Genomic DNA, 140,500 nt, shown 5'->3' with positions numbered 1-140,500 from the left:
AACAAACTGTGGTATATACATACGATGGAATATTATGCAGCTTTAAGACAGAATAAACTTATGAAGCATGTAATAACATGGATGGACCTAGAGAACATTATGCTGAGTGAGACTAGCCAAAAACTAAAGGACAAATACTGTATGGTCCCACTGATGTGAACTGACATTAGAGAATAAACTTGGAATATGTCATTGGTAACAGAGACCATCAGGAGTTAGAAATAGGGTAAGATAATGGGTAATTGGAGCTGAAGGGATACAGACTGTGCAACAGGACTAGATACAAAAACTCAAAAATGGCAGCACAGTACTACCTAATTGCAATGTAATTATGTTAAAACACTGAATGAAGCTGCATCTGAGCTATAGTTTTTTGTTGTTGTTTGTTTGTTTGTTCTGTTTTTATATATATTTTTTGTATTTTGTATTTTTATTTTTTCTCTATATTATCATTTTATTTCTTTTTCTGTTGTCTTGCTATTTCTTTTTCTAAATCGATGCAAATGTACTAACAAATGATGATCATACATCTATGTGATGATATTAAGAATTGCTGATTGCATATGTAGAATGGAATGATTTCTAAATGTTGTGGTAGTTAATTTTTTTAATTAATAAAAAAATTGGACAAAAGACATGAACAGACACTTTTCTGAAGAAGAACTACAAGTAGCTCAAAAACATGAAAAGATACTTAATATCACTGACTATTAGGGAAATGCAAATCAAAACCACAGTTAGATATCATCTCACATCTACTAGAATAGCCATTATATATTAAAAACAAACAAGCAAACAGAAAATGACAAGTGCTGGAGAGGATGTGGAGAAAGATACACACTTGTTTCACAACAATTTTCATTGTTGGTGAAAATGTAGAATGGTGCAACTGCTCTGGAAGGCAGTTTGGCATTTCCTCAGGAAGATAAGCATAAAAATTCCCATATGATCCAGCCATCCCATTAGTAGGTATATACTCAGAGTAAATGAAGGCAAGGATACAAATGGACATTTGCACACGGAGGTTTATAGCAGCACTACTTATGATTGTCAGGAGATGGAAACAATCTAAATGTCCATCAGCAGACAAGTAGCTAGACAAACTGTGGTATATACATATGATGTAACATCATGCAGTTTTCCGAGAGACTAAAGTCATGAAGGATATAACAATGGGTGAATATTGACAACATTATTCTGGGTGAATTATACAGAGAGAAAAAGACACTTTATGGTCTCATATTAATGAGTGAACTTGGAGAGTTAAAGTTGAGAACACAGGTTATCAGGAAATGGAAAGAGGGTAGAGATTGGGCATTTGATGGTGAAGGAGTACAGAATGTTCAATGGGACCGATTGCAAAGATACAGAATTAGATTGCACAATTCTATCTGATGGTAGTACAATATTGTAAGTTACTGAATGAAGCTAAGTGTGAGCATGGTTGAGGTACACCGGAAGGAAAGGTAGAGGATAGAGACTGGGATGATATAACTTAGCAATGCCTAGAGTAAAAAAAAAAAAAAAAAAAAGCTGATTAAATAGATAAGTATAAGAATGTCTTTGCTGAGGGAGAACAAATGAATGTTAATATTGCAAGGTGTGAAAATGGGATATTGTAGGGGAAAAATATAATCAAGGCATACTAAGGTCTATAATTAACAGTTATATTGTAATATGCTTCTGTTGAATGTAACAAAGCCAATATGTCCTCATATAGATTGTGGTGATGGAGTCACGGATACATGATTGTACTAAGAAACACTGATTTTTTTACTTAGGTTGATATGTTAGTTTGAAAGCTGCCAGAATGCAGTATACCTGAAATGGGTCAGCCTTTATAAAAGGACTTTAATAAGTTACAAATTTACAGGTCTAAGAAAGTGAAAGTGTCTAAATTAAGGCACCAACAAGAGATTACCCTTATTTAAGAAAAGCTAATGGGTCTAGAACATTCTGTCAGCTGGAAAGTCATGTGGCTGGTATCTGCTGGTCCATTGCTCCTGGGCTCCATTGCTTTTAGCTTCTGTTCCTGTGGGGGTTTCTCACCTTGATTCTCCAGATGCTTTCATCTCCTGGCTTCCCTTGGCTCTTTCCACGTTCTGGCTTGCTTAACATTTCATGACAATGTCAGCTGGACTCGAAGCATCTCCAGACATCTGTGTCTCTGTTCTGCAAGTGCCGGTATCTGTGTGAGCTCTGCTCTGAAGTTTCTATTGGCTTTCTCTCTGTAGGCTCTGAGGTTTCTGTCATTTCTAACTCTCTCCAGAATGTTCCTTCTTATAAAGGATCCCAGTAAATGAATCAAGACCCACCTGGGATGGGCAGAGTCATATCTCCATCTAATCAAAGCTCACACCCACAATTGAGTGTATCACAGCTCTGTGGAGTTAATCTAATCAAAAGTTTCCAACCTACAGTATTGAATTAGGATTAAAAGAAACATCCGCTCCCATAAGATTGGTCAGGATTAAAACATGCTTTCTGGGGTACATAATACTTTCATACCAGCACAGTTGGAGTGTATGATGTGTGAATAAAACTGTTCAAAAATTAATGGAAAGGGTTATGGGAATATGGTAGAATTGAATAGGTTGACTTCACCCCTGCTCCTAGAAACAGCTAGAGATGGGATGACAGAGTGACTGAGACAGTGATTCCAGGGTGTAAGTGACCTGGAAGGGTCTTATGCACCACATAGGGAGGTCCTGGTTGCAAAATCTAAGGAACTAAGAAACAGGGAACCGGAGACCATTTGACTGGTGCAAACAGCCTAATGTGGAAGTCCAGAGCCCTCAGGAGTGCACAAATGGGGAGATGAGAACTAGGAAGTAAGCGAGGCTGTGTTCTTTGAGCCCACTAACCTCACTGCTGCAGCCCCATAACCTGTGACTCACCCCACACCCCAGGCACCTGAACCTCTTCATCTGATCTCCCTTCCCACACTCTAAGCACCGCTACCCCACCAAACCCCTGCAGACGAACTTGTCCCACACTCCCACCTCAAGTGCATGTACACCTGCCTCAGTCCAACCCATCTCTCTTGAAAACGTTCAGTCTTGTCATGCCCCTCCCAAGCCCTACCTCCCCCTCCCTGCAGGTGGTTGCCAGGGCATAAAGGCTGCGGGTGCTTACCTCCATACTCAGGCTACAGGTGACCCCAGCCAATGCAGTTCTGTGATACCCTTCCCCAGCTCTGTGCACATGTACATCAGTTTATGGCTCTCTCAGATCTGCATATGCACCCCGCAGCTCTGGGCAAGTGCTGATTTGCACAGCTGGGCCACATCTGCCCTCAGCCCATGCAGACACAACATCAACCTGCTGCCTTGAGCTCTGCATATACGCACAAAGGGCCCCATGCCCTACACCAGCACACACCAAGTCCTGGCCATCCCAGACCTGTGCACCACACAGCCACATCCTCTCTGCGCTGGGTGTCCACAGTCACAGGCACCAGTGTAACATCCCCAATCTGCACCTATACACTGCACTGCAACATATCACCACACTGTTGTGCCTTGCCCCATGCCCTGCATCCTGCTCCACATTCATCCTGCTCCACATTCATCCTGCAAATACAATGCTTTAGACTACTGAAGGAAATCAATTTCCACAGTAAACTAATAAAGATATTTACATGCTGTGATGACAGCAGAAGATCACCAAGCATATGATGCAGGCAGATATAGCCCAGCTTAATGACCAAATTAAAACATCAGAGTAAAACTCACCACCCTCCCCCTGTCTACGTGGAACATGACTCCCAGGGGTGTGGGTCTTCCTGGCAATGTGGGACAGAAATCCCAGAATGAACTGAGATTCAGTATCAAGGTATTGAGAAAGCCTTCTAGACCAAAAGGAGGAAGAGTGAAATGAGACAAAGTGTCAGTGGCTGAGAGATTCCAAACAGAGTGGAGAGGTTATCCTGGAGGTTATTCTTACGCATTAAGGAGATATCACCTTGTTATCCAAGATGTAATGGAGAGGCTGGAGGGAACTGCCTGAAAATGTAGAGCTGTGTTCCAGTAGCCGTGTTTCTTGATGATGATTGTATAATGATACAGCTTTCACAATGTGACTGTGTGATTGTGAAAAACAAAAAAAATTTACATTGAGACTCAAAAAAAAAAAAAGCCACCAGAGTAGACAGACATTGAAACAACTAATCAAAAATATTCATATAACATTACTAAATAAAATAAATGGGATGGCTAATGACATAAAGGAGATCAAGAAGACACTAGAAGAGCATAAAGAGGAATTTAAAAGAATAAATAGAAAAACAGAAGAAATCACAGAGATTAAAGATGCTGCAGACCAAATAAAAAACATACTAAGACACACAACAGCAGATTTGAAGAGGCAGAAAAAAGAATAAGTGAGCTAGAGGACATGACAACTGATTTCAAATACTCAAAACAGAAAATGGCAAAAAAAGATGGAAAAATTTGAGTTGGATCTCAGGGAAATGATGGACAAAATGAAGCACATAAATATAAGACTTGCTTGTGTCCAGGAGGATAAGAGAAGAGTAAAGGGCTAGGAATATCAGTTGAGGATATAATGGGGAAAATTTCCCAACCCTTATAAAGGACATAAGTGTGCAAGTCAAAGAAGCTCAACGAACTCCAAATAGGCCTTCCCCAAGACACATATTAATCAGGCTGTCAAATGGTGAAGAGAAGCAGAAAATCCTGAAAGCAGTAAGAGAAAAATAATCTACTATACACAAGGGTAACCACATAATACTAAGTTCAGACTACTCAACTGGTGCTATGGAGGTGAAAAGGCAATGATATGATATAATTAAGATCCTGAAAAAGAAAGAATTCCAGCCAACATCTCTTACCTACCCAGCCAAATTGTCCTTCAAAACTGAGGAAGAGATTAAATTTTTCACAGACAAATAAATGCTCAAAGAATTTGTCAATAAGAGACTGGCTTTACAAGAAATACTAAAGGGAGTTCTGCCAGTTGACAAAAAAAAAAGGAGGGGGTGGTCTGAAGGAGAACACAGAATTGAAGAGTACCTATAAGGGCAACTTATAGGATAAAAAGAGAAAGAGGGAAAAAAATATATAGATCTGACAAGTAAGCTCCAAAAGGTAAGATGGTGGATTCAAGAAACACATTTTCAGTAATAGCTTTGAATGTTAATAAACTAAACTTGTCAGTTAAAAGATATAGATTGGTAGAATGGATTAAGAAATATAATGTAGCTATATGCTGCTTACAAGAGACTCATCTTAGACACAAGGATACAAGTAGATTGAAAGTGAAAGGATGGAATAAAACATTCCACACAAGCTGTAACCAAAAGAAAACAGGAGTAGCTATACTAGTATCAGACCAAATAGACTTTAAATGTAAAGACATCATGAGAGATGAAGAAGAACACTATATATTAATAAAATGGATTATTCAACAAGAAGAAATAACAATCATAAATACTTATGCTCCCAATCAAGGAGCTCCAAAGTACATAAGACAAATATTGGCAAAACTGAGTGGAAACAATAGACATTTCAACAATAATAGTAGAAGACTTCAGTGCGTTATTCTCCTCTGTAGATAAAACAACCACACAGAAGATTAACAAGGAAATAGAGAAGTTAAACAACTTGATAAATGAATTAGACCTAACAGACATATATAGGTCATTATTCCCCAAAACACTGGGATATACATTCTTCTCTAGTGCTCATGGAACAGTCTCCAGGTTAGATCATATACTGGACCACAAAACAGGTCTTTATCGATTATAAAACACTGAAATTATTCAAAGCACTTTCTCTGATCACCAGGGAATGAAGCTGGATATCAATAACCACCAAAGAATGATAACTTTCACAAATATATAGAGATTAAATAGCACACTCTTCAACAACCAGTGAGTCAAAGAAGAAATTGCTAGAGAAATCAGTAGCTATCTGGAGATGAATACAAACAAGAATACAACATATCAGAACTGATGGGATGCAACAAAGGCTGTGCTGAAAGGGAAATTTATTGCCCTATATGCCTATATTAAAAAATAAGAAAGAGCAAAAATCAAGGACTTAACTGCTCACTGGAGGAACTTGAGAAAGAATAGCAAACTAACACCAAAGCAAACAGAAGAAGAGAAACAACAAAGATTAAAGCAGAGTTAAATGGACTGGTGAACAAATTGATGGGACACTAGCAAAGCTAACAAAGAAAAAAAGAGAGAAGATGAAAATAAACAAAACTCAAACGAGAAGGGGTGTATTAACACAGGCCCTGAAGAAATAAAAGAAATCATAAGCGGATACTATGAGCCACTATATGCCAACAAACTAGACAACTTAGATGAAAATAAATGGAGTGTGCATGGGTGGCTCAGTGGTAGAATGCTCGCCTTTCATGTGGAAGACCCAAGTGTGATTGCTGGACCAGGCACCCAAAAATAAATAAATAAATAAATGGATAGGTAGAAGTGGTGGAGAAAATGTGGAGAGAGAGCTATACCTCTTCACTATTGGTAGTGAAGTGGAAAGGTGCAGACCCTGTGGAGAGCAGTGTGGTGGCTCCACGGGAGGCTAGGGGTGAGATTATTGTATGATCCTGCAACCCGTACTTAGGTGTATACTTGGAGGAAGTAAAAGCAGAGACACAAATGAACATTTCCACATTGGTGTTTATGGTGGCAGTGTTCGAGATTTGCAAAGGATGGACGTAACTTAAGGTACATGGACTGAGGAATAGATGTATACATACAATGGACTACTGAGTAGCTACAAGAAAGAATGAGGTCTGTGAGCCATTTCTAGGTGAATGAACCTTGAGGACAGGATGGTGAATGAAATAAACCAGAAAGTAAAAAGACAAATATCATTATGCCTCACTAATATGGACTAACTGTAATGCACAAACTCTGAGAAATGAATGTGAGAGCATAGGTTATCAGATGAAGGCCTATTACAAAAGTTCCTAAACTGTAAGCTCATACAGCAATCACATCTATTCCGGCATTGTAACTGTTGTTTCTAAATTCTGAGATGCTGAGCTCTTTTTGTATAACCTGGTCATTCCCTGAAACTTTGGGTATTTTTGTGACATGAGACTCAGAGCTAGAGTTCTGCAGCTATGAAAGTCAGTGTTACCCCATACAGCAACTGCTAAAAACACTGAAAATGTGATCAGGCTTCAAGAGATATGAATGAAGATGATCTGGGTAGGACTAAGTTAAAGCAGACCAAAGGGCAAAGGATGATATTGCCTGTTATTTAATACTTCAACTTTTGTGTGAGAGCCAAGGAAGAGATACTTATTTGGTGCAAAATTTATATGTTTGTGAAAACACTAACTTATATGGTCATCTTATTCAAATACCATAGTTGCATGGAATCTTGAGTAGGGTGTGAGATATTGTTGGTTTGCATAGATTGGTGGGATGCCCCAATATATCCTAGAGAATCTGGCAGGAGGTTTAAAAGTTTTCTTGAATAGCTGGAGAAAAAGGTGGAAATATTAAACTTCCTCACCTGGGGAAAACCAGAAATTCTCACAATCATTGGGGACTGACAATTTGATGGGACAAGCCCTCAGTCTTGAGGCTTGCACTTAGGAAACTTATTCCTACAAAGGAGAAGGTAAGGCTACTTAAAATTATGCCTAAAAGTCTCCCCTAGAGAACCTCTTCCATTGCTCAGATGTGCTTTCTCTGTAAGCCAACTCTGCAGTGAGCTTACTGCCTTCCCCCTTACTTGGGGGCATGACTCCTGCTCTAGTTTGCTAGCTGCTGGAATGCAATATACCAGAAACAGAATGGCTTTTTAAAAGGGGAATTTAATAAGTTGCTAGTTTACAGTTCTAAGACCGAGAAAATGCCCCAATTACAAGTCAATAGAAATATCCAATCAAAGGTATCCAGGGAAAGACACCTTGGTTCATGAAGGCTGATGAAGCTCAGGGTTTCTCTCTCAGGTGAGAAGGTACATGGTAAACACAGTCACAGTTTCTCTCTTGGCTGGAAGGGCACATGGCAAGCATGGCGTCATCTGCTAGCTTTCTCTCCTGGCTTCCTGTTTCATGAAGCTCCCCGTGAGGCATTTTCCTTCTTCATCTCCAAAGGTCACTGGCTGGTGGGCTTTCTGCTTCTCAGGGTTATGTTGTTTTCTGCTCTCTCTGAATCTCCCATTCTCCTAACTGTTTCCTCTTGTATAGGACTTCAAAAACTAATCAAGACCCACCCAAATGGGTGGAGACATGCCTCTACCTAATCCAGTTTAACAACCACTCTTGATTAAATTACATCTCCAGGGAGGTGATCTAATTACAGTTTCAAACATACAATGCTGAATAGGGATTAGAGGAAACGGCTGTCTTCACAAAATGGGATTAGGATTAAAACATGGCTTTTCTAGGGTACATGCATCATTTCAAACCAGAACAACTTCTGAGGGTATAAATCTCTCTAGCAACATGGGACATGACTTCAGGGGGTGAGTCTTGTCCTGGCAATGTGGGAGTAAGAAGGACTTCTTGACCAAAGAGGAGTAGAGAAGTGAAACAAAATAAATTTCAGTGGCTGAGAGATTTCAAATGGAGTTGAGAGGTCATTCTGGAGGTTATTCATATGCAGTGTATAGATATCACCTTCCAGTTTTTGGTGTATTGGAGTAACCAGAGGGAAATGCCTGAACCTGTTGAACTATAATCCAATGTCCTTGATTCCTGAAGATGATTGAATAACTATAGAGTTTTTAAGGTGTGACCATGTGATTGTATAAACTTTGTGACTGATACTCTCTTTATCCAATGTATAGACAGATGAGTAAAACAAAAAATAAAGACAAAAATAAATAAATAATAAGGGGAGGGAAGTATGGGATGTCTTTGGTGTTTTATTTTTCTCTCTTTTATTTTTCTTTTTTCTTATTTTCATTTTTTGGGGAGTAATGAAAATGTTCAAAAATCAATTGTGATGATGAATATACAGCTATATGATAATACTGTGAACCACTGATTATATAATTTGGATAATTTATGGTATATGAACATATGCTATATCTCAATAAAATTGTATTTTAAAAAAATTCCCCATAGTGACTTAGCATCAAGGGATTGAGAAAACCTTCTTGCCTGAAAGGGGTAAGAGAGAAATGAAACAAAATAAAGTGTCAGAGGCTGAGAAATTTCAAACAGACTCAACAATTTATCCTGGAGGTTATTCTTACGCATTATATAGATATCCTCTTTTCAGTTTAAGGTATATTAGAGAAGTTAGAGGGAAGTGTCTGAAACTGTCAAGCTGTGTTCCAGTAGCCATGTTTCTTGAAGATGATTGTATAATGACATAGCTTTCACAATGTGACTGTGTGATTGTGAAAACCTTGTGTCTGATGCTCCTTTTATCTTACACATGGACAGATGAGTAAAAAATATGGATTAAAAGTAAATAAATAATATGGGAAACAAATGTTAAAACAAATTGTGCAGCTTGAAATACTCGTGACCAATGAAAGGGAGTGGTAAGGGGTATAGAATAAATAGGGGAAACAAAGGTTATATTGGGTAGATGGAAATACCAGTGGTCAATGAGAGGGAGGTGTAAGGGGTATGGTATGTATGAGCTTTTTCTTTTTTTTTTCTGGAGTGATGCAAATGTTCTAAAAAATGATCATGGTGATGAATATACTACTATGTGATGAAACTGTGAGCCATTGATTTATATCATGTACAGAATGTTTGTATGTTAAGAATGTTGTGTTGTATGCAGTTTACCAATAAAAAATATTTTTAAAATTCCCTATATTATAGAAGTAGGAAATATCCTATCCCTAATTGTCTGGATATTAAAAGTGTTGAGGACCCTAACGTTCTGGTTATTGAACATCCCTTACGTTTTGGAACTGGGTTGAGAGTGTAGTCAGAGTGTATTGGATTAAGTATTTTTTGTATTATATTTAAAAAATCAAAGGATAAGATGGTAGATTCAAGAACTACTTTACAGCAATAACTTTGTTGACAGACTAAACTCACTAACTAAAAGATACAGATTGGCAGAAAGGATTGAAAAATATGTTCCATTTATATACTGTCTACAAGAGACTCATCTTAGACCCGACGATGTAAATAGATTGAAAGTGAAAGGATGGAAAAAGATGTTCCATGTAAGCTGTAATCAAAAGGAAGCAGGAGTAGCTACACTAATTTCAGCAAAAATAGGCTTTCAATGTAAAGATGTCATAAAAGACAAGGAAGGACATTACACGTAAGTAAAAAGGACAATTGACCAAGAAGAAATAATAAACATAAATGTTTATGTTCTCAATCAAAGAGTTCCAAAGTACATGAGGCAACCACTGGCAAAACTGAAGGGAGCAAAAGACATTTCAACAATGATATCGGGAAACTTTAACATACTGTTCTCCTCTATAGATAGAACAACCAGCAGAGGATCAATAAGGAAATAGAGAATCTAGCCAATTTTATAAATGAATTAGACCTACCAGACATATATAGATGTAACATCCCGAAACACTAGGATATACATTCTTCTCTAGTGCTCATGGAATGTTCTGTAGGGTAGATCATATGTTGTGGCACAAATCAGGTCTTAATAAATTTTAAAAGATTGAAATTATTCAAAGTATTTTCTCTAATCATAATGGAATGAAGATGGATAGGCCTTTGGAAAGGGTAGGACTGCTGCTTTCTAAAGCTCCAAAGATAAATGACTCTCAGACTTTGAAATCTAATGGGGTTTGCCCTGCAGGTTTTCTAAACCACTCAGATCAGTTGACCCCTGTGTTCCTTCCAATTTCTCCCTATGGAAATGGGGGTATTTATCCTATGACTGTCCCTCCTTTGTATGTTGGCAGCAAATAGGTTGTCTGAGTTTTACAGGTCCAGAGTCAGAGGAGAGTTTGCCTTAGGATAGACCATGCCTGTAGCTGACTTTGAGATTTTGTACTGTTTCTGACTTTATGTTGCACCTTAATGAAATGTTTTAAGGTTTTCTGATATTGTGAAGGAATTAATGTATTTTGTATATGAGAAAAACATGCGGTTTTTATGGTTCACAAAGTGGAATGTTCTGGTTTGAAAGGATTATGCACCCTAGAAAAGCCATGTTTTAATATGAGAAAAACATGTCTTTTTTTAGGATCCAGAGAGTAGAATGTTCTGGTTTGAAAGGATTATGTACTCTAGAAAAGCCATGTTTTAATCCTGATCCATCTTGTGGGTATGCCCTCTTCTTTTATTCCCTATTCAGTACTATAGGTTGGAAACTTAATTACATTATCTCCACAGATATATGGCTCCACCCATTCCAAACGGGTCTTGATTAGTTTACTGGAATCCTTTAAAAGAGGAAACATTTTGGAGGGAGCCACCAGAACCACGAGAGCGCACACAGCCAGAGACCTTTGAAGATGAAGAAGGAAAACACCCCTGGGGGAGCTTCATGAAACAAGGAGCCTGGAGAGAAAGCTGGCAGATGTCCCATGTTCCCCATGTGCTTTTTCAGTTGAGAGAGAAACTCTGAATGTCGTTGGTCTTCTTGAACCATGGTATCTTTCCCTGGATGTCGTAAATTGGACATTTCTCTATCCTTGCTTTAATTTGGACATTTTCACAGTGTTAGAACTGTAAACATGCAGCTTATTAAATCCCCCTTTTAAAAAGTCATTCCATTTCTGGTATATCGCATTCTGTCAGCTTGTAAACTAGAATGCTACCTAATTCATTTATGAAGCTAACATCATAAATACCAAAACTAGATAAAGATGCTATAAGGAATGAAAATTACAGGCCAGTCTTGATAATGAATCTAGAAGCAAAAATTCTCAACAAAATACTTGCAAATTGAATTCAATGACACATTAAAAGAATTATATATTACAACCAAGTGGGGTTTATACCAGGCGTGCAAGTGTGGTTCAACACAAGAAAAAAATCAATGAATGTAATACGACACATTAACAAAATGTAAGGGGAAAATCACGTGACCATTTCCATTGATGCTGAAAAAGCATTTGACAAAATTCAGCTACTTTTCTGATAAAAACATTTGAATTGAAGGAAACTTCCTAAATATGATAAAGGGCATATATGAAAAACCCACAGCCAGCATCATACTGATGGTTAGATACTAAAAGCCTTCTGCCTGAGATCAGGAATGAGAAAGGGAGGCTCACTATCACCACTATTTTTCAACATTTAGCTAGAAGTTCTAGCTAGAGCAATCAGGAAAAAAATAAATAAAATGCATTTAAATCACAAAGGAAGTAGTAAAAAGTTCATTATTTGCAGATGACATTATCCTATACTTGGAAAATCCTGAGAAATCTATGACAACGGCTACTAGAGCTAATAAACAAATTCAACAAAGTGGCGGGAACAAGATTAATATGCAAAGATCAGTACTGTTTCTATACACAAGTAATGACCTAAGGAGACAATTAAGGGGAAAATTCCTTTCAAAAGAATCAAGTGTTTAGGAAAAATGTAACCAGGAATGTAAAGGACTAGTATACAGAAAACTCCAAAACACTGCTAAAAGAAATCAAAGAACTAAATAGTTGGAAAGACATTCTGTGCTCATTGACAGGAAGGTTAAATGTCATTAAGATGCCAATTCTACCCAAATTGATGTACAGATTCAATACAATACCAACTGAAATTCCAACAACCTACTTTGAAGACTTGGAAAAGCTAGTTATCAAATTCATTTGGGAGGCAAAGAGACTTTGAATAGCCAAAATATTCTAAAAGTAGAAGACAAACTGGGAGTATTAACACTTCCTGATTTTAAACCTTATTATAAAGCCATGGTGGTCAAAACAGCATGCTACTGGCACAATAATAGATATATTAATCAATGGAATCAAATTGAGAGTGCAGAAATAGACCACCAAATCTATGGTCAATTGATTTTTGACAATACCCCCAAGTCCACTGAACTGGGGCAGAATAGTCTTATATAAATGGTCCTCAGCGAACTGGATAGAAATAGCCAAAAGAATGACAGAAGTCCCCTATGTTATACCATATATAAAAATTAACTCAGATGCAGTGGTAGAATGCTCACCTTCCATGCAGGAGACCTGGGTTCAGTTCCCAGACCATGCACACCCCCAAAATAAATTAACTCAAAGTGGATCAAAGACCTAAATATAAGAGCCAGTATCACAAAACTCATAGAAGAGAATACAGAGAAATATCTTCAAGACCTAGGAATAGTAAGTAGCTTCTTAAACTTTATACTCAAAGCATAAGCAACAAAAGAAAAAATAGATAAATAGGAACTCCTCAAAATCAAATCCTTCTTTGCCTCAAAGGACTTTGTCAAAAAGGTGAAAAGGCAGCCAATTCAATGGGAGAAAATATTTGAAAATGCCATAGTGGGTATGGATTTGATATCCAGTATATGTAAAGAAACCATATAACTCAACAACAAAACAAAAAATGAACCCAATTATAAAATGGACAAAAGATAAAAATAGACATTTTTCAAGAGAGCAAATACAAATGCCTAAAAAAAACATGAAAAGATGTTCATCTTAATAAGGGAAATTCAAATAAAAACTATAATGTGATATCATCGCACATCTGTAAGAATGGCTGCTATTAAACAAACAGAAAACAACAAATATTGGAGAGGATGGGGAGAAATTGGAACACATATTCACTGTTGGTAGGAACATGTAATGGTGAAGCTGCTGTGGAAGTCAGTTTGGTGGTTCCTCAGAAAACTAATTATCAAGTTGCCCTATGACCCATCAATACCACTACTCAGTATATACCCAGAAGAGCCGAAAGCAGTGACACGAACGGACATTTGCACACCGATGTTCATAGTGACATTATTCATAATTGTCAAAAGATGGAAATAATCCAAGCACCCATCAACAGATGAATTGATAAACAAAATGTGGCAAATACATATGATGGAATATTATGCAAGAGTGAGATGAAATGAGGTCTGGAAGCATATAACAAAATGGATAAACCTTGAGGACATAATGCTGAGTGAAATAAGCTGGACAGAAAACATAGATATCTATGATTTCTCTAATATAACCTGGGGAAAAGTAAACTCAGAGTCTTATAATATAGAATATATGGGACTTAGAGATACACAGATTCTAGAGATAAGTGAACAGTTACCTAATGAAGTTTAACTTAAATGTATGGGAATGGATAGAAGTGATAGTAGCTCATAAGTGGGTTTATATGTAATATTGCCATATAGAAAGTAAATATCATTGAAAGTGGTGTACAGAGTCATGAATCTCACCAATTAAAACTACACATATAAATAAGTTCTTGCATGAACTACTTCATAGGTATGAATCTGTACAAAGTGTCAGTAATAGAGGGGTAGAGGGGGGAAAACTATGATTGCATGCAATGGCCTGTATTTAATAGGAAGACATCACCAAGTACCACAGCAATACTAAGGGTAATTAACTGGAGGGTGATGGGGAGAGTTAAGGGGAGTTTGAGATTTTATTTTTTGGTAAGGGTGTGTTTATCTGTTTTTTTCTCTTTGGAGCAATGAAAATTGTCTAAAATTGAGAGTGATGATGATTGTACAACTAAGTGAGGATACTGTGAGACATGGATTGTTTATTTTGGACATTATCCATGATGCCAAATGGATAGAGGTGGCCAAAGGATGCAGTGATTGAGAAGCAGGAAGGTGAACTGTAGTGTATACATCTGATGGAATGTTGTGTGGCTATAGAAAGGAACAAAGTTGTGAGGCATGCCACAGGTGAATGAACCTTGAGGGCAGTATGTTTTGCAAAGTAAGCCAGAAACAAAAGGACAAATATGTATGTAAGTAGGAAATATTTACAACAAAACTGGGGCCTAGATTGCAATCTCTCATAGCTGTCACATTTACTCTTGAGCTTTAAGTATTTTCTCTAGATTCTGAGATGCTCTGCTATATATATATATAACCTGGTATTTCCCTGGAACTCTGGACACACATGTGACAACTAAGACTCAGAGTTGAGGTTCTGAAGCTCTGAAATTCAGCATTGCTACATACAATAATGGCTAAAGAAATCAAAAAAGAGATTGGACTTCAATTAGAGATAAGAATGAAGCTGACCTGGTTGAGACTAAAGTAAATCAGATTAAAGGGTAAAGGACGACAGTGTGTGTATTTTAAAATTTCACCTTTCGTATAAGACCAAAGGAAGAGAGCTTTATTTGTCCAAAACCTAAATTTTCTGTAGCATACAGTCTATCTCAACCTGTCTGGATAGTTCATTTAAACAATCAAATACAGGGAGCCCGGATTAGGAATGTAAGCTTGTAATTCTGTATAGCCCAATGTAATACACAGATATATTCCAGAATATGTTGGGCAAATAATTAATAAATACTGACAAGGCCCCTTGAGGGACTGGGCTAAAAATGTGGAACTAAGCTTTCCTACCTGGGAAACCCTGGATACTCTCTCAAACACTAGGGACCTCTGTGTTAATAGGCCAAGGCCTTGAACTTGAGGCTTGCTCTTAAGAAACCTATTTCTGGAGGAGAAACTAAGCCTACCTATAACTATGCCTAAGAGTTACATTTAGAGAACCTCTTTTGTTGCTCAGATATGTCCTCTCTCTCTCTCTAAGTCCAACCCTGTAAGGAAAATCATTGACACTGCCCCCCCCCACCACCACCGCCACATAGGTCATTATGTCCAGGGGTGCGAGTCTCCCTAGGAATATGGAACATGACTCTCAGAGATGAGTCTGATCCTAGCACCATGGACTCAACAAGGCATCCCTGACCAAAAGGGGGAATGTAACAAAATATGGTATCAGTGGCTAAGAGAGTTCACATGGAGTATAGAGGCTATTCTGGTGGCTACTTTTATGCAAGCTTCAGCTAGATATTGCTAATTGCCACAGTTTGCTAACCCCCAACCAACATCATTCCTGCTAACCCTGAAGAACACCCAGGGCTCTATCTGAGATCCTACAAAAGTTGCACATATTAAGTTTGGTTTTCAGAAACCTAAAACCTTCAGATAGTTCCTAGGCCAGGTAAGCCCTGAAACCCAGAGGTGGCAGTGTCTCCAAGAACATCATCTAGGTCCATCCCTCTATCCCATATTATCGACAACCCTTTTCAATATAAAAAAAATTAGAAATGGGCATAACCCAAATATCCCTAGAGATTGGGAGAAGGATCAAAGGAGAAGGAGGAATTTTAACAGAGAAGTTAGGATTTAACAAGTGAGTATGATTACTGAATCATTGTACTGATATATTTTTTTAATATCCATAGTCTTAGAGCAGCTAGAAGAAAAACCTGCAATTGTGGGAACGTAACCCATACCCAGCCTTGAAATCTATTCTATAACTACTTGTTAAAATACACTTTGAAATTTATTGCTTTTTTGTATAAATATTTCAAAATAAAAATGTTTTTGAAAATGATAAACACATGATATCCATTATTTTTAAAAAACGGACACCACCACTTCCCCATATATTTGACACACTGAAGCTAAAAAGGTGTTTTCAAAATATAAATCTAATCATGGTGATGCTTTAACCATGTGAAAAGCATTGTGACAGGTTCTTTGTTATTGGAGGGGGTGTGCTTCTCAGTATCCTCTAGTGGGAGAGATCAGGGAAATTATGAGGTCTCACACTACTGGTGAATGTTCAACTCCACTTAATCATCCACCTGCTGCTAAGTATTCATCCTAACTTAATAATTCATAGAGGGGAGGTAGTGGCTTCCACTTTGCCCTCAGAATTGGCTGGCCTCTGGCAGATATCTTCCCATGCTGAGTACTTCCACATCTAACTTTCCCAAACTGAACAAACAGCAATGACATCTTAAGCAGTTCATTTATAGAAGGATTCTGAAACACACTAAAGCAGGACAGATAAAGAGAACCGAGAGTGTGAGTTAATATACAAGCTTTTTATTTTGTTCCACATAAGGAAACAGACCTTATACTATAGAGAAGCACTCGCTAATAAAAATACAATGTGAGCCACATAAGTAATTTAAATTTTTCTAGGGGCCACATTTTCAAAGTTAAAACAGGTGAAATTAATTTTATGAATATATTTCATTTAGCCCAATAAATCCAAAATTTTACCATTTTAATGTACAATACAAAAATTGAGTTTTTTTACTTTTTTTGTTATGAAGTCTTTGAAATCTTATTTGTAGTTTACACTTATAGCACATCTTAATTCAAACTAGCCATATTAAATGTGCTCAGTAGCTGCTCTTCACTTAGTGGCTGTGGTACTGGATAGTGCAGTTTTAAAACTTCAGAGTACTTCATGTGGGCATTTAATTGTGCCTGATGTCAGTTGTTTCAGTAAAGTTGGATACTTCCTCTTCTCAGGTTCCGGCTCCCAATAAACATAGTCTTCGATTTAAAATTCCCTAATTAAGGTTCTACATCATTACCTTTGTAACAGACAGTTTTGTCCTAAGGCTACTAAGGAACCAAGAACAGAATGCAGAGGTGAACCTTCTTCAAAAGGCTGTTTCTTCTTTCCCTTACTTCTAGAGAATAAGAGAGGGAAGGGGAGACTAGAATATATGCAGTTTTCTTATGATTCTTGGCTTGAAGGACAGAGAAATCTTCACAAAAAATATTTGTTGAAAAAAATTATGTGAAAAATGAAATGATGGAACAGAGTCCCCACAGCAGCTCTGTAGAAATCACATGCATATAAAAAATGCAAATATCTACTTCTCATGGAATTTCAAGGTTGAAGTTGGTGATTATGCTTTCTCTTGGTGTGGCTTTCTTAAACCCTAGGAGTCTTGACTGTTAGTCTGAGCAGTATGATCCTTATTCAAATTATGGGTTTTGTTGTCCAGTGTTCACTCATCTAACAAGTATGTATTGAAAACCTACCATGTGCTGTGAACTTCTCTAGGCACCGTATATACATTGGTAACAAATCATGCAAGGTCTCTGCCCTCATGGAATATATATTCTAGGTAGTTGGTTAGGCCTTCCAGAGGTCTATTTTGTTTTTGGGGTCTCCTTGCCTAAATAAATTTTTAGAAAAAAAAATTTTTTTTTTCCCCTGCATGGGCAGGCACCAGGAAGCAAACCTGGGTCTCCCGCATGGTAGGTAAGAACTCTGCCTGCTGAGCCACTGTGGCCCACCCGGAAAACTTTTTGTTATGGAAAAATTCAAGCATATACAAAAGCAGATTGGCCATTGACTCATGGCCAATCTGGTTTCAGTGGTACCCTACCTGCTTCCTTTTCCCCATTTCAAATTATTGTGACATCATAGACATTAGATAATTTCACTGGCAGATTGTTTTAAATAATATTACATACATTTTTTTGTGCATGCTAAAATTTATGCTTAATATTTTTAGTTAATGTCATTGTTTATAGTTATCAGTGCCCACTTGTACAGATGCTTTGTAAATATGTACCTATATATATATAAGTATATGCATAATCCATATCCATAAACAGTAGTTTCACAGTACCTCCGAAGTGGAGATAGAGTCATCATAATCAATGATGGGTATAAATGGAGTGCCACTAAAGAGTCAGCAATAGGACCTCAAAGCCTTTTACACTAGAAGTGCTCTGGTACTATAATGGGGGGTAATAACAGTATGACCTCCAATCCAAGTTTATGTTTTTTATCAGCAATTGCATCCTGAGTTACCTAAGGACCTACCTCACCTCATCATGGCAAGGATTAGTTTTCTTTGCAAGTTATTGATGTATAGACTGAGATGAGAAAATTATATTCCCTTTATTAACATGCTCTTGGCCCTACTTCTAGGGAAACAAAAACCCTGTCCAAAACGTTTACTATAGCCTTTGTTTACTTTTATAACCTCATCTACAGCCATTTTCTCCCCTTCACTTGATACCCTCTCACCTCTTCTTTAAATCCTAGCTCTTCCTTGTCTCAGAAACATCCCACAAGCTATTATGTCTGCTTAGAATGTTCTCATCTCTACTTTGCTTCACATGGCTAACTTCTGCTCATTATTCATTTGTCCCAATCTTTTAAATATCATAATCTTCAAGAATCCATGCTTGAACTGTTCCAGTTTAAACTGCTACTATGGTTCCTATTTCTCTTTATGTTTTTCATAAGACAACATAATTTGTAATTGTAAAATTTTACATATATGATTATTTGTTAAATGTTTCCCTTCTCTACTAGACTATATGCTCCAAAGGGCAGAGACCATATCTTTTTGTTCACCACAATGTTCTCAGCCTCAGTAAATATTTATTCATTGAATAAATGAATGTCAAAGAGGTGGGAAACAGGAGAGAAAGAAAGTAACGGATGAAGCAAGGTATCAAAGGAGGCTAGAGGGGATTAAATTCAGGGCACATGATGGATGTATATATATAAAGTATATAAACACTAAAAAATATTAAATAATAGGTACTAAATCATTGATGGCCATAAAAAGTCAAAGGCCATATTGAATTGAGTTGGCCAGAGATGGTTCAAAGAAGTAATTCAGCCAGAAGAATAGTTAAATTTCAAATTAATTATGACTTTTAAAAATTTATAAAAATAGATTAAATCAGATTATTTTACTTAGGTCATAAAGGAGAGCAGACATTGAGATAGAGTTAGTAATATAAAGTAGCACCTGGGTAAGGAAAAGGAAGAAGCAGGACTGGGTGGGGAAGCTAGGTTATGATGCAATCTGCCAAAACTTCTTCCGTTGCACCATGAAGCTGGGTCCTTACACTTTGCCTTAGTCACTGGCTAGGGGTGGACATGTGGGAGAGAAGTAACCCCAACAATAGCCTGAAAGCTCAGGCGAACACAGAGGAGTTAATGGCTGGGACTATCAACTTTCTATATGCATTACAGCAGAGCAGGGAGTCCTGTTTTGAAAGGGGATCTGAGCAGCACATCTCTATGACTCTCACACATTGTAAGATTTAATCCAGTCAAAGGAATCTATAAATTTAATGATGGATTTTTCTAACAGGCTCACCAACTGTGTTCTAAGAAGTATTTGCAAGGCCAAAGATTCATATTTAACTAAATCAAATTTGAAAAAGAAGTGCATAGGGGAGGGATTTGATCTATTATATATTAGGACATTTTATATAACAATAGTCCTATAAAAACAACATGATACTAGAATAGCCATAGACAGGGACCAACTGAAAAATAGGTCAGGACCAGAGCTGTGTTCAAATGGAAACATGAATATATGATTAAATAGCACTGAAAAATCAAGGGGGTGATATCATCAATATGGCTATATAAGACATCCTCTGGAAAAGTTTTCCCTCAGAATCACCTAATAAAAGGACAAACCCCACTTGTATGGATCTTTAAAGTCCACAAACACTGAATCAAAGAAAGAAGGAAGCACCAAAATCAGGTAAAATGTTTAGGTCCCAAACCTGCCAATTTGGACCCCTCCCCCTCACTTGGCACCAAGCAGTTTACAGTTGCACAGAGGCAGCATGGCTTGGGTCCCTTCTGCTGCAGACCATAAAACCACTCACAGTAGTGAGTCAGAATAACATGCATATGGAGACACAACAGATTAAGTCCACAAAGACCCAGGTAGGAACACAAGCAGCTGAACAGTGTTACATACAAAAGTGCACCAGATCAAAAAGAGACTGTGGCAGAACTGTTGGCAAGCAGCACACACACTCAATAGAGTCTCTGTTTGCTGGACCAACTAAATGAAAAACAGACCTTTCTGGATTGAACCCCTCTGGCTCCCTGGGGTGGGATATCCTAGCAAGGAAAAAAAAAAAAAAAAAAACAGAGGCAGAAAAGCATTTTAAAAGAAAGGGAGGAAAAACTCCAGTAAGACAGGACAAGTCCCCAGAATGAAAAGTGTAAGGAAAAGGAGACACTGAGTAAGGGAGAGAATTTAAACAAATTACAGGAGCTGGGGAGAAAATTCTGCACAAAACCAAACTGAATAGATCAGATCCCTGGTAAGAAAAGGAGGAAAGAAAGCTTTGCCCTAGAAAGACAATTGCACATAAAAAGGCAATCTTAAAAATGGTACTGTACATTCAGAGCAAGAATCAGATAAAACAGAGCAAGAATCATATGAAGAAAATCTAAACAGTTAAGCATGGGCTACTCCAAAGAGCCAGAATAAGTTGGCTTAAGCATCAAAGAAGAGCCTTAATACAAAGCCAGTCATCATTTAAACCGTAGGCAAGAAGGAGAAACTGACCTTCAGAGTTAAAACATCAAAACAAATAGATGCCTAGACATCAGCAAAAAAAATTTACAAGCCATACTAAGAAAGAGGAAGATATGGTTCAGTCAAGGCAACAAATTAAAATGTGAGAGGAGACACAGAATTTAGGACAACTATTCAAAGAAGTTAAAAAAGACCTAAAACAATTCAAGGAGATGAAGGAAAATGTGGATATAGAGCTAAAGGACATTAAGAAGATAATGTATGAGCATAAAGAAGAATTTGAAAGTTTAAAAAGGAAGATAACACCATGACAAACTCTGGGATCTGTTCTGTAACTACTTGTTGAAGAGTGCTTTGAAAACTATTGCATTTTTCTTTCTTTGCTTGGTATATACGTTATATAACAATAAAAAGTTTAAAAAAGAAACATAACAGAAATTATGGGGATGAAAGTGCAATAATGGAAGTTAAAAATATGCTAGAGGCATACAAGAGCAGATTTGAATAGGCAGATGAAATCTAGAATCTAGAAGATAGCACAACTGAAATCATACAGTCAGAAAAGATAGAGAAAAGAATAGGAAAAAAGTTGAGCAGTGTCTCAAGGACTTGAGTGACACCATGAAGCATGCAATCAAATGCATCATCAGTGTCCAGGAAGGAGAAAAGGAAGAAAAACGTCCAAAAAAAAAATTGAGGAAATAATGACCAAAAATTTCCCACCTCTTATGGAAGATATAAATATATATTTTTAGGAAATACAATGTACTCCACACAGAATAAGCCCTAATAGAGCTACTCTCAGACACATACTAATCATAATGGCAGATTCCAAAGATAAACAGAGAATTCTGAAAGCATCGAGAGAAAAGTGATTCCTACATACAAGGGATCCTCAATAAAATTAAGTGCCAGTTTTTCATCAGACACCATGGAGGCAAGAAGGCAGTGGTATGATATATTTAAGGTACTGAAAAAGAAAAAGTGCCAGCCCCAAATTCTTTACCCGGAAAAACTGTCTTTCAAAAATAAGGGAAAGTTTTAAATATTCACAGAAAAGCAGAGTTTGTCAGGAAAAGATGTGTCCTACAAGACTTGTGGAATTCTGAAGGGTAAAAGGAAAAGACAGGAGAGGTGACTTAAAGTAGTATAAAGAAAGGAAAATCTTCAGTAAGGGTAAATGCAAAATAGTACTGTGTCCTCAATATACAACATGACAATATGATTCTTGAAAGACAGAATACAATTGAATAAGAAAAAGGCATATTTCCTGATAATGTACACACCAAATATGAAGAGGTAATGAAACAACATAAAGAGGGACATGGGTATGAGAGCAGAGAACCTGTATGCTATTGAAGCTAAGATGTCTTTTCAAATTAGTAAGCTATAGATTTAGGTTATGTAATACAAACCCAAATACAACCACTCAAAATATATATATAGACCAGAAATAAGAAAGGAATTAGTAGGATACATCACAAAAGATCAACTATACAGAAAAAAAGGCTGCAATAAAAGAAAAAGAAGATAAAAAAGATATGACATTGTGCTGGTTTGAAAGTGTTATGTACCTTAGGAAAGCCATGTTCTTTTAATTCAGTCTTGTGGGGGCAGACATGTTGTTGGCAGGGAACTTCTAATTAGTTTGTTTCCATGAGGATATATCACCTGTTCAAGATGGGTCTTAAAGTGCTTACTAGAGTCTTTTAAGAGAGGGGCATTTTGGGAAGAGCTCAGACAGAATTGCTCTGGAAGATGTTAAGCAAGGACCACAAAACCTGAAGGACCCTGAACCTGGAGAGAGTTGAGGGAAGCTATGAGATGAAATCCAGTTTGCCCTGGAGAAGCTAAGAGAGGACCCATAGATGCTTACAGAAAGCAATGAACCCCAGGAGCAAGGACTAGCCAATACCAGCCACATGCCCTCCCAGCTGACAGAGCTGTTCCAGATGCTGGCGGCTTTTCTTCAGAGTCCAGGTGTCTCTCGTTGATGTCTCACATTTGAACATTTTCATGGCCTTAGAATTGTAAATGTGCAACCTAGTAAATCCCTCATATAAGCCAATCCATTTCTGGCATATTGCACACTGACAGCATTAGCAAACCAAAACAGACATATAAAAAACCAAAGGACAAAATGACTAAACTAAGTACTGCCTTTACAGTAATAACACTGAATGTTAATGTATGAAATGCCCCAATCAAAAGACACAGATTGGCAGGATGGATTAAAAAAAAAGACAAAAAAGATCCAATTCTATGCTCTTTAAAAGAGATGTACCCTAGACTCAAAGAACCAAATAGATTGAAAGTGAAAGGTTAGAAAAGATAATGCATGCAAACAGTAACCCAAACAAAGCTGAGGTACCTATAATAATGTCAGACAAAACAAACTTTAAAACAATAGCTGCTTTTCAAAGACACATAATGGGGGGGTGAAGGGGGGGTGCATGTGAGGTCATTGCCTGGGAGGTTGGGCGGGTTGGCAGTTTGAACCAGTCAGAGAGGGAACTGGAGCCAGGCACAGAGAGTGGTTGTGGCCCCACAGAGAGCCGATAAATAGCACTTACTGACTGTCCACTGTGTGGAAGGCACTGCTCCAATGTTGTGGGGGAATGCAAAGGCTTAGACCCAGAAGGCGGCAGTGACTGCATACTCGACATCAGTGACCAATGATAACTTAAGTCAGCATGACATGCTGGCATGGATCAATAAGTCTCTGCAGTTGAATTTAACAAAGATTGAACAATTATGCTTAGGGGCTGCCTATTGTCAGTTTATGGACATGCTATTCCCTGGCTCAATCACCTTGAAGGTGAAATTCCAAGCTAAGTTAAAACATGAATACATCCAAAACTTCAAACTACTACAAGCAGGTTTTAAGAGAATGGGTGTTGACAAAATAATTCCTGTGGACAAATTAGTGAAATGAAAGTCTCAGGACAACTTTGAATTCATTCAATGGTTCAAGAAATTTTTTGATGGAACGTATGATCCTGTAGCTGCTAGACAAGGCTAAGAGACAGGAGTGGGTCCCTCCCTTGTTGCTCCAGCTCTGAACAAAAGAAAGAAACCTCTCAGCTCTAGCAGTGCAGCTTCACAGAGGTCCATTTCAACACAGAGAACTACCTCAACTCCTAAGGCTGGTCCAGGAGTGGTGAGAAAGAATCCTGCTGTGGGCATTGGGGATGATGAAGCAGTTGAATTAATGCAGCAGATCAATGTATTGAAACTTTCCATCAAAGATTCAGTGAAGGAGAGCGATGTCTACTTTGGTAAACTAAGGAACATTGAATTGATTCATCAGGAGAATGAAGGGGAAAATGACCCTGTTATTGCAGAGGACTGTGGACATTCTGTCTGTCACAGATGAAGGCGTTGTGATATCTGATGAAGGGGCCCACAGGAGGAATAAGAACAGTATTAACAACCTGGACTAGCAGAGCAACATCTGAATTCTTCACTCTAAATCATGTGCTTAACTGTATAATACTCCCTTTGATTATTCTTAGAGGACTTATTGGTTTCTTTTCACAAGCAAAATGTACCTCTTCTTAAAAAGTACACCTTGCAGAAGTTTTACTCCTGTTCCATTAAGTATAAGTTAGGAACTTTTACCTTGGAGCACAGAGTAGAGAAAATGGAAAGACTGAATTGAATTTTATGCTAATATGAAATCGTGGCAAAGAACATTTTGATAAATACATGCCTTAAGAATACCAAAAAAAAAAAAAAGACAAAAGCTGTTACAAGAACAAAGAAGGACATTATATATTAATACAAGGGGCAATCCACCAAGAATAAATATTTATGCACCTAACCACAGTGCCCCAAAATACATGAGACAAACACTGGCAATACTCAGTGGAGAAACAGGCACCTTAACAATAATAGTTGGAGACTTCAACACACCATTCACATCAACAGATAGAACATGCAGACATAAGATCAGTAAGGAAAAAGAGAAGTTGAATAATATGATATTTTACCTATATGTCATGGTCAGGTTCATGTGTCAACTTGGCCAGGGGGTGGTGCCCATTTGTCTGGTTGGGCAAGTGCTGGCCTGTCTGTTGCTATGAGGACATTTCATAGAATTAAATCACTATCACATCAGCTAAGCTGATCACATTTGTAATCAGTCAAGGGGTTCAGTCTTCTGCAATGAGTGATGCTTAATCTAATCACTGGAAGGCTTTTAAGGAGCATTCAGAAGAGACAGTTTCTCTTCCTGCTTCAGCGGCAAGCCTCTCCTGTGGAGCTCGTCCAGACCCTTCATCAGAGTCATCAGATTTAGAGCCTGAACTATGGATTTTGTGCTCGACATTTTCAGAGTTTCGTGAGACCTTTTATAAATTTTATATCTATGGATATTTCTTGCTGATTCTGTTTCTCTAGAGAACCCTATCTAATACAGCTAGGTACTGAGAGTGGGGTTCTTTATAATTGGTTTTCTACTCTAACTGGACTCAAAGGCTCTAAGGACTCTGTTTCCCATAATCAGAATGATACTTCCAATCCATGGGGTGAGTTGGCAAAAGAGATAGTCAAAATATCACCATTGGATTCTTCTAATATTTCACTTGTATGTAGCCAGGCTCTGGAGGATGATGTTTTTGACACCTTTATGGAGTTTTGTGGAAATAGGAGGTATAGAGAGGTTGGCTGATTGTTTTAGATACACTGTATACATTAGTGAGTGAAAGGGGTGGGCTTAAGGCTTTAAATGAGATGCTAACAAGCCGTCTGACAGATGTAAATGTTTCTATGAGTGTTCTGAAGGAAAATCTTATTTCCTGTAGCCATAGACTTGAGAGCTCCGAAACTCAGACTCAGAATCTTATTGTTAGAGAAGCAATTTTACAACGTAAACTGAAATTTCAATCTTGCATGGTGTCTGCCGTTAAAGTGGGGGCATTGATTGGAAAGGAGTGCGACCCTGAAAAATAAATGGCAATATACAACCTCCACCTGAAGGGATTAGCCCCAGAGTGATTAATCATGTTTCACAAATGAAACTGCAAGTGAATGCACTGAAGAAAATGTGTTGGAAGATACTTCTAATTCTTTTCATGACCGACCACCACTACCCCTCATTTCTTTCAAACCTATAACTAGACTAAAGTCTCAAAGGCCCCAAAAGGTGAGGTACAAAGGATCACCCATGAAGAGGTACATTATACTCCAAAAGAACTGTGTGAGTTTTCCAATTTATATAGACAGAAATCAGGGGAATACGTGTGGCAATGGATTTTAAGGGTGTGGGATAATGGTGGGAGGAATATAAAGCTGGATCATGCTAAATTTATTGATATGGATCCACTAAGCAGATTTTCTGCATTCAATGTTATAGCTTGAGGGGTTAAAAAAAGGCATTAACCGTTTGTTTGGATGGTTGGATCAAAAGGTGGCCAACACTACCTGAGGTTGAAATGCCAGAACATCCCCTATAGATGAGGGGATCTATAGGCTTAATGGGATTGGAATGTTAGAGTGGATTTATAATGGACAGCCTGCTCTTATACCCCAGGAATGTCTGGAGGATGCACCTTTCACCATAACTGTGAGAAATAAATTTGTGAGACTAGTGCCATCATCCCTGAAGAGCTCTGTAGTGGGAACTGCTGTCAAGAATCTTTAAACACAACGGGGATGACCGGATCCCGAGTTGGCAGAAGCCAGGTGGCAGCACCTAATGGCCAAAGACAAGGTAGGCATGGCTATCTATCATAATAGACAGCAGACTCAAAGCAGGAGTCAAAATAATCTGACCTGCAGAGACTTGTGGCATTGGCTAGTAAATCATGGGGTACCTAGAAGTACAATAGATGGGCAGTCTACGTCTTGTTTGAGCTGTATAAACAAAAGAGTTCTAGATCAAGTGAACAGAAGTCTAACTTGAATTACAAAAACACAGAGCCATGGCCCCTTAATCAATTTCCAGATGTGAGACAGTTTACAGACCCAGAGCCCCTTGAATGAGGGGGAGGTCAGGTCTCTTTGGGGGAGGACCCTGGTATACTACCACAAATTTATACTGTTAATCTTCCTCCAAGCCTTCCCTGAGGAGACCTATGGCCTTTTACCAGGGTACATGTACCTTGGGGAAAAGGAAATGATCAGACATTTCAGGGATTATTAGACACTGGTTCAGAAGTGACATTAATTCCAGGGGACCCTAAATGCTACTCTGGTCCACCAGTCTGAGTGGGAGCTTATAGAGGTCAGGTGATCAATGGAGTTTTAGCTCAGGTCCATCTCATAGTGGATCCAGTGGGGCCCCAGACCCATTCTATAGTTATTTCCCCAGTTCCAGAATGCATAATTGGAATAGACATATTGAGCAACTGGTAAAATCCCCAAATTGGCTCTCTAACTCATGCAGTGAGGGCTATTATAGAATATAATGATGTGTAGAAAACAGATGGGTCTTGGAGATGAAAGTGGATTATCATAAGCTCAACCAAGTGATAATTCCAATTGCAGCTGTTGTTCCAGATTTGGTATCATTGCTTGAGCAAATCAATATATCCCCACATTGGCTCTCTAACTTGTGGAGTGGGGGCTTTTATGGTAGGAAAGGCCAAGTGGAAGCCACTAGAACTGCCCCTGCCTAGAAAAATAGTAAATCAGAAGCAATACCAGATTCCTGGAGGGACTGCAGAGATTACTGCCACTCTTAAGGACTTGAAGGATGCAGGGGTGGTGATTCCCACCACATTCCCATTCAACTATCCTATTTGGATTGTGCAGAAAACAGATGAGTCTTGGAGGATGACAGTGGTTTATTGTAAGTTCAACCAGGTGGTAACTCCAATTGCAGCTTCTTTTCCGGATGTGGTGTCATTGCTTGAGCAAACCTGTGCATCTCCTGGTACCTGGTATGCAGCTATTGATCTGGCAAATGCTTTTTTCTCAATAGCTGTTAGTAAGGACCACCAGAAACAGTTTGCTTTCAGCTGGCAAGGTCAGCAATACATTTTCACTGCCCTACCTCAGGGGTATATCAACTCTCCAGCCCTGTGTCATAATCTTGTCCACAGGGACTCTGATCGTTTCTCCCTCCTACAAGACATCACACTGGTCCATTATATTGATGATATCATGTTGACTGGACCTACTGAGCAAGAAGTAGCAACTACTCTAGACTTATTGGTAAGACATTAGCATGTCAGAGTATGGGAGATAAATCAACAAAAATACAGGGGCCTTCCACCTCAGTGAAATTTCTAGGTGTTCAGTGTGTGGGGCATGTTGAGACATCCCTTCTAAGGTGAAGGACAAGTTGCTGCATCTGGGGCCTCCTATGACCATAAAAGAGGCCCAATGCCTAGTTGGTCTCTTTGGATTTTGGCAACAACATATTCCTCATTTGGGTGTTCTACTCCAGCCCATTTATCGAGTGACTAGAAAAGCTGCTAGTTTTGAGTGGGAATCTGAACAAGAGGAGGCTCTGTGCTAGGTTGAGGCTGCTGTACAAGCTGCTCTGCCACTTGGACCATATGATCCAGCAGGTCCAATGGTGCTGGAAGTGTCAGTGGCAAATAGGGATGCTGTCTGGAGACTTTCAGGCCCCTGTAGGAGAATCACAATGCAGACCCTTAGGATTCTGGAGCAGATAACTACTCTCCTTTGCTGCAGATAACTACCCTCCTTTTGAGAAATAGCTTTTGGCCTGATACTGGGCCTTAGTAGAGACTGAACATTTAACCATGGGCCACCAAATTACCATGAGACCTGAGCTGCCTATCATGAGCTGGGTGTTGTTTGGCCCATCAAGCCATACAGTTGGATATGTGCAGCAGCACTCCATCACAAAATGGAAATGGTATATGCATGATAGGGCCAGAGCAGGTCCTGAAGGCACAAGTAGGTTACATGAGGATGTGGCCCAAATGCCGATGGTCTGCACTCCTGCCACATCACCTTCTCTTTCCCAGACCAGAGTTATAGCCTCTTGGGGAGTTCCTTACAGTGAATTGACTGAGGAAGAGAAAACTCGGGCCTGGTTTACAGATGGTTCTGCATGATATGCAGGTACCACTTGCAAGTGGACAGCTGCAGCGCTCCAACCCCTTTCTTGGGAGTCTCTGAAGGACAGTGGTGATGGGAAATCCTCCCAGTAGGCAGAACTTCAAGCAGTGCACCTGGTTGTTCATTTTACTTGGAAGGAGAACTGGCCAGAGGTGCATTTTTATACTGAATTGTGGGCTGTTGCTAATGGTTTGGCTGGATGGCCAGGGACTTGGAAAGACCATAATTGGAAAATTGGTGATAAAGAGGTCCGGGGAAGAGGTACGTGGATAGACTTTTCTGAGTGGGCTAAAAACATGAACATATTTGCATCCCATGTGAATGCACACCACAGGGTGGCTTTAGCAGATGAAGGTTTTAATAATCAAGTAGACAGATGACCCATTCTGTGGATACCAGTCAGCTCTTTCTTCAGCAACTCCTGTCATAGCTCAATGGGCTCATGAACAAAGTGGTCATGGTGGTAAGGATGGAGGTTATATATGGGCTCAGCAATACAGACTTCAACTCACCAAGGCTGATCTGGCTACAGTCACTGCTGAATGCTCAATCTGCCAGCAGCAGAGATCCACACTCAGCCCCTGATATGACACCATTCCCCAAGGTGATCAGCGGCTATATGGCAGCAGTTTGATTACATAGGACCACTCCCTTTATGGAAGGGGCAGTGGTTTGTTCAACTAGAATAGACACATACTCTGGATATGGGTTTGCTTTCCCTGCATGCAATGCCTCTGCCAAAACTACCATCTGTGGACATACAGAATGCGTTATCAATCATCACAGCATTGCTTCTGATCAAGGAACACACTTCACAGCAATTGAAGTGTGGGAATGGGCACATGCTCATGGAATTCTCTGGCCAACTTGTAACTTAATAAATTCCCCATCATCCAGAGGCAGCTGGATTGATAGAATGGTGGAATGGCCTTTTGAAAATCCAATTTACGGTGCCAATTATGTGGCAATACCTTTCAGGACTGGGGTGACGTTCTCCAAGAAGCTGTGTATGCTCTGAAACAATGTCCACTGTATTGTGCTGTTTCTGCCATAGCCAGGATCCATGGGTCCAGGAACCAAGGGGTGGAAATGGGAGTGGCACCACTCAGTATTACCCCTAGTGATCCACTAGGAAAATTTCTGCTTCCTGCCCCTGTGACCTTAAGCTCTGCTGGCCTACAGGTTTTAGTGCCAGAAGGGGGAGTGCTTCCACCAGAAGAAACAACGATTCCATTGAACTAGAATCTAAGGCTGCCACCTGGTTTGGGCTACTAATGCCCCTGGATTAATAATCCAAGAAGGGGATTACTTTACTGACTGTGTGATTGACCCTGACTATCAGGGGAAAATAGGTCTGCAACTACACAATGGAGGTGAAGAGGAGTTTTCCTGGAATATAGGAGATTTCCCAGGGCGTCTTTTTAGTACTACCATGCCCTGTGATTAAAATCAATGGAAAACTGCAATAATCCTATCCAGACAGGACTACCAATGGGTCTGAAACTTCAGGAATGAATGTTTGGGTCACCCCACCAGGCAAAGAACCATAGAAGCCTGAAGCACTTGCTGAGGGTAAAGGGAAAATGGAATGGGTAGCGGCAGAGGGTAGTGATAAATATGAACTATGGCCATGTGATCAGTTACAGAAATGAGAATGTTAATGCTGTTTTATTCATGTTATAGTATTTAAGTTGTAAAATATCAAGTTTAAGAATGAATATTACCCAAGGACTTGCACCCTATTCTGGGGAGATTTAATGCATTTCCAGTTGTATGTGGACAGTTGAGTTTTGTTTGGCTAGGGAAAAATTGTGGGTTTTATTGTTTTCTATTTAGAGATTAAATTTAGTTTATGATGATGTGTATAGCTGCCAAGTTGACAAAGGGCAGACTGTGATGGTCAGGTTCATGTGTCAACTTTGCCAGGTGGTGGTGCTCATTTGTCTGGTGGACAAATGCTGGCCTGTCTGTTGCTATGAGGACATTTCATAGAATTAAATCATGATCATGTCAGCTGCATTCACAGCTGATTCCATTTGTAACCAGCCAAGGGGAATGTCTTCTATCACGAGTGATGCTTAATCTAATCACTGGAAGGTTTTTAAAGAGGATTCAGAAGAGACAGTTTCTCTTTCTGTTTTGGCCAGTGAGCCTCTCCTATGGAGAGTGTCGTCCAGACACTTCACTGGAGTCATTAGCTTTACAGCCTACCCTATGGATTTTGGACTCTAAATTCCCAAGGTTATGTGAGACACTTTTATAAATTTTATATCTATGGATATTTCCTGCTGATTCTCTTTCTCTAGAGAACCCTATTTAATACAGTACACATGTTAGAAAGAAAGCCATACCTGAAAGAGAATAAGCACTCACCTTGATTGTGGAGAAGAAAAGAATTTATTCACAATCTTGCAAGAATGGGTGCCCAGCCTAAAAATGATGGTCGGCAGCCTGAGCAACCAAAAGAAGCAGTATTTATTACTTAAGCCTAGCATGCAGGCCCCTCCCCTCTTTCTTCACTGATTGGATATTCTAGAGGTTAAAGCGTATCCAGGTAGTCTAATTCAAATTTCCTACTGAAGGTTCCTGTTTTTGATTATGCTCTTCATTTCAGTGACCCTGGCCATTACTTATTTACAGTTGTTCTACCTATTTGGCTCCAATTCTATGCCGGTGTCAGTTGCTCTCACCTTCCCTCCCTGCAAGACTGGTTTGAACTGTCCTGCAACCCTTTCCTGCACCATCTTCTGTAAAAACTAAACTTAATTTTATTCTTATATACATAACAGATATTTGCACCCCCATTTCATCCCCAAACAGCAGAATATACACTCTTCTCAAGCTCACATAGAGCTTCTGGTCAGAGCACAAATTGGGTCACAAAAAAAGTCTCACTAAATGTAAAAGGATTGAAACTATACAAGCATCTTCTCTGACAATGATGGGATGAAATTGGAAATTAACAACAGGCAATGAAGTGAAAAATCCATGAATACGTAGAAATTAAATAACACACTCTTAATCATTGGGTCAAAGAAGAAATAATAAAGGAATTCAGTAAATATCTTGGACAAATGGAAATGATAATTCAAAACTTATAGGAAGCAGCAAATGCAGTGCTGACAGAGGAATTTACAGCCCTACACACTTACATTAAAAAAGAAGAAAGAGCTAAAATGAAAGACCTAACTGCACACCTTCTGGAAGAACTAGAAAAAGAACAGCAAACTAAACCCAAAGCAGGCAGGATAAAAGAAGTAACAAAGATTAGAGAGGAATAAATGAAATTGAGAATAAAAAAAAATACGAAGTGTGCTGGTTTGAAGCTGTTATGTATCCCAGAAAAGCCTTATCCTTTTCTTAATCCAATCTTGTGAGGCTAGACTTATTGTTTAGGGTGGAAACCTTTAATTAGATTGTTTCCATGGAGATACAATCCAATCAATTGTGGGTGTGACCTTTTTATTGTGATGGACCTTTGACTCTGCCCATTTAAAATATGTTTTGATTAGTTTATTGGAGTCCTTTAAATGGGGAAACATTGGAGAGAGCAGACAGAGCTTATGCTTGGAAAGACGTTTCAAGATGCAGAAAGAAAATGCTCTTTCAAAGGAACAGCAGAAGCCAGTTACATGCCTTTCTAGGTGATAGAGGTGTTCTGGACCCATTGGCTTTTCTTGAATCAAAGTATCTGTATTAGTTTGCTAAAGCTGCTGGAATGCAATATACCAGAAATTGAATGGCTTTTAAAAAGGGAATTTAATAAGTTACAAGTTTACACTTCTAAGGCCTTAAGTATGTCCAAACTAAGGCATCCAGAGAAAGATACCTTGGAAGGCTGATCTGGAAAGGCATGTGGCTAGTGTCTACTGATCCTTGCTCTCAGTTCATTGCTTCCAGCTTCTGATGCCAGTGGTTTCTTCTCTAAGTGTCTGTGGGCTTTCAGTTAGTTCCTCCAGGACACAACTCTGTGCTCTGGCTTGCTTAGCATCTCATGGGAAGGCACATAGGACATCTTCTGGGCTCTGTCCATGTCTAGGGATCTGCTCTCTGTCACTCCAAGCATCTTCAAACATCTGCATCTCTATCAGCTCTGAAACAACTGTTCTCCAAGCATCTGCATCTGAGGTTTCTCCAAAATGTTTTCCTTTTTAAAGGATTCTAGTAAACGAATCAAGACCAACCTTGAATGGATGGAGTTACATCTCTAATCAAAAGGCCACAACCACAACTGGGCATGTCACATCTCCAGAGAGATAATCAAATCAAAAGTTTCCAACCTACAATACTGAATCAGGATTAAGAGAACTGACTGCCCCCACAATATTGTATCAGGATTAAAACATGGCTTTTCTAGGGTATATAATAGTTTCAAGCTGGCATAATATCTTTTACTGGATAACTTAGGACTATAAACTTGTAACTTAAGAAATTTCTTTTATAAAACCAACCCAATTCTAGTATTTTGCATTTCCAACAGCATTAACAAACCAATACAGACAGCATTAACTTGGTTCTCTGAAAAGATCAATAAAATTGTCAAACTTTTAGTTATACTGACAAAGAAAAAAGAGAGAAGACACAAATAAAAGCAGAAACAAGAGGGGTACATTACTACAGATCCCACGGAAATGAAAACGATCATAAGAAAATGCTATGAACAACTGTCTAATATGCCAACAAACTAGACAACCTAGATGAAAAGTACAAGTTCCTAGAAACACACAGACAAGCTACTCTGACTCTAGAAGAAACAGAAGTTCTCAAAAGAACAATTAATGTAAAGATATTGAATCTGGTAAGACTCCTATCTCACTCCATATACAAAAATTAACTTGAAATGGATCAAAAACCCAAGTATAAGAATCAGGACTATAAAACTCCTAGAAGAAGATATAGTGAAGCATCTGCTTTGTTGACCTTGTTTTGGGCAATGGTCTCTTAGACTTTACTCCCAAAACACAAGCAACAAAAGAAAAAAATGAGAAATGAGACCTCATCAAAGAAATAACATTTTTGTATCAGAGGACTTAATATTGAAAGTTTAAAGATAACCTACTCAATGGGAGAAAATATTTGGAAACCACGTGTTTTATCTTGTTAATGTTGCCAGAACTGCAATATACCAGAAATAGGTTGACTTTTTTTTTTTTGACAACTCCTGCATCAGGTTTATTTGTACAAATAGCACAGGAGGATCCAGCCCCATGCAGATGGCAGCCCAGGGGCCACTGCATCCTCACATTCGCAGTTGGAGGGCTCTACTCATGAGCCTTTGTGGGAGCCTGGCCAGGAGCAGTTCCCTGAGGCAGAACTGAAGCTTGGGCCTTGATTTGATTCTTGGCCTTGGACTTTGTTGTCAGAATCTGAGATGCTTGGCAATGTGTGCAAGAGTATGCTTCCCGAACTTTGTGGGGGGCAGAGGGGTAGACAATGTAGGCAAGTTGATTGAGCATGCAGCCTCCACTCTTTGGGATCTTGGGCTTGACCTCCTTGGGCTTTAAAAGGGCCTTGATGGCCTCTGCACATGTGCTCATGGCCTTGGCACTGTTGGCCTGCATCTTCTTCAGGCCCTTCTTTTATGCTTCTTGGCAAAGTACATGTTTCTCAAGAACTTGGGATCTACCCCCTTAAGAGATTCATATCTTTGTGACTGGGGCTTCTTGATGCCTTTTCTGGGATGGTTGTGGGTGGTGTGGTTCTTGGAATTGGCCATGTCTGTACCCTTGCCCACAGCTCCAGGAGTGCCTGGGACTGGAAAAAACAGCTGACTTTTATAAAGGGAATTTTTTTAAAAAAGTATATTTTTATTGAGATAGCTTCATACACATATAGTTCATCCACAGTATATAAGCAGTGGCTCACAACATCATCACTTAGTTGAGTATTCATCAGTTGAGTATTCATCACCATGATCATTTTTAGAACATTCGCATCACTCCAGAAAAAGAAATAAAAAGAAAAAAGTGATAAATCTCATACCCCTTGCTTCTCCCTCTCACTGACCACTAGTATTTCAATGTACTCAATTCTTTTTACCCCTTATGCCCCTATTATTTATCTATTTTTCCTTATTTTTTTTTTTTTACTCATCTGTCCATACCCAGGATAAAAGGAGACTCAGATACAAGGTTTTTACAATCACACAATCACACTGTAAAAGCTATATAGTTACACAATCTTCTTCAAGAATCAAGGCTACTGAACACAGTTCAATAGTTTCAGGTACTTCCCTCAAGCCACTCCAATGTACCATAAACTAAAAAGGGATATCTATATAATGCATAAGAATAACCTCCAGGATAATCTCTCCACTCTATATGAAGTCTCTCAGATATTGAAACTTCGTTTTGTCTCATTTCTGTCTTACCCCTCTTTGGTCAAGAAGGCTTTCTCAATTCCATGATGCTGGGTCAAGCTCAGCCCAGGAGTCCTGTCCCATGTTGCCAGGGAGGTTTATACCCCTGGGAGTCATGCCCCATGTAGAGGGGAGGGCTATGAGTTCACCGAGTTGGCTTAGAGAGAGAGGCCACATCTGAGCCTCAAAAGAGGTTCTCTGCAGGTGACTCTCAGGCATAATAATCATTAGGCTTAGCTTCTCCTTTACAGGTAAAAGCTTCATAGGTATGAGCCCTAAAACTGAGGGCTCAGCCTATTGAATTGGTTTTCCCTACTGCCTGCAAGAATATCAGGAATTTCTCAGCTGTGGAAATTTAATATTTCCTCCTTTCTCCCCAGTTTCCCAACGGGACTTTGCAAATACTTTTTTATTCTCTGTCCAAACTACTCTGAAATGTACTGGGGCATCACATTAACTGTATAAATCAACAAGATCTCATGCCCCATTCAAGAGTCCATGTAATTATAGTGTTCAAGTAAACTGACCATGCAAGTTAAATTAGATAATAAACTATTCATACCTTTGTAGGCATTAAATAAAATAAAATAAAAATTTTGCACCAAATAAACATCTCTTCCTTTGGTCTCAAACAGAAGTCGAAGTTTTAAAATATAGACAATATCATCCTTTACCCTGTATTCTGATTTACCTTAGTCCTATCCAGATCAGCTTCATTCATATCTCTAGTCAAAGTATGATCACTTTTTCAACAGTTGCTATAAGGGGTAATTCTGACTTTCTTAGCTTCAGGGCTCTAACTCTGAAACTCAGGTGTTACATAAATACCCTAAGTTTCTGGGAATGACCAGGTTATACACAATTAGCTCAGTATCTCAGAATGTAGAAATATCAGTTACAACTCCAGAACAGATGTGATTGCTGTAAGAGTTTACGGTTGAGGACCCTTTACAATAGGCCCCAACCTGATAGCCCATGCTCTTGTCTTCAGTTCTCCAAGTTTGTGTATTATAGTTAGTTCATATGAGTGGGGCATGGTAATATTTGTCTTTTTGTTTCTGACATTTCATTCAACATACCGTCCTCAAGTTTCTTTCACCCAGCTGCATGCCTCACAACTTCATTCTTTTTTTCAGCTGCTCAGTAGTCCATTGCATGTATACACAACAGTTCCCCTTTCCATTCCTCAGTTGTTGTACCCTTAGGCCACCTCCATCCATTGTGAATCACCAACACTGCAACCATTAACACTAGTGTGCAAATGTCCATTCATGTACCCATTCTCTGTTCCTCTAATTACGTACCAAGCAATGGTGTTGCAGGATCATATGGTGCGCTACTTTGAATCTGTTGTGCAACCCAGAAAAGATAAGTTCTTTAATCCTCATTCAACATTGCTGGGTGGGAGCTTTTTGATTGTTTTCATGGATGTGTGATCCACCCAATTGTGGGTGGTAACTTTTGATTATATGGTTTCCATGGAGATGTGTCTTTACTGTTCAAGGTGTGGTTGCTTACTAGAGTCCTTTAACAGGGAACCATTTTGGAAAAAGCTTTTAGAGCCATGAGTGCCACCAGAACCAACAGACCCAACAGAATAGACAGAGCACCAGGGAAGAGTTGAAAAGAAAGCTAGCAGATGTCATCATGTGTCTTGCCAGCTGAGAGAGAAACCCTGAACATCATCGGCCTTCTTGAACAAAGATATCTTTCCCTGGATGCCATAGATTGAACATTTTTATAGTCTTGCTTTAATTTGGACATTTTCATGGCCTTAGAACTAACTGTAAACTAGCAACTTTATAAATCCCCTTTTTTAAAAGCCACTCCGTTTCTGGTATATCACATCCTGGCAGCTTGCAAACTAGAACATATGGGAACCCCACACCTAGCCTCTTGTGGAACCACCATATTACTGCCCTCCAGAGCAGCTGCACCCCTAGCTTCCCTACCAGCAATGAATAGGTACATCTCTTTTACTTATTTGTGTGTAGGGAGTACATCTCTTTAAAAAGGGAATTTATTATTACAAGTTTATAGTTCTAAGGCCATAAAAATGCCCAAACTCAGGCATCCAGGGAAAGATACCTTGACTCAAGAAAGGCTGATCTGGAAAAGTACATCGCTGGGGACTGTGGGTCCTTAGGATTCTGGTTTCAAAGGACTTCCACAGTGGCATTTTCTTTCCACAAGTGTCTCTGTGTTGGCTCCGAAACTTTTTCCAAAATGGTTCCTTCTTAAAGGACTCCAGTATGCAGAATAAGACCCACCTTGAATGGGCAGAGCTACATCTCCATGGAAATCACTTAATTAAAAGGTCCCACCCACAATTAGTTGGGTTACATCTCTATAGAAATAACTTAACAAAAAAGATTCCATCCAAACAATAGGCCTGCCCCTCACAACATTGGATTAGGATAAAGAACATGGCTTTTCTGGTGTACATAACAGCCTCAAAAAAGTATACATTGCTTCTGACAAGGGTTTAATATCCAGAATATATAATGAAATTCTCATAAGCTCAAGAAAAGAAAAAAGAAAAACAACCCCATTAGAAAATGGGCAAAATACTTGCATAGACATTTCTCTAAAGAAGATGTACAAGTGGCCAAAAAGCATGTGAAAAGATGTTCAACATCATAACTATTAGGGAAAGGCAAATCAAAATCACAGTAAGATACTGTTCACAGACACTAGAATGGCTACTATTGAAAAAAAAAAAGCAGAAAATTACAAGCGTTTGAGAGGATGTGGAGCAACAGGATTTCTCATTCATTAATGGTGGCAGCGTAAAATGGTTCAGCTGCTATGGAAGATAGTTTGGCAGTTCCTCAGAAGGCTAAGTAAAGAACTATCATATGACCCAGCAATCTCACCACTAAGAATATGCCCAAAAGAATCAAAAGCAGGGACCTGAACTGATATTTGCAAATCATTGTTCACAATGGCATTATTTGGAATTGGCAAAAGATGGAAGCAACCCAACTGCCCATCAAATAATGAATAAATAAATAAAATGTGGTATATACATACAATGGAATATTAATCTACATTAAAAAGGTATGAAGCTCTGATTCATGATACAACATGGATGACTATACAATTTTTTTTTTTTTTTTTATACAGCAAAGGCACTGGGAACCGAACCTGGGTCTCTGGCATGGAACTCTGTCACTGAGCCACTGTGGCTGGACTTTAAATGTTGAGTTAAAGAGTTTAGAATTTACTGTTTGGACAAAGGAATGCTTATTAAAAATTTTGGAGAGAGTTTTAAAAAGATGAATCTGAAAGTGTTACACTAGATAGAGAATAAGGAAGAGACAAATGAGTTAGACCAGTTAGAAAACTAGGGAGGCAGCATGATGGAGTGGAGTCTACTGTAACAGGAAGCTGAGTTCAAGACTTGGCTACATCTGACCTTGAGTATGTGAATTACTCTCTCAGAACTTATGATTTCTCATTTGTAAAGTGAAGATAACATAAACTTTTTAAGATTATCAGAAGCATTTGAGACAATATGCATAAAGCACCTAGCATTGTTTTTGACAGAGGAACTCAATACATGGCAACTATTATTAGGCGACATTCAGATGAGAATAACAATGTTGATGCTTCTTCAAATCAAAAGAAACAAAAAGGAGCAAAGCTTCATTCCACAGACCCTGGGTCAACATGAAAAGAAACAAATAAGAGCAAAGAGGCATTCCACAGACCTTGGGTCCACATGTCTGTTTCTGCCTCTATGAGGCAAGACTAAAACTGGCTTTGAGGTTCTATCTTGAGTAGTGAGCTGGGTATAGACTAAGCCTACCACTGAGTAATAAGACTGTATTCACCAGCTAGGAGACAGAACCTAAGGAGGAGTTAAGCACACCATAAAGAATATGCCTAGGATCAAGGCAGCTAAAGGTTAAGGCAACTCATGGTAATAAACCATAAGGAGATACGGGTTTGTTTGGAGATACACCTTTATGACTTACCTATCTAAAACATTTTCACTGACTTTGTTTCCTTCTTACTTAAAACGAGGCACATATTACTCAATAAGCATTTTTTGAGTTCCATACACTGCTAAGTACAGAAGTACCAGCGGGGATAAGCTTGAGTTCCTGTTCTTAAACCACTCATGATCCACTTAGTAAACAGATGAGGAAACACACTTATAATGTTTTAACTCCTGTTTTACAGGTAGAGACAAAGTGGCAACTACCCTTTAAGTTCAATAATTTTGATTTTTATATTGAAGAAAATATAGGAGCTGTTGAAGATTTTAAGCAGGGCAGTGACATGATTAGATCAGAATTTTAGAACGACTGTTATTGAAGGCAATGTGGAAGATGAATTGACGGGGGGTGGGGCACCCAAAAGGCAGAGAAATTAGAAGGTAACTGCAATTGCTTAGGAAAAATAAGAGAAGACTTCAAACACCACCATAGCAGTGGAATCAGAGAGAAGAATGAGCAGGATTTGAACAGAGAAAGAATTAAGTGGATGTATTCTCCGTAGGAATTGATGTGAGCAAATGTTTGGAGAAGGGGAAGAGGGGTATATCAATTTACCTGGAGTATACAGTATTTGATAGACAGTAAGTAGTTTAGAAGGGCTAGACTGGAGAGCCAGAGTTATGAAACAGTTGATGAAGCTGAAAATATTGATGGACTCATTCTGTTGCACGACTTCAACAAAACAGGCTAAAAAATTAGGATTTTATCTTTTCCCCAGCAATATTAAATTTTAAATCACTTTAATCTGATTATTCAACAGTTAGATGATAATTTGCATCCTTATCTATATGTTACATTTTAAAACAAATGTCCAAGTTTTCTTAGTAGATAGTCTTTTACACTTGCTGTTGAAGGACACTTCACCCTAGCAAATTATAAACTCACGGTTCATAATGAGAATTTAATCCACCACGGTGTCTGCCGTGAAGAGCTTTTATTGGTCTACTTACTGTAAACGTCTCTAGTTTGTGAGTTATTTTCATCACTATAGTTCATGGAACCTAGACTCTTTGCAACATTCCACCTTATTTTCTAGGCTTCCCAATAGTTTCCACATCACACCATCCGCAGAATATGATACTGGCTAGGCACTGGGGTAAACAGGGGAGGCAGCACTACGTAGCACACCTGGAACCCTCTGGCCGCGCCTGGTGCTTCCAGGCCCACCGGCCTAGACGTTCCTACGGGGTCCTCTGAGTCACTTTCGTTTAGCTGACGCCCAAGGCTGCCTTTACAGGGACCGAGGAGGGTTTCCGCTGTTTTTAAAGTCAGCAGCTTGGTAAGGTGAGGCTTTTTTTTTTTTGCCCTCCTTGAACAAAAGAAAGTTTTTACTCATTAAAACAACCAAAGGGTAAAAAACCAAAGGGTCGTGAATCTCGCAAACCTCGACATCGCGCTTAAGCCCAGCGCGTCCTCCACGGAGTTTACGTCTCTTCCCAGCAGGCTCTGGGAGGTGCCGCGAGACTTCATCAATTCTCGCGAGATTTTTCGGCAGCCATCTTCTTGGGGGTGCTGGGAGCCGGGGAGACCCCCAGAAACGTCCCCATTGAGCTGCCCTTCGTCTTTGCTTTCTTCACTTTTGCCTTTTCTGCGTTGCCTACAAACATTTGGTCCCAAGACTGAGAGAAAACCCAGGTCGAGGCGCGTGTTGTGTTCCCAGTTCGGGAAGATTAGCTGGGGTGCAAGGAAGGGGGAGGGCCTGGCAAACCGTCGCTGCCTCAGCCTGGGCCGGGGTCCGGGGAGGGGAGGCTCCCGGCACCCGTGGACTCGCAGCCTGCGGCGTTCCCCGCGGAGCTGGTCGCCGAGCGGAGCTCGCAGGAACCTGCCACCGGCGCCTCCCACCGCGGCCCACGCGGGCGGCGCGCGGAGGAGGGGGCGGGGGCAGCGGCCACTGTAGCGGCCGCGACCTGGGCGGGCTGAGGAGTGTGACGGGCCTCGGGGCCGCTGTGGATGGTTTCTAAAATGATCATTGAAAACTTCGAAGCACTCAAGTCCTGGCTCAGCAAGACTCTGGAGCCTATGTAAGTATCCCGGGGATATCTCCTTGTAGGGATAGCAGTGGGAAATAGGTGGATACAGATCTATGCTGTTTCCCCTAGTGCCTGCGGTGGAGGCCGAAGCGGTAAACGGAGGTCTCTCCTCCCCTCTACCCTTACTCCCAGGTTGGGGATACCCCAGAGAGCCTCTCTTCCCCTCCACCTTTGCTCCCAGGTTGAGAGCCTCAGCTGACCTTTCTCATCTCTGAGCTGGTTCTTGAACCCGTGTCCCTCGCTCTTGCTTTCTCATTATGTGTAGACAGACCCCAACCTCCACGTATATACCTATATTTGCCGAGGGCCCTAAAAATCGCTATGTTTTCTTTCTTTTGGTGAATCCGGGCATAATCTGCTCACAGACTATTTTACCCTGTTTCTTTAATTGAAATGAACGGCCCTTACTAGTAATTAAGACAGTTGTAGTCTAAATCACTCTTATTTTACTTAAATGCAATCTCTGAAAAAAGGCCACGTCTCCCATGTGCTTTCTGGTTCCACGCCACCTCTCTCAGTTGATTGAAGATGTAACAGGTGCTGCGGTGCCCAGTAAAATCCCACTTTTCTGCCTACCCATTTGTTCGAGGGGAGGAAGAAAATTCAGTCTATCCATATGGAATATTTAGTAGTTTCGAGTGGAATACTGTAGATGGACTGTGGTGCTTCAGAGTGCAGAAATGTCTTAAATTGGAAAATGTAAGGAGTGTTTTAATAAGTTATCTATTAATACACACAAAATATATCGTGGAACAGGTGCTTTATCTGAATTGGTTGACGCATTAAAACAATTTAAAATGCAATGGGGAATTTATAAATAATTAATTAATTTATCGAGCTCCTATTTTGTAATTTTAGAGATAGAGCATTTAAATTCCAAAGAAGGAAAGATGTAATAATAAAAGAGATAATTTCGGATAATATACCCTATGAAGATAGTAATACTGATAGAGGGTCACGTAAAAGAGTGATTGAAGTGGGGGCTCACATTGGATGGTCAGGGATGGCCTTTCAGAACAGGTGACATTTATGAAATACTTGAAGAAAAGGGGCTACCTGTGTGAAAGTTTAAGGAGAGAATGTTCTTTGCAGAAGTAAGGAATAGCAAGTACAAAGGCCCTACAGCAGAAATGAACCTGAAATGTTCCGTGAAGAAAGAAAAGGCCATTGTGGCTGCAAGGAATCTCCTAGTAACAGAGACTGCAAGTACATGGACTTGGAAAAATAGGTAGAGACCAATGATAAAGGGTCTTTAACACCATAGTTAAGAGTTTGGAGTTTATTGAAAGCTTAATGGAAAGGTAGGAGATTTAAAGTAGCCAAGGAATGATCTGATCTTTGTTTTACCTCTGTCTGCTTTGTGGAGAATAAGGAAATAAGAATGGAAGCGAGGAGACCATTCTGAAGGATATCACAGGCAGAAATGATGGTAGTTTTCATTAGAGTTAACAGTGGAGACACAACCATATAGATTTCATATGTATATTCAGTAGCTTACTGATGGATTGGATGTGGGAAATGAGGGAAAGGGAAGTCAAGGATGATATCTAAAAGGTTAGCCTAAGCAACTGGATGGGTGGTAATACAAAAGGCTGAGAGAGAACAGAGTGAGAGGAGGATGAAAGGGTGAATAGGTTTGTTCATTATGTATGAGGGGTTTACACATCTAAGTGAAATAGTTGACCAGATGAATCTAAAACTCAAAAGGACTTGAAGATTTGGAGTTAGTCACTAGTATTTAAAGGACTATGGGATATTTCCTAGGGAGAATGTATAGATAGGGAAGAGGGCCCAGGACTGAGGTAGGAAAACTGGGAGATGGTATGTCACTGAAGAAAAAAATAAATGTATTTACAAAAGAAGGGAATGTCATCTTAATGGAATGCTATGCTGCAGAGTGCATAAAAAAGATGGAGGCAGCTAAGTGTCCCTTTGTTTGGTGGAGGTTACTGATGATCTTTGCAAAAGAGTTTCATTGGAGTAGAGGGGTGCAGATAGATGCTCTATTTCAGTGGATTGGAGAGAGAATGGGCGGTATAGTGTAGTGGTTTTATGAGAAGGAAGACTCTAAAGCCAGTATGGCAGGCCAGCTTTGCTATTAGTTGTATAATAATGGGTAAATTACTTAACTCAGTGCCTCACTTTCTTCATCTCTAAAGTGGGAGAAATAATCATATAAAGAAAATCTTGAAATACTGCTTGCTGTGTAATAAGCACCTCCTAAATATTAGGTAAATAACTTCAAAATGTTTTGATTTGAAATTGTGTTCCTCTTTTTAAGCCTTCAGTTTTAAAATTACTGATCAGCTTCACTACTTTTTTTCACTAACCTGAAAGAAAATTTATAGCTACTTAGTGTGTATGCTTGTGATTTTTCTTTAGTTTTTATAAAGGAAAGTCCAGATATCATATAGTTTATCTGATGGCTGTAGTGCAGCAGTCATTACTGTTGGAATAAATATGACACCACTAGTAGAGGAATGGTAGGAAATGGGATTGGTCTTTTTACAGTATACATTACTGTCGTAAAATTGAGCCCTTAGCCAAGTTTCTGTACCTTTAATTGCTTCTCAGGTAGGTTATTTTAGGTGATGACTTACAAAAGCTAATCCCAATTGTTTAAAACAAATGATTTCTAACCTTAGTTTTGTGAAACTTGTGTTTGTTATTTAAAGGGATGTTTTTGCTTTACATTAAAACTGTAATCCCAGAGTATCACGTGTTTGAGGAAGGAACATTTGAAGGACTAAGAGTAAGGTGTGACTCAAAAGTTGTATAGCAACTTTTTAGCTCCTGTGGGCTAGTCAAGTATCTCATGGTTTTGAACTTATCCCACATTTTGAATGTATTAATTCAGCAAACTTACTGAACACCTACCTTGCTTACTCTATGCTAATCATTGTGCTGCATATTGGGGAAAAGATAGGAAAGAAGTCATGAAATTACTGTCATCTTATTGTTTACCATTCATCAGGAAGACATGTTGAACAAATCGAGTATAGTGAATGTTGTGAAGTTCAGAATGCTGCCATATGTATGTATGGATAGGTCAGGAAAGGCTTCCTTAGCATGGTAGCATTTCATCTTAGGCTTGCATGATGAAGAACAGTTTTCTGGAACAAAAGAATGGAATGGGAAATAGTAGGAGTATTCTAGGTTTTGAAAAATTAATTGTATGAAGGCCCTAAAATTAAAGAAGAAAAGTGCTTTGGAGAATTGAAAGAAATTAAAAAGGAATAAGGGGAAGCATGGCATTGGAGAGCTCCAGAGAGGAGCCAGATCATACAGGGCTTTGTTGACCCATGTTAAGGTTTTAGATATTGAAGTATAGTGGGAAGTTGGTGAAAGGTTTCAGGGCAGGAGAGTTTTCAGATTGATTAAAAAAAATCCACCTGGTTGCAATTTCAGCATGAAATAAATTGTATTTTTTTTATTACTATGATAAGTGTTGTAGATATATATATCATCATTCTTAGTTTTCTTTTTCATAAATTATGGAAAATATAGGTGTTAAAATTATCATCTTGAAATACTTACATTTTATTCCCACAGACAATTTGTTTCATCTGACTTGCTAGTAGTAAACTAGATGTTGGTCTTTCCTCTAATATTCATTTCTTTTTGCTAATGTACAGTCCTGTTGAATTTTTTTTTTAAACAAAGTATTTCTGAAATATTTTAAGACTTTTTATGGGCTTACACATCACTAAATACAATCATTTTTTAACTGAAGGGAAACTTCAATATCTAATCAAACCCTTTAATTTTTCAGGAAATAAATTGAGAGGCAGATAAATATAATGGCTTGTCCAGATTGCATGAGTTTGGTAATAAAGACCTGATTAGTGTATCCTTCACTGTTGAAGTGCTGTAGAGGTAGTGTTGTGAAGTGGAAAGAAAACAAGCTTTGCGTCCGTACAGATCAGTATTCAAATCTTAACTCTGCCATTTATTAGTAGAATGATCTAGACAAATGAATCTCCCTTTTCTTTATTGCTATGGTAGGAAGAATTATACTCCTATCTATTGGTAGTTGAGAGGATTGAATGAACCATATTTAAGCCTTTCCCTCCTTTCTTAAACACAGGTTGATTAAAAACAGAGGTTACATTATTGCTGTTGCTTTTGTTACTATCGTCACTTCTATTACTGATATCACTACCACTTAATAGTTGTATGTGTTGTTGTAAAAGCTTTGTATATATTCTCAGAGTTCTTTGAGGTAAGCATTATCTCCATTTTGTAGGTGCTGGAACAGAGACATTGAAGCTGAAGTTAAAATATCCAAAGTCTAGGTTTTAGCTTGTGACTAAATACTGATTTAAACTTGGACTCTTTTCCCTCCAGAATCCATTTTCTTAATTTACTATTTACTTCATACAGCTTCCTAGTATGTTCTGTTCTTTTACTGTGTGCTACGTTTTGCTATTACATTTTAATATTAGCTGCTCATGTTGCAGAGGAGCAGTCTCTGTTCTAAAGCATCATGGTTATCAGTGCTTTACAAATTTATGAGAGAAACCTCTGGTGTTTTTGTAGTGCATTTCACTTCATCCACATTTGTCACTGTACCTTTCTCATGGCACTGACATTTATTTTTGTTCCTATCTTATAGGAAGAACTATTCTTTTGGATTTGCAAGATGGTTGACCTTTTTACTCCTGAAGTTTTGATCCCATTTCCCACTTTCGATTTTTCCCTTTCTCCCTCCTCTTGACCTAATGAGTCAGTTTCCCTTTTCTTAAGAAAGTAAAAGACTCAGCAAAAATGACAGCAAAAAGCAAAACAAACAAACAAAAACACTATATTCTAGTTATCGTCTTGCTGGCTTTTCCTTTCACTGGTAAATTTTGAAATAGTTAACCATTAATTTGTATTTTATTTGCCTCCAACCATTTACTTCTTAATGTCTTGTAATGTTGTTTCATCTTACTTGTAGTCAAAGTTTTTGACCTCAGTGTTATCAGCGAATGTTTAGTGTAAATCCCAAGACTTTATATGTTTTATACCCTTTGACTTACTGCATAAGACATTGTTGATACTCCTTGTTTTTTTTAACTTATTTGTCTTGAATCTCTAATACTTTAGTTCTTCTTAAATGAGTCCTATTCCCTTTTTGTTCATTCCTCTGCCTTCTAATGGTGTGTTTTGAAGTTCTGTTCCTATGTCTTTGTTTCCCCTCTCTCAGTTATTTCTACTCCTAACATCTCAACTCATTCCCGTGGGTGGATTCTATTCTAATCTATCCCAGTCATTATTTAAAAAAAAATATTTTTCTTGCAAATATCTTCATGCACCTTACAGTCCATCCAAAGTATATAATTCCTGGCTCACAATATCCTATAGTTGTGTATTCATCACCATGCTCAGTTTCGGAACATTTGCCATCACTCCCAAAAAAGAGAAAAAAAAGACAACTTATGTCCAATACCCTTTACCCCTCTCTCTCATTGACCACTAGAATTGCGATCTGCCCATCTTTTTTACCCCTTATCCTCCTCCTGCTTTATTTATTTATTTTTTTGGTCCTTATTTTTACTCATTTGTCCACAGCCTGGATAAAGGCAGTGTCAACCACATTTTCGCTTTTGTGAAAACAGGATTTTCTCAATCACATGGTCACATGGTAAAAGTTATATAGTTATACAGTAACACTCAAGAATCAAGGCTACTGGAATGCAGTTCAACAGTTTTGGATACTTCCCGCTAGCCACTTTAATACACCAAAACTATTATATATCTGTATAATGCATAAGAATAGTCTCCAAGATAACCTCTTGACACTGTTTGAAATCTCTCAGCCACTGAAACTTTATTCTGTCTCATCTCTCTTTTCCCCCTTTTGGTCAAGAAGGCTTTCTCAGAGTTAGGAGGTTCAGTCCTGTCTCATCCCCAGGAGTCATGTGCCACGTTGCCAGTGAGATTTACACCCCACATAATGTCCCACATAGGGGGCGGGGGTGGGGTGGGCAATGAATTCACCTACCAAGTTTTGTGTGTCATTCTTAAAATCTTTTTTGTGTGTGTTGTAGATCTTTTGAGAGTTTTATTGAAGACTCTTTCCTAGAATGTTGCATGTACTTGAAAATTTTTATTGAATTTCAGTAGTCTTCAACCTCTTGAGCCTGTTAGTAGACTCCAAGCAAGATCCTCTATGTATTTATTTTTCCGTATAGTATGTTTACATTTATCCACTCTTCAAAACCTTTAATTTTTATCTCCAGTTGTTAGCGTCATAGCCATCTTCATCTGTCACATGAAATTCAGACTACATTTCTGAAAATAAGTGTTCTCTGGATCCGTAAATTACCATTTCTCCAAATTATCTAGGCTTGAAATTTTATTTTTTTACTACTGCTGCCTCTACTTGCCACTTCCCATTCACTTAATCATTAAGTTCTAATTCCATTGCCTGGTAAAGAGCCTCACACTCTTTTTCTAAACCACTGCAGTTTTTTAACAAACCTCCCAATCTCCAGTTCTCTCTGCCTTTCAATTTTTCCAACATGGATTTTAAACTTTGTTGATATATTGCTTGATAAAAACCTTAAGGATTTCTCGTTAATAAAATTGTACACTTTTTAGCTTGGCTTTCAGAACTCTGATTTCATTCAGATTATCTTTCCAGTTTATTTATTCCAACTTTTTTATTCTAAATTTCAAAAGTGAACCTTGATTGTGATTCTCTGTCACTTTGCTTTTATTGTCCTTTTTTTTCCCACTTTAAGTAGTAACAAGTAACATTCATTCAGTGTTTACTGTATGCCAATCATTGTGCATTCATTGTATGTGGAATGGGTTCTGCTACCTCAATTTTAAAGATTAGGAAATTGACTCTTACAAGGGTTAAGTTAAAGTAATGAATTCCACACATAGCTTGTAAGTAATGGAGACAGAATGCAAAACATTTTTGATTCCAGAGCGTTGTACATTATGATATATACTGCCTTTCTCCATTTCCTTCGTATATGTTGAAATCAAAGATAAACGATGAGATGCCAGTTCTTCCAGAAAGCCATCTGTGATCTACCCAGCTGTAATCAGTGACCACCTCTCCACGGCTCTCCTCCCCAGCACTTGTTTGTATCATTTGTGATACACATTATTTGCACACTTACTTAGTCATTGTTACTCTTTTTTATCTTCTTTATTCGAGTCTAGGATTCTTGGAAACAGACTCCGAATTGTAGATTTAGATGTCTTGTGCATGGTATGCTCCTGAGTATTAAATGCAGTAGTTGAAATTTCTAGTTTGTGTACTCATGACCTAAACAGAGGAAAAAGGCAATCATTTGTATAAAACTATAAAATTCCATCTTACTATGCCTTAAGTTTTATTGTATTTCAGAGAAACATGGATGTGAGCAATTTGAAGATGAATCACTATTTCTTTCTTTTTTTACTTTATAGCACCATCAGATTATGTAAAACTTGAGTTTAATTCAGGTAGTTTGTTAATTTTGGTGGGGATATTGAAGAGTATTCATATTGAATACTGCTGTATGCGAGATTGCAGGCTTCCATGGAACATGAAAGAAAATTATACATGATAATCCTATTATCAGATGAATTTTACAGCTGTTAGGAGGATTAATGTTCTATAATTTTTGGCTAAAATGTTTTTTATTACCCTCTTCATCCCTTTACTTATTTTTTTTTTTTTGGTGAATGGACTGGAAATTGAACCCAGGACTCTCACATCACAGGCTAACATTCTATCACTGAACCACCTGTGCACCCTCACCCCTTTGCTTTTGATGAGTTGACCTTTATTATGCATTTACTGCCACAACCTCATTTGGTTTTTCCCTCCAAGTGCTGAATAGTTAAAATGCGATCAGCATTTTCTGTATTTTTTAGCATTTTTATCTGTAGCTTATAATACTTCTCAAATAAAATTATTTTATATGTATAAACCAAGAGACAGTATTGTTAGCGAAATGAAAAATAAGATATTCCTGTGTTTGTTGTATAAATATTGAGCTAAATGGCTTCTAGAAGTTTTATTTTCTTCTTAGTTTATACTAGAGGAAAGAGAATGAATAAGAGAAATGAACAGGTAGTGTTGGTGTAAACCCTTTCTACTTCCTACCCTTCTTACCTCTTACTACCTTATTTCTGTGGAAAATCCTTTTCAGTTTATAGTCAACTTCTGAAGAAGGTAAAAGTTTATTTTTAAATTGGGATTTTATTTTTGTGTATGTGTGTGTGAAATAATGGAAAAATTTCTGAATCTGTTACTCTATCATACTTCCACAGATACTTTATCCATATACAAGCAAATATGTATATGTATTCCCTCTCCTTTTATACACAATTGGTAGTATACTTGGAGATCATTGTATATACTACATGAAAGACTTGCCTTTTTTTAAAATACAAGGCTGCATAATGTCTTAATGTAATGGATACAGTATAATTTATTTAACCATCCCTTATTGAGAAACTGGACGAATAGTGCTGCTGTGTAAACAAGTTTATAATTAACATAAAATTAGAGTGAACAGATCTTTAGTGATCAGTTGGTTTTGACAGTTGTATACATCTCTGTAATGCCCAACACCCCCAAAATCTAGAACATTATCTAGAAAGTTTCCCTGTCCCTTTCCACACATCCCTCCCCCCTCTCCCAAAAGGCAGCCACTTTCTAAATTCTGTAACCATAGATTAATTTTGTCTGTTTAGATTATTTAAGTGGAATAATGTATTATGTACTCTTTTATGTCCCACGTTACTGCATTCGTCCATATTGTTGCTCCTTTGGTAGCTTATTTATTGCTGAATAATATTCCATTGTAAGAATACAGTTTGTTCGTTCTCTGGTTGATGGCTGTGTGGATTGAATCATGTCCCTCTTAAAGGTATGTTTAAGTCCCAACCCGAAGTCCCACAGGTGTGAACCCATTCGTAAATAGGACCTTTGAAGATCTTATTCGTTAAGTGTGCCCAAATTGAATGAAGATGGGCCTTAATCCAATATGACTGAAGTCCTTATAAGCAAAGGAAATTGGCCATAGAATAGAAGCCATGGGAGAAGCAAGAGGCGTCAGTGTGCATTGCCATGTGACGGAAAAGCCAAGGACCACGAAAGATAGCCCGCCAGCCAAAAGATACAGACCCAAAGGGAGGCAAGCCTTCTATCCTCTGAAACTGTGAACCAGTAAATTCTTGTTGTTAAGCCCACCCATTGTATGATATTTGTTTTAGTAGTTGAGAAACTAAAACAGTGGCTGTTTGGATAATTGGCGTTTATGAATATGGCTGCTATAAATACTTTAAAAAATGTTGGAATAATCTCAGATTTACAGGACGGATAAAAAATAATACAGCCGCCATACAGGGTATTCCAGCGTACCCCCAGTCACCCCAGATACCCAGATCCACAGATTTTTAATATTTTGCCACCTTTGTCATGCCATCTGTTTATCAGTCTATCATTCTATCTACCTACCTACCTATCTTTCTGAACATTTCAAAGCAGGTTGCACACATCATATTTCTTGAGCACATAATATCTCAATGTACATTTCTATGAAGAAGGATAGTCACTTACATAATCACCGTAAGTGCAGTTATCAAGTTCAAAGAATTTAATGTGTATATAAAGCTTGCATTCTATATTCCTTTTTTTTTTTCTTATATCCCAATAATGTCTTTTTGGGTTTTTTCTACCCCATTCTTACATCCTATCCTGGACCATGTATTGCATTTAATTGTCGTTATCTTGAGTTTCTCTCTTTTTTTTGTTAATTGTAGAAAGATATTTGTAATAGAAATCCTCTCATCCCATCCCCTCCCAAGTATACCATTCAGTGGGATTAATTACATTTGTAATGGTCTATTACCCTCACCACTAGCTATTTTTAGAACTTTCCCTTCACGCAGTAAGCATGCTCTTATTGGGAGTTAACTTCTCATTACCTGTTCTCTCTGCGCCTGATACATGTACTCTACTTTCTAGTCTCTGTTATTTTGTCTATTTTCTGATATTTTCTTTGTGTAGTTAGCATGGGGCTTAAATTTAACATGCTTTATCTATAACAGTCTCATTTGCTTTGTAACTTTAGTAGCAAACAAACTATTTCCCTGTGCCACTGTGCCCCTCTACCTTTTTGTAATTCTTTTCACAAATTATATGTTTATAATTTGAGTCCGAAACTATTGATTCATCATTACATTTTGTGTGTATGCCTTTTAAAGCCTGTAGGAAGTAGAAATGGAGTTATAAATAAAAAATATGATAGTAGTGGTATTTATATTTTCCCATGTGATTATCGTTATCAGAGATATTTATATTTTAAGCCTGATTTGTTAATTTAACACAGTTTTTTTTTTACATGTACAATCAGTAATTCTTAATAACATCACATAGTTGCATATTCATCATTTCTTAGTACCTTTGCATCGATTTAGAAAAAGAAATAAAAAGACAACAGAATAAGAATTCAAACATTAATAGAAAGAAAAAAAAAAACCCTATACCTCACATGCAGCTTCATTCAGTGTTTTAACATAATTGCATTACAATTGGGTAGTATTGTGCTGTCCATTTCTGAGTTTTTATATCCAGTCCCGTTGTACAGTCTGTATCCCTTCAGCTCCAATTACCCCTTCTCTCTTTTTTTTTTTTTTAATTAACGGAAAAAAAGAAATTAACCCAACATTTAGAAATCATACCATTCTACATATGCAATCAGTAATTCTTAACACCATCACATAGATGCATGATCATCAATTCTTAGTACATTTGCATCGGTTTAGAAGAACTAGCAACATAACCGAAAAAGATATAGAATGTTAATATAGCGACAAAAATAAAACTAATAATAGTAAAGTCAAAACAAAACAAAACAAAACAAAAACCAATAGCTCAGATGCAGCTTCATTCAGTGTTTTAACAAGATTACTTTACAATTAGGTATTATTGTGCTGTCCATTTTTGAGTTTTTGTATCTAGTCCTGTTGCACAGTCTGTATCCCTTCAACTCCAATTGCCCATTATCTTACCCTGTTTCTACCTCCTGCTGGACTCTGTTACCAATGACATATTCCAAATTTATTCTTGAATGTCTGTTCACATCAGTGGGACCATACAGTATTTGTCCTTTAGTTTTTGGCTAGACTCACTCAGCATAATGTTCTCTAGGTCCATCCATGTTATTACATGCTTCATAAGTTTATCCTGTCTTAAAGCTGCATAGTATTCCATCGTATGTATATACCACAGTTTGTTTAGCCACTCTTCTGTTGATGGAGATTTTGGCTGTTTCCATCTCTTTGCAATTGTAAATAACGATGCTATAAACATTGGTGTGCAAATGTCCGTTTGTGTCTTTGCCCTTAAGTCCTTTGAGTAGATTCCCAGCAGTGGTATTGCTGGGTCGTATGGCAATTCTATATTCAGCTTTTTGAGGAACCGCCAAACTGCCTTCCACAGTGGTTGCACCTTTTGACATTCCCACCAACAGTGGATAAGTGTGCCTCTTTCTCCGCATCCTCTCCAGCACTTGTCATTTTCTGTTTTGTTGATAATGGCCATTCTGGTGGGTGTGAGGTGATATCTCATTGTGGTTTTGATTTGCATTTCTCTAATGGCCAGGGACATTGAGCATCTCTTCATGTGTCTTTTGGCCATTTGTATTTCCTCTTCTGATAGGTGTCTGTTCAAGTCTTTTTCCCATTTTGTAATTGGGTTGGCTGTCTTTTTGTTGTTGAGATGAACAATCTCTTTATAAATTCTGGATACTAGACCTTTATCTGATATATCATTTCCAAATATTGTCTCCCATTGTGTAGGCTGTCTTTCTACTTTCTTGATGAAGTTCTTTGATGCACAAAAGTGTTTAATTTTGAGGAGCTCCCATTTATTTATTTCCTTCTTCAGTGTTCTTGCTTTAGGTTTAAGGTCCATAAAACCTCCTCCAGTTGTAAGATCCATAAGATATCTCCCAACATTTTCCTCTAACTGTTTTATGGTCTTAGACCTAATGTTTAGATCTTTGATCCATTTTGAGTTAACTTTTGTATAGGGTGTGAGAGATGGGTCTTCTTTCATTCTTTTGCATATGGATATCCAGTTCTCTAGGCACCATTTATTGAAGAGACTGTTCTGTCCCAGGTGAGTTGGCTTGACTGCCTTATCAGAGATCAAATGTCCATAGATGAGAGGGTCTATATCTGAGCACTCTATTCGATTCCATTGGTCGATATATCTATGTTTATGCCAATACCATGCTGTTTTGACCACTGTGGCTTCATAATATGCCTTAAAGTCCGGCATCGCAAGACCTCCAGCTTCGTTTTTTTTCCTCAAGATGTTTTTAGCAATTCGGGGCACCCTGCCCTTCCAGATAAATTTGCTTATTGGTTTTTCTATTTTTGAAAAATAAGTTGTTGTGATTTTGATTGGTATTGCATTGAATCTGTAAATCAATTTAGGTAGGATTGACATCTTAACTATATTTAGTCTTCCAATCCATGAACACGGTATGCCCTTCCATCTATTTAGGTCTTCTGTGATTTCTTTTAACAGTTTCTTGTAGTTTTCTTTATATAGGTTTTTTGTCTCTTTAGTTAAATTTATTCCTAGGTATTTTATTCTTTTAGTTGCAATTGTAACTGGGATTCGTTTCTTGATTTCCCCCTCCGCTTGTTCATTACTAGTGTATAGAAATGCTACAGATTTTTGAATGTTGATCTTGTAACCTGCTACTTTGCTGTACTCCTTTATTAGCTCTAGTAGTTTTGTTGTGGATTTTTCCGGGTTTTCGACGTATAGTATCATATCGTCTGCAAACAGTGATAGTTTTACTTCTTCCTTTCCAATTTTGATGCCTTGTATTTCTTTTTCTTGTCTAATTGCTCTGGCTAGAACCTCCAACACGATGTTGAATAATAGTGGTGATAGTGGACATCCTTGTCTTGTTCCTGATCTTAGGGGGAAAGTTTTCAATTTTTCCCCATTGAGGATGATATTAGCTGTGGGTTTTTCATATATTCCCTCTATCATTTTAAGGAAGTTCCCTTGTATTCCTATCTTTTGAAGTGTTTTCAGCAGGAAAGGATGTTGAATCTTGTCGAATGCCTTCTCTGCATCAATTGAGATGATCATGTGATTTTTCTGCTTTGATTTGTTGATATGGTGTATTACATTAATTGATTTTCTTATGTTGAACCATCCTTGCATACCTGGGATGAATCCTACTTGGTCATGATGTATAATTCTTTTAATGTGTTGTTGGATACGATTTGCTAGAATTTTATTGAGGATTTTTGCATCTATATTCATTAGAGAGATTGGTCTGTAGTTTTCTTTTTTTGTAATATCTTTGCCTGGTTTTGGTATGAGGGTGATGTTGGCTTCATAGAATGAATTAGGTAGCTTTCCCTCCGCTTCGATTTTTTTGAAGAGTTTGAGGAGAGTTGGTACTAATTCTTTCTGGAACGTTTGGTAGAATTCACATGTGAAGCCATCTGGTCCTGGACTTTTCTTTTTAGGAAGCTTTTGAATGACTAATTCAGTTTCTTTACTTGTGATTGGTTTGTTGAGGTTATCTATGTCTTCTTGAGTCAAAGTTGGTTGTTCATGTCTTTCCAGGAACCCGTCCATTTCCTCTAAATTGTTGTATTTATTAGCGTAAAGTTGTTCATAGTATCCTGTTATTACCTCCTTTATTTCTGTGAGGTCAGTAGTTATGTCTCCTCTTCCATTTCTGATCTTATTTATTTGCATCCTCTCTCTTCTTCTTTTTGTCAATCTTGATAAGGGCCCATCAATCTTATTGATTTTCTCATAGAACCAACTTTTGGTCTTATTGATTTTCTCTATTGTTTTCATGTTTTCAATTTCATTTATTTCTGCTCTGATCTTTGTTATTTCTTTCCTTTTGCTTGCTTTGGGATTAGTTTGCTGTTCTTTCTCCAGTTCTTCCAAGTGAACAGTTAATTCCTGCATTTTTGCCTTTTCTTCTTTTCTGATATAGGCATTTAGGGCAATAAATTTCCCTCTTAGCACTGCCTTTGCTGCGTCCCATAAGTTTTGATATGTTGTGTTTTCATTTTCATTTGCCTCGAGGTATTTACTAATTTCTCTTGCAATTTCTTCTTTGACCCACTCGTTGTTTAAGAGTGTGTTGTTGAGCCTCCACGTATTTGTGAATTTTCTGGCATTCCGCCTATTATTGATTTCCAGCTTCATTCCTTTATGATCCGAGAAAGTGTTGTGTATGATTTCAATCTTTTTAAATTTGTTAAGACTTGCTTTGTGACCCAGCATATGGTCTGTCTTTGAGAATGATCCATGAGCACTTGAGAAAAAGGTGTATCCTGCTGTTGTGGGATGTAATGTCCTATAAATGTCTGTTAAGTCTAGCTCATTTATAGTAATATTCAGATTCTCTATTTCTTTATTGATCCTCTGTCTAGATGTTCTGTCCATTGATGAGAGTGGGGAATTGAAGTCTCCAACTATTATGGTATTTGTGTCTATTTCCTTTTTCAGTGTTTGCAGTGTATTCCTCACGTATTTTGGGGCATTCTGGTTCGGTGCGTAAATATTTATGATTGTTATGTCTTCTTGTTTAATTGTTCCTTTTATTAGTATATAGTGTCCTTCTTTGTCTCTTTTAACTGTTTTACATTTGAAGTCTAATTTGTTGGATATTAGTATAGCCACTCCTGCTATTTTCTGGTTGTTATTTGCATGAAATATCTTTTCCCAAACTTTCACTTTCAACCTATGTTTATCTTTGAGTCTAAGATGTGTTTCCTGTAGACAGCATATAGAAGGATCCTGTTTTTTAATCCATTCTGCCAATCTATGTCTTTTGATTGGGGAATTCAGTCCATTAACATTTAGTGTTATTATTGTTTGGATAATATTTTCCTCTACCATTTTGCCTTTTGTATTATATATATCATATCTGACTTTCCTTCTTTCTACACTCTTCTCCATACCTCTCTCTTCTGTCTTTTCGGTTCTGACTCTAGTGCTCCCTTCAGTATTTCTTGCAGAGCTGGTCTCTTTGTCACAAATTCTCTCAGTGACTTTTTGTCTGAGAATGTTTTAATTTCTTCCTCATTTTTGAAGGACAATTTTGCTGGATATAGGAGTCTTGGTTGGCAGTTTTTCTCTTTTAGTAATTTAAATATATCATCCCACTGTCTTCTAGCTTCCATGGTTTCTGCTGAGAAATCTACACATAGTCTTATTGGGTTTCCCTTGTATGTGATGGATTGTTTTTCTCTTGCTGCTTTCAAGATCCTCTCTTTCTCTTTGACCTCTGACATTCTAACTAGTAAGTGTCTTGGAGAACGCCTATTTGGGTCTAATCTCTTTGGGGTGCGCTGCACTTCTTGGATCTGTAATTTTAGGTCTTTCATAAGAGTTGGGAAATTTTCAGTGAAAATTTCTTCCATTAGTTTTTCTCCTCCTTTTCCCTTCTCTTCTCCTTCTGGGACACCCACAATACGTATATTTGTGCGGTTCATATTGTCCTTGAGTTCCCTGATACCCTGTTCAAATTTTTCCATTCTTTTCCCGATAGTTTCTCTTTGTTTTTGGAATTCAGATGTTCCATCCTCCAAATCACTAATTCTATCTTCTGTCTCTTTGAATCTATCATTGTAGGTATCCATTGTTTTTTCTATCTTTTCTACTTTGTCCTTCACTTCCATAAGTTCTGTGATTTGTTTTTTCAGTTTTTCTATTTCTTCTTTTTGTTCAGCCTATGTCTTCTTCATGTCCTCCCTCAATTTATCGATTTCGTTTTTGAAGAGGTTTTCCATTTCTGTTCGTATATTCAGCATTAGTTGTCTCAGCTCCTGTATCTCATTTGAACTATTGGTTTGTTCCTTTGACTGGGCCATATTTTCAATTATTTGAGCGTGATCCGTTATCTTCTGTTGGCGTCTGCGCATTTAGACAGATTTCCCTGGGTATTGGATCAAAAAGTTAGGAAGATTTTTCTGTGAAATCTCTGGGTTCTGTTTTTCTTATCCTGCCCAGTAGGTGGCGCTCGTGGCACACGTTTGTCTGCGGGTCCCACCAGTAAAAGGTGCTGTGGGACCTTTAACTTTGGAAAACTCTCGCTGTCCGGGAGGTTCGCTAGCCGAAGCGGCTTGGAAGAGTTCTAGCCGGCCCGGGGACCGAACGCAGGGAGGGTTGCTGGCCGCCGCAGCCTGGGAAAGCGCCCGTCCGAATTTCCTAGTCGGCCCGGGCGACAAGCGTGGCGGGAGGGCGCCAGCGGCAGCGGCCCACCCGGGAGAGTGCACGTTCCCGGGGAGTCACGGTTTTGGAAGGGGCCTCCCCCGCCCGTCACCGTTCTTCCCGGCCTGGGGATTTCCAATCCAATTCTCTCAGTTGGTCCGGGGGGCCGCGCGTGTTGTGGCCACCAGCCGCCGCGGTTTCAGGGGACCACCTCTCCAATTCTCCCAGCCGGCCCGGGAAGGGGGAAGGGAGTTACTCCCGCCCGGGAAGGGGGAAGGGAGCGCCACCCGCGCGCCTCAGCGATCTCACCCAAGCGGCTTCTCTCAGCCAGCCAGCTGTTCCAGGATGGGGTACGCTGTCTTTTTTATCTCTGTTGTGGCTTTGGGCGCTGTTCTGTATCGTTTCTACTCCCCTAGTAGCTGTCCTGGAGAAGAAACTAAGATCCGCGCGTCTTACTAAGCCGCCATCTTCTCCGGAAATCTTAACACAGTTTTATTTTCAGATCTTTTTAAATTAAAAGTTAATACATGTTCATTTAAGACAAACCTTAAATAGTATAGACATACACACCAAAGTGAGTCTTTTAACCGCTTACAAGGACTCCGTATGTAAATATAAACATATAGTGTATGTAGATATGTAATTTTTTGCATAGATGACATCATATTATTCATGTTACTGAAACTAATATTTCAGTTAACAGATATTCAGGACATTCTCCCATATAAGTATTTCCTTAAATAGAGTCCTATTTTTTCCAGTGGCACCGTGGTATTCCATCATGTGACTATCTATAATTTGCTTTAATCATGCTTTTATTATGACGTGTCCATTACTTTCTAAGGGGAAAAATAGTCCTTTTTCTTAAATTATTAAAATAATCTCTGCGTATAGTTAAAATAAAATTTACCTGAAGGCTCTGAAGTGAAACAAAAGTCATCTTCACACTCTCCATCCCGTTACTTTTGGTAATAATGTGTACTCTTTATACTTTAGAAAGTTCTGGAATCCATTTTTATTGAGTTAACATACCTTAGTTTACTTAATTATGATTTAATGTGTCATTTAGGTTGTTTCTTATAGTTTGACTTTATAAATAACTCTGTATTGTTTATCTTCCTATGTGTAGTTTTTGTGTGCGTATTTTTAATTACCAGAAGTAATTATTTTCCAGAACACAGCTAATGCTGCTCTTAGAGACCTTCTTAATATTAACAAGAATATGTTTGAAAGCCACTTGGGCATTTTGTTGTAGTTCAGATAAATTTGTTTTATGAATTTATGAAATTCAGTAGTTCAGATATATTTGTTTTATGATGTTATGATCTGCATTCTGGCAAGTAGTTCCTCTTTTTTTTTTTTTCTTACTTTCACTAGCCATTTTTCAAGAAGTGGCAGGAGGAGGTGGTTGTGTGTCAGTGTAAATTTTAGTCTTTTTTTTTTTAATTCTCTATACTATAATTTTCTGCATCTTACTGTTCTCTGCTCCTTGCTGCTGTGTCTACATTTTCCAAGTATTTATTTTCCATTGCTTATTGGCAAGGTAAAAATTGATAGGTACTAAGGCTACAAGGACTGACGAATGGAAGGGGGAACTGTGGTGTCTATACAACAACGGACTACTGAGCAGCCACAAGAAGTAATGAAGTTGTAAGTCATACAACTAGGTGAATGAACCTTAAGGACAGTATGTTGAATGAAATGTAAAAAATAAAAATACAAATATCGTGCCTCACTCATGTGGACTAACTATAATATACACACTCAGAGGATTGAAATCGAGAGTGTGGGTTATTAAATTGGGGCCTATTGTAAAGGTTCCTAGACTGTAAACTCTTACAGCAGTAGCATATATTTAGGAGTTGTAACTGATATACCTAAACTCTGAGATATTGAGCTATTTGTATATAACCTGGCCATTCCCTGAAACTTTGGATATTTATATGACACCTGAGACTCAGACTTAGAGCCCTGAATCTCTGAAAGTCAGCATTACTGCATTTAGCAACTGTTAAGCTGAAAAAGTGACTAGACTTCATCTAGAGATATGAATGAAGCTGATCTGGATAGAACTAAGGTATATCACAATACTGGGTAAAGGATGATGTGGCCCATATTTTCAAATTTCAGCCTCTGTGAGATCAAAGGGAGAGATGTTTATTTGCTGCAAAATTTATGTTTTGGGTAGCGCGTTATCTAATTTAACATGTATGGTCAGTTTACTTGAACACCATAATTACATGGAATTTTGAATAGGGTGTGAGATCTTGTTGATTTGTCCTGATTAGTATGATGTCCCGATACACTGCACAGTAATTTGGGCAGAAAATAAAAAAGTATTTACAAAGTCCCCTTGGGGGACTGGGGAGAAAGGAGTAAATATTAAACTTTCTCATCTTGGGAATTCCAGATATTCTTGCAAACGGAGGGGACAACCAATTCAATAGGCTGAGCCCTCGTCTTGGGCCTTCCCTCTGAGAAGCTTATTCCTGCAAAGGAGAGGCTAAGCTTACTTATAATTATGTCTAAGAATCACCCTCGGAGAGCCTCTTTTGTTGCTCAGATGTGGCCTCTCTCTCTAAGCCAACTTGGCAGGTGAACTCACTGTCTCCCCCCCCGCCCCCCATGTGGGGCATGACTTCCAGGGGTTTAAATCTCCCTGACAATGTGGGATCTGACACCCGGGGTTGAGCTGGGACCCCGCATCATCAGAATGAGAAAGCCTTCTTGACCTAAAGGGGCAAGGGAGAAATGAGACAAAACAAAGTCTGTGGCTGAGAGATTTCAAATAGAGCAGAGAGGTTATCCTGCAGATTATTCTTATGCATTATATAGATATCCCTTTGTAGTTCATGGTGTTTTGAAATTGCTAGAGGGAAGTACCTGAAACTGTTGAACTGTGTTCCAGTAGTCTTGGTTCTTGAAGACAACTGTATAGCTATATAGTTTTATAATGTGATTGTGTGATTGTGAAAACATTGTGCCTGATGCTCCTTTTATCCAGGATATGGACAGATGAGTTTAAAAAAAAGGAAACATAAAAAAATAGTAATAGAGAGAGCTAAAGGGTAAAACTTGGGTAGATTGAAATACTGTGGGTCAGTGAGAGGGAGAGGTAAGGAGAATGGAATGTATGAGTTCTTTTTTTTTAAATTTCTATTTCTGGAGTGATACAAATGTTCTAGCAGTGATTATGGTGAAGAATGCACAACAATGTGATGATGTAAGCAATTGATTGTATAATTATAGAACTACGTATGTAGATATTTCTCAATAAAAAATTTATATGTAAAATTGTTTATAAAATCTTAAGTGGAATTCATTATTGTATATGAAATCCGTTTGAATGATTGTAACTCTTATAGAAGCATTAATATACAGTTCAACAGGTCATTTGGTGCTCCTTGCGACAAAAATTAGCAACAGCAGTTACTTTGAGCCCTATAACTGATGACCTTTTTTTCATAATTGTTATCTTAAGAAATTATCAGTGTGAGCCTTCATATATGTTTCTATTTTCTTTAATTTCTCAATTTGCCTTTTAAAAAAGTTAGATTCATGATAGTAGTCAACTATGAAAGAGGTATATCTCATTTTGAAAATGTCTTCATAAACTTTCCTGTAAACTTTTTCATGTACTTTCTCAAAATTAATTGTATTAAAGCTTTGATGCTTCTAATGGTATTAAGTAGCCAAAATTGAAAAAACAATTATTGTCTTTGATAATACATGAGGTTTGGAGGAATTATGAATATTCAGTATTATTGAAGAGTAGGAAACGCTTTTGAATTCAACTAGCTTTGTTGGCTTCATATTAAGAAGGGGTTTTGTTGCTATGCTGAACTATTTAGATATTTTTGGGTGGTAGGTCCTGGGATACTGAAGAGTAATTAAAGCAGAGGAGTAACTTCATCAAATCTCTGTTTTAGAATGATTCTTAAGGAATGTGGAGATTTGATTAAATTGGAACATTTTGGAGGCAAGAAGACTACCTAGTGATCTTTTGTTTGAATTAAGCGTGGTTTGTGAAATCCTGAGCTTGGACTTTGGCAGGTAGCGCCCCTTAGTCTAGGATGTAGGAAGAGAGAAGACAGTAATATACACTTGGAAATTTTGTACTGAATGTGTGTGAGGGCTGTCTTAAAGTTTGGTATGAGTTACAGTTCCACAATTTTTTGGTTTTTTTTTTTTCTTTTAGTTGTCCCAAGACACTGAAGACCGAAAGAAATAGCAATATAATGATTCAACTGTCATACTCATTTGTTAAATCTTACCTTCTCTGTTATACTACTGCTTCTCATTTTTTTCTTTAACATATACAAAAAAGCAATACGTTTCAAAGTACATCGTAATAATTAGTCATAGAACAGATTTCAGAGTTTGGTATGGGTTACAGTTCCTCCACAATTTTAGGTTTTTACTTCTAGCTGCTCTTAAGTTTACTGAGACTAAAATATCAGTAAAATAATTCAGCATTTATACTCATTTGTTAAACCCTACCTTCTCTGTATAACTCCACCATCACCTTAGATCTTTCTCCCACTATTTAGGGGTATTTGGGCTATGCCCATTCTAACTTTTTCATGTTGAAAGGGGCTGTAGATAATATGGGATAGGGGGATGGAACTAGTTGATGTTCTGGAGAAGCTGGCCCTTCTGCATTTCAGGACTTCAGATCCGTAAACTTTTAAGTATACCTTTACATTCAGCATAATTGGGTTTGACCTAAACTGGGAGGTGGGTTTTCTGGGTTTTGGTTGTGATGCTCCTCATCTAATATTCCCTTGTATAATGTTGGTATAATTACTTTTCAACACACTGTAATAGTTCTGGGAAAAAGGCGGGATATTTACCTAAGATCCCTGAAGGGGAAACAGACAAACATATCAATAGTTACAATTTAACAGTGGTTAGACGTATGTACAGATCATTAGGCTCACAGAGGAGAGATACATGACCAGAAATGTCAGGTTAGGGGAAAATATACAAAATTTATCTGTTCAGTAGAATTTAGGTGGTGTTAATTTAACCCTCTTAAAGTTTTGAAAGATGGGTGGGGTGGGGAGATAGTTCTTTTAGATTCTCATAGTCTGCATGTTGAATTACTTTGAAGTTCAGTTAAAGTTACTGGGAAGGGAGAAGGGAGTACAATGATGGTGAAAGCTTATTTTATTACTAAAAGGACCTCACTTTTTCAGATCTTATTCACAGGTTCAGTGGCTTTCTTTTTAAAAATGAGAAGACTGACGTTTAGAGAAATAAAATGCTTACCCAGGATTGCTCTGAAAACTCCTCTTTTTTGGGAGTCCGGTCTGATGGTTTTTAACAGTACCAGCCTGCTTCATGGAAAAGCTAATAGTTTGACTTAGGAGACAAAGTGGTTTTGAAAAAAACCAGTACTAAAACTTACCAAATTTTAACCAAGTTATGTTCTTAGGGTTATAGGCATCTTATAACTTTAAAATATTTACCATATTTCATCCATTAGTAATCCCCGAACATTTGTTATGATGTTTATCAGGTTTATAGAATGCTTTCTTATTTGTAATCTTATTCCTTATTTGGTCCTTTTATTACTAAACTGGCAGGCAGCTATTACCTCAGATTAAGAAACTAAGGCCTAGTTTTCTTAGGCTTGGAATTTTTGTGCCAAAAAATGTGTAGAACAATTCCTCTTTTTTAAAGGAAAAATTTGCAATATGATTCTGGTAACAATATTAGAAAAAGACTGAAATGAATATATGCCATATGCAGCCACATAGCAAAAGCCAGACCTTCCCCCCCACCCTTTTTTTAATATATGAAAAAACAAGTCTGAAGAGTTTGATTTGGCCAAGTTTACATAGAATGACAGAACTGTGATTTTCAGATTTCTAGTTTTAGTGCTATTTCTTTTGGGTAATTCTGCCTCTTCTTGGTTATGAGACAAAATGTTTCCTACCCCCTCTTAGTAGCTAAAGGAATGAATTACTTCAGGTTTGTTCTGTAGGTAGGTGGAATATGAGTCTGCATACAAGAAAATGAAGGGGTAGCCTTTAGGAGTCAGTGCTTTGTCAGAGAACCCAACTATGAATAATAGAAAGCATAGCTGAAACGTGGAGTTATGTTTTGAGCTGCAATATTAGCATTTTATTGCCCTTCTACTTTTCAAGAGACAGTTGTGTGATGTGATGCTACAGCCGCATTTGTGCTCATTTTGCCATTTGGACTACTGTTTGTACTCAGCAATATATAGTTTTACTTTTGCTTTGACATTTCATTTGACCTTATCTTTGTGAATATGAAGATTGTCTTTGAGTTAGACACTTAATAGGTATTTTCTAAATAACTTTTCAAAAGTGTCTGAGGACTCAGGGGTTTCCCAAAACCCTTTCATGGGATCTGTGAGATCCTTAACTTTTCAATATCTTTATCCGTATGAGGCAGTATTGTCTTCGTACATTTCAACCTAACACATATCACAACAGATTGAATGTGAAAACCTATAGGAAGACCCATCTGTCTTCTATTAAGGCAGACACTAAGGATATTTGGGAAAAAAATGTAGAATATTGATACTTTTCTCTCTGAAGTTTTATTTTGTTTTGGAAAATATTTTTTTTAGTAAAAAATAGGGTATTTATCTTAACTGTAATGGGCTTAGTATTTTTTAAACTAAATTAATATTTTAAATTTTTCCAAGTTTTAATTCTTAATATGGTAGTAAATCTTGATAGTTATAACCCTTTCAAATCAAAGCTCTTTGGAATTCTCTGTACTTTTTTTTTTCTTTATTTTCGGGGCTGGGGGCGGTGCATGGTCCAGGAATCAAACCTGGGTCTCCTGCATGCAAGGCAAGCATTCTACCACTGAACCACCTATGCACCCGGAGTTCTCTATACTTTTTAAAGTGCAAAGGGATCCTGAGACCAAAATGTTTGAGAGCCACTGTTCTCAAGATAAGGAATCACTACTATTTCTTGTGGTGATATAAGGGAATAAAGGAACTGACTTTGAATAGTTTTTAGTATTATAATTATGTATTTTGTTAAGTTTTTACAGTAGTAAGAAATGGTTTGTGTATTACTTACTGTTGGATCATATTTAGATATGCTTATTTTCCTATGGTAATTTTATTTTGTAGGATGAACTTTGTTAATAACTTAATTGTAATGTTCTGTATAGTAATTTAACTGTTGTGTCTAACCTTTGTTATAACTAATTACTATGTACATATAACCTATTTTTGCTTCCTTATTTGAATTGAATAAAACTGTGTAATAAAGCTAAGGTAATTGAATTTTTCCATGTATATAGTATGTTGGTTGCAATGAGACTTTGATTTTTGAAAGGGTAATCCTAAGTTCAGAATAATAAAATCATGACTTTTATGGAAATTAGATATTTTTCTTGAATATAAAATGAAAATTTGGTAGGAACAGATGTGGGTGTATATCCGTGTTCTAAAGTTACTAAGTTAACATATTTAAATTTAATTTTTAATTCCCACTACCACCCCCAGCTCCTCCTTTTAAAGGTTACTGAAAATGGAAACTTGGGTTAAATTCCATCAATTATTTTTCACTGAATTTTTGAAATCTCCAAGAAACTTGAACAAAACAAACTTCTTTCTGAAAAATTGTAGTTGAATATTTTAGCTTTCTTTACCTTCTTATCTCATTAGTATTTGAAAGACCTAAATTAAGTAAAAACTAACATTAATATGATTAATGTGCTAGAAGGATTAATGTCAACCTTTGTATCTATGGGTAATTTGATTCATGTTATTTAAAGTACTACTTAAGAAAATGTGTTCCTTTGGGAGACTTTATTTTTTCTACTTCTGTAACATATTTAATTGTCTATCTCTCCTCAGATAATGAATGATTACATCTCTGTGCTTTTCAAGAGCATACATGAAGCAGGAAGCCCCTCCAACTCAATTTTAAAAATCAGAATACATTCTTATTAGTTCTGTCCTTCATATACATATTCAGAGATTGATAGGGGTTATATTTTTATACCTTAAAATCACTGGTTTGGGTGACTGTATAGTAATTTGGATATTTAATTTGCCAAAGTTCATTGAAGGAGTTATTTTTCATTCCTTGTAGAAGTGAGAGATTCGAAATCCACATGTTCATGAACTCTTACTTTGCTTCATTCCACCGAACTCTCTTCTTTTCCTCATCTATGTTAGTCTCCCACCTCAGGCCCTTTCTTTTGGGGTTCCTCTGCCTGAGATGTTCTTTTTCCTGATATCTACAAGGCTTGCTTTCACTTCCTGTGTAAATTAAAATATTTAAATGTCATTTCACCAGTTCCCTTCACTGACATTTCTGTCCAACATGATAATCGTTCATTCATTAACCACCTTCCTCCCACCCTTCTCTCTGTCCTTCTCCACGCTGTACTCCACATTATTTCTCTTTATAGACTTATCTACATGACAATACATTGTATATAGGTATGCATTTGTATACTTACTGTCTATCTCTCCTATATACAACCAGTATTAATTCTGTGGAGATAGGGACTTTATTTTTTTCCTAAATTGTATCTCCAGGATCTGGGATGGTATCTGACACATAGGTGCTTATTAAATATTTTTGACAGATGAATATGATATTTGGAGAATAGTTACAAAAAACAGCATAACCAATAACTTCCAAAAACAACATAACCAGTAACTTATTTCTTTACTCACCAAACATTTATGAAGATGGAAAAAGACTGGGTCCTGACTAGTTACCTAGTTGAATTATTCATGTTATCTCTCTCTTGTTCTCTCTCTCACTCAATCCTGTGTTCCATCCTGTGTTAGGCTCACCGGCTACAAGCATGAGTAAAATTTTCTACTTTGGCATTTTGATAGGTTTTTTGCCAAAATTATTTTTTATGGCATATTTTGTGCCTTGTATAATTTTTTTTGAAGTTATACATTTGTGCACATATTTACGTATTGTTATACTTGTAATATATACAAATATATCCTGTAATTTACATATTAATATAATCCACAAATATAAATTATATCATTGATTCTTACTGAGGAATAAACCATCCCCTAAATTACTGGCTTAACCCAGCCCAGATCATTCATTTCACTCATGTCTCTGGAATTTGCACAGGGCCCAGTAGGATCTCTGCTCCACATGGTTGAACTGGGGTTGGAGGAACCATTCCAAGATGGCGTACTCACATAGCTGGCAAGTTGGCACTGGCTCTTGGCACCTCTCCACAGGGCAGCTGGGGCATCCACACGTTGCGGCTGGATTCCAGGAGCAAGTATCCCAAATAGATCGGAGTCAGAGCTGTTGGTTTCTTAGGGCCTGTGCCTGCAGATTTGCAGAGTCACCTCTGTTGTATCCTGTTAGTTGTGCTGTCAAGAGCCCAGATTCAAGGGGGTAAAGGGCAGAAACCTTCCCCGCCCCGAGGAAGGCCCCAAAGTTCCATGTTTTAAAGTTTCTTCAGCATTTACCGTAACTCAGTAAATATCATTATTTCTGTTCTTCGCTAGGAGGGAATTGTCAGCAGTCAATAGTAGATAACACAGCTCAGAATATCTTTCCCTGTCCCCCAGCTGAGAAGTCAGAGAAAAGCTGGAGGTAGGGGCAGTCAGGCAGACAGGGCCCATTAAAGAATGTTGCTGAGAAATGAATGTACTTTGACCTACACACTAACTTATTTTATTTTATTATATATTTTTTAACTTTTTTATTAATTAAAAAAAATTAACAAAACATTAAGATATCATTCCATTCTACATATACAATCAGTAATTCTTAATATCATCACATAGTTGCATAGTCATCATTTCTTAGAACATTTGCATCGATTTAGAAAAAGAAATAAAACGATAACAGAGAAAAAAAAAGATTATACATACCATACCCCTTACCCCTCACCTTCATTTACCACTAGCATTTCAAACTAAATTTATTTTAACATTTGTTCTCCTTATTATTTATTTTTTATTTATTTATTTTTTATTAATTAAAAAAAAAGATTAGCTAACACATTTAGAAATCATTCCATTCTACATATGCAATCAGTAATTCTTAATAGCATCACATAGATGTATGATCATCATTTGTTAGTACATTTGCATCGATTTAGAAAAAGAAATAGCAAGACAACAGAAAAAAATAAAATGATAATAGAGAAAAAAATAAAAATACAAAATACAAAAAATATATATAAAAAAACACACAAACAAAAAAACTATAGCTCAGATGCAGCTTCATTCAGTGTTTTAACATAATTACATTACAGTTAGGTAGTATTGTGCTGTCCATTTTTGAGTTTTTGTGTCTAGTCCTGTTGCACAGTCTGTATCCTTTCAGCTCCAGTTACCCATTATCTTACCCTGTTTCTAACTCCTGATGGTCTCTGTTACCAATGACATATTCCAAGTTTATTCTCTAATGTCGGTTCACATCAGTGGGACCATACAGTATTTGTCCTTTAGTTTTTGGCTTGTCTCACTCAGCATAATGTTCTCTAGGTCCATCCATGTTATTACATGCTTCATAAGTTTATTCTGTCTTAAAGCTGCGTAATATTCCATCATATGTATATACCACAGTTTGTTTAGCCACTCTTCTGTTGATGGACATTTTGGCTGTTTCCATCACTAACTTTTTCCTCTGCTTTTCTATATATGATTTTAAGATTTGTTTTGAAGAAAGACTTTGCAGACCCCACAAAATGTTCTGGAAATGACCAGAATGGAATGCCTTGTATACTTTTTACGATTACTTTTTTATTACCTGTATTTATAGATCAGTAATTGAACAGCATACTGTATTATAGCATACATTTGCATAATATCCCATGAATAAAATTGAACCTGTGGATTATACTCTTAGTTTTGTGAGGGGTTTATTCTTCAGTCCAGTGCTTATCCTCTAAGCTGTTTAGCCAATGCTTGAAACCATTCTATTAATGGAGAACTTGCTTTCTTTCAGACAGTTTATTTTGCCTTTGGAAGTTATCTGCTTATTTAAAAGATCTGTTTCTATTTTGAGCCAAAATCTGTTGTTTCTGTCTATTGGTTCTAGTGATATCCCCTAGAGGACATATTGAATAAATGTGATTCTTCCTTGTGATAGGCCTTCAATCATTAAAGTCTTAAAACGTTCTCCGAGATTTTGGTTCTCCAGGCTGAGAATCTCTAGTAAGTTATATCATAATGACATCCATTGACCATCCTGGTCATTTTCTAAGAATCTGTTCAAGTTGTTTATAAAAGATTGGCACCTAGAACTAAAAGCAGTAGTAGCACTCTGTTCTGAATAGGAGAGCAGCAACTGTTTCCTCTTTTGTTCTCAGTTTCCTGTTTTACTACTTCTTTTTGATTTAATGTTTTTCCGAACCAGCTTACACTTCTATTTCATTTAACTTATTGTTAACTAAAATACTTAAATTGCCCCTGTCCTCCACAAATGCTATTGGTAAGTCATGTCTCATGCCTTCTTTATTCAGTAGTTTCTGGTTTTCTTTTGTTTTTATGTCAGTATCCCACCCTGCCCCCACACCAGCCACACATTCACCCACACCACACACACACACACATACACACACACACACAGTGATAGGTTGGAGCATTTTGTGGTCGGAATCATGATTTATTAACAGAATGTGTTTTTGCTTAGCTGGGAAATTTCTTATTGAACATAGAAAACAGGCCATATTCCCACTGATTCTAAGGTAGAAAAGAAGTCACTTTTTAAATATTTCTTTGTATCTAAACATTTTCAAAACTTGATTTTTATTTTTCCTCTTTCTTTGATCTGTAAGGAGATTGCAGCCCCACTTTTCTTCCATTCCAGGATGCTAGCAGTGTAGCAGAGAGTCAAGTCTAGCTCTTGACAAGATATGTAACATTCACATCACTAACCTGTCACTGTTAGTGACAGTTGCACTTGTAAAGTATCTCATGAACAGTTGTGTTTGCCAGGACAGTTTCCCTCCCTGCTCTTTTTGGAGTTGTAGGTTTACAGAAAAATCATGCATAAAATCCAGAAGTTCCCATGTACCACCCTATTATTAACACCTTGCATTAATGTACATTTGCTACAGCTTATGAAAGAACATTTTTATAGTTGTAGTCCATTGTTTACATAGTTTTCACTGTTGTACAGTCCTGTGTTTCTTGGTGTTTTGTTTTGTTTTTTTACCTTTCTGGACATTTCAAATAAATGGAATCATACAACATGTGGTCTTTGTGTCTGGCTTCTTTCACTTGGCCTAATGTTTCCAAGGTTCATCTGTGTTGTAGAATTCATCAGTTCTTTATCACTTAATAGTATTCTGCTGTATGGATATGCCACATTTTGTTTTTCCATTCATCAGTTGATGGGCATTTGGGTTGTTTCCATTTCGGAGGTAGAGTTAATAATGTTGCTGTGATCATTCATGTGCAGATCTTTGTGTAGTTATATGTTTTCATTTATCTTGAGTAGATAACTAGGAGAGGAATTGCTGTGTTATATGGTAAATTTATGTTTAACTTTTTAAAAAACTGCCAAACTACATTCCAAAATGACTGTGCCATTTTACATTACCACCAGCAATGTATAAGGATTTTAATTTCTCCACATCCTTGTCAACATTTGTTTTTCTTTTATTTGAGAAGTTATGGGGTTACAGAAAATCATGCATAAAAATACAGGGTTCCCATATGCCACCCTGTTATTTAGACCTTGTATTGATATCGTGCATTTGTTGCAATGTTTAAATTTTTTTCCTATATGGACAGTTTTTAAAACCACTGACTCATTACTATCTGAATAAAATCTTTTAATTAAGTAATTTTAAACAGTTTTATTTCATTACTTTTGCAGTGCAGGTTATTATTGCTAGATGTTCAGATAATGCATGCAGCCTTGACACTTTTAATTAATATAACAAATAGAAAAGAGAGCACATGTCCCTGATCCATAATATTTTGGTATATTATTACAATTTTATGTTTCAGTTATTTTTACTCAGTTGTAATTTGTGTTTTTCTTTTTCAAATATATTAAGATAAAAACAGAACGGCGTTTTATAGGACTTAACAAATTTGTCCCTCTGAATGCAAATTTAGCTATCGCTACTAAATGTGAAATTATAAAACTACCTTTTATTATATAATTTATAACTCAACAAAATTTTGAAAGTAATATGCTGTTCAGACTCTTTCAAGCATTTAGAATTTTGTGCATTGTTGATTTGTTGTTATTGTGGCTTTTGTTGTCTTTGATTCAAATGATGTTGAGCAAAGATTGATCGGAACATATAATATGAAATTGTATCTTGCTGTTTTATAGAGCTATTGTCCATAGACCGGAATAGGTACAAAAATCTCCAAGTTCTTTCTCCAGATTTTAGCTGCTAACATTTTAATTCACTCTAATAGTGTTCTATTTATAAATCAATAGGGTGGCGAATGAGACAAATTTATTTGGTGTTTGATTAAGAGAAACATAAAATGACGTTTATAGGCTACAGTTGCAATAAAACAGTATATAATACATTTGTACTGTTATAGATTATATGCTTTTCAGCAAACTGAAGTTTATTTAATTGATTATGCCGATTCAGATTTCCTTAACGTGAATAAGTACTGTTTCGTGGTCTCTCATGCAGTATTACCAGTTTTCAGATGCAAACGTATCCATAGGTTATATGTATCCATGAGGTTATTGTCCCAATTCATCATGCAGATTGCATCACTGATCCAAGTATTTCCATGCTCATTATGATAAAACATGAAGAAAAATTAATGTATTAAAAGACTTTTTGTCTATATGTTAAAAAGTTTTTTGTTGGTACATATGCAAAGTAAATTTGAAAGAAAAAGTGAAAGTGTTTTTAAAAATCTCTCATGTACCAGTAAAATGTATGTATGTATTTTCACTGTTAGTTGTTCAGATTATAATTTAGCATAAGTCTTTGTAATAAATGGAAATAAATCTAGAGAAGAATTGATAATTACTGAGTAACATCACATTACCCTGAAACCTAGTAGCTTTTAACAGATTTGTTTTACAGTTTCTAGGGGTATCGAATTTGGGAGCAGCTTAGCTGGATGTTTGTAGCTTAGGTCTCTCGTGAGATCACAGTCAAGCTGTCCGCCAGGGAACCTGGAACTGTTGAATCTGCTTTTAAGCTCACTCACAGGTGGCTACTGGCTGGAGGACTCATTTCATCACCACATGGTCCTTTTTTTTTTATATACATGGGCAGGCACCGGGAATCGAACCCGGGCCCTCTGGCATGACAGGCAAGCATTCTTGCCTGCTGAGCCACCATGGCCCGCCCACCACATAGTCCTTTTTATAAGGCTGCTCAAATGTCTTCAGGACTTGGCAGTTGATTTCTCCAGACAGCTGACTTCTCCAGAACAAATAATCCAAGAGGGAGAAAGAAGTATGCCACACTGTCTTTTATGACCTAAGCTCAGAAGTTACTTCCGCCATATTTGTTAGAAGCAAAGTCACTAAGTCCAGCCCATTCTGTCAGATTTCTGTGCAGCCTTTATAAAACAACAACACAGTAAAATACAGATTGTTGAATTAGTCCTCTTGATTGACTTGCAAGCAGGTTTTTTCATAGGTTCTACTGTGTAATCAAAACTTGTCCACTGTCTTAAGATGTACTTTTTAATTCAATGACATGTGATGTCTATACTTGTATAGAACTGTTGCATAAATTATATCCAAATATGTATAAAAATAGAGACTTTTTAATATATGTTGCAGTTTTCTGGCATTTTATTGTATATGTGTTCTTTATTCTAGCATTTGAATTCGAGGTAGAATGCAAGGTATCTCTCATGTTTATTAGAGATAAAATTGCTAACAGTTAAAAATAAAGAGCAATAATAAGGATGTAAGGTTAAATATATCATATGTATCTTTTGTTCTTCAAATGAACTGCTTACGTATCCCTTTCTTCATGTCATCTGTAGTCATTCCTCTGCTCTGCTTCCCTATATCTTTTTTTTTTATTTTTTTATTTTGTATTGGGCAGGCTCCAGGAATTGAACCCAGGTCTCCAGCATGGCAAGCCAGAATTCTGCCACTGAGCCACTTTTGCATCCCCCCTGTATCTAATTTTACAGCTATGAATATTAAACCTTTTTGTGTAATCGGTAGCCTTGAAAACCTAATTTACGAGCGTCACTTAGGCTATTGGCATGAAACTAAACCATTGTATTTTTGCTGCCAGGCTAGGAAATTAAGTCTAAGCTGAGATTTTAGGGTTGATTCTAGATTGGGATTTTGCATGCTGGTGACATAGAAGGATAGTGGAAGGAAAGTGAGGCAGAGATGATTGAAGAATTGTTTAAAGGCTACTTAAAATAATGGACTTTGAAAATTAAGTTGGAAAGGGGAGGCTTAAGCTGAAAGTGAGCTATAGGAACTGTTTCTGTACAGAAAACAATACAAGGAGGTGGCGTTGTGGAGAGCTTTTAAAAGAAGTAATTGGGTAGATAGGGAGTTGATGGCTGTTTATAGTAATAAGTAAATTGCAGATTTGGTTTTTGCACAGCTCATTGTAAAAGACAGTCTAGTGTATTGTAATGGTTAAGAGCATAGACTTTGGAATAATATTTAGGTTTAAATCTTCATTCTGATACTTGCTTGCCATATTGTCTTTGGCATTTGTTTAGCTTTTTTTCTAGTCCAGGTTTCTTCATTTATAAATGAGAGCTAATTATGGTATGTAACTTAAGGACCCATTTTATGGCACAAACTAGGTATGAAGTAAATGTTAATGGTTAACCATTGCTGCTATTTTGTTGTTGCTTAGCTTGTAAAATGATCTTTAACCAATAAATTTTTTAGCTTAGTAAATAGCTACCTGGTTCAGTCACCAGAAAGTTTTCACCTCTTGATCCTGTCCCTCCTTCACTTATTTCCCATTCTCCAACTAGTAAACGTTGTTATTTATCCTTTCATTTATTTATTCAGACATAAGCCATTCCAAGCATAGTATTTCTCCATTTTTCACATAAATGGTAATAAACCATACTATTTCTCTACCTTGTTTTTAAAGCTTTATTTATTGAAAAATTCTCTAAGATGTGAAAACTTACTCAGTTTTTCTTTTTTTGGCATGGGCAGGCTCCGGAAATTGAACTCGGTTCCCTCCGTTCTTTTCAATGTGTCTGCCATTCACTTATGTGGATTTAGTTTTATTTTTTCAGTCCTCTGTCAATGGATGCTTGCTCATTTTAAAATTTTGTAATCAGTGTGATAATGAATAACTTACATCTGCACCATTTTGAAGATGTACATAGGATAGATTTCTAGAAGTAGACGTATTGAATCAAAGGGTATAGATGCATTCCTGACCTTGATATATGCTACCAAAATACTCTCTGGGACCGCAAGTTTATTTGCACAGATAGTAAAACTATCATAGCTTTGCCTCCAGAAAAATATTTTCATATTTTTTGGATATTACCAACCTGATAGCCAAAACATGTTATGGTAGTATAGTGTGAATTTGCATTTTTCTCATGAATGAGGTTTTAATTTTACTCAGATTTGAGCCACTTTCATTTTTTCTGTAACAAATGTTTTGTCCTTTTTTCTCTTCTGTTGTTGGTCTTATTGATTAATAGAAACTCTGTATGTTAGGGAGATTCACCTTTTGCCATAAGTTAAAATTACTTGATTTAGTTTGTCTTTTTTTTTTTTTTTTTAACATGGGCAGGCACCGGGAAATGAACCCAGGTTTTATTTGTCTTTTTACTCTGTTTTCATTCCAGAGTTTTTTTATGTTTATCATAATTAACCATTTTCATGATGTGATTTTAACACCATAAATGTATCACTCCAGAGCTATAAAGTAACTTTCATATTTTCTTCTAATGATTTAATGGTTTCACATTTTTACATTTTTGTATTTAATTATGGTATATGGAGTGAGTTAGAGATCCAACTTGGTTTTATGATATCTGCTAGCTTGTTTTAGTACCATTTATTGCAGTTAATCTCTTCCTCATTGATTTGGATGCTACTTTTATAAAATCTGAATTCCTCTATTTATTTGGACCTATTTGTAGATTTTCTTTTATGCTGTTTATTTAATATATTGTATAGTATGTTTTCAAATTTCCCTATTTGCTCTCTCTTTGAAGTTTTTCTGTTATTTGTCTAGTTCTGGTAGAGGAAAAGCATTTTGGTATTTTATTAGAACCATACTGATTATATTAATTTATAATGCTTTGGTATTGTTTAAACTTTGTTATAAGTTCTTTTTAATAATAAAGCCTGTTGAATTTTTTAAATGTATGAATAGTGTGTAGGTATATTATTTGGAAGGATGCTGAATGATGGCTATATATATACTATGTAAAGTATATTAATATAAAAGAGAAAAACTTAAATTTCCTGAGTTCCTTCAGTGAGCCAGGTACTTTTTTACATATATTAACTCATTTAATTAACATATCTATTAAGTTCGTTTGCCTGGAATTTAGCTTTTTAATGGCTAAATGACTAAACATTGCTTTTTTCTTCAGCTGTGATGCAGATCCATCAGCCCTAGCAAAATATGTGCTGGCTTTAGTAAAGAAAGACAAAAGTGAAAAAGAGTTAAAGGCATTATGTATTGATCAGCTGGATGTATTTCTTCAGAAAGGTAAGCTCTTCAATTAAAAACTATTGCTTTATTGTAAACGGTTATTTTAATTACCCATAGAGTACTAAAGGAACCCAGTAAAAGACAAGATCTAATTGTAATAGAGTTAGACAAACGATATTATTATTGACTATATTCATAGCTCACTTAAAATGGAAGCCATTTCTTTCATTAGGTTCTTTTGCTCATTCTTAAAGCACACTATTAGTTTTCTTATATAAGTAAAAACAAGAAAATCACTGAATGCTTCTTTATTTAAAGATAGTACTGGCTAGGAAAACTACTCCGAATGCTGTATTGCATGTTATTTCTCACTTTTTTTCACTTTGCTTATGTCTAGAGAATGATAATATTTGTGTGTGGCCTTGTGTGTGGGTGTATGAAAAAGACTAGTTATGGCTGAAAGTGACAAGCCTTTAGGCTCTGGTCATTCCAGCCCCCAACCAACTTGAAAATTGAGTGGATTAGTGTTACTATGGGACTTGTATTGTGGTACAATGGTTGGAAAACTATTAGGCTTAGTGTAATTTCTAGATTTATAAAAATCAGGGTATGTTTTGTCCTATTAGAGGTCTTATGTATAGAGATGGATAATTAGTATCTCTTAATCTATAGCATTTTGGTTTTACTTTTAGAGACACAGATATTTGTGGAAAAACTTTTTGATGCTGTGAATACAAAGAGTTATCTACCTCCTCCAGAACAGCCATCATCAGGAAGCCTGAAGGTAGAATTTTTTCAGCACCAAGAAAAAGATATTAAAAAAGAAGAGGTAAGGATTTGTGTTATATTTTATATGTTCTTTAAATACATATGAGGAATAATTAAACAGTTTTATTTTCTGTATCTTTTGGGAGTCCCCAAGACCACCCCTAGGTTTGATAATTCATTGGGAGGACCCATAGTATACAGTCACATCATAGCTATGTTTATTACAGTGAAAGGATACAAAGCATAATCAGCAAATGGAAAAGGCACATAGGATGAAGTGTGGGGAAAACACAAGCAAGCTTTCAAGAGTCCTCTCCCAGTAAAGTCGTCAGGATGCTCTTAATTTCCCCAGCAATGAATTGTGGCAACACATGTGAAAAGTCTCCCAGGGAAATTCATTAGACTCATCACCTTGAGTTTTTATTGGAGTCTGGTTAAGTAGGTACCCTCTGCCTAGAATGTACCCCAATTCCAGGCTCCCAGAAGAAAAGCAGGTGTTCAGTGTAAACCATATTATTTAAAAAACAAAATCAGATTCAGTGAGTTACTCTTATTAGGGAATGGTGGGAACCATTCCAAAATCCAGATTCCCGGATGCCAGTCAAGGACCAGCCTTGCATGCAGGACTTTTGGAGGATGTAGTTGCATGCCTGTTTTTGTTTTTGTTTTTGTTTTTTTAATTGAGAAATATACACACATGTACAGTCCAACCATAATATGCAATCAGTGGCTTACAGTAGCATCACATAGTTGTGTATTCTTCTTTATGACCTTTCTGAGCCTCGGTTTCCTCAGCTGTGGAATGAAAACATTACAGGGCTGTTGTTAGGCGTAAGTTAAGTAACGTATATAAAATACCTGGTAGGTTCTGAGTAAATGGTAGCTGTTACCATCATTGAGAAATTGGGGGGCTGTGGGAACTGTGGTTGTGTCCTGTGTGTTTTACCCCAGATGATGTAAGTAAGTACATGTTTATGTTGCAGTGATAGAACATAATATTGTACAATAATTCTCAAGTATGTTTTTATCTCTCTATATCTGAATTTATTTACATATACATATGAGTATATATTTATTCATGTTATTCATATAGAAAAAGGACATCCTACACGATTTCACATGTATTACTCCAGATTTTTCCTGCATTTATTCCCCCCCAAATACTATTATCATACTGTATTATTTTGTAACTTGCTTCTCTTACTTAAAAATAAATCTTAAGTCTTGTTTTATCTTTCATTACCTGCATTCTTTTGAAATAGCTACATAATGTTCTACTGTGAAGTGTATCAGGATTAGATTTAATTTATGTAATTAATAGAAAAAAGCACAGAATGTCTATTTTTCTGTGACGTGTAAAAGAGTTCTGAAGTAGACAACCTAGGGATAGTATGGTGGTTCCAGCTTTTGAAGAACCTGGCACTCTTTGTAATTTTCTGCTCTACCATCCTTAGTGTGTGGCTGCCTGGAATGCAGACAGGATAACTGGAGTCGCAGCAGGAAGGAAAAAGGAGCAAGAATAAGGGTTGTGCATCCCTACTGAGTTAGCCACCTTGAAACAACTTTCCTGGAATCCCCATTCACTGCCTCTGTTTACTCTTCACTGGTCACTTCTGTCTGCAAGAGAAGACCAGAAGTGTAGTTTTACAGCTGTACATATTTCATAAATAGCTACAGAGGAGATCTGTTAGTAAGGAGGAAAGGAAGAGTGGATATTGTATTGGCAATTGCTTATGTCATGTAGAGATAGATATATACAATAATTTATTTGTGTTTTCTCATTGATGGGTATTTGGGTTGGTTTCACATTTTTGCACTGCAAAGTATATATATAGTTAGAGAACTTGAAGGTTTATAGAAAGCCATGCAGAAAATACAGAAATAAATTACATTTTAATTCTTGAAAAATTTTTGTAAATTTTAGGTCTTTGATTTGATAAGTAGGCTCTCCTAAAGTAAATTAATGATGATGCTTTAGTTTTTTCATCTATTGATACAGTAATACTTCACCATAGTTTTCCTGATCAGTTGTAGAAGATACTTATCCTTGATCTTTCTGAGCTGTTAAAATGCCAAACGGCAGTCTGAGTTTTAAATGTTGCGGGCATAGTGAAAGTTCCCAGATGGGCATATTCTGTGGGATATGAAGATCTGTCGATATAATTACTCTCAGAAGCACATTGAGGCAAATAGAAAGAAGGAGGTACATCAGGAGAGTTATATTTCTGCCTGTTTTCTTCAGAGGGAGGGTAGAGGTGGTTGGGAAGAGGAGATGAAAAGTCCTTAAATGAAAAAAGGCAAACTATTAAGAGAAGGCATTGAAGTGGTTTTTTTTGCATAGTTTGGCATGTTGATAGGGTTTCCATATAATTTATCATCCCAAGTGGGACACTTTGTAGAGTGAGAAAAGCTCTAACCAAAAAGGGATACTGGAAAAATTGGCGTAAACTTGGACATGTTTATCCTATCAATAGACTACCTCCATCAGAATATCTAATGCAAAATATTGAGACCTATCATGTACAGAAGTCATATATGTTCAGTATTTCCTGTATGTGTTTAACCTTTGAATTCAGTTTTCCTAGTAACACCTATTAATGTCTTGTGGAACCAGCATTATTGTGGGCATGACAGTCTGGAAAATTCTGGCATAGAGAAAATAGCACTGCTCAAGGGAATGTCACAGGATTGTTGTCTACTGATTATATAATATGATTGGAGGCCCTTGGAGGAAAGAGGAATTTATTGCTATCTTGCTGCTATGAGGACCTGGAAAACTGCTTAACCTTACATATTGTTTTGCCCAAATGTTTTTTTTGTGACCTGGTTTTTAATGACGAAGTTCTTGTTGTTCTGTATGTTCTCTGATGTGTTTTGCACTAGACCAAATCCATGAAACCAAAATATATGCCTGTTTACTTAGATTTTTGAAAGAAGAAATAGAAATGGCTTTCCACTAATTATGTTAAAATGGGGATACTTCTTACTTAAAATGGGGAGAAAAGATGTTTTCTCACCACCATTGTCTAGAATAAGCATTTATGAGTTTGTCATTCACTTTAGCTTTCAAGAGGCCTGCTTTTGTAGCTAAATAAAATGATTGTGCTTTGTAGAGAAATTTATTTTGTGTCGGTTATTTTAGAAGAAGGGGACAATTTAACTCATGTATTTTAATGTTACTTAAGCTGTTAAAATAGCACCCTGACAAGGAAAGACTTGCTAAACTTACATTTTTCTTTCTACTTCAGATCACAAAGGAAGAAGAGCGAGAAAAGAAGTTTTCTAGAAGGCTAAATCACAGTCCTCCCCAGTCAAGTTCCCGATACAGAGAAAATAGGTGATCAGTTCATTGAACCATTCTCAATGTTTACACTTTGGTTATCTTTTATATGAATGTTCAGACTTAAAATGTTATTTTTACTTAGTAGCAAGTAACTTCTACTCTCTTATTGGTATAGGAAAGTTCCTTTTCTACCAAGAAAATCTAGGTTATATTTATAGGTCACTGAAGTGAAATTTAGAGCAGTGCTTGGCATATAGAAAACACTTGATAAATATTAGGTTTTATTACTTTTATTTCTATCTTCAAATTCTAGTGGAATCTTATAATTTGATGAGTAGGCTCTCCTAAAGTAAGTTTTTCAAGAAAAAGCCCCTTTTTCTTGAAGTTTCTCTTAAGTGTGAATGAATTACTTTTCCCATGGAGGCTTCATAAGCATTTAGAATAGAATGCATGTGATATGCGCCTATGTGTATGAGAATAAATGTGTAAGACATTATGTCCTCTGTGTACTGTAAGACATGGCTAAATACCTATAAAGATCCCTTTAAAGGGGTTTTAGAGTGCTTAAACAGCATACTCTGGTTTTCAGTTGTGTGAATCTTTTGATATTTAATTTCTGATGGTGGAATGAAGAATATATAATGTTCCAAGAATTGTGGCTTTTGCACTTAGTTTTTTCTTGTATCCATTTTAAAATTATTTACATAAAATTGTTCATGTATTTCTTTAGAAGTCGTGATGAGAGGAAAAAAGATGATCGTTCTCGCAAAAGAGATTATGATCGAAACCCTCCTCGAAGAGATTCATACAGAGACCGGTACAATAGAAGAAGAGGAAGAAGTCGTAGTTACAGCAGGAGTCGGAGTCGAAGTTGGAGTAAAGAGAGACTGCGTGACAGGGACAGGGATAGGAGCAGGACTAGAAGCAGGAGCAGAACACGAAGCAGGGGTATGTAATTTATATATATGTATTTTGTTGGCATTCATTTATTTGTGAAAACTTTATTTGAAGTTTTCATTCCGTTTTTTGTTTTTTTAATTTTTTTATCTTGTCCTTATTTTTTCCATTTTGATGCATTTTTTTTGTGAAAGTGAATGCTTTTAAAAATGTCTTTAAAAATTTTTATTTCATGCAAATTAAAATCATATTGAATTATTACTGTATAGCCATCAGAATGGCTAAATTTAAAGAGACTGACCATATCAAGTATTGGTTAAGATGAAGATGAACTGAAACTCTTTTAAAAAAGCGGTTGGGCAGTATTTTAGAATGTTAAACATATGTCTTCCATATGACCCAGCCTTTCAACTCCCAGCATTTACCCAAGAAAAGTGAAAGCATATGTCCATGCAAAGCCTTGTACGTAAATGTTAATTGCACTTTTATTTGTAGTAGCCAGAAATTAGAAACAATCCAGCTGTCCATCAGCAGGTGAATGGATAAACAGATTGTGATGTATTCATACAATGGAATATTACTCAAAGTAAAAAGTAATGGATTATCTTCCATGCAATAATATGGGTGAATCTCTAATTATGCCAAGTGAAAGAAACCAAACAAAATAAAGTAGATATGAATATCAGAGTTTAGAAAGTGCAAACTAATTTATGGTAACAGAAAACAAGTCAGTGGTTACCTAGAGATGGATTTACAGAGAGAGAGGGTCATGAAACTTCTGGGGGCAACAAGTATGCTCATTATCTTGATTGCAGTAAAGATGTCTCACATTCATATGTAGGTCAGAACTCATTAAATTGAAACACCTTTAGTATATACACTTTATTGTATCTGAAGTATATCACATACTTCAGAAACATAAAAAAATTTAGATGTGTGTTCACAAGAAAATGTTATTTCCGACATGTATAATTTTTCTTCCAATGCGTATTTAAAGAAAGATATTGCAGGCAGTAAAACAACTAAGACACCTTGAGTAAAATACCATTATTAAAGCTTAGATTTTTGTGCTTTTGCAACCTTTTTTTGTATACTCACCTGCAGTATTTAGAACATACTGTTTTTCACCTTTTATAAGGCCAAAGTATAAACCTTATACTTCTTGGTTACTCTTTTCTTTGAGTTATTCCCTTCCACAGACTTACTAGACCTCTCTGCATGTTGCTTCATTTGACTAACCTTAATATTTTTCCCTCTATGTCCATTTTCATCTTCAATAAGTAGTGGTCAGTGTAAAAAGTCTTACTAGGATCTTTAGATGTCTGTCACCTAAATGTTCATCTCAGGAAAAGTAACCATGCTTTTACTTGCATGTTTTATTTTGTGGGTTGAAGTAATTTGCATACTAAAGTTGTGATGAAGAAAGTAAAGCATGTCTTTTTTCCAATAAACAGACTCCAAGAAAAAATTCATTAAGTGCAGCAACTTTGTTTAGAGCATATTGAGAAGTAGTTTTCTTGTAACGTTAAGGATTAATTGATTAGTTTTTAAAAGAACACGATTGTGTGAAAATGTGAACAGTTTGTCCATATTTAACAAAACATCGCTGTCACTAAGAACTGGGACTTGGATTTTTTTAAAAGGGTATAATTTTCTAAATCATTTCTGTTTTGTTGCAGAAAGGGACCTGGTAAAGCCTAAATATGACCTGGATAGAACAGATCCATTAGAAAACAATTATACTCCCGTCTCTTCAGTTCCAAACATTTCATCTGGCCACTACCCAGTACCTACATTGAGCAGCACTATTACAGTCATTGCTCCCACTCATCATGGCAATAACACTACCGAAAGTTGGTCTGAATTTCATGAAGACCAGGTGGACCATAACTCTTACGCAAGACCACCAATGCCAAAGAAACGATGTAGAGACTATGATGGTGAGTCTTACAACTGCTTCATGAAGTGCTTAATATTTAATATCAGATTTCCTCTGGTATTGGCAATAGTGGGAAATTACTCTTAATCACTTCATGAATTCCTCAGTATCATTGAAAGCCTCTTCAGTTACCACATTTGGAATATCAAGATAGTGTTTATTTGCATGTCAGTCTTCATGTATTGTTGGAACTTTCCAAGCAATAAATAAATATCCACTAAGGTATTTATCAAGGAGTCTACTACTGAAACATTCATGCCAGAATCTACTGGTTCTTGGAATGTAGAGATGAATGGTTGTTCCTTGTAAAACGGTTATTGGCACATAGGTAGGAACTAGATTCGTGAATATGACTTATATATGAATTTTATAAAAGAATCTAATAGATTTTAAGCATTTACTGTAAAGATTTTATGAATATATCAAAGCCAAATTTGTAGAAAATTATTTAAGTTTTTATGAGCAATTTACATGAAGCATAATATTTCTAATGACGACAATAGTAAGTTCCATATCTTTCTAGCTTGGAATACATAATTTGGTGATATATTTTTATAGGGTGTATGTAGATACATGTAGATACCTTATCATGTGCTCTCATGAAATTGGTAATTATACTTGCCTATTATTAAGAATACTCACATTTTTAAAAATCTTATTTTTGTATAGAGGAAATTATATGTCCAGTGCTTTTCATGGTTTTTTCTAACTATTTTTTCTCACAGAAAAGGGTTTCTGTATGAGAGGAGACATGTGCCCTTTTGATCATGGAAGTGACCCAGTAGTTGTAGAAGATGTGAATCTTCCTGGTATGCTGCCTTTCCCAGCACAGCCTCCTGTTGTTGAAGGACCACCTCCTCCTGGACTCCCCCCACCTCCACCAATTCTTACACCTCCACCTGTGAATCTTAGACCCCCAGTGCCACCTCCAGGTCCATTACCACCCAGTCTCCCACCTGTCACAGGTAAGTAAATATGTTTGTTTGCCAGTATTTATGGTCTATCCATTCATAGTCTTTTTATATAGTTAATAAGTTTGATACTTGGCTTTTGTTAAAAGTATCTAAACTGATCCATATAGATATATACTGGAAACTAAGCTCCAGATACTCTCATTTGGTATACTTCTACTTTACATGCTCTGACAAACCACTTACTGTGGTTTGGAATGGACCTGAATTGTGTATGTCCCTGACAAACCCCAGCTGCCTGCAGTCTTTTATAATTTAAGGCAAACCTCTTTTGGAATATATTAAAGAGATATTTTGTTTGAGAAACTAGTTTAGTTGTAAGAGTTTGGTATTTGAGGATATGATTAATAGGAATCATGTTTGGATGTACAATAACTTATTTTATTTGTTTGCTTTCAGATGATATTTCTTATTCTTTGGTTTTGACAGGACCACCCCCTCCACTTCCTCCTTTGCAGCCATCTGGCATGGATGCTCCTCCAAACTCTGCAACCAGTTCTGTTCCAACTGTAGTAACAACTGGCATTCATCACCAGCCTCCTCCTGCTCCACCCTCTCTTTTTACTGCAGGTGGAGTTTTGCCTCTTTCTGAATTAAGATTATAGTTTTCTAGCTGTATTTTAGATGAGAAGATTTTAAATGCCCAGAGAGTAAATTTCTCAGTCAAAACTAGGTTGCATATATAAAGCATATAATGTAGACATAGTGAAGATACATTAAATGTAAGCCATCACCTTTTTTTTTTCTTGCAAGAACTAATTCATTTTTCTAGTGTTAATTAGTGGGACACATAGGTCTGTACAATACCTTTCAATGTTGTTCGTCTTCAGTATGGTAGCATTACTTATAGATAGCTGTTATTTTCTTTAAAGGAACTAAGTTATATAGTCTTCTTAAAATAACATTTCTTTTATAAAACTTTTCTCTCTAAGATACATTAATTATAGATTATATTATATATTAGTAGTATGTTATAAAGCTTTTCTGTTATTATTATAAAAATTACCAAGAGGAGTTTTGTAATTGTTTTTTAATTGCAGTTTTTGTATTACCAGATACATATGACACAGATGGCTACAATCCTGAAGCTCCAAGCATAACAAACACTTCCAGACCTATGTATAGACACAGGGTACATGCACAAAGGCCTAACTTGATAGGACTTACATCAGGGGATATGGATTTGCCACCAAGAGGTACTATGATTAATCTTTCCTTACAGTTTTCATGATATCGAGAACAGCAAAACATTTATAAAGAACATTCCTGCATTTATTGGGCTTGAGTATGGGATGGTGATTATGTTCATTTCTTGAATCCTTTTGTCTCCCTTGAGAAAAAGGTAATGTGCACTTCCCTGTTTGTGGTATTGGTGACACTTTTTTTCTACTAACCAATGGGAATGGACTTTCCCAACAGTACATAAAGGTAGTTTTTTTTTTCTTGTATTTTTTATGATTTATAGTCTTAATTGGTGTGTCTAAACTCTTCAGAGTAATACTTTATAATTTCTAAAGATAGATTCTTTCCTGGGTTGCATAATGAAATAAGCTATGTAAATATACACTTTTTATGTATTTTATTTATTTTGACATGTTTGAATTTGATATGGGTTTGCTTATAATATTGATAAAGCAAAAGTAGTACTTTTAAGAGGTATGTCATTGTATTTTAAAATTTTCTTAGAGGAGACAGGTTTTTTAATATAGTTTCTAAAAAGAGGAAGACCAACACAGTTATGAGCCAGGACACCATAAATGCTATTACTAGAGGTGCAGAGTGATAAGGAAGGGTCAGAGGAGGAAGAGAGTTCACATTATTTTGAAAAATGTAGATTTGCTACAGTAACATTTGATGTAGGGAATCGAGAGATTGTCAGGTATAATAGAAAACAGTTGTATGTCCTAATATCTTTTCTCCCAACCACCTCAACTAACTTTCAGAGTCCATGTTTCTTCCTACCTCTCCTTCATGTCTTTCTTAGTTGGAAAAAAATCATGTCATCAGTCATGAATGAAATTCCAACTTAAATCATAGCAGTTAATGTATAATATGCTTTAGTGAATTTGTCATTACATTGCATTTTATAATTTGCTCCTTGGAAGCTATCTGTTAGGTAACACTGAGCATCTTCCTTGAGTGTTCAAGGAACTTTTTGTGATGGAAGTATGAGGAAAATTTTAATTCAATTTTATATGCTCTTTGAAATCATAGATTTAATGTGGGCATCTGCCCTTTTTTTTGAGTACAGAATCGTCTCTGAGTCCTATATTCTTTATTTTATGCCACCCACAGAAATGTTAAATATTTCTGAAATTATAATGCTATTTATTGGTAGGAAGTATGATTCAAATTCTAAAAATTGGATTCAGGTTTTTTTTTTTTTTAGTATTTCTTATTGTAAAATATATATACAAAAAAGCAGTACATTTTAACAAGTAGTTATAACAGATTTCAAAGTTTGGTATGGGTTATTATTCACAGTTTTAGGTTTTTCCTTCTAGCTGCTCCAAAACACTGGAGACTAAAAAGAAATACCAGTATAATTTAACAGTCGTACTCATTTGCTAAATCCTAACTTTTCTGTCATAACTTCTCCTTTGATCCTTCTCCCAATCTTTAGCAACATTTGAGTTATACCCGTTCTGATTTTTTCATGTTGAAAAAGTTTTCATGGGATAAGGGGATGGGACTAGTTGATGTTCTTGGAGAGATTGGCACTTCTGGGTTTCAGGGCTTATCTGATCTTCAGGGCTTATCTAGCCTGAAGAAGAACATCTGAAGGTTTTAGGTTTCTGGAAAAGTAAACTTAGTATATGCAACTTTTGTAGGATCCCATATAGATCCCTGGTTCTTTCAGGTTAACAGGAATGATGTTGGTTGGAGATTGGCAAATCATGGCAATTAGCAATATCTAGCTGAATATCATCCAGAATAGTCTCTTGACTCTATTTGAACTCTCTTAGCCACTGGTGCTGTATTTTATTACATTTCTTATTTCCCTTTGGTCAAATAGGCCTTGTCAATTCCATGGTGCCAGGGCCAGGCTCATCATTGAGAGTCATGTCCCACATTGCCAGGGAGACTCATATCCCTGGGTGTCATGTCCCATGTAGCAGGGAGCCCACCCTCTTTTCAGTTCTCCTTTGAGGTATTCCAATAATTATCATTAATGCTGCAGAAATTTTTTTTTTTTTAGCAATTTCTATAAAAGATATATGCATATTGCTTAGAATTGAAAAGTAGTGACTTGAGATTGTGGCTATTCATGGTGTTTACCCATCCCCCAAATTTCCCCCACCTAAATCACAGGAAACTGTCCCCACCCCTACTCCCCTTCCTTCTTTGGCTTACTACTTCACATTTATTTCCTTTACATTATACTGATACTTCTTGTACTTACTGGAATCCTTTGTCATCTCATATTTGCTGCTCTGGAGTAGTGTAACTATATGCCACTGAAGGTCAGTATTTATTAGACCCATTCCAATGCTAGGCCCATTTCTAGCTGTGATGGAAGGAAGAGTGGTCAGACTCCTTGCAAATAAACAATACAAACTCCTTGCAGTTAAACCCTGTAGAGCTTGGAGTTATGGAAATTTTAACTGCACGTGTCCATAATTTCAAGTTACAGGAAGAGGCCTTATTGAGAGGTAAATGTCTGGCATACCTTCTTACATGTTTGAATGCCTTTTCTCACAGAAACATTGTTGAAAATGATTATTTTAGTATTCTTCCTTAGATAAATCATGGACTTTTTATGAGCTGGGTTAGAGATCTATTCTCCATTAATAGCATTGGTACCATTGTGTTTGTGGACCAGACAACTAATTTAGTAATCCATTCAAATTGAGGATTTCCTGTATTTCTGGTAGCCTCTAGATTGCCTTAATTTAAATTTGTTAATGACTATTATATGGTAATTGTATTTTTATGCTTAATATTTTAAATCTTGAAGGAAAATTACCATTAAACAATTGGAAAAACTTTTAGGTCCTTTGATGTGATGGAATTAAGGTACAAATGTAAAAGTGACCCAGCAGTCCTGTTAATTGTTCTTTCCAGATTTTTAAGGAGGTGGATGACTTGATAAAAACTCCCATGATTAGATACAGTTATGAGAAAACTAGTTTTACATTTGCAGTCAACAAAAGCCAACACTGAAAATTTTAAGCAAAAAACAATGTATTAAAAGAATATTGGGGGATAAGCATGGTACATGTAAATAATGAACATATTTGCTAATTGTATACCAAGAGGAACTCTGAACTCTGTTCTGCATTTTTAACACCCTTTTAAATAAATAATGAAAAGAAATCTGAGTGAGTGAATACAGATGAGTTGAAGCAAAACCGTTACAGCTACTGGTAAAAAACACATTATTGCCTCTCTCAGTGAACTTTCAGATAAAGAATATATACATGCATACACACATTAATAAAGTGATATTAGGTAGGTCAAAGACTACCTCCAAAGGACAGTGAACTGGGTTTGGGAGGCTCTGTAAGTAAAATAAGACCAAAATCCTTCAGAACAGTTTCTGTGAAGATACCGCTAGGCAAAGAAGCTGCAACTTGTGCTTTGTATTCCACCAGTACAAGATACTGAATATTTCCTTCCACCCATTCTACTGTGGGAATGGAGAATAAGTCTTAATTAGCTAGAGAAAGGGCTAAAGCACATGCAGTGTGCTTTACATTTGGGAAACTGAAAGAACTATATAACTTGAACAGATGGAAGAAGGAATGGAGAGGGAAATAAAAGGCATTTAAAGAATTCCAGGAAAGACATGAAAGTTGTTGGACAAGAGTGGTAGCAGTGGAAAGTAAATCGATTTAAGTCAGAGAATTGACAGTCATTTATTGGATTGAGGGAATTTAGAATGGGGGTAATTGGAGAGGATACAATTGAAGTCACCAGGATTGAGTCTTGAGTTATGTCTTTAGACATATGTAAAAATGGAATTTTATACAATTAATATATCCATCTTTAAAAAAGAAAATTTAATGTGGATTAAGATTCGAATGTTTTAAACTTTGCTGTCATTTTGGAATAATAGGTTAAATATATTATGTTCACTGTATTCCTTTTAAGTAAATGTAAAGGACTGCATTTCCCTTGACATCCATTTTTGCCTCAGTCTTGAATGATTTTCCTTCTCTAACTCAAGTATGCTTTCATTATGTTAATATGTTGATGTCTAAATAAGCAGCTCACTTCAGTTTCAACTCTACTAAATTATTATTTCTCAAAGGTCATTGGATTAGTGTTAAATTTTGAAAAGTTTAGATTTCAAAACTTGTCTATGGCAGGCTTGACGTCTGCTGAAAAGGACAGAAGTAAAAACCTTCAAAAATATTATAAACTTGATATAGCCTCAAGATGATTTATTTGTTATTTATTTGTATATTTATTTGTGTGAGTGATTGCAGATGGGAACATTAGCATGGCTTCGATCTATAAAGAAGTAGCCCACAATCATGGTTTAATGTGGCATGAGGAATTACTGATTCTTCACAGTTTCTCTAGGTGTGAATTGAAGGAGTGTTTCTTTAAATTAAAATAGATTAAAATTCTTTAGATTATTGGGTTTGAATGTACGTTTATTTCTGTTTCTACAAAAAGATATATTTGGACAGAAGGTCAAACTTTATTTTCATTTTAGATTTTAGAAAGTACCCATGATACACAGAAAATATTAATCTATGCTTTCTTTTGTTTTCAAACAGAAAAGCCTCCCAATAAAAGCAGTATGAGAATAGTAGTGGATTCAGAATCGAGGAAAAGAACCATTGGTTCTGGGGAGCCTGGAGTTCCTCCTAAGAAGACTTGGTTTGATAAGTAAGCTGGCAGAAAAAATTGAGGGATTTTATTGTACACTGATATTTAGAATCATTGGGGTATTATAAACAGTACAGTATTTCCCTTCAAAATGAGAAAAAAAATGTTACGTTACTTTCAGTTCAATAGGGATTCTCCAGCTAGAGTGTTAAGTTGTTTTCTAAAAATTTTAAGTCAGTTGTTTGGTAATTGGCAGGCATTTTCTCATAAGAATAGTGTGGTGGTTTAAGGCACAATTGATTTTTTCTTCCTCTGTCCCCTCCCCACCAAAATTCTTTCATTAAGAAATAAAGGATAATTGTGAGCCCATCTTCAGGGCAAGGAAGTGTGGGTGGGGTCTAGGAGAAGTCTTTCCTATTGGGGCAGTTCCTATGAAGAGGTAGAAAGGTTTTTTTATTTTTGGATGGGGAAGGAACTGCTGGTTAGGCACTGAAGTTTTCAAAGAAGGCCTTCAGAGAAAGGAAGGGGAAGGAATCAGAGTATTGGTGTTTGTGATGATTCATTTATAAATATGCTTTTTGAGGAGAGACTAGAATCACAACTGTAAGGCTTAAGCATCTATTTAATAATGAATAGGGCCTAGATCTGGCTCTGCCTTTAATTCTGTCATGTTAGGCAAGCAGTGTAACTTCTCCGGGCCACAGTTTTGTCATTTTTTTGAAGTGTTAAATGTATATCTATAACTTTATCATAATATATGTTTTTTTAAGCTAGAGAGAGGCTGTGACAGTCATTCCTTCCTTTTCATCAAAGTTTAAAGTAGGATGCATTTCAGTAAGCTAGCTTTTGCTGAAATGGAACAAGCGTTATTAAATAGGCACATATACTGCTGTGAATTAAAATAGAGTGGCTAGGAAGTGGAAAGTAACAAATGATAAGAAAAACCCTTTTTTCTCAGTTGGTTTCCATGAATGGTGTTATTGGATGGAAGCTGATTTGGAAACGTCATTGTTTGGATAGAAGGAAATTTAAGCTTCCCTTTATCAAACAGTAATTTCCTAGTTCGGGGGAAAAAATGGAACTTAATTGGACACTTGTTTTGTATGTAAAACTTTATTCCTTTATAATTGATAGGGATCAGGATTTTTTAATGTATTAATTAATTTGATTTTTGTTGCAGACCAAATTTTAATAGAACGAATAGTCCAGGCTTCCAGAAGAAGGTTCAGTTTGGAAATGAAAATACCAAACTTGAACTTAGAAAAGTTCCTCCAGAATTAAATAATATCAGCAAACTTAATGAGCATTTTAGTAGATTTGGAACCTTGGTTAACTTACAGGTAAGAGCTATGAAATGACTCTATTGTGTCTGTTAATTTTTTAGAGAATGTAATATGTTAAGATAATTACTTTTATATAGAAATATGGAAATTTTGCTGAATTACATTTGGAAAATAGGTATGAAATGATGTTTTATCTTTTAGAAAATTGTGGGATTTTGAATAAGTTTTTTATTTCAGAAGACAGGCATTTTGATCATATTGTAAACTTTTTATGTAAAGAAGTTTTGAAATTACAGCAAAGGTGAAATAATTACATTCTATAAAACTAGCCTTAGAATAGTCTTTAGTTCCTCAGTTTTTCAAAATCATTTCAACAGAAAACTTCATTCAAGTTTATTTTTGACACTTCTATAGTGGTGTATGGATTTGGCAGATACTTTTCAGGCCAAACACCATGTAACCCATAAATTCTTTAAGCATTTGTCTTTTTTCCTCTATCACTTTCGGACATCCTTTGAGGTAAATGTCAGTGTAATTTATATTTATTTGACTTCACCTGAAATTATGTCTTTGTTTGAGTGCCTACGAGTCTACAACTCGTAATTACTTGGTGTTGAGTTTCTGTTATGTGATATAGTGAAAGTGTTGAAATAATATCTTGCTTCCACTCCCCTACCCACATCCCCAGTTTGTGTAACATTCTTCTTTTCAACTGAAATAATTATCTATCATAATCTAGTACAATTAAGAACACAAGAATACGTTTTAGAGGGTACAGCTCATCTTAAATTGATATTTCTTACCGTTTAAAAAATATCACTATAAAAATAATAGGTGAAAAAAATTGTATGCTTATTAGCAGTGGGGCAATGGAAATATATACAGACACTGAAGGTAATATTCCCTTCAACTCTTTGTGCCCCTCACATCTTCCTCCCCATTTGACACATTATTAACAATTTACTGTCAGTCCAGATTTTTTTGTAGTAAATATCTGTGAGTAGTAAATCTATCAATCAATGTACAGATTTCAGAAAAAAAAATATGGGCCAATACTGTGCATATTACTCTATAGTTATTTACTTAATCAGTTTGGTTCAGTCTGATCTATGGCATTTAGATCTAGAAATGAAACAGTTCTCAGATCATTCTTTTCCCCATGTAATTCACCACATTGGTAATATTAAATTTTTAAAACTTCAAATCTGATGGCAAAACATGGTATTTAATTATTATTTCAAATTGCCTTTCTGGATTTACTAGTGAGGTTAGTATCTTTTCTTTTGCTATATCTACATACCATCTACATTATTATTTATAAAATATGTATATTTTTAAAACAGTTAAAAACTTTAGCCTCATTGTAAATGAAAATATTGATGAAATCTTGATGTTTTTAAATTCCAATGTGTAATTATTAATCTGCTACCTAAAATTGTCCTTCATAATAGTAGCTAATATTTATTGAACATTTATTATAATTTCTTTGTTCTGCATGAATTTTTTAAAAACTTTTTATTGTGAAATATATGTACAGAAAAGCAATAAATTTCAACAAGTAGTTATAGAACAGATTTCAAAGTTTGGTGTGGGTTACTGTTCCACAGTTTCATGGTTTCCTTCTAGCTGCTCCAAAACATTGGGGACTAAAAAGAAATATCTGTATATTGATTATAATGATTCAACAGTCAGTTGAATCATTATAATGATTCAACAGTCATACTCTTTTGTTAAATCCTAACTTCTCTGTTATAATTTCTCCTTCTCCTTTGATCCTTCTCCCAGTCTTTAGGAGTATTTGGGTTATTCCCATTCTGACTTTTTTCATGTTGATAAAAGTTTTTGACAATATGGGATGGGGGGTGGAACTAGTTGATGCTCTTGGAGAGATTGGCACCTCTGGGTTTCAGGGTTTATCTGGCTTAGGAACCATCTGAAAGTTTTAGGTTTCTGAAAACTAAACTTAGTGCATGCAGCTTTTGTAGGATTTCAGATAGACCCCTGGGTGTTCTTTAGGATTAACAGAATGATGTTGATTGGGAGTTGGTAAACTGGCAAATAGCAGTATCTAGCTGAAGCTTGCATAAAAGTATCCTCCAGAATAGCCTCTGAACTCTATTTGAACTCTCTTATCCACTGATGCTTTATTTTGTTACATTTATTTTCCCCCTTTTGGTCAGGTAGACCTTGTTGATCCCTTGGTGCCCAGTCCAGGCTCATTGCTGGGAGTCATGTCCCACGTTGCCAGGGAAACTCACACCACACTCCTAGACATGTTGAACTATGTAGCAGGGAGGGTAATGATTTTATTTGCAGAGTTGGGCCTAGAGAAAGAGAGAGGCCACATATGAACAACAAAAGAGGTTCTCTGGAAATAACTCTTAGACATAATTATAGGCAGACTTAGGTTTTCCATTACGGAAATAAGTGCTTTACATGAATTTGTATTTACTTTTTAAAACTTCACTACCTAGTTGAATATAGTTTATAACCCCACATGTGGAAGAGGAAACTGAGGCACAGAAAGGTTAAATAACTTGCTTATGCTTACATAAGGTACTACCCATGGTTTGAGCCAATTAATTTGTCTTAGAACCCAGGCTTTTAATCTCTGTTTAGTATTGTTTCACACCATCAGTGGTTCGTACACCACATTATGGGAAACATTGTTATTGTTGAAAGAACAGGAAATTGAAGCAAAAAGCTTTGAATTTACTATGTAGAGTAGTGGACAGAATCATATACTCCTTGAATCTGTATACCCTTGTGTGAAATGGGTTTATGCAGTTATGTAAGTTTTTTTTTCAACATTTTTCTCAGTCTTGAAAATACTATTGTGAAAATTACAAATGTGCAAATGTAGAAAATTGTGTAGATGGGTTTTTCTTTCATTAGAGATCATTTCTTTTAAAGTAGTTTACTGCCTTCTTCTGACAATTGGCCACATCATACCTTGGTTATTTAGAAATAATAGGGATTATTTCTCATAGTTTTAAATTCGGGACAAAAAAGTATCCTGTATAAAACATTTCTGAGGTCAGTACTCTCATACTAAGTGCCCTGTAGAGGAGTCTTATTTTACTGTGAACAATTCTTGATTACCATTTCTCCTAGAATGGGAGGATTTTGGAGTTTGGTTTCTTTAAAGAAGGCTCTGGCTCTGGTAATGATCTAGACATAAGGAACTGTAAAGATAGAATCTAATTTAGAAAGACTAGCATTCTTTTTTTTCAGGACTTTTTCTGTATGAAGCAACAGATTCTCTTGGAAATTCACTGTTCTTAATATTTTGACTATTAGGTTGCTTATAATGGTGATCCTGAAGGTGCTCTTATTCAGTTTGCAACATATGAAGAAGCGAAGAAAGCAATATCAAGTACAGAAGCAGTGCTGAATAATCGCTTTATTAAGGTTTATTGGCATAGAGAAGGAAGCACCCAGCAGTTACAAACTACTTCCCCAAAGGTAAGAGAGAAGTTTAAGTGAATTTAAATGCTTAGAAAGTTCTTAGTATAGTGTTTAAGAGCCCAAGCCATTGGTGTCAGATCCTGGCTCTACCACTGTTATCTGAATGAACGTGAGGAAGTTACCTAACCTTTCTCACCTATTCTCTCAGTTAATTGTAAAGTTAACCCTTAGTTCAAGAATTATAAGATTATGCATGTAAAGCGTATAGAATAGTGTTTGGAAAATGGGAGATATTTGATAAATGGTAGCTATATGTAGTCCAGAAACTCAGACTATGGGTTCATTTTGGAAATTTCTTCTTTTCTCAAGCTCTGTTTCTTTACTAATGAATGAATGAATATATAATGTTAGGTTGACTGCTTATAGAGTTATATTACTCTTGCAGTATGATTTTTGGTTTAACTTTTTATTTAACTGTCCCTTTAAAAAAAGAGAGAAAAAAGGTAGTGAACAGCAGATTTTAATTTTTTTTCTACTTTATAAATGAAAGGACACTTCTGTATAGTTGTGTGAAGAAAATTGGAAGGGGATTGGGCTTTGATTAATAAGTTGCATTTTAAAACTCCTTTTGTATGGGCAACTTAGTAGCATCACTACAAAGGTTATTTTTTCCACATTAATGAGCTAATCACCTTGTTTAAATTTTTTTTCTTGTACTGAGGTAATACAGCCTTTAGTCCCGCAGCCCATTTTGCCTGTTGTGAAGCAGTCTGTCAAAGAAAGGTTGGGTCCAGTACCTTCAAGTAATATTGAACCCACAGAAGCCCAGAGTGCCAGTTCAGACCACCCTCAGGTAAATGAAAGATCTTATCATCAAGCCTGTCACGTAGTAGATTCTCAGTAAATTAGTCACCCTTGATGGTTTTAATTGTAGTTAATTGTTTATATTCTATACAGAAATATGAGTCTTTACATTATTTAATGCCACCTGTAGAATTTTTTTTACCGTTACTTTGCACAGCCTCTACTTTTTTTTTTATAGTATTTGAATCTTAAATTCTTCTCTTCAGTTTTAATATTTGTGAGGAAGATTTTTCTCACTTTGTAAAGGAGATATATTTCAGCAAAATTGCCTGAAATGAATTTCAGTACACTAAATCATATTTTTCCCATCATCTTTTCACCTACTTTGAATTCTGTTCTAGAGATAATTGTGCAATAGACTGAATTGAAACTTTTGAGAAGGAAAGGTTTAAACCATCAGGTTAAAGTATACTTGATAGTATATTGTTTCAAGTAATTATGCAGTGCGCTCAGAACTTGCATCACTTATTCTTGACTCTCTTCTCCATATGTCATCCCCTTCCTACTCCCTTCTACACTTCAGTGGCAATTTCTTGTTTCTATCCTTATTTTCTGAAATTGCGCTTTCCTTTGTCTCCAGATGCCTCAGCATTTGCTGTATGAAATAGAGTTAGGATGCAGTATACTATTTAGCTAATGGATTTAAAATAGTTTCTAGAAAGAAAACTCCTAAAAGTAAGTCATTGAGATTCTGTAAAATCATGCAGAATTGTAAATTGGTAAATTATTAGTTACTGGAAAAAAATTCCCAATCCCAAAGACCCCACATCACCACCAAATGCAATGTGTACTTGGGTTTAAAACCAACATACTTTAGGAGAAAGGGTTTTCTTTTTAAGCTTGAGATACAGGCAAGTATTTTACTTCCCTCAATCTAATATTTAAATTGTTCAGATTTCCTACTTGTCAACATAGGATTCTAAGAATTTATGTTTATGTATTAGTGGAAGGGACCTTACCAACCACCTAGTTCAAGCCTCTTATTTTCCATATTAATTTTTCATAATTGGGTAATAGTGCATGGTTTATTTTTGGTTTTCTGCACACATTTTCATTCTCTCTTTCTCTCTCTCTCTCTCTCTCTCTCTCTCTCTCTCTCTCTCTCTCTCTCTCTTTCTCTCTCTCTCTCTCTCTCAAAACCTCCCAAATTTTTGAAATTAGCCTCAGTATATTGACTTAGTATATATTAACCTAATCAGAATGTTCAAAATCCCAACAGCTCTATTTATATTTGGGGAAACACTGAATATGTCCATTTTAATTTTTTTAGAATGTAACTAAGTTATCTGTGAAGGACAGGTTGGGTTTTGTATCAAAGCCATCTGTTTCAGCAACTGAAAAGGTAAGAGGAATAGCATGATGTGTTTGTCTTGGCTTCATAAATGTTTTCAGATGGCATCTTAATTTAAATTTTTTTTCATTGTTACAAGCTCTTGCTTCTTAATAGTACCTGTTTCTCTTATTCCTACCTTTTTGCTTTCCATTCTCTGAAAAAGAAAAATACTTGCCTGTTTTTGTGTGTTTTTTTTTTCCACTTTTTTGCATCAGCATTTTAATACTGGCCTGTCATTGTATTTCCATGTGCTCCATTCTTCTTTTTTAATTTCCTTTAAAGATATTGTACATTTTACTTCTATCATCCTGCAACTTAATATAAAGAGCCATGGAATAGAAATTTTACATGGGTTTGAGCTCTGACTTCTTACTAACTGCATGACATAGGGCAGTGCTCTTAACTTCTATGAACCTTTTTCCTCACTAGCAAAATGGTGATGGTAATATTTGTCTTGCTCACAGGGTTTTGTGAGGATCAAATTAAATCATTTATTTAAAAGTATTTTTAAATTGGAAAGGATGACGTAAATGTAAGTTTTTATTTGTTACTAATGGTTATTGGTGTATCCTGACAAATAATGAATTTACTCATTTCTTTTTTAAATAGGCGATAAATACTAAGTTAAGGTCATTTCCTAACTAATAGTTCTGTATAGAAGTGTTATTTTTTCTGTTTATATATGAGTGAATGCCTGATCTTTAATCTTATATTCTGAGGTATGTGAAATCACAGAATATTACATTAGATAATCTCTTTTCTCTATATCCTCATCTTAAAGGAAGTTACATCCCAAAGAGTTGTTATGGTTTAACCTATACACAGTGAGTTACTGAGCCAAGACTAGAATCCGGGTTTCCTATTTTTGGTTCGTGGTTCTTTACATTATGAAGATTACAAAGGAAATGGGCTTCTTAGGTAAATAGGGCTTCCCATGAGATAACAGTCCTGTTATTTTCAGTGAAACAGTATATTCTTACTGTTTTCAGCTTTGGCAATTCTAGGAATTTGAATCTAAATCTCATTTTATCAGGCTTTCCTAATGAACATCTCAGCATTACTTCAGGCATAACAGGCCTAAAATGTATTCATTATTTCCTATATAAGTTAGCTTCTCCTAGCCTCCAACTCTGGAAGTGATCCCACCATTTTTCAGGTTATACAGTCTAAAAGCCTTAAGTCATTTACTTGTATTTCCTTTTTTTCTTCCACTTTTCAGTATCCTGGCCTCTGGATGCAGTGTCCTATTGGCATCCCTCTCATTTGCACTGTTGCTGTCCTACACTAAGACTAAAATAATTTAATGTTAATTCATTGCAGAAACTGTCAGTTTCTGTGCTTTACTTTGCTTAAATTACTTTGCTTGATTCTCAGCTCATCATACCTACATTTTTCTAGTTCTGTTCTTCACTAGGTCTTTCCCTTCTACACTTAGAGAGTGCTTTTCTGGTCTTTGCCTTTTGTTCTTTGTTCTTCCTTCCCCTTCCACCTTTTATTGGTGGTGGTTTTCCTGTAGAGTTTTTCCTTCTGCCTAATTGAATTTCAGTCATTCTTTAAAGATTCACAATGTTAAGCTTTTTCCATTAAACCTCCAAATTTTCCCATATAATGACTCCCCCTCTCCCTCTGAATTTTATATTGAGTCTGTGCTACTACTAACTTTAGCAGAATCTGTTTACTTTGATTGCATTTATCCTGCTTGATAACAAGTAGCTCAGGAATAAAAAATACTACAAGGTCTGCTCTATGAGCACTTTTAAGTATGTGATTAATTGTTTAGGATTCTGCTTATGTTAACATTTGGAATCTGTTTTCTTAATTATACAATGAAATTACTCTAACCTTGACTTTTTTTCATTTGGATTTGTTGTGTAATTTTGCTACTTTAATGTAAAGATCATATTATAAAATTATGATAGTGGTTTATGATACTTTTATTTTTTTTTTAATGCATTGCATTGGCCTCTGTTAGGATTATTTACCTCCAATTCTTCATGTGGAAATTATGTTTTATTTTCTTTCCTGAACATAATGGGAACCAAGCAGTTACTGCAGAAATTGGTTATTGACTGTACAGTGTTCTGTTATTGTTGTTCAACTAGTTCTGTGTAAGACCATTAATCCTTTTGTTAGTTTTAAGCTATTTAGTATCCTTTAAAGAAATAAAACTCTAATCCCTGAAAATATTTTATAAATTTAACTTTAAAATCTGTTGCTCTTGCCAGAAATCCCAGTTAGTGAACTTTTGCTATATAATGTGCTATTTCAAGAGCTTATCATAAATTTAGATCATTCAGTTTTGCTGAAAAGATGAATATTTAATATTAAAATTGGCTAGATAGTAATGGTATTAATAAGTTTCTTAAATATAACTCCTTAGATACTGTATTTGTGTTGCATTAAAATAAGATACTACTTTTGCAACTTGTTAGAGCTAATTTACTGTGAATGTTAAGTAGCATATCTGCATTTATTTTGTGATTGATTCCAATTTAGGCATTGGTTATTGAAATATGATACTTGGGTGACTTCTTTCTTAATGAATAATTTTTACCAAAAACGTTTTTTCTTTCCATTTTTGTCCAAGAGAAATATTTTTTTTTTCTTACAAGTATTGGTAGTAGTTATGGCTGATAATATGTTACATAGAAAATAAGATGAGGAGGTGTTAATGGATTATAATCTCTATTTCTCTAGGGGATTGGTTTTTGTCTTGGGAGGTAAGAGGTGTTAGATAGAGTTTTTGAAAACATAGCACATGATAATTCTTAATTTTATGAGTCCAGTATATTTTGATACCAAATCTGACAAGGATATTACAAGAAAGGAAAATTTCAGGGTAATGTCTCTCATGAACACAGACACAAAAGTCCTAAACAAAATATTTAGTAAATGTCCAGTGATAAAAAGATTTACAGCATGTCCAGATAGGATTTATTCCGGAAATGTAAGGTTGGTTTAACATTTGAAACTCAGTTTAGGTCACCAGATTATATAAGGGATGGGGAGTAGACCGATATGATCATCTTTTTAGATGTAGGGAAAGCATTTGATGAAATTTTTTACACAATTATATTAAAGACTCTGTAAACTAGGAAAGAAAGGGGCCTTCCTTAATCTGATAAAAGATATCTACAGCTAGCATTATACTCAATGATGAAAAGCTACATGCTTTTCCCCTGTGATCAGAAACAAAGCAAGGATATCTCCTCTCACTACATGTACTGGAGGGCTTAAATCGTAAAGTAAGGAAAGAAAAAAATAAATGGTATAAAGTTTGGAAAGGAAGAACCAAAGCTGTGTTTACTCATAGATGACATGAGTATATATGTAAAAAATCTGAAAAAGTTCACAAACGACTAGAATTAATTAGTGAATTTAGTAAGGTCACTGGAAATGAGTTCAATAATATGTGAAATATAGCATGTGCAGAAACCTGTGTAGAAAATAGAGATGTTGTTTGAAAAAGGCATTGCCTGTGCTTTGACTATGTTATTAAGAATTGTAAGTATCTTTTTTTTTTTTGGATTTGTCACTTCTTTCTACTGGTTTCATTTTTAACAGATTTTCTTCTCTTTTATCACAACTTTCATCATCTTTTGAAAATACAACTATCCCTAGCTATCGAAACTCTTACTGTGTAAACTCTGGAACCAAATGGATTTAAATAATGAAGATATTTATAATTCATCATTTCTAAGATGCTTTTTATTTTCGCATTTTAACACCTCTGAAAATGCACATGGTTATTGGTGTTTTATGGTTATAATTGGCAGTCTTATTTTTATTTAGTAGGGAGTATGTAAAATAATAGTTATTGTAGTCAGTGATGTCTTAGGTTCAGTGAAATATGTTAATCGATGTTCTGTTCTCATAGAGGGACATTGGTGGATAAAGCAGAAGAGTGGGAATACTTTTAGAAATAAGGCATCTTGTCACTCTTGTTACATACTTTGACTCACTTTGAACCAGCTCCCCTTAGTCTAGTATCAGGGTGTTAATAAGGTTGCTGTGAAAAGGTATTCCTACTCATCAAAGTTGGAGAAGTGCTACATTAAACAAATTATATGGGTTTCTTTATTTGCTAGGCTTCTCAGAGCTTTTATTATGATAATTTAACATATTTTGAAACTAGAGAACAGGGTTATCATATTCATTGTTTCTACCTACTTGCATATAGAGATCTATTTTCCTCATAAACTTGTCACTTGTTATGGAACCCTCTTGAAGGAGATAGCTTATGAAACACTCAAACTCTCTCTTAAGTATAATTATTTTGGTTCTCTTCCCCTTGTACTGTTTTACCCTCATATAATCATACTACTTTGGCATTGGGTGGTGTGTGTGGTAAGGTAATATGGAAGAAATTATTCTCTAAAATTATAGAATATGGTAACTGATGTTGAGTACAAATGAATTTGTTTATGAATGCAGCCATTTCATACTGAATGTAACCATTTCATATTTGTTAGTGATAGCTGAGTATTGTTATTTAAGTAAGAAAATTATCCAGTTTTGATATGTCATAAAGAACATTATTTTTAAACATCATTTGTGCCATGTGAAAATAGCATATATAGTATTCTTGGTTTTATCTCATTTAGAGGTTAAAATGTTCTTGAATGCTTAGAATAGTGAGGAGTTGCTGAGGCCTAAAGGCCATATACAATCAGTCTACTTAGCTTTGAGATGTTCTCAAATCTCAAAAATTAGATGATGAAAAATTAAAATGTCTGCAGGTTAACCTCAGGTCTGCCAAATGTTAATATTTTTACCAAATGCCAAAAAATAGGGCCCTTTGTTTCAGTAACACTGTTTCATTTTGGTAGTTCCTCTAACCATTTTCTTCTTTCGTCATGATCTCCTTAAGACTTTTAGAAGCCATGTTTTTTTCGTTCTGGTTTTCTTGTTTGGTTTTATGGCGTTCACAGATCTCCTGGAAGGGACCTTTTTAAGAACCAGTAGTCAGCCTCCCCATGGAATGTGCAACTGTTTTGTTTTTGAAGGATAAAGAAAGCAGTCTATAAATGTTTTTATTTTCTTGACTTGACCATTATGTTAAAAAGATTGTCCATCCCTGCCCTAGAATCTATGTGCTCAGGCACTGTTCTAGGCACTTACTATATAACAGTGAAGCCAAAACAAAACAAAAAACCCCTACCCTCAAGTAAAGAATTTTTGAGTTTGTAAAAGTATTAGATGCCATCAAGTTGAACTTCCTTATTTTATAGATGAGCAGACTGAAGCCAAAATGATTGATTTTACCCAAGTTCACATATAGTTAATTGCTACTAGGACTTAGGTACTAAAAGAAGCACAAAAGAGGAAAAAGATGTGGTCCTTTCAAAGTCTTTACGGTGTAAACAAAGAGAGTGACACATGAATTAACATAATATCAGGTTAGTTTTATTAAATATTATAATATGTGAAGGAATGAAAGCTCAGAGAAGCGCCTGGGTAAAAAGAGCTAAATGATTAAGGTTTTGTGGAGGTCTTGATTGTGTTATGCTGAACTTGAGTGGGGTGTAAGAAAATAAGGTCACTTCAAGGAGAAGGAACAATGCTAGAAAAGGAGTGAAATAAAAAAGCAATATAGTTTCTTTCAGAACTGTAAATTACAAATGATCATGTTAACTTGTTTGAAGGACAGCATCTCGTTTCCTCCTTTGCGTTATACTTTCCACATTGGTTTTTGCTTTAGTCATAGGTACTGTGGTAAATGTATTTAGCAATTAATATCTTCTTGCTTATGTAATGATGGCAGTTTTTTTCTTGATTGAAATTTTTATGTTGTTTTTGCTTTTCTTGTAAGTATTTGGTGTTAATTTAAGGAATTTTCATTTTAAGGTTTATTCCTCATTTATACCCTTCCTTTCAAATCACTAAATGTGATTTACTTATTATAAGCATTTAATTCATCGTGCTAAATTTTGCCAGAGGTGTTTTAAAGTTGAATTTTGTAGAAAATAGGACTTAGGAAATTATGAATAGTTGATACATTTTTTTTTCAAGAAATTGAATTTGTATTGGTAGGTGTTATCTACATCTACTGGCCTAACAAAAACGGTGTATAATCCAGCTGCTTTGAAGGCTGCACAAAAATCCTTACTTGTTTCCACCCCTGCAGTTGATAATAATGAAGCACAGAAAAAAAAACAGGTAAGTACTACTAATATAATGCAGAAAAATGGCATGTAGAAACTTTTCTGCATCTTTGTGCTTTTTCAATTCTTATTATAAAATGAAACTAAAGAAGGTGTATGATGGCTGCCACTGAATTTTGGTTCATAGTGTTTTTCTTGGAATGAAAGTTTTTCCTGATCTTTGAAACTTGGAACATAGTTAAATTTTATGTAGCAAGACTTTGCATTTAATTTTTGTTGCCACACTTTTGCAATTACAGCCACTTTTTTTCTCTCTTGAATAATTTTATTAGAAAAATAAATCTAGTAATAGCCTCTTATTACGTTTAATCCTTTCCTCTAGGAGGCACTGAAACTTCAGCAGGATGTAAGGAAAAGGAAACAAGAAATTTTAGAAAAGCACATAGAAACACAGAAGGTAAGATGTTAACGTTATATTTGGCAAAATAAACTTACAAATAATGCAAATTTGAGTAAATTTGAAAAGCAGTAGTTTTCAAAGCGTTCTTCAACAAGTAGTTACAGAACAGATCCTAGAGTTTGTCATGGGCTATCAAGATCCTAGAGTTTGTCGTGGGCTGTCATATGAACCTCTCAGTTTTTCCTTCAACTGCTTCTAGCAAATAGGAGGCTGGAAGGTTTAAGTATTTTTTTCATCACCACTATCAACTTTTTTTCTTTCTTTTTTTGTGAAAAATAACTATATACAAAAAGCAATAAATTTCAAAGCACAGCACCACAGTTAGTTGTAGAACATATTTCAGAGTTTTACATGGGTTACAATTCCACAATTTTAGGTTTTTACTTTTAGCTGTTCTAGGATACTGGAAACTAAAAGAGATATCACTTTAATGATTCAGCAGTCATATTCATTTGTTAAATCCTGTCTTCTCTGTATAATTCCAACATCACCTTTGAGGTTTCTAGCCCTCTCTTTAGGGTATTTGGGCTATGGCCATTTTAACTTTTTCATGTTGGAAGGGTCTGTCACTAATACAGGATAGGGAAATGAAACTATCTGATGTTCTGGGAGGCTGGACCCTCTAGATTTCAGTCTTTCTACTTTTTTAATGTGGCTGTTAGAAAATTTAAAATTACTTATGTGGCTTGTATTACTTCTATTGGACAGTGTTCTAATTTATGACAATTAATTAGAGTCAGTTGATTATCCCTGATAATAAAGGTCAGCAAGATGACATTTCAAAATGTTGAAAATTTAGAAACTTTTTACATTTGTTTGAAATATTTTGTTTTGTTTTGTTTTTTCCTTATTTAAATTTGGATGTACCTTATAAAGGGATAGCAATGTTTTCTAACAAAAACTGAAGCCAGAATGACTCAGAGAACCTATAATATTTTGTGGCTTCTCCCATCCCATGCTGTCTTGATTACCATCTTGTTTCTTAGCCATGTTGAAATGTCATCTTCAGGCAGGCCAATTATTGTTCACTGTGATAAGGAAAGTAATTAAACTTTCAAATTTTCTAATACCTCAGTATATGAAAAGGACAATAAAACTTTTTCTGAGTTCTTTCTGTATTGCAGATTGCATTTGGAGTGGAAATTTTAGAGGCGTAATGTCAGTGAATGAATTGGAAAGTGAAATTGTTGACAGTATTTTAAATTGATAAATTTCTAGTGTTTAAACTGAGCTTCATCTGATCATGTGCTTTGAATTTATGTTCTGAAAGACCCAATAGTAATATAATTCTTCATAAATTAAACCAGTACTAAGGCTTCAATTCAGATAGTTAGCATCACCAGGTCTCCTACTTTGCTATCTTTACTTAGTTGCTGTTAACCTTGCCATGAATGCATATACTAGAATTAGTTAAATATTCCTATAGTTTACTTTGTCAATAATAATAGGAGAAAATAAATTATATTTTTATCTTTTTAAAAATTTGACAGATGTTAATTTCAAAACTAGAGAAAAACAAAGCAATGAAGTCTGAAGATAAAGCAGAAATAATGAAAACTTTAGAGGTTTTGACAAAAAATATTACTAAATTGAAAGATGAGGTCAAAGCTGCTTCTCCTGGACGTTGTCTTCCAAGAAGTATAAAAACCAAGACTCAGGTATTTTAATTTGTGTTGTTATTCATATTACTACTCTTAGAAAACATTAAACACTACGTTGTTTTACTCAGGTTTTTTTTTTTTTAGGGAATATCCTTTACTTATTGCATGCTACCATTCCATCCTCCCCTCAGTTAATAAATAAGTGAATAAATACAAACAAACAAATGCTACCTGTATTTTGAATCCTTTGAAGTATAGTTGGAAAGTCAATAATTAGGAAAATAGGGAGAAGTGTGAAAAGGTAGCTTAAGGGAAAAAATGATACAGGTGCTTTAATGTTTGACCAAGGAGTTAGAGCTTTATTTGTAAGCCGCTGATAGTATAAAAGGTTACTGAACGGAGAACTAACATTCTGACAATATTGTGTATAGGGTAGATTGATTGAAAGGGAGGAATTTAGGTAAATTAACCCAATAGGTGCAAATAAGTGAACAACGTAATTTTGGATAGTGATGAGTGATTAAAAAAAAAAAAGCAAAAAAATCCACAGTGCTTTATATAATAGTTATATTTGGTGTGTATGTATGCACGTATATGTATAAAATCATGAGTTTGTATTGATATTTCTAATTTTAATCCAACACTACAGGATTCTCCTTTTCTCTTATTCTATATTTTGTCTCCCTATTCCCATAATGTTATTCTGGTTCCCACTAACATCAATATATTACTCAATTGCACAGTCTTATAATCAAAATAGTTCCAAAATTGCTGCAACTGTACTACCAACAACTAAATATGAGGTTCAAATTTTATTTGTATTCTTTACAACCTCATAATTTGTGTTCTAAGATTACTTGGATTTTTCTCCCCTTTTTTGTGGTTGTGGCATCTATTTGATAAAGTTATTTCTCAAATAACTTTAAAAAAATGTCTATTTCTATTCAGTTTTGGAGTTCTTCCCATTCTTATTGATTGTATCTGATTTTTTTGACTAAGCAAAACAACCTGGCTCAAAAATCAAAGCTACATCAAAAGGTATACGCAGAAAACCCTTTCCACTTTGATCCCTGACAATCTAGTCCTACCCACCCCCTTTAGATAGCTAGTATCATTAATTTATGATTATTATAATATTTGTTTATATATATATAAGGGAATATATATATATATATATACACAGTACACGTATATAAATATAGATACATACAAACATGCATACATGTATGTGCGTGCATGTGTGTATTCTTTCTTACACACAACCATATTATAATTCATTAGCACTTTGGGTTTTTTGTTTTTCCTTGTAGCAGTTATTTCCTGAAAATTATTCCATACCAAACCTTATAAATGTTACTCTAGCTGCTTTATGGAGAATGAATGACAGAGAAATCAGTGGAAATAATAACAAATGAAGAAAAACTTCTGCAGTAGTTTAGACTAGAGGTGATGATGTCTTCAATTAGGATGGTAGTACTGGAGATAGAAAAGTGTATGAGTTAAATGGAGAAACGTAAAAGTTCTTTGTAAAAAGTTTTTTATGAATGCAGGATGTTAATTGCTTTCACCTCTTTTTTAGATGCAGAAGGAATTGCTTGACACAGAACTGGATTTATATAAAAAGATGCAAGCTGGAGAAGAAGTCACTGAACTTAGGAGAAAGTACACAGAATTACAGCTAGAAGTATGTTTCATCACTGCACAATGTGCTGAAAAGGAGCAGATGGAGTTGTGGTTAATTTGAAAATATATTCCCTTTCTCCCAGTTAGCAATGGTTGGCAATCCCTGACATACATTTTGAAATGTTGATATAAGGTAGAGGGAAAAAGTTAACATACTTTCAAAGCTGGTGGAGAAAATCTTTCATTAAGTGAGATTTGACAACAATTCTGCCTATGCACTAAAAGTCCTTCCACTTCAAATTAATTTTGTTTTTCTCTGTTCTCGAATCTTGGAGTATCCTTCTCTGAGAGCCAACAATGGTTAAAGGTTTTTTGGGCGTTTTTAGAGATATTATGTTCATGTACAGACATGCTGTATTTAGTTGTTATATAGTCAGGTTTTTAGTGGTTAAATTGTATTTAAGAGCATGCTTACTTAACTTTTGCCTGTAGATGGTGCTGTGGATGTTTAGACTATTTCTTACAGTTCAGCTATGAAAAAAGACTTTTCATACAATTTAATTATAGAGTTTTTTATATAACAAATTCCTAGTGTAGCTGAGCCCTATTACAGGAGAATTTTTAATATTTAGCAAAAAGATATTTTGAAAGTTGTAATTGTATTTTGAAGTACAGAAAGAATGGCATTAATATCATAAATATAGTTGATAATTATCTGTTTGTCTCATTGATGCAAAAGAATTTTAGATCTTTTTTTGCACTTTGGATTATTAATTTTATTTAATCTGAGAAGAATACTCTTTTTTAAATTTGCTAGCATTTTGATCATTGCTTTTAGAAACTTTAGAAATCTATCTTGAGTCTTGGTATCCAGGTATTATTAAAGATGACATTTAAGGCTTTATCTTATCTAAAAGTCATCAGAAGCCATTATATGTCTTAAAACTGTATTTGTTTACATTCTCTAGAAACTTGATCTGATTGTGTCTGTGTTGCCCAAGACTACAGGTTTTGAAAAAGAGAGATTTCCTTTTTGTTAATAATAAAATTCTTTTGCCACATTCTGGAGATTTTATGCCAGTATTTGGTGGGCCTTTAAAAACAAATGGTAGTTTAAAAAATTCTGCCCCATAATTTTAGTAAATGAACAATAATAAAGTTATTGTTTATTAATGTACTTTGTTTTAGTCTATGTTTTGGTTCCTTCTCATGATATAACCAAACATTGAAAGGCATTTTCTGTTTTTTTCTTTTATGAATGCTCACCTTTAGTTTGCAGTTATCAGTATGTGTAGTAATGTAGTGTTTCAGAGTGTGTCCATGTACCACACTAATTCCATTAGTTACTAAATATTAGTAAAGAAAGGTCTGAGACAAAGTAAATTTGAAATTGGGTTATACTAAACAGACTTCTTAACTATAGCATTTCTCAGAGGCTTTTAATTTATGAATCACCAAATACGCACATAAGTATTTATTGTTGTTCAAACTTACTTTTCCATGGACCCCTATTTCAAAAAACATTTTGTGACATTACTATTCCTCAGAATATACTTTTATTTGTGCTGTTCCAGGGTCAACACTGATCCGTGACCTTTTATGTTTATTTTAATTTTAGATGATTGTTTTAGCTAATGTTTAGATTAACTGTCTTGAGATAAAGAAACCAAAATACTCTTACTAACAGAGATTTGACAGTGGTGTCTGTGTGACATATTGATATATTCAAGTTGTGCTTCTCTTGCCTCCTAAACTTGACATATGTCTATCCACTTACCCAAACCACTACTCTGGGAGTTGTAATTGACTCCTCTCCCTTTCTTTAAATATCTATATCTACTTAATTACCAAAATTTTATAGATGTTACTTCCAAATACACCTTAATCATATTTACTTCTATCTCTGTTGTCAACAGCTGTAGTCCAAGCGTCTGTCTTCAGTTGTTGGGATTACTCTCATGGCCAACTCACTGGTTCCCTGGTTTGCTTTCTCTGTCATCTAATTTACTTCTAAAATTTTAGCCAGAATGACATTTTTAGCACTAATTCAATTATATCATTCTATTTCCCTGCTTAAAATCCTTTACTTGATTTCATGGCACTTGGGCTCAAAATCAAAATCCATAATATGGTTCTCAGTGTTATGCATGATCTGGCTATGCCTATATCTCCACCTTTTCTCTCTGTTTCATGTGCTACAACTGGATTTTATTCATTCCTTGAAGAGCCAGTTTCCTGAGACCTTTGTTCATACTGTAAACTCAACCTCACCCTTTCCACATTTGTTCTTTTGTTCCTTCTTTGATTCATTGAACAAAAATTAGATAACTGTCTGGCAGCTACTGTTGCAGGTGCTGGGAATAAAGCAGATAATGAACAGAAAAAACAAAACTCTTTCGTGAAACTTTTAATCTTATTCATTCTGCAGATCTTTGAGATTTTTGTTCAGATCTTCAGGTTAAACATTTCCTCACTTTATGAGTCACTTCTAATTAATATAACTAAGTAATTTAGTTGTTTAGGGTCTCTACCCCTCTAGGACTTGAGTTTCATGAGGGTGGGGATTGGCACACAAACAGTGCTCATTAAATATTTGTGAAATGAAGGAATGGCATGCTAGATCATATAGAGTGGTGTGAAATATAAATTGCTGTGCTGCATTGATTCTGTGTTAGTGGCAGGTGAACAGAATGATGAATTCAAGGTTTATCATTGTTTGACTGTACCTACTAAAGTCAACAGGCAAACAAATATAAACACTAGTTGGAAGTCATACATTTACTGTGGAAAATACTATATGGAAATCCAGAGTTACTTGTCTTTCTGTGATATATTTTTTTTACCTTCGAGAGCAAGAATTTATTAGAAGAAGGTATATCTAGGTGTTTCAAAACTTTGCTTAAGTGAATGTTAAAATTTCTAAATTCAAAACCACCTAATTTTAGTTTCACTTTAAAAACTAAAACCACAACTTAGAATTATGTGGATCTTATAAGGCATGATTTGAATATCATGTCAAATTGCATAAAAGTTTTGCTTATCTTCCAGAGTTTAACACCTTAGAGAGTTTAACACCTTTGAATTGTGCTAGTAATTGCACCATTGTTTAAACTGTGTCTTATCTCTTCTAGGCTGCAAAACGAGGGATTCTGTCATCAGGTCGGGGTAGAGGAATTCATTCAAGAGGTCGAGGTGCAGCTCATAGCAGAGGCAGGGGTCGAGGTCGGGGTCGAGGTGTTCCTGGGCATGCTGTGGTCGATCACCGTCCCAGGGCATTGGAGATATCTGCGTTTACAGAGAGCGATAGAGAGGATCTTCTTCCTCATTTTGCGGTACTTTCTTGTTTGTTTGATCCCAACAAAACAAGTACTTATAATCATCGTTGGGAATGGATATAATGGAAAAAGAAGTTATGCAACAATATGAAGAATTTACACCCATTAACCTGACCATAGAGTTTGAATAATCTGTAATAACTTTTCTTAATTTATTAGAAAGTAGAAATTGTAGAGTTTTTAAAAAAATTAATATCTGACAGAAATGTTACAACTTTATACTTACGCCTTCAAATATTGTGGAATGAATGATTTAACTTTAAGTAGTATATGTAATCAGGTAGGTTAGTTTCATTTGACATTTACTTTAAGGAAATATCTAACATTGCACAGCCCATCCAGATTTTTCTTTTATTAAAATGGAATTTTATTTTTTTGGTATTATATTCTTTATTTTACAAATTTTCTTATTTAAGAAAATAAACAATATGTTTAGAACCACCAACAGTGAATATCTTAGTTAGCTTAGCCATAGGCGTATTTAAATAAAGTCTCCATATAATCATTGTAAAGCCTGTATTTGCACAGAAAGTTTCATAAACCAATTTAAAATTAGGGCAACAAGGGAAAAAGGATAGCAAAGTTTTTAAATTCTAAGTATTAAAAACTAACTTAGATATCATTTGATTGGCTGTCAAAACTGAATGTTCTCAAAATACCAAGTAGAAAGTTCTTACAAATATCTGCATTACTCTGTTAATGATCTGTGCTATTAAATGTTTTCCTTATTTCAGGAAAATATGAAGATACAAATATTTTTGTATATGGAAATCTTAACCGCCTAAAATGGATATCATAGTTAGCTTATCCATAGGCATAAAAAAAAAAATCTAAGTGATCATTGTAAAGCCTGTTTGTACAATATGTTTCATAAACCAATTTAAAATTAAAGCAAGGAAGGGGAAAAAATCTATAAATACAGATATCAGAGTTACATGAATTATAAATATTAAGCAGTATCTTAAATATCATATGATTAACTATCAAAACTGTGTGCATTCTCAAAATGACACTGTATTCTTGATCTAGATGTCTCAGAAATGAAAAAGACAAAATTTTGGTAGATCATCTTGATGTTGCTTTAGTCAGTGCCAGGATATAATTAAAGCAGCCTATCTAATGGTAACAGACTGACCTATGAGAAAGGGGAATGGAATCCTGGTCACTGCTAGTCCGTTATTTACCTTGCATTTCCTGGGATTTAGTGGATTCTTGTGTAAAATGGAGGTTATACCCAATTAATAACCTTTTCAACTTAATGACACGATTCTTGGTATTATCCCAAAGGTTAGTTACTAAACATCATTCTGTATTACTCTGGAAAAAATGAAAGAAATAAAAAACCAGTTGTTTTACCCTCAAGGATTTTATGTATGCTAGTGTAATTCTAACCTATTAAGCTTAACTACAAAAATAATTTTTAATCAGGTTAAATTTCTTAGAACCATAAATACTTTAGTAACTTAGAGAAATTCTTTCACATAGGCATATATGGAAAAAGAACAGTAGAGGAAAGTTTCATGAGGTAGTAAAACTAGAGCTTAGCTCTTAAAGGACAGGAAAGCTAGTTGATAGGTACACAAATAATTTAACCTTTTGAAAATTCAGATTTAAATGTTTTACAAATATATTCCAAAGCAGTGTGGCTGTACAGAAATGAAACTGTGCTTTGTCTTAGAACATAGGGGGACACTGAAAGAAATGGCCCATATTTAGGAATAATTTAATGATTACTATTTAAGGATGAGGAATCTGGAATGTCATTTGCTTGATTTGTGCAAAAAGAAGAAGGGAATCATAAACTAGAAAGGAGTTTGGAATTTATCTAGCCCAACTCTTCTATGTTTCACACATCCCACATGAGGAAGATCAGATAACTTAAGTGTAATATAGTTGTGAATAGTTACACAGCTAACCAGGAAACCATCAAAGAATATGCTAATATAATCCAAACAGACAAGATGAATTTGGTAGAGGAATGAACATGTTTGTGCAAAACTAAGATGATTTTAGTTTAAGGACTATTCAGAGTCCCTAAGTGGAAATTTGTTTGGAGACTTGAATCTAGAGCTTCACTCAAAGTCAGTAGTGGTAATGTACTTTTTTAAATTACTAAAAAAAATAAAAAATGTGTTAGTCTTAAGTAAGAGTGTGCTTGAGTTAACGTTTAGCTTATCTGTCTCTGTGGTTTGAACAGAGGACATGTATGAGAGGGAAAATACATTATTAAAGGAATATTGGTTATTACAAATTATGATTAACAAACACTTTCTTTACTTTATCCAAGGTGACCAGTAGTTATAAAAATTGCACCTGAAACTTACACAGCACTTCTTTTCTGACAGGTGTTATTCTGCGTGCTTTATAATAACTCATTATAGTATGAGTTATTTGAATAACTATATGAGGTTGGTGCCTTTATTATGCCCATTTGATGAGAAAATGAAGCATGAAAAGCAAAAGTAACTTGCTCAAGTTTACACAGTTAATAACTGGCAGAGCTAGGACCTGACTGGCTCTAGAATCTATTCTCTTTACTGTGCTCTGCAAAATTTTTCTCTGTAGTGTATCTGTGTTTTTAATGAGGTTATAGTTGTAATTTTATTTTTTAGTAAGAAATAGAAAAGGAAAGTATTAGTAATAATATATAAGGGACTAGAATTTTATGTGCTAAAAATCAGTGTTTGTAGAAAAATCCTAACCGTGGAAAAAATAAAATTCACTGGGCAAAAAATAAGCATAAGTTAATGCATTTAGCTTTTAAATGTCCTAATTTTTAAATGTCTTGTGGAGTATATAGCCAAAGTGAAAGCTTTAAATGTTTTACAAATACATTCCAGAACAATGTGGCAGTTATAGAATTTCAAAGCTGGGTCCATTAGAAGGTTAAACCTTTGAATTGAAAGACTTGGGCTTTCATCCTGGTTATTAATTTCACTACTTTAGAGAAATTATTAAATTCTCTGAATCTTTATTTCCCTATATTCAGTTGGGAACAATATCAAAAACTCATTGAATGTTCCGAGTATTAAATATTCTGTATAAGAAAGAATTTAGCATATTCTGAAATTGGAGTAGTGAGGGATAAGGACATTATATTTCCTTTATTTAAAGACTAGTTAAATCGGCTATAAGTTTCCTTAATTCTGGAAAGTGTAGAATTACAAGATTGTAATATTGAAACTAGAGGCTAGAGCCCTTTATATAACAGTGTCAAGTGTTAAAATTGATTATTCACCATTCTTTACTGTTAACCAGCTTGAATTATATATTCTGGGTTGTTTTTTGAGTATTTTTAAAAACATTACGGTTGGATGTTTCAAAATATTTATTTGGGAAACTTTTTTTTTTAATTTAAAGCAATATGGTGAAATTGAGGATTGTCAGATTGATGACTCTTCACTTCATGCAGTAATTACGTTCAAGACAAGAGCAGAGGCTGAAGCAGTAAGTATTTTTTTGAAAATTCAGATTTAAACATTTTTAAAATATTTTTATTTTTAATATAAATGAATGTTTTTGTTTGTTAATTTTTTGGGGGTGGGAGTGGTAACATGGGCTGGGGATTGAACCCAGGTCTCCCGCATGGCAGGCAAGCTCTGCCATAAATGAATGTTTTAACTTAACAAATAAGTATGTTTTAACAGTAGATAGAACATGTGAAATAGATTGAACAGTAGATCGATAACAAAGTCTGTGCCTAAAGGCACTTCCTAATATAACATAGTTAGGCAATTATATATTATGATATAGTTAGACTATGAAAGTATTCACCAAAGTGAATGTCAGGTTGTTTTGTCTTCAGACACCAGGAATTCACCTTCCTTGCTATTTCATAGGAGAGAAGACCACCTTATTTTTCATTATGCTTGTTCTCACTTGGCCCAGAGCAAGGTCAGCTTTGGCAGAATGGATGGTGAAGGATAAATTAGAAACTGGGAGTATAATCCTGGTGATTGTCCTTTTTAACCATCCCTTACCTACTACTGCCCAGTCTCAGCAGACTGAACTCTAAAGAAGTGTCCCTAGCTAAGTAGTACTACCAACTAGGCCTCTACTGCTTTTTGCCCAAAGCATAAATCTCCAGCTTTTAGAAGTACTCTTAGTATTGTTTTATAAGCAGTGTGTCTTAAATTATTTTCCCAGAGACTGACCAAAAATATATACAGCCTTGTCTTTCATTTTGGGTTTAAAAAGTTTAAAAAAGGAAAATAGGAGTGCACTATGGGAGGATTCGTAGGAGCCTTTTTAGCACTGTGTGTTCTTCCTTTAGGAATTGTAGAGAAGATAACTTTTGCCCTTGGGAAAATACCTTAAGAATTCTAAATAATTAAGCTTATGTGAATGGAAGAGTAGGAAGTTTTTCAGAAGTTTCACAGTGATTGTGGTCTAAATAAGTTTTGAAAAACTCTGAATTGATTTATCCTCTTTTTAGCAAACTCTACTTGTCAGCACCATGATACAGTGCTAGAGGGTTTATCTAATATCAGTTGCTCTGTGGGCATTTTAACCAGTGTTAAGACTGTGAATCTGATAAGACTCAGGAAAGTATTCAGCTGGAACCCTGAAATTACCTGGTTAGGGTAGGCTGGGGAGGGGGGCTTATTTTACCAAGAATAGGAATTCCTGATTCTGTCTTTTTCAAACTAATTTTGAGCAAGTTTCATTTATAGATATTTTCTAAAACAAGTAATTTATAATTGAGAAGAGTTTAAGACTTTCTTAGCAACTTGTGTATAAATTAAATTTAAAAATAGATGTTCAGTCAACTTTTTTCTCAAAGGTATTAGTTGAATACAAGTTTAGAATAGGCTTCCTTTAAATGATGGCTTTAGTTAAAATTTTCAGTGTATTGTTAGGTAGGGAGCCTGAGTTCCATCTCTTCCTGTCTTATTTTCTGGGAAGTAGAAATATAATGAAACAGTGTTAGTTGTTAATATACAACAGGTTAAAACATTACCAGATTTGTGGACTTTGCATTAACTTAAAAAATATGTACCAGTTCTCCTTGCTTACTTATGTGGCTGAAAAAAATTTTTGTCTCTTAAATAATTTTTGAAAGTTTTGCTCCTGGTATGATATATTGACATACACCTTCCTTCTTGGGTCTGGTTTTTCCATGTTAGATGTATACTTTTATGCATTTTTATACAATGTATATATTTTCCAAAATGAATAACAGTCATTAAAAAGACCTGTTAGTGTATAAGAATGACTTTGACATTAAATTAAATGAAGGTTAAGGAAGTGACAATATAACTAATGTTAGGTGTATTGAGAGTTAGCCTTTTTAATGTAAATACCATTTTGGTTTGATTTACTTAATAGGTTGAAAGAAACAATTACCACTGCTATGGTAAATATTTGAAATTAAGTTATAGACGTTAAATCATAAAACATTTCGCTAAACCAAAAACTTCGTTAAAAAATTGAATGTTCTATTTTAGAAAAAAAATAGAAAATTAATTTGAAGTTTATTTTATGCCATTGGGCTTAGATTAGATCAATAGTTGACAGACTTACAGATTTCAGGGCTTGGTAAGGTTTGAGAATAAAAAATTGGTATGTTTGACATAAAGGTGCCAGTTTTTTATTTTGTAAAGGAAAGATTTGCCATCACCATCATTAAGAAATTTTTAACCCTAGAAAGGTAAGCTCAGGATAAAATATAGCCCTTCCAAAGACAAGAAATTGTCAAACTTTGCCAACATTTTTATCTAAATATTACATTTTTCTTATTTTCTTAATTATTGTTCTAGATGGTTAAATTTATCTTTATTACTGTAATTTTAGATGCATAGAATTTCAAGGCAAATGTATGGGAATTAGGTAATTGAGACATTCAGATATGGCTGAACAGTGAGAAATTTTCCCTAGGAAAGAGATTTAATAATTATAAGGACTAAAAAATAATAATCAGGACCCCTTGCCTTCCGAAAAACAGCTCCTCTGTGCCTGGACTACTGGCCTTGCAAGATTGAACTGCCGCCACGCCACTCACCGCCTCTGGCTGCATCAGTCAAGAGTTAGGAGCCTTAGGACAGGCCCAGGGAAAGGCTGAGGGGCGGATATGAGCTGGCATGTCATTCCATCGCGGTGGCCGCACAGTTTTATGAGATTGATATTAAAGATGTGACTTTCACCAACAGTGCACATACATTTTCTCTTCTTTTTGGACCTCTATTTTATACCACAGTGCTGTAAGGTTTAGAGCTGTCTCTAGATGGTTCAGAGTATGGATTTCATTGAAAGTGCCCTACAGAGACCTCCGAAAAGAAAATATTTAACTAGCGCAAGAAAATCTATGTTTCAAAAATTTTATGACTTATATATTGAAGAATGTGAAAAAGACCTGGTGTTAAGAAGTTAAAAAATGTAAAGAAGCTTGTTATGCAAGAGACATTGTCATGTATAGTAGTCAACCTGCACCCAGGAAATGAGGAATAGTTTCTAATGCTTAGGGGAGAAATGGATCAAATTCTGAGACCATTTGGCTGCCTTATGAAGGAGAGTTGCTTAAATACTTGGATGCAGAGGAATTACCTCCTATTTTGATTGCTCTCCTAGAAAAATCTCAGATTAATATTTTTCAGTGTGCCTTAGTCATAGCAGTATGGTATAGGCAGCTTAGTAACATGAAATCTGGTTACCAAAGTAGGCATATTCTTTTATGCCCAACAATGCAGCCTTTAATCTGTCATGTACATTCAGTAATAAGTGATGACCCTTAATGCACTCAGGAGGGCAGACTTTTGCTTGAGATCCAACTGATCTTCACTACAGCTGAACCACTCTGTCTGGACCCTTGTGTGGCCGTGACCCACAGTCTGTGAACAGGCTTCTCTGTAACAAGCAGAAGATGAACATGCAACTGATGAAACAGTGTTTGAAGAGATAGTCTAGATCCTCTCTGAATCAACAGTAGGATCTCTCTCATTGTCCACTTCCACCTCAGCTAAGGTTACTTGATTTCCTACAAAAAAGAAAAGAAAAGCAAGTCAACATTATGACCTCAAAATTTCTAAAGCAGGAAATTGTGTAACTATGCGGAAAGAGTCCGTGTAATTTTGGCTGTACTTTCTGAAGTAGATGTGGAGAAATATGCTAAAGTAGAAAACTCTATCAAATCTGATAACTCACAACCAACAGTCTGGAAAGCCCATGATGTCAAAGGTGATAATGTATTTGAAAGTGAAGTGGATCCATTTTTTGACTCCCTTCCCCCAACTCCTAGTAGTTGTTAAGATTTACTCATTCAAAACCTTTCAGTTACTTAGAATAGTGCCTGGAACAATCTTAATGTTAGCTATCATTAATATTGTGCTTTTTTTTCAGAATGAAGAATGTTTGGTAAATCAATGAAACTGAATAGAAACAAGACAGAGTAAAATGTTTTAAAACTCTTAACTCTTTAGACCTGAGTTAGAAGCACTGAATTGGGTTCCTAGAGGATAGTACAGAATGAACAGTCAGAAGTTGATAGGACTGAGTAAATAGTAAATTCATAGCAAGAAAAATGTGTAAAAGTAGATTTGAGAGTAATCGTGTACATGGCAGAGTTTTTTGGTTTATTTTTACTGCTTCATTTAATAGTTAAGTACTGCTCAGTCATTTGCACTGTGCTACCAACCAGAATTAGTAAATCCAGTTGTGAAGCTTGTGAGAAAATGACCATGAGACTTGAACTCAAGAGTTAATAGAATGAAAATCTTTCCTTGTAAGTCCTAAAAATTAGATTTTATGTGTTTTTTTTTATAGCTGGTAATTTAATGTAACTCCTCCTGCCTAAACACTGTATAATGTGGTTATTACAGATATTAATAAACTTGCTTTTCGCCTTCTTTTATACATTAGTTCTATCATTATCATTACTAAATACACTAGGACAGGAGGTTCAAATTCTTCTGTAATTATCTATACCTCTGGGCAGTTTTCCCGACTCTGTTTTGCAGAATGCTGGTTCTGCAAGCACTATGCGGTTATAAACAAGGATTTTCTTGTCAAATAAGTTTGTGAAAAGCTGCATCCTATATACTCCATTTAGAATCACAACCTAAATGACTCTGAGAAATCAGGAGGTAAACATATTTAATTTCCTGAAAATCATTAATATTTCCTAAATATTATCAATTGCCTTACCAGCATTTACATTTTTCCCGATTTTTATAAATTATTTAAAACAATTGAAGAATTTGAAAGATGATGTTTTGTAGAAAGATCTAGTATTATTAAGAGGACAATTCTCCCATAATTTTTATGTATTTCTGGAAGTAGACTTATTTTATTAAAGTTTATAAATACACACAAATACATATATTTGTATGTATATGTGCATGTATGTGTAACCTTCCAGAAATACAAACTGTTCCTCTTTATTAGAAGCTCTGGAGATTTTTTTTTTTTTTATTAATTAACGGAAAAAAATAAAAAAAAGAAATTAACCCAACATTTAGAAATCATACCATTCTACATATGCAATCAGTAATTCTTAACGTCATCACATAGATGCATGATCATTGTTTCTTAGTACATTTGCATCGGTTTAGAAGAACTAGCAACACAACAGAAAAAGATATAGAATGTTAATATAGAGAAAAAAAAATAAAAGTAATAACAATAGTAAAAAAAAAAAAAGACAACCAGACAGACAAAAAAACAAAAAACAAACAAACAAACAAAAAAACAAAAACCAAAAATTATAGCTCATATGCAGCTTCATTCAGTGTTGTAACATGATTACTTTACAATTAGGTATTATTGTGCTGTCCATTTTTGAGTTTTTGGATCTAGTCCTGTTGCACAATCTGTATCCCTTCAGCTCCAATTGCCCATTATCTTACCCCGTTTCTAACTCCTGCTGGACTCTGTTACCAATGACATATTCCAAGTTTATTCTCAAATGTCGGTTTACATCAGTGGGACCATACAGTATTTGTCCTTTAGTTTTTGGCTAGACTCACTCAGCATAATGTTCTCTAGGTCCATCCATGTTATTACATGCTTCATAAGTTTATCCTGTCTTAAAGCTGCATAATATTCCATCGTATATATATACCACAGTTTGTATAGCCACTCCTCTGTTGATGGACATTTTGGCTGTTTCCATCTCTTTGCAATTGTAAATAACGCTGCTATAAACATTGGTGTGCAAATGTCCATTTGTGTCTTTGCCCTTAAGTCCTTTGAGTAGATACCCAGCAATGGTATTACTGGGTCGTATGGCAATTCTCTATTCAGCTTTTTGAGGAACCGCCAAACTGCCTTCCACAGTGGTTGCACCCTTTGACATTCCCACCAACAGTGGATAAGTGTGCCTCTTTCTCCGCATCCTCTCCAGCACTTGTCATTTTCTGTTTTGTTGATAATGGCCATTCTGGTGGGTGTGAGATGATATCTCATTGTGGTTTTGATTTGCATTTCTCTAATGGCCAGGGACATTGAGCATCTCTTCATGTGCCTTTGGCCATTTGTATTTCCTCTTCTGATAGGTGTCTGTTCAAGTCTTTTTCCCATTTTGTAATTGGGTTGGCTGTCTTTTTGTTGTTGAGATGAACAATCTCTTTATAAATTCTGGATACTAGGCCTTTATCTGATATGTCGTTTCCAAATATTGTCTCCCACTGTGTAGGCTGTCTTTCTACTTTCTTGATGAAGTTCTTTGATGCACAAAAGTGTTTAATTTTGAGGAGTTCACATTTATTTATTTCCTTCTTCAGTGCTCTTGCTTTAGGTTTAAGGTCCATAAAACCGCCTCCAATTGTAAGTTTCATAAGATATCTCCCAACATTTTCCTCTAACTGTTTTATGGTCTTAGACCTAATGTTTAGATCTTTGATCCATTTTGAGTTAACTTTTGTATAGGGTGTGAGAGATGGGTCTTCTTTCATTCTTTTGCATATGGATATCCAGTTCTCTAGGCACCATTTATTGAAGAGACTGTTCTGTCCCAGGTGAGTTGGCTTGACTGCCTTATCAAAGATCAAATGTCCATAGATGAGAGGGTCTATATCTGAGCACTCTATTCGATTCCATTGGTCGATATATCTATCTTTATGCCAATACCATGCTGTTTTGACCACTGTGGCTTCATAATATGCCTTAAAGTCAGGCAGCGCGAGACCTCCAGCTTCATTATTTTTCCTCAAGATGTTTTTAGCAATTCGGGGCACACTGCCCTTCCAGATAAATTTGCTTATTGGTTTTTCTATTTCTGAAAAATAAGTTGTTGGGATTTTGATTGGTATTGCATTGAATCTGTAGATCAATTTAGGTAGGATTGACATCTTACTATATTTAGTCTTCCAATCCATGAACACGGTATGCCCTTCCATCTATTTAGGTCTTCTGTGATTTCTTTTAACAGTTTTTTGTAGTTTTCTTTATATAGGTTTTTTGTCTCTTTAGTTAAATTTATTCCTAGGTATTTTATTCTTTTAGTTGCAGTTGTAACTGGGATTCGTTTCTTGATTTCCCCCTCCGCTTGTTCATTACTAGTGTATAGAAATGCTACAGATTTTTGAATGTTGATCTTGTAACCTGCTACTTTGCTGTACTGCTTTATTAGCTCTAGTAGTTTCGTTGTGGATTTTTCCGGGTTTTCGACGTATAGTATCATATCGTCTGCAAACAGTGATAGTTTTACTTCTTCCTTTCCAATTTTGATGCCTTGTATTTCTTTTTCTTGTCTAATTGCTCTGGTAGAACCTCCAACACAATGTTGAATAATAGTGGTGATAGTGGACATCCTTGTCTTGTTCCTGATCTTAGGGGGAAAGTTTTCAATTTTTCCCCATTGAGGATGATATTAGCTGTGGGTTTTTCATATATTCCCTCTATCATTTTAAGGAAGTTCCCTTGTATTCCTATCTTTTGAAGTGTTTTCAACAGGAAAGGATGTTGAATCTTGTCAAATGCCTTCTCTGCATCAATTGAGATGATCATGTGGTTTTTCTGCTTTGATTTGTTGATATGGTGTATTACATTAATTGATTTTCTTATGTTGAACCATCCTTGCATACCTGGGATGAATCCTACTTGGTCGTGATGTATAATTCTTTTAATGTGTTGTTGGATACGATTTGTTAGAATTTTATTGAGGATTTTTGCATCTATATTCATTAGAGAGATTGGCCTGTAGTTTTCTTTTTTTGTAATATCTTTGCCTGGTTTTGGTATGAGGGTGATGTTGGCTTCATAGAATGAATTAGGTAGCTTTCCCTCCGCTTCGATTTTTTTGAAGAGTTTGAGGAGAGTTGGTACTAATTCTTTCTGGAATGTTTGGTAGACTTCAAATGTGAAGCCATCTGGTCCTGGACTTTTCTTTTTAGGAAGCTTTTGAATGACTAATTCAATTTCTTTACTTGTGATTGGTTTGTTGAGGTCATCTGTTTCTTTTTGAGTCAAAGTTGGTTGTTCATGTCTTTCCAGGAACCCGTCCATTTCATCTAAATTGTTGTATTTATTAGCGTAAAGTTGTTCATAGTATCCTGTTATTACCTCCTTTATTTCTGTGAGGTCAGTAGTTATGTCTCCTCTTCCATTTCTGATCTTATTTATTTGCCTCCTCTCTCTTCTTCTTTTTGTCAATCTTGATAAGGGCCCATCAATCTTATTGATTTTCTCATAGAACCAACTTCTGGTCTTATTGATTTTCTCTATTGTTTTCATGTTTTCAATTTCATTTATTTCTGCTCTGATCTTTGTTATTTCTTTCCTTTTGCTTGCTTTGGGATTAGTTTGCTGTTCTTTCTCCAGTTCTTCCAAGTGGACAGTTAATTCCTGAATTTTTGCCTTTTCTTCTTTTCTGATATAGGCATTTAGGACAATAAATTTCCCTCTTAGCACTGCCTTTGCTGCGTCCCATAAGTTTTGATATGTTGTGTTTTCATTTTCATTCGCCTTGAGGTATTTACTAATTTCTCTTGCAATTTCTTCTTTGACACACTCGTTGTTTAAGAGTGTGTTGTTGAGCCTCCACGTATTTGTGAATTTTCTGGCACTCCGCCTATTATTGATTTCCCATTTCATTCCTTTATGATCCGAGAAAGTGTTGTGTATGATTTCAATCTTTTTAAATTTGTTAAGACTTGCTTTGTGACCCAGCATATGGTCTATCTTTGAGAATGATCCATGAGCACTTGAGAAAAAGGTGTATCCTGCTGTTGTGGGATGTAATGTCCTATAAATGTCTGTTAAGTCTAGCTCATTTATAGTAATATTCAGATTCTCTATTTCTTTATTGATCCTCTGTCTAGATGTTCTATCCATTGATGAGAGTGGGGAATTGAAGTCTCCAACTATTATGGTATATGTGTCTATTTCCCTTTTCAGTGTTTGCAGTGTATTCCTCACGTATTTTGGAGCATTCTGGTTCAGTGCGTAAATATTTATGATTGTTATGTCTTCTTGTTTAATTGTTCCTTTTATTAGTATATAGTGTCCTTCTTTGTCTCTTTTAACTGTTTTACATTTGAAGTCTAACTTGTTGGATATTAGTATAGCCACTCCTACTCTTTTCTGGTTGTTATTTGCATGAAATATCTTTTCCCAACCTTTCACTTTCAACCTATATTTATCTTTGGGTCTAAGATGTGTTTCCTGTAGACAGCATATAGAAGGATCCTGTTTTTTAATCCATTCTGCCAGTCTGTGTCTTTTGATTGGGGAATTCAATCCATTAACATTTAGTGTTATTACTGTTTGGATAATATTTTCCTCTAACATTTTACCCTTTTTATTATATATATCATATCTGACTTTCCTTCTTTCTACACTCTTCTCCATACCTTTCTCTTCTGTCTTTTCGTATCTGACTCTAGTGCTCCCTTTAGTATTTCTTGGAGAGCTGGTCTCTTGGTCACAAATTCTCTCAGTGACTTTTTGTCTGAGAATGTTTTGATTTCTCCCTCATTTTTGAAGGACAATTTTGCTGGATATAGGAGTCTTGGTTGGCAGTTTTTCTCTTTTAGTAATTTAAATATATTATCCCACTGTCTTCTAGCCTCCATGGTTTCTGCTGAGAAATCTACACATAGTCTTATTGGGTTTCCCTTGTATGTGATGGATTGTTTTTCTCTTGCTGCTTTCAAGATCCTCTCTTTCTCTTTGACCTCTGACATTCTAACTAGTAAGTGTCTTGGAGAACGACTGTTTGGGTCTAATCTCTTTGGGGTGCGCTGCACTGCTTGGATCTGTAATTTTAGGTCTTTCATAAGAGTTGGGAAATTTTCAGTGATAATTTCTTCCATTAGTTTTTCTCCTCCTTTTCCCTTCTCTTCTCCTTCTGGAGCACCCACAACACGTATATTTGTGCGGTTCATATTGTGCTTGAGTTCCCTGATACCCTGTTCAAAATTTTCCATTCTTTTCCCGATAGTTTCTGTTTCTTTTTGCAATTCAGATGTTCCATCCTCCAAATCACTAATTCTATCTTCTGTCTCTTTAAATCTATCATTGTAGGTATCCATTGTTTTTTCCATCTTTTCTACTTTGTCCTTCACTTCCATAAGTTCTGTGATTTGTTTTTTCAGTTTTTCTATTTCTTCTTTTTGTTCAGCCCATGTCTTCTTCATGTCCTCCCTCAATTTATCGATTTCACTTTTGAAGAGGTTTTCCATTTATGTTCGTATATTCAGAATTAGTTGTCTCAGCTCTTGTATCTCATTTGAACTATTGGTTTATTCCGTTGACTGGGCCATATTTTCAATTTTTTGAGCGTGATCCGTTATCTTCTGCTGGCATCTGGGCATTTAGACAGATATCCCTAGGTGTTGGATCCAACAGTTTGGAAGATTTTTCTGTGAAATTTCTGGGTTCTGTTTTTTTTTTTTTTTCATCCTGCCCAGTAGGTGGCGCTTGTGGCACACGTTTGTCTGCGGGTCCCACCAGTAAAAGGTGCTGTGGGTCCTTTAACTTTGGAAAACTCTCGCCGTCGGGGAGGTTCGCCAGCCGAAGTGGCTTGGAAGGGTACCAGCCGGCCCGGGGTCCGAACGCGGGGAGGGTCGCCGGCCACCGCACCCCGGGATAGCACTCGTCCGAATTTCCTAGTCGGCCTGGGGCACCAAGCGTGGCGGGAGGGCGCCAGCCGCCTCGGCCCTGGAGAGTGCACCGTTCCCGGGGAGTCACGGGTTTGGAAGGGACCCCCCACCGTCACCGTTCTCCACGGCCTGGGAATATCCGATCCAATTCTCTCAGTTGGTCCGGGGGGCCGCGCATGGTGAGAGCGCCAGCCGCCGCGGTTTGAGGGGACCGCCTGTCCAATTCTCCAAGCCGGCCCGGAAAGGGGGAAGGGAGTGACTCCGGTCGCTTGCTGCCCCGCCCGGTGAAGCCCACGCCCCTCGGCAGTCTCACCGGAGCGGGTTCTCTCAGCCAGTCAGCCGTTCCAGGATGGCGTACGCTGTCTTTTTGATCTCTGTCGTAGCTTTGGGAGCTGTTCTGTATCGTTTCTACTCCCCTAGTAGGTGTTCTGGAGGAGGAACTAAGATCCGTGTGTCTTACTAAGCCGCCATCTTCTCCGGAAGTCAAGCTCTGGAGATTTTTAATATTTTAAATGAGAAATGAATTTTATCGTATTGAATATTTATAGAAAGATAAATTTTTTTCCCCTTTCATCTATTTATATTATTTCCTAATATTGAACTCTGCTCATTTCTGGGATAAATACCATTTAATTTTATTTTTCTTTATAAATCATTGGAGTGTATTTAAAGAAAGTTTTTTTAATTGATTACCCTTTAAATGGATTATCAAAAGTATGATTGTATTGTGGATTTTGGCGGACACTGGTTTCGTTGGGTGTCACTATCACACTGGCTTTATAAAAAATAATTGGAAAGTTTTCATCTTGGGCTCTTAGACAATTGAAGGTAGAATTGGAACTGTTTGTGTTTTTTTAAAGTTTAATAACTGAAACTGTTGGAGTCTAATGATTTTTTTAAAACCACGTAACTTTTTAAAAGCTACTATTCTATAGAACGGGCTTGTTTAAATTTTTAATTTTTTTATTTCGGTTTAATATATGTCAGTTTTTTCAGAAATTGTCTTTTTCATCTAAATTTTCAGTTGTACTTAAGTTGAGCAGATTTGCTTTTGTCTTCATCTGAGATTATTTCCCCACTCTTTTTTCATTTTGTCTATTTTTGTATTTAGTCCCAACTCCCACCTTCATGACTCACGTACTTACCTGCATCCTATAGAGCATATTTAGACATGATATTCTTTATTAAAGTTTTGTAAATAGTTAAGAATTTCAGTTTTTCGAGTGTGAATAATCTTAAATGAAATGCTTGACGAATTTTTGGAGTACTGCTATAGTACATTAAGAAAACCACTGATCTAGTATATGGTATTTTTAATGTGACAGTAATTTAAACAGTATGGTACTGGACTTGGCCGAAAGATTCCAAAAATCACAAAGACAAAATAATATCAGAATAATCAAGAGTATTCTGTAAGGGTTAAGAAATGATTCTGAATTTACTATGACATAAAAAATTAATATAATAAATGGAATGGACTAGACAGATAATAGAGCAAAATAGAACTAGAAATTTGCATAAGGATTTTAGTGGATTACAAAGGATATATATATATATATGTGTGTGTGTGTGTATATATATATATATATATATATATATATATATATATATAATCTTTAGGTTTCTTTATTGGAGTAAGATTCTTGACCAATATGCAGTGATGTGTTAACTAAACAAAGACCTATGAAGAAAATTACATACTCTCCATCTAAGCTTTGCCTCAGGAGATGTTTTAAAGTCAGGAATAAAACAGATTATTCAGTAGTCAGTGTTGGAACAACCGACTAGCTGCTTAGAAAATTTAAGACATTATTTACATTTTATTTTTTTATATCAAAATGAATTCAAATTGGATCAAAGTTATACTTTTTTCTTTCATACTGTTTAAAACATAGCTAAAAAGCTAGGAAATTTCTGAAAATAATTTTAGGGTATAGAAGTCTTTTCTGGGCATGACATAATATTGAGAAGCTATAAAAGAAAACATTAAATTTGACTATATGAAAATTTTAAATTTCTTCATGGCAAAAATGAAGATAAAAGAACAGCAACCCATTTCTCTCCAATAAAAACATGCACCATAAATAATCAAAATCCAATTGGGGAAAAAATACTTTGCCATAAATATGATAAAACGCCAGTTAGAAAAATGGAATCAGACCAGCTCTTGATAAAAGTCAAGAAACATTTTATTCCTATTTACACGAGATGTACAAGTACATGAGTTTGTTCATGTTTATGAATAAAACATTGGTTTAATTATGCTAAATATATAATATATATAGCCATTCATAAAAAGTGACAGCCATTCACGTGGATATGGAAAGATATCTATGAAGAATTTAGCAAGCTATAAAATCAGTAAAGTATGTTTCCATAAATATGTCATATATTTATATACATGTGCATAGAGAAAACTGTTTGCAGGACTTTACTCCAGACTCTTCATAAAATAGTGGTTATCTCCTAGGAATGAGATAATTTTGGATTATGATTTCTTATTTCATGTGGCATGAAGTTTCTGGAGTTCTAAAATCTAAAATAGTGGGTTGTAGGTGCATTTTTTTTAAAACGGTTTTATTCACACACCATACAGTCCACCCTATGTGTTAATCAGGTGCTCTTGGTAATCACATAGTTGTAGATGAAATTTGGCATCTTAGAAATGTATAGTTATCTTAAATAAATCTGCATGTTCAAAAAGCAAGAACTCAGTTATTGCAAAATTTATGCAGTTTCATAGGGAAAAGTTTCTAATAAAGTAAAGTTAATAAAAAGTTAATTACAAATGAGCTTTGAAAATCCTGTAAATAATTTTAAAATTGAAACTCTGGAGATTTACCTTATAAATGTGAAAAAGTGTGTGCTGAATGTAGAGATTTATAAAATTAGGTCATCAGAACTTTTTGTCAAGATCTTGTTATAGGAAGTGTCAGTGATGTTTTTTGCCTTTTTTAGCTGTGTGAAAAAACAAGTAAATGAGTGGGCATTTTTCATGAAACGATTGGAATTCCATATACTGATACATATTTTAAATAATGATTATAGTTTCAAAAAATTAGTTGTTTTTGAACTTAATTATCATATTGAATTCTTTGAAAGAATTCTAGTTGTGTATGGCAGTTGTGTATGGCATTGTGATGAAGCCATGGGCCAAAAACTACTGAGCTGCATTTTAACAGGCATGAAGTATTTTAAATTTATCAGAAATTTATGTGAGCAGATTTAAATTTTATACCTGCAGACTTAACTATCACACAACTCATGTTAAGATGTCATTGAACTAGTAATTGTTTCTACCTTTCACATTATGCTGTATTTTGAGATTATACTATTGTTTTTTTGTGACTATGCATTATTTCAGTATGTTTGCTAACATTGGTTTATATTAGTTCATATTACCTTAATTTAAATGCACGATTTCCAAAGTGGCCTTAATGTAGCAAGCCCTTAGACTTGACTATTTCCTAAGCTTTAACTTTTATACTTTTATCATTTTCAATTAGATAAGCTTTGTAGGAAATACTGTGTTTTACAATAGGAAAGTTATACATTTTTTTCTTCACTGAACTATATTTGCTAATATTGATATATCAAGCATTTTATAGTAGTTGGGATCAGTTGATATAATTTGAAAATATGTGATATTTTACAGTTACAAATTATTCTCATTTGTCAGCTGAAAAGCATATGAAAAGATGCTCAGTCTCAGCCATGAGAGAAACGCAAATCAAAATCACAGTGAAATACCACTTAACATCCACAAGGATGGCTCTTATTTTAACAAAATTACAAAACAAAACAAGAAATAACAGATGTTGGAGAGGATGATATATAGAGAATTGGAACTCTAGTGCATTGCTCGTCTAAATGTAAAATGGTGTCGCTGTTGTGGAACACTACGTGGCAGTTCCTCAAAAAGTTAATATTGGAATTACCGTATAATCCAGCAGTTCACTCTTAGCTATATACCCGAAGAAAGTGAAATCAGGGTCTCAAAGAGATACTTCTACACCAGTGTTCATAGTAGCATTATTCACAGTAGTTAAAAGGTAGAAACAGTCATCAACAAAGGGTTAAACAAGATGTGGTACATATATACAATGATATATTATTTGACCTAAGAAGGAATGAAGTTATCAGACATGCTTGCAACGTTCATGAACCTTGATCATATCTTGAGTGAAATAAACAAGGCACATAAGGACAAATGCTTTATGATGTCACTTACATGAGATATTTAGAAATAGCACATTTGCAGAAACAGAAAGTAGATTAAAGGTTATCGGGATGGTAGAAAGGGGAAATGGGGAGTTTTTGGTTTGTGGGTATAGTGTTTGTTCTTAAAAGTTAATAAATAAATTCTTATTTGTGAAGGGTTTCCAATTATATTTGACAAATATATCATTTGTAAAATAACAAAGAAAATGCAAGAAAATACATTTTCTGGCTGTTGGTTCTGATTTAGATGTTGACTCTACAGCCAAGATCTTGAAATGTCTTAAATAACAGTTTTGTTGTATTATAAATGGCAGACCTCATTTTTCAAGTCAGATATTGGTCATTAGTGAACTAGATCTACTCAGTTATGAGAAATTACTGTTGGGTTGTTTTTTTTTTAAATGAATACCAATCCCTAGACTGTTTTTAGAAATAAGTAACTGTAAAAATTTAAATTGTAAATTATAATATAATAAATTGAGGAGTAAACAACCACAAGCAATGAATAAGACAGCTGTCTTCACTTTTGTGTTTAGCTGTTTGTTTTTTAATTTAAATATAAAGAACTACAAAATTTAAATTTCTTCATAAATTATTAATGTTCTATATTCCAATGTCCTTAATTGTTTTAGGCTGCAGTTCATGGAGCTCGTTTCAAAGGGCAGGATCTAAAACTGGCATGGAATAAACCAGTAACTAATATTTCAGCTGTTGAAACAGAAGACGTTGAACCTGATGAAGAGGAAGTATGTTCTTTTCTCCCCCCACTTGATTTTGCTGTCAAGTATTCATGGTTTTCATGTAAAACGTGGTTTTATGGCTGTGATTTTAACATAAAACCTTTATTCCTGTGCCATATTCCAGGCAGGGAATATCACATAAATGCAATCAACTTTAAATTTTCTGGATTAATGAGAAGAGCTGTAGATTGCTAATACAAAGAGAATATATGAAAATCATATATATGCTCACTTTTTGTATACTCTTAGAAGAAAATTAATTATTTAGATTTTTATTCACAGGAAACCTTGTAACATTTTAAGTTTTAGGGTATCTATTCTATTCAATTGCTTTTAACACTTCAGTGTTCCTTTATTTCAATTCATATCTTTTTAGTAGAAAGAATGCCTGCTATATGGTAGGTACTGTGATAGGCACAAAAATGAATAAGACACGGTCCCTATCATCAAGGAGCTTATAATTTGGGAAGGGGGTTGGTGGCAAACATAAACGAATTACGAAATAAGGCAGACTGATATGCTGAATACAGATTTGAACAACATGTTTCAACAACCCAGGGGAAGGTGTGATTGTTTTTGTCCAGAAGAATCTTGAAGGAGGTATGACAGTGGAGCTGGGCCCTAAGTGATAAAGAAAGCTTTGCATAGCCAAAAATTGTGCAGGGAGTAAAGTTGAGAAAGGCCAGGGGAATGAGCTTCAAGAAAGGGTGTTGACGAGTGCATTTTTCTTGGATAACAGCAATTAGTTTTAAGGTAGATGTGGGTATATAGAACAATGAAGTAGGGGAGCCCTTTGAAATCACAAACTTAGAAATAAGCAACTCTGTTTTGCTTAATCGTGAAATCAGTTGTAGACAAAAACATTGAGGAAGTTAAGAAATAAAGGTAAGGTGGGGAAGCTACATGATTCCGTATTTTATCTGTTAGATTTTCATAAATGGCACTTCGTTTCTTTTCAAGGGCATTTCAGGGCTGTTATACATATCCATAGTCAAATGCAAGAATAAAATGTTATTTTGAAACTCATATACATGATTTGTCATTTTATATTTTAGATTATACCTTTGTCCTTCCATGAGTTTGAATTGAATGGGGAGAAAAGCAGGAGAGCTCCTGGTATTAGGTATTTTGAAAAGTTTGAAAAAGCAGTTTGAGAAGCTCTTAAATTGTAGGCATTGGGGAAAAGGAATGCTGTTAAAAAAAAGTGTTTACATTCAATAGAAAAAATGTGAAATTTTATGCAGATTATTGGTTGATTTAGTTAGATGAGGCAAGTCAGAGAGGACTTAATATTTTCTTTAAAAAAAGTATTGAGAAATATTTTGAAGGTAGAAGATGATATAATTTGGTAAAGAGAGGTTGGGAAAAGGGCATGTACAAAGGTTTTCCTTGGTATTTAGGGACTGTTTCATGTAAGTAATAGAATAGATATATACTAGGGAAGCCATTGAGTGGATAAAGGTTGCTTTTCTTTGTTTCTTGAATGTTCTAGCTATAGAAATACCTTTGTATTCGACTCTGTTGAGAGAGATCAGTATTTAAAAGTATCACCTTTTTTCTTTTCTTTTTCTTTTCTTTTGGGTAAATTCCTAAATACATTTTAACCTAAAGTTTCAGGAAGAGTCTTTGGTGGATGACTCATTACTTCAAGATGATGATGAAGAAGAAGAGGACAATGAATCTCGTTCTTGGAGAAGATGATTTGACTGATCATTGATCTGCATATGCTAGAACTCTACCTGTGTTTCATTAGTATTATCTAATGTACTTTTACATATTTGTAAAAACAATTTTTGGTAAAATGTGATGAAGATGGATTTCACAAATAGACAAAAGAGAAGAAAACTACCTTCTGATCCTGTATTTTGAAAGATGGATGTTTGCATTTTATTTCAGTAAACAATTGCTAAAGACATCACACTAGAAACATATGCAATGTTTTTATTACATACTTCTGAACATTACAGAATTCTTTGGGTTCTTTGTAATTCAATGAATAGGTCTGAAACTTATGACCAATACTTGTTAAATTTAGAGGATTTTTGTTTTACTCCAAATAAGGAATGAATTTGCATTTAAAACCTTAATGAATGTTTTCAAAAATGAATAGATAACATAGTACTCTAACTAAAGTCTTCAAGTTATGTATTCATAATATTACATAGTAGTATGCTTAGGCTTTACTATGTATTAGCCTTTTGTTGGACTTGTGTATGTATTTTACCATATGGGTTTTAATGATAATGGTGTATGACTGCTTTGCATATGAGCCCTTACGCATTCAGATGTTAAAAATAAAGTGGAATGGTCTTTTAAAAAGAAAAGAAAAGAAAAAAAAAAACAATGACAAGAAAAAAAAAAAGACAAGACAATGTTCCTTGATATAAAAAAAGAAAAAAGAAAAAAAATTAAAATAAATAGACCATTCCAGCCGGTGATCTGCCCTTCCCCTCAATTATCATAAAAGGAGCTATAATCACTAACTTATAATAATGGTTACTGGTACCTTTACAATAATGTACAATCCATTGTTTAAAATTTATACCACTTCAGTTTGGTTTGATCCTATAAATTTTCAACAGATGTCTTAAAATTTAAAAGCAGGCTGATTAGTTTGGAACCAGACTTCAAGTAGAGCTAACATTTGATGAATAAGAAAGCATCACATTACATTTTGGATGTATGAAAGAACACTTGACCATTTGAAGATGTATGAATAAAGAAATGTACTATAGATACTACTTTAGGAAAACACTGTTTGGTAAGTGTTCCAGTCTGATATTTTAAGTGTGCATTTCCTATATTTGTATAAAAATCTTTGACATTTGCACAAATATTGTGATTTTTAAATGGATTTCTCTGGCAGCTGAATGTGGTTACTGAAAGTTGACACAAAATTTTCCAGGAAATAAATGAGTTCTTTGTAGAAGGAGGGGGTGGGAGAATATATATTTATCTTTTATTTTATCATTATGATTACAAGTGTTTCTGCCCCTTGATAGCAAGGTCACATTTTTCAAATCACTTTCTTCCTATACCTAGTTTTCATGAATCACAAAACTTATTCTACCACCATCATAGTTTCTTCCTAGTGGAATAACTAGTGGATGCTGTTCTTTTTCTTCTTTTTTCCACAGTTGGGGTTAAGGATGTGTTATGTTCTGAATGGTTATACTGTTTCATAGGGATGGCTTCCAATTGGTGCATATATTCATATTTAAAATTTCAGACTCAGACTTCAGATGTCAAAATGGTGACATGCCCCCATTAGAGCAATGATATTTTTTTTTATATAGTCTCTGTGTGTTGACTATGTGCTATTCTGATTCATTAGGTAAGTGTGTTTTCTTTTCTTTTTAGTAGTCGTGAAAGGTGCCAAATTGGCAGAGGCTCACGTTTCTTCTCTTTACACCAAACAGGTATTACAAAGAAAGTAAATCTTTCAAAGGCCACTTAAATCTCCATGCTGACTTTTGGCTTTTTAATTTGATGAGTACATTTAACCTATTTTTTAAATTATTGTAAAATTTCCTTTTAATGTAATGGAAATCACCTGTTCTGTTTATTGGTATCTGTAAGTAGCTAGTCAATTTCCCTAGTCTAGAATTCTGTTGTAACCTAGAACCTAAAATGTTTTGAGCCATATTGCATTGAATGAATCAGAAGACAAGCATATTTCAGTTTGGTCCCAGAGTATGGGAATTACATTTCAGTAACATCAGTTAGTTTCACAATTATGTTTTTGTTAATATTAATATAATTTTAATTATAAATATTCTGTAGTATTTGATTGCTACTGGATTTTTAAAATTAATGAATATGTACTTTCATGTGTTTTCATTTAAACCTTAAGATGCCCTTTAAAGTTTTTGTTAATTCCCATTTTACAGATAAGGAAACTTAGGCTAATAGAGATGGAGTGACTTGCCCAAAGTCACAGCTAGTAAGTGGAAGGACTGGATTTGAATATAGGAATTCTGCTTTCAGAGCCAACTTTTTTTTTTTTTAACTTATCTCACTGTCTCCTTTTCTAAGTATTCATCGAGCATGAGATTGTGTTTATTGTAAACTTGGTAGTTCTTATCTTCAAAGATACTGCACAGAATTAGTAGGGTTTTTGGTCATTAGCCAGTTCATACCTTTACCCTCCCTTTTAATACAGCACTTTGTTCATATCTCTGTTACAGTTACTTATGTTGTAATATAATCTATCTGGTTTATATGTTTGTCTTCCCCACTAGAGTGCAAGCTCCTAAAGGAAGGGGGACCATGTCTTATTCATCTTTTTATCTCTAGTGCTTATCACAAAGCCTGGATCATAGTGGGCACGCAGATGTTTGTTGGATGAATTAATGAATGAATGCATATTTAAATCTCCAATAAAGGAGTGACAATTACCTCCCTTGTTAATTCTTATCAATTTTTTTAAAAAATCTCCTTGAAGAACTCAGTTATTGGGTTATTTTGCTAAACAATTGATGCAGCTAAGTTTCTCACCAGTGGGGTTACAAGAACTGATGGATGTAGTCTTAGTGGAATTTCCACAATTAGGAAAGTGTTAATGTTTTGGTGTACCAAATGTGGTCAGTTTCAGGGGTAAGATTAGAACTGCTAAGAGCCATTAATCTAGTCCATCTCACAAGTTTTATATACCCAAAGATGACCTAGTACAAAGTACTAGATGAGGCTGAAGAGATTTAGCTTTTGGTCCCAGCTCTACAGCTAAATCTTTGGCCTTGGAGGACTCTTTACTTTTCCAGGGCTGTTTCCTTGTCTGTAAAATGAAAGGGGTTGGACTAGATGATCTTTAAGGTCCTTTTTACTCTCTGGTTCCCCTGGTGGTATATTAGTGTTTGATCTAAAATAACTTAATGTATCTGAACTGATTATCCATATCTGTTGTTGCTATTGATATTTCTATCATTTTTTCAGTGGTAACAACTTAGATTAGGTTATAAGGATTCATAGAAAATCTCGGTATATTTTTGTATATAGTGTTCCCAGATACTTGTATTTCCTGGCACAAGTTCTATTCAACCTATAAAATAAAGGTTAATTTACATATTCACTAGCACTTAGCCTCCCTAATTGTAATGTTTCCTTTTGCTTCTAAACAGAAAGTCTAAAAATAATAGTTGCCAATCGTTCTCCTGCCAATACAGATTTAAGTCCTTTTCATGTCAGTTTACTTTAGTCTTTTCTTTTCCTTTTATAACCTGCTACATAAATCCTGAAACGAGTATTTAATTCTACAGCTTTACTAACAAGTTCTGTGCTTTAGTTGAGATCTGGGCTGTGTAGGATGAGTTGTAAGTGGAAAGAGGATTAAGGACAAAATAGATAGCTTCTTGCAGAAAAATAATGAGGGAAATTATAATTTGCTGATTAAAAGATTGATTAGGATTACCTCAAGGGATGGTTGAGTTGTCATTTTACATTTTCACTCAGTATTTTATGTCTCAACTTAAGGGGTGTTGTTTTAAATGTATTGGATAATTAATTGTAACATCTAAAAATTTAAAGTATTTAAATGATGCCCAAAGCATTTAATGAAGACCTGTTGTAGGATGGGAGAGTATTCCATAGCTTTTGTTTTGCTGTAATATGATCAAATGTTTAACAGCCAATAGTTTACTATAAAACAACAAGACTTCACTGTTTTAGCTGATTACCTGTAGAAAGTATGGCTGAACTTATTTGAAGGGAATTTCTTGTTATTAGAACTGTTTTATGGGGACCGTATTTCCAATCTTACTTAGAACAGTAATTAGTGGCTTATATAAAGATTACAAAAGGAAAGTGAACATTTGCTTGTTTGGAATGTAGAAATACTAATGACCATTTAAAGTATTTTATTAACTTTATCAATTAATCAACAATTGAATAATCAGTCATTTTCTTCCTATTTCCCCCTTATAAATCATGCAGACTGATTTTCAAAAATTAGTTGTGGTCTTTTAGAATTTATATATTTGTATTTTTTCTCCTCTTATAAAAGTATTTTACATAGCCTTTTAAAACAAATACATCCTACATGAAATTCTGTTTAAGTAGTTCTGCAGGTGTCTTTCTCAAGGCTTGTCTTGTTCATCTAAAACCCTAGAAATTAAGATACAAATTTAATCTAGAATTAAATCATCAGTGTACATTATTTGTAGGGCAGAAAAATTTTTCCTTCTATATCTCAGGAACTACCTTCTTGTTAATTTCTTGAGCTGGCTAGTTAATATAAAGTGTGATGTATACAGGTTTTATAGGCCTGTAGGGAAGAGAGTAGTATTTCTTCTTTCTGAATATTTTATACCCATAAAATGACAGCAGATAATCTTCCAAAATAACTACCTAAAAGTCACATGAAAGAAATCTTGGTAAACTTTGAACTTAACTGCTGTTCTATTCTCTATAATTTCTAATGAAAATATCATACTTGTTTAATAGAAGTTCCTAATTTGGTAAATAATTTTCTTGCAGTTTATCAGTATTGTGTGCTCATTACTTAGTGTAATTGGAAGCATTTTAAAAATTTTACTTTTGTATCAACTTATACTTGTTCCTTCCTAATTCCCTCCCAACCTGTATTTTTATTTTATCTATCCACTCATCATCATCCAAGTTAGTCTTCGTGTAGCAGGCACCGTCTCATTTTACTGTGCTCCCTTTTATTTGTTGTTGACCTTTGTCCTCAGTAAAGAATTTTGTCCTATAGTGTGGTTAAATAATGGAATGATTATCGTATGCAATTTAAGGAATTTAGACATAGCGTACAATTACTTTGAATCTTTGGGACACTTAAGAAAATTGTTCTTTTATTTATGATATCTTGGAATTTGTTCATTATCTTAAAGCTTCTTTGCCTACCCATACTTCTGTAAAAACTTGATGTCTGGTCAGTTACTCAGTTTCCTGAACAAAATTTTAGATCATATCCCTGTTGTAGTACTGTCATCTTTGCAGCTTAATGTTAAGGAAGCATGATGCAGAGAGGTTTGTTAAAATCATTTTAACCCAAAGCTGATCTGTTTTATAATTTGTCTGCAAGTTTGGTTTTGATTCTTTCCTCAAATAGATTTTTTTAATGTTTAGAAAAGTTTGGGATCAATTTATGGTGTGATTCAATTTTAACTTTTATATTTCCTACTTTCAAAAAATGTTAATAGTCTTCTCTTTTTCCAGCAGAGAGAGATCATCATTGCCTGAATTTAGCCTTGTGACTACAGCAGCAAGACCTTGTTCCTGTCTGGAGACGACTGTTACAATAACATCATCTTACCATTTTATGTTTGCCCTTTTTCAATTAGAATAGATGTTTACATGTACTATAATTAGCATCTTATCTTTTCAGTTCTCTAAGGGTACATCTAAGTCCAGAAGTGTATCTGAGTGTGTGCTTTGTCTGACATTATTCATAAATGTTCTCCCCCCTTTATAACCATTTGTTATTTAGACATTTTAGGAAGGAACAAGGCCTCTTGGTTTCCTAATATGAGCTAAGTTCAGTCACAGCCAAATTGATGATTGTGTCTAGGGAATCTGTAAAACCATGATGCTGTGTTCATTACCTTGAAAAATTCAGAATTAAGAAAATGATTTAAAAATTAAGCTTCGGTTTGGTTTTAATTTTTCTGGGCGTTAGAGTTGATTTCTGGTTTAGGATAGCCACTTAAAATAATTCTGAACAGACGATAAAATACTTTTTTACATATAGTAGTAGCTTGCTTTTTCTTCTAATTATACACACTGAAGTAATTGCCAAGGCCACTGACCTGAATACTTTTTAAAAAAATTCCTAGTTCTTCAAAACCACAAGGAGAGTACTTTTCTTGCCTTTCGAGTAATAACTGATGATTTGTGGATTATAAATATTGAAAGAAGTGTCTATTAAATGTCAGATTTATGCAGTTTTTCCATGTTTTCCTTTACTTGCAGTCAAGACAATCTTAAAAGCAAGGAGAAATAGTGTGTGTCTAACATTGTTGAAGACTTTATATTTTTTCCTGTTTTAAAAAAAATGTCCAAATTACTTATGGTTTAAAGTTAATTTATAAGGACTGATTAAATCTCATCCTGAATATTCACCCCAAGTATCCTTTTTATAATGGAAACCATAAAAAAAGTTTTCACAAAGTTAATTTCTGAGTATTTCCTCATGGATTTTCATGAGGCATTTGAGAAGTTGGAACTCATGCTTGGTAACAACTCTTGATTATAAAGTCCAAAATATTCTTGATTCAACTCATCCTTATTTTTTTTAGTTCCATCCAACCATGCTCATTTTTCACCTTTTTATGCGAAATTGACTATTCTGCAAATTCTTTTTTTCTTGAAAATACATTGCGTTTGTCTTCATGAAAAATAAAAAGAATATAGTGAGCATATTTGTCATAATGTAAATTATCTGTGTTAATCCATACCAGTTGGACACTTAGGTTGTATTTAAAGGAAAAGTGTGCATTTGGTAGGTCTTTTAACATAATTATGACCTAATAACTTCACATTTTTAATTGTCTTTTTTGGGGTGGGGGGGAGTTCAGATCTTCAAATCTTCAAAGTAACAAATAGCTGTGGGTTATTCGTAAATACTTTGCCAGATTAGTTTGGTACTTTTTCTTTTCAAGGAAAAATTCTCTGCCTCTATAACCCAAAAAACATTGTCTGAAGAGATGGTACTTGCTGTTAACAGTTTTGGTTGATTAATAGATGTGGACCACATACCAGAACCCTAAGCTTTATTTTGTTTGTCTTCTATTTTTTTACTACTTGCTTTTCAATTAAAAGCAAGATTGAACATGCCATCGGAAAATCAGAAGCCAAGATGATTTGATTCTCATTAAGATCATTGTGCTTTTTGAAAATTGCTGTGAGATCTAGTAAGTCAGTTCTATGCTTAAATTTCCACATGTTGTTGATTAATTTAATTAAAAATAAGGATATTCATTAATTTCATTGAACAAGATTCCCATGGAGCTATGTAGATAACTGTACAGAATCACTTTTGTGTAATTGAATGAAAGCAGTTTACTTCTGCATGATTGCATTATGGGAACCTTTTATATATCTTTATATTTTTCAATATACTTAGATTTTACACTATTAACTGCTCTAGTCATGCTATATTTGTTTTTTTTTAATAGAGTTTATAAATATATATGCTCAGTACAGATCAACAATATTTTTGGTCTTGTTTACAAGATAAATACTACTTTAAAGTGATGCAGCCCCTCAAGTGTCTTAGGAAAGAAAAAGTCATTGGTGCTACAAAACCTTTCAGTGTCATATTTGAAGCTGTTGTCTAGACTTGACTAGACTTTATGATCACTTGTAACTTACTCTAATCTAGCAGCATAAGTATAAAAGTGGTCTTTGGTTAGGTAAACAGCCCAGTCCATTAGAAACAACTCATAACTTGAAGATAAATTAATAATGCAGAATGACTATATTTCTTATTTGTGGCCAGCTTATAGCCCCCCTCATCCCCCCAAATGTAGTTTATTCAGTTTATCAGTAAATATTTGATAAGAGGAACAGTGTTAATTTGCTGGAATAAAAAAAAAAAGATCAATTCAGCATGACTCAGTTTTCCCATATTTCAAGTGGAACTTTTTTCTAGTCCTAAAATAGTATGTAATTCTGCTCTGCTTTAAATTCTCATCTGCCTCATTCAAAGGAGGCAGAGTAATTCTTAAAATATTTACAAAACATTTGATGAGTTTTAGATATTATTTACATTGTATGTTTTGCATTGATGTATAGATTTTTGCGTTGATGAATAGATTTGTTTTGTCCCAAGACTTCATTCCAGCACCTTAGTGAATGTTCTTAAGATACATTTTTTAAGTATCAGCAAAGCATTCATAGATGTTTACTTTTATTCTCCGAGTCCTGAACTTGTTTTGGGTGTGATACTACACAGAACATGTTGTCTGGCACAAGATTTCCTTTAATAAGTGGTTTATTTTAACACAATTTCTGTGGATTGTTGAATCTGAAAACACCAAAGGAGTCTTTTTCTTGCCTGGAGACTGGTTTTTCCAGTTTTTAATACCTGTGCCCATAAGTATCCCATTTCATGAATGTGTGTTGGCATGGGGGGAAAATTCCCTGCTCTTTGAGTGGAGCGAAAGTAATTGGTTAAGCTGTAGCAGCTTTTTTGTTTATTTTTAAAAGTGATAAAACTTGAACTGAAAAAGGTAAAACTTGAACTAGAAAACTACTCTTGTATGCTTAGAATGTTTATAGTATTACATGTTTATGTGGGGTTGTCAGCATTTTTATTATTTATAGTTGAATTATGTTTTGTTTGTTAAATAACCATGATGTTTATTATTTTTATATGTTGAAAAATTTTAAAATAAAAGTCTTACTAAAAACAGTTGTTAACTTTTTAAAATTGTCCTACATCTTACATCAATTATATTAACATAGAATAGAAATAAAAATCTGTAGCCCTCAGGTATTAATAGTCCTGAAAATGTCTAGACAAGGAAATGGCTCCACATTGCCTTTTCCCCTCTTGTTAACCTCTCTTCTTACTTGACCTGAGTTCTGAATCAACTAAAGTACGAGTCTGTTAGGTTACTGGCCTATACTGACTCTTTTTCTTACACGTGCACAAATTCTTATTACTGCTTTTCCTGCTATTTCCTTTTACGTTACCATTATAAATTTTTACTTTATTCCATTTGAGGGCCAAAATGTTTTTGTGATGAGTTGTAAGTATACAAATCATGCTGTGATATCAAAGAAGGAATGCCATAGATTCTGAAATGAAGTTTGAAAAAAAGTTCTTATACTGTCAACCTCCAAACTGTTGACAGTTTTCAAACTTCCATAATTTCAGTATTCATCTGAACATCTAGCATCTAATTTGACTTGCTTTTCCTGCATAGGCATTTTATATGTTCTTTAATGATGTACAGCAATATTTTTTTGCTGTTTTTCATTGCAGGTATATCTTTTATCATCCATAATGTGTTTTAAAAAAAAAGCATGATGCCAACCTGTCCTCCATTTATTAAATTGTTCTTAAGGGAAAATACATTGTCATCTAAAAGTGCAATAAGTCTTGATAAAATTCTGCTTAAAGCAATCTGGTTATGAAATACTAGAGAACTTCTGACTTGAAGTGTTGGAGAACATTGGTTAATAAACACTGATTACTTCATAGAATAAAAAAAATTTACACATTTGCAAATTCAGCATATTAATGTCAATTTTCACTTAACCTGAGAAGTATTTATACACAAAGTGAATAAATTTGATCTTGACAAAAATTTTTTGTCAAAACATCCTTGTAAAAAAGATCGTATGTAATCTATTGAAGAAAACTTTAAAAGGGGCAGAATGATAGCCCAACATCCAGAAATGATGACGTTATTTTAAATGGGATTATATACAGTACTATTTTGTAACCTCTTGTCATGAATGATAATGTTTAAAAAAGTTTGCTGTAGTATGTACAACACAAAATTTCACATTTTAACCATTTATAGTGTACAACTCAGCAATAATCACAATATTGTGCCCCCATCACTGCCACCTGTTACCAAAATTTTTCATTATCCCAAACAGGAACACAACATTAAGCAGTGTTTTTAGTTTAGGCTGCTCGAGCAAATGCCATGAAATGGATGGGCTTAAACAATAGGAATTTAGTCACTTACCCTTTTGAGGCTAAAAGTCCAAATCAAGGTGCCATCGAGGAGTGCTTTCTTCCCAAAGATTGGCATTCTGGGGCTGGTGGCTGGCTATTGTTCGCTTCTCTGTCATATGGCAAGGCACTTGACTGCATCTCCTGGTCTCTCCCTTTGTTGGATTTTGTTGATTCAGCTTCTGTGACTTCTCCTTTTAAATTTCATTCCACTTGTAACCCTTCATCAAAAAGTTCTATTTATAATGGATTCACAGCCACAGGAATGGATTAGATTAAAAACATGTTTTCCTTGGGTACACACGGCTTCAAACCACCACAAACAGTAATTCCAGCTTGCCATCCCCAGTCCCTGGTAACCTGTAACCAACTTTACGTCTCTGAATTAGCATAGTCCTAATTATTTCATAGAATTGGAATCATTTGTCTTTTGGTATCTACATGTATCAGAACTTCATTCCTTTTTATAGCTGAGTAATATTCTGTTCATGATTTTGTGTGTGTTTTTGTTTGTTTACTTGTAGATGGACACTTGGGTTTCCCCACCTTTTGACTATTGCAAGTGATGGTGCTATGTATGTTGGTGTACAAATTTCTGCTGGAATCAGCTTTCAGTTCCTTCAGGTATATACCTATGAATGGAATTGCTGGCTCATATGGTAACTTTATTTTTGACTTCCTGAGGAACTTCCAAACACCCTCAACAATTTCGCATTTCCACCAACAATGTACAAGGGTTTTTATTTATTTTTACCTTCATTAGCACTTGTTTTCCTTTTTTTTTTTTTCCTTTTTAATGGTAATTTTAGTGGGTATGAAGTATCTCATCATGGTTGGAATTTGTAT

At 35.4% G+C, this 140,500-nt stretch overlaps 1 protein-coding gene, 1 non-coding gene and 2 pseudogenes across 15 annotated transcripts; 2 read left to right on the top strand and 2 right to left on the bottom strand.

Moving 5' to 3' along the window:
• The first annotated feature begins 20,513 nt into the window (after positions 1-20,513).
• On the top strand, positions 20,514-24,589 carry LOC143680522 (microtubule-associated protein RP/EB family member 1 pseudogene; annotated as a pseudogene).
• Positions 24,590-34,362: 9,773 nt separating this feature from the next.
• Positions 34,363-41,409, bottom strand: LOC143681450 (large ribosomal subunit protein eL29-like; annotated as a pseudogene). Its single transcript, XR_013174612.1, has 2 exons — positions 40,509-41,409; positions 34,363-34,950 (listed from the first exon to the last, which is right to left on the bottom strand). The product of XR_013174612.1 is annotated as a large ribosomal subunit protein eL29-like (transcript).
• A 30-nt stretch (positions 41,410-41,439) lies between these two features.
• RBM26 (RNA binding motif protein 26) lies at positions 41,440-138,389 on the top strand. 13 transcript variants are annotated; one of them, XM_077158503.1, is made up of 22 exons: positions 41,440-41,579; positions 75,299-75,417; positions 76,053-76,189; positions 79,377-79,465; positions 80,142-80,359; positions 81,988-82,248; positions 82,973-83,212; positions 83,618-83,788; positions 84,259-84,414; positions 88,948-89,059; positions 90,180-90,339; positions 93,583-93,747; positions 94,412-94,543; positions 95,825-95,896; positions 101,921-102,046; positions 102,374-102,448; positions 103,942-104,109; positions 105,632-105,736; positions 108,807-109,007; positions 112,371-112,457; positions 127,900-128,013; positions 135,184-138,389. In XM_077158503.1, the coding sequence occupies exons 1-22, from the start codon at positions 41,509-41,511 to the stop codon at positions 135,202-135,204; spliced, it is 3,000 nt and encodes a 999-aa protein (XP_077014618.1). In that variant the 5' UTR covers positions 41,440-41,508; the 3' UTR covers positions 135,205-138,389. The 13 variants fall into 13 exon arrangements, with proteins under 13 accessions (XP_077014618.1, XP_077014617.1, XP_077014614.1 ...); XM_077158502.1 differs by having other exon boundaries at positions 135,181-138,389; XM_077158499.1 differs by lacking the exon at positions 135,184-138,389 and adding an exon at positions 129,619-130,759 and having other exon boundaries at positions 83,648-83,788; positions 94,421-94,543.
• Positions 64,588-64,658, bottom strand: TRNAA-UGC (transfer RNA alanine (anticodon UGC)). Its single transcript has one exon. It is a non-coding gene; the product is annotated as a tRNA-Ala (tRNA).
• Positions 138,390-140,500: the final 2,111 nt, after the last annotated feature.

The sequence above is a fragment of the Tamandua tetradactyla genome, chromosome 4, assembly GCF_023851605.1.
Source record: "Tamandua tetradactyla isolate mTamTet1 chromosome 4, mTamTet1.pri, whole genome shotgun sequence".
Lineage (NCBI taxonomy): Eukaryota > Metazoa > Chordata > Mammalia > Pilosa > Myrmecophagidae > Tamandua > Tamandua tetradactyla.
Note: the sequence above shows the minus strand (reverse complement) of the source record. Positions and strands in the feature narration are given on the sequence as shown.

What these genes read in the sequence shown, in the direction of transcription:
- RBM26 (XM_077158495.1), top strand. Translation starts at nt 41,509, where the DNA reads ATGGTTTCTAAAATGATCATTGAAAACTTCGAAGCACTCAAGTCCTGG. An exon ending in TATGGATTTGCCACCAAGAG is followed by an intron (nt 84,415 to 88,947) that starts GTACTATGATTA and finishes GTTTTCAAACAG; the next exon opens with AAAAGCCTCCCAATAAAAGC. An exon ending in AAGAAGACTTGGTTTGATAA is followed by an intron (nt 89,060 to 90,179) that starts GTAAGCTGGCAG and finishes TTTTTGTTGCAG; the next exon opens with ACCAAATTTTAATAGAACGA.